Source organism: Panthera uncia, chromosome B1 (assembly GCF_023721935.1).
Source record: "Panthera uncia isolate 11264 chromosome B1, Puncia_PCG_1.0, whole genome shotgun sequence".
Classification (NCBI taxonomy): Eukaryota; Metazoa; Chordata; class Mammalia; order Carnivora; family Felidae; genus Panthera; species Panthera uncia.
In genome coordinates this window covers 184,200,215-184,344,393 of record NC_064811.1, presented here as the reverse complement: position 1 = coordinate 184,344,393, position 144,179 = coordinate 184,200,215, and the positions used below count along the sequence as shown (strand labels likewise).

The following is a 144,179-nucleotide window of genomic DNA, read 5'->3' as shown; positions in this document are numbered from 1 at the left end:
CAGTGTCCTCTCGCCCTCCCTGCTATCCGAGAGCAGAGCTGTTGATTTTTAACATTACAGATGTTAAGTCCCCCTGGCTGTCAGAACTCACAGAGTACAGCCCCTCTGCTTTTGCAAGCCAGACTTCGGAGGCTCTGCCTTGCCAGGCGGGCTGCCCCTCCACCGCCCCGGCTCCCTCCCGCCAGTCCTTGTAGCATGCACTGCCTCTCTGCCCTTCCTACCCTCTTCCATGGGCCTCCTTTCTACGCTTGGCTCCGGTGAGTCCGTTCTGCTAGTTTTCTGGGTTATTTAGGCCAATGTGGGTGGAATCTAAGCGATCAGCAGGATGAGGTGAGCCCAGCATCGTCCTATGCCACCATCTTCCCAGGATGGAAGCTTCTAGTACTTTTTAAAGAACATAAATACTTGGTGAAGAAAGCCAATGATATTGTTTCTACTTGAACAAGCAAGCAGAAAACAAACAAAAAACCCAAAAACCTGTCATTCCTTTTAAACAAATTTTATTTTATTCATTAATACAGTATCTATCTATATAATAATGATTGGTACATACATGTAAGAGTTATTACATGTTCGTTGTACAGATAATTCTTGATACGTGTATGGATTCCCAGTCCCCTTGCTGTAACATTATGGCACATTAAGTTTAACTTCTCACCCCCAAAAATAGAGAAATACTTCTAAAGATTTATGATGATACTTTGAAAAAAAATATTTCTAACTATTTTTCCTCACTTCAACATCTACCTATTTGTGTGTTGGGGAAGAAAAATGTCCCTATATGATTTAAAATTCTTCTGGCTGGTGTAAGAATTAAATTGGCATAAGACAAATTAAAAGGATAAAAATCAAATTTCATTACATATTTATGGAAAATTCATAGAAATATGAAAGATACCAAAGACAGGCAAAATGAGGTATATATGTCGTCCTGAACTAAGAAGAGGGTAGGAATCCGGGACTTCAAAAGGAAGGAAAAGAGTTCACAAGAAGATAAAAAAGAGTAAGTGTTTGGTAAACAAATATTTGCTGGACCATGTAGAAACAAAAGAACGTACACATAAATTGTAGCAGACTTTGCTGGGTTCCTCCCTGTCTGTCACACCTAGATCATATTATACTATAGTTCTCTATGATGATAGTTCCCTTTCTGGAGCAGGTCCTGTATCTAAATTTTTTTTAGGTAGGTAGGGTGAAGGTCAATGTTTCCTCTGGTCCTTGATTGTTTTTAGTTTAAAATAATCCACATGCCAAAGTAATACATCTTGGGGCACTTCATCCTGAACCCCTACACATGTTATTACAATTACAATTAAATTGTTAAGAAATGCTTTATGGTGTTAAAAAACTTATTTTTATATACATCAACTTTCTGGTAAATATTCTTAAATATATAATTGCCTCTCAAGATCTCAGTCATTTTTCATTTCAAATGTAAAGTGTAAATATGCTTTTGTACACATTCAACGGTTATTTTAGAGGGTTGGCACATACTGGGGAAAATTTTGCTTTTGACATTTAATCTAAATAATGGAAAATAGGTACAGAATTGTGTTTTATGCTTTAAAGAAAGTCAGTTATCTGTTGGTAAAGACTGGGACTTGCCCCAGTGGGCATGAGTGACCATTCTCAATTCTGTAAGTATTTTTCTTTGCATTGAAGACTTTTGACTATCCTCCAAAGAATTAACACAAACTTATTTTTTATATTACCTGATACTCACCAGCTATTTATATAACCAATTCGGTTTTCCTTTTTTCTTCAATTCAGTTTTAATTTTGTAAAATCTTACTGCTCGGATTCAAATTTCATTTGTAAGCTGCAGCGAATCCAAATCTGCCATTTCAGTAAATATCTCTATTTTAGGGAGCTGGAATCTAATGCATGTAAGCTGGTAGAAATGTAGAACACAAAATACAAAACAATTAAAATGACACAGCAGGGAAGCAATTGGAAAGCAACAGAAAAGACTACAATGAATGAATGAACTTTGAAAGGGAGGAATTTAAACAAGGGCCCTAAATCCAATTACCAACAAAGGACGATTGAATGATAAAAACAGGTAAATAGAATGGGAGGTAGGGGGTGTTGTGGTAAAGAGAATAGGAAAGGAAATAGGAGATGCGTGGATGAGGTCAAGAAAGCTGGTCATTCATTCACTTATCAATTCACTCAATGACTGAACAAGTGCTTATTTAGAATAAACTGTGGAAGGTCGTGCTGTGCAAGAGATGAAATACAGAGAACAGAAGTGGGGAAGAAGAACAAATGAGTAAACTGGTCTTGGCCAAGACTTGTAAACTCTTTAAATTGGGAAAGTGGCTGTAGTATATATAATCTGATTCAATTGGTTTATTGTACCCAGGAGGAAACTGATGAAAAGTTGCAGTCTTCTTGGCAGGGATGTAGCTAAGAGAGATGAAGATTTAGAAAAGGGAGACATGTTATGGGGAAGGCTGGGGAAATTATGGGTGGGTGGCATGGCTATTATACATACAGGTAGTCACACTGTTGAGCTCGACTGGATGAGGGGGTGGGGAAGGACTCTGAGGACAGAGGTTGGGCTCAAACCCAACATACCAGCCTTCCAGAATCTAGAAGATAAGCAGCACAACATGTGGATGTGACAAACACTGATGCCATTCCCTTATGTTTGCAAAGACAGGAAAATTGGGTCCATGCATCTTTACCTACACCTAGACACCCAGTGGGAAAACCCTTCCCTTTTCTGCTGCTACGAGAGAGCCCAATTCTCCAGCCGTGCTGCAGGCTCAAACAAGGGACAGGAGAAGACCAAACATAGGAAAGGGAGGAGCAACGAGCAAACTCAAGTGTCTAATCTCTGAGCAGCCTATTTCGTCACCTGATTTTAAAACAAAATTTTGTTTTGCTGAGGTTTAGAATTTCAGGACATAAATGAGCAAAAATTGGTTTTTTTGCTGTATCTAGTGTTGTGTCTTGATATGACATGCTCCTTGACACCTCTCACAACCTGAAAGAACTACAGTGTCACGTAACAGGAAATTTAATGAGCACCAAGGGAAGAAGAGCCTCTTCTGTTGCTTAACCCTGCTAAGTGTTCCAAGGCAGAAGGGTATGCGTTCCTGGCAACAAATGAATTTTCTCAGTGGTCTCCAAGGAATGCCTAAATCTAAGGCGAGGCAATAATTATGACTCAATTACTGACTTGGAAGTTCAGATTTAGGACACAACTCTACCTCCCGGTACAACATGAATAAACATGGCTGAGAATGTAACTTTGACATCAGCTCTTTTGTCAATTACATCACAGACTATAGAAGTTCACGTGCAGTTCTAGAAGGAAGGAGGGAAAGAAGGGACGAAGGGAAGGAGGTGGGTAGAAGGAGGGAGGGGACATAGCATATCATATCTATATAACCATATCTGGTAAAAATAAATGAATAAGCAAAATACACTCTCCTAAGGCTTTTTGATTATAATAAGCATATTGATAAAATGTATTAAATAGGAAAGTTACATTATCACTGAAAAATACTAATAACAGTAATAACCATTAGTTGAATATTAACAATAAGCCAGTTGTGTGTGTGTTTTTCATTCAATTCTCACAATAGTCCTCTAAGGTAGGTATCCCTATGATAATTATTCAGATGTGGAAATTGAGGCCCCTCAAGGTCACACATAGTCATTGAAGGGCAGAAAAGTGATGTGAACCCCAGTCTTTCTGATGACAGAACCCTGGTTTTCCTTGCTGTTCCATGCTGCCTCCTCCCATCAGAAATGCTTTAAATTCATGACCAGCCATCAGTCTAAAAGCTGGACTCCCTCTTCGTTTGTGACCTTAATCTGTTTCCGATCATTTTCAATAGATAAGTTTTGAACTATATACAGAAATAACCATTTGATGTTGCCAAAGGTGCAACATGGATGAAAAGATCATTTGAGAGTTGGAATGCACCCAAATTCTAAGGCAAGGGAAAAGAACTTCCAAGTTCATATAGCATTTCCAAGTGCCAAGGTGCAGCTGTCTCCATCTTATCAGCTCATAATATGAAGACGTAAAATTATCAACACGTTTATCATGTGAGAAGCAAGTACTGTACAAATGACAGTCTTTTCTGCAGAAATCTTGGCTCAATGACTTAATTAAGCAACAGTAGATTTGCAGTCTTGACGAAAGGGAGGATTGTCAAGTCTTCTCTTGGTTTAGGAAATAAACCAATTCCTAAGAGTCTTGTGCTTCCTGCAAGGCCATGTCAAGAGCTTTCTAAAACATAAGCCAAAAACTGGAGGAAAATGTTCCTTCAAGTTGCAATTTTTTTTTTTCACAAGAACTCTGTAAACTGCCCTAAAATTAGTTAAGTTCCTGCTAAGAAGAATTCTGTTCTATACAAGCACGAAACCATTCCATAATGCTCTGGGTCATCAAACTCTACAAGTTTGGAACAAAATAGAAACATTTTCTCTATGAATTGACACGAAGGGATGTTAGACCAAGGTAGCATTTTTGGTGCTGTGCTGAAATCAGCATAGTCTGATTCAAGACTAAAGTGTGTTTTATTTCTAAAGTAGTCAAGCTTGATAGTAAAATGATTTTGTGGGGGAAATTTAAGAGTTATCACCTACCTCTGCTCAGACTTTGTAGTTGATTTTTGTCATACTTCAAACATGATGTCATTGGTAAATTCAAATTGGCATGAAAACAAAGGTTTTATTTCTTTACTACTACAGAATTTATATGAGGGAGAGTTCTAGGGATCTGGCTGGATATAAATTTGTACATTCAAAAGCTGAAAGTACAACAAGAGGTAGAGCACAATGGCTCCCTTTCCAGGAAGCTTCTGATTGGCACAGTGATTACTGCCGGAGGCTAACACTAGGCCAGCTGAAGTCCAGAAGGTGCTTTGTTGAAGTACCTTCACAGGATGCCTATGCAAGAGGTCAGAGCAAAGGAGTCTCTCCCCAGCAGAGTGCTGGTACAAGAGGTATGGGAGGACCAGCCACAAATACCACATAAGCCAGCCAGAGAGAAAAGAGAAATAACCCACTCTTTAAAATGAAGAAAGTATTTGGACAGACATTTCATAAAAGAAGACATGCCTCTTGTCCTATGAAAAAGTACTCAATAACATTAGTGATCAGAGAAATACAAATTAAAGCCACCATGAGATGCCACTGCACAATTAGTAGAGAGCAATTGGAACTCATACATTTTTGGTGGGAGTGTAAAATATTAAGACTGCTTTGGCAAAAGGCCTGACATGTCCTTATTAAATTAAAGGTATATACCTACCAGCAATTTCAATCCTGGGTATTTACATAAGAAAAACGAAAACCTAGGCGGCAAAATGCCTTAACCAAGAATTTTTATGAGTTTTATTTCTAATAGGCCACACCTTGAAATAAGACAAGTGACTATCAACAGAAAAATGGAAAAACAGCAGAATTCATCCAAAGAAACACCATTCAGTAATAACAATGCAAAAACCAAGCCAGTGGCACACACAGTAACATGAATGAATCTTAAAAAAAAACGTTATGTTAAGTGAAAGAAACCATGTAATGCATAATCCCACTGTCGTAGACTCTGGGTCTAAAGTTCTTTCTTGTCTAGCGAGAGAGCGGGACACAGGATGAAAAACGAGAGATGGCTAATGTCCAGGAAGAGATAAGAGCCCTGAATAAGGGTCCTTGCCCCCTATTTATTCAGATCAGAAGGCTTGCAAACGTGATGGGTGTGCACAAAGAGACAAAGAAACTGTGAACATTAACTTGGGGATGTGAGGGAAAAGGAGGGTTTTGAAGATATACAGTGTTTGGGGTTTGGGTCAATATAAAACAAAGTCCAGGTGCCAGGCTGTCGGGAGGAAGGTTGTTTACAGCAGACATGAGGCAGCACCTCTGTTTATCTTTGCCAGCCTAGGGGATGAGGTAAGTAGGGGGATAACCTCAGGGTTAATAAGGCACCTTTTCTTTTGTTAACCATCTCCACTCTGGGCAGCTTTGCCTGAAGCACAGTGGTCCATAGTCCAATTCACCAATTTACCTAACCTGGCCCTATCCTCCTGTGAAAGCAGCTTTCTGCCATAGTACTAAATTGGGGGTGCTTCCACCCTGAATGTCTAATCTTGTTTATGTTATATACCTATGTATTGGGCACCTATGTATTGGGCACCTTTGCACCATTCCTATTTTAGGGTTTTGCCTCTCCCTCTCTATTCTGGGGGCTCTGCACCCCCTCTCTATTTTTGGGGTGCCTTTGAGCCTCCCTATTCCTGGCACCTTTGTACCTGCCTATTCTCAGGGTGCCTTTGCACCCCCTATTCTTGGGGTGCCAATCTGGTTTTCTCAAACTCAGGTGTAAGCATTTTATGGCTTTGTATTTCTTTTTTTTTTTTTCAATTTTTTTAATGTTTTTATTTGTTCTTAGAGAAACAGAGCATGAGTGGGGGAGGAGCAGAGAGAGAGGGAGACACAGAATTCAAAGCAGGCTCCAGGCTCTGAGCCGTCAGCACAGAGCCCAATGCGGGACTCAAACCCACAAACTGTGAGATCATGACTTGAGCCAAAGCCGGACACTCAACCTACTGAGCCACCCAGGTGCCCCTGGCTTTGTATTTCTTTATGCCTTGTTAACCCACTTGTGTAAGCCTGGGGGATTCCTAAGCTTATCCCCCACATTCCACCTATTTGAAATTCTAGAAACAGAAAAACTTATCTATGGTGAACAGAAAACAAAACAGTAGTTGCTTCTAAAACAGGAATATAGGGCAGAGATCAACTGGAAATAAGGAAGAGAGAACTTTCTGGGGTTAAAGCAATGATGTTCTATATTTTGATAGGGGTTTGCATTTATTCATATTGATGGAGTGATAAATATAAGATTTGTGCATTTCCTTATATGCAAATATCTAAAAAATTTGTAAGCAAATATTGAACTCTAGTTAATGATATGTCTTCTGAAGATTTTAGGGGTGAAGTGTACTGATGTTCAAAACTTACTTTGGAATGCATCAAAACATAAGATAGATTAATAAAGGGATGGCTACCTGGATAATTATGTAATAAAGCAAATGCAGTAAAATGGTATAAGAGTGTTTTACAGTTTTTTTCAACTTTTCGGTATGTTTGAAATGTTGGGAAATGGTCAGAATAAAGAGTCTTAATGAATATTCTACATGAAAGTTGATTTGTTTGAATTGGCTATAGAGTTTACAATGTCACTAATCACATCTGAAGGACTAAACTCAAAGGTAAAAGAGAGGAGAGGTCTTTCTAAAGAGAATTATGAGTTTGATAAATTTATTCTGAGGAGCAATTAATTTTTTTCAAGGTTTCAACTGAAAATCTTTCCTTAAAACATAAACACTATGCAGACCTATGATAGCACTTACCATATGTGAAGCAGATGCATAGAAGCACACAGAAGTCATACCGGATGACATAGTTTTACTTAACTCTTTCATAGTGTATGGGTATCTTCTTCCTTTCACAACAAGGTTTTAGTTCTCAGGGATATAGAGGATGATACAATTAGAATTTCCAATAATTCTTGATGTGCATTAACCCACATTATATAGTATACACAGTATTCTGAATATGAACATATGGGTATATACATATATGAATGTCTACCACATGTAATTTTAGAAGTCAACATGACCTTACAACTTTTACATTTGGTGATCAGATGTGAAAAAAGGGAAAACTTTGAAAACTCCGTTCTCCTTTTGGCACACAGAGGCTCAGGACAGCCCCCTTCCTATGATGTTGACACTCTTAGACCCCGTTGGATGGAAATAAAGAAGGACAATGTGCCGTTTGTCTTCTCTACTGCTGCCACCATCTTATATTGATCTGAGGTTTTCCATAAAAACAGAGATAACGGTGATTTAAACAAAGAGCTATGCTTGTATGCTTAGAAATATGGAAGTGGTAATACATACTACCAATGCAAAAATATTCCTTGAGTTTTGTAACCGAAGATGGTGCTGATGGTTGGTGTCTTAGAAGTCGTCATTCCTGACTGTTAACCTACAGATTCTAGGGAAGCTAGATGCAGGGGTTTGGAGGTGGAGGTAGGAATGAGAAAGCAGAAAAGCCTTACCTACTTGCTCTGTCCTCTCCCCAGGCTCTTTCCTATTAACTTGCTACTCAGGCGGACCATGACAAATTGTGACCTGACATAGCTATTTATTCTTCCTGAGGAAGCTTGAAGCAATATATTAAAATACACTTACCAACAATGATAACACTTATTTTGTCTATCTGAATTTTTCATTTTGAAAAGAGACCATGATTATCATGAGTGTTTTCTTGTCACTTGTAAGTTATACCAGGTATCCATCTGGGGTGGAATTAGGAACAACTAGTGCTCCCAAATTGGGACTTGCCCAAATTTTGGGTGCATTGTATTATAAAAGTTAAGTTATAAATTAGGTATTTGAGGCTCAGATTTCTAATTAAATTATGCTGAAAGCGGTACTTACATTAAAAATACACTGGAATGAACAATTATGGCTCAATTAGTAATGTAAATATATAGCTTTCTTTTTTTTAACGTAACTTACCGTCAAGTTGGCTAACGTACAGCGTATACAGTGTGCTCTTGGTTTCGGGAGTAGATTCCCGTGTAGCTTTCTGATAGGCTGTTGGGAATCCATCTGGGAACACAACTTCACTTTAGAATACTGTTTTCCTGTACTGCATAAAGCCCCCAAAGAACCCATCCATATCTTGAGAGAGAATTAAAAATATGGGGAAAAGAGACCATTTCAAGTCTAAAACTGCTGGTTATTCTGAACTGGTTGAGGGAAAGAGTGATGAGAACTGGAGACACAGAAGATATGACTAAGCAGCATATGCGTATCAAACAATTTCTTTTTTATGCTTGTTGGAAATCGATACACTTTTACAGAATTCATTCATTTAGCTACATTCAGCCAAATAAAATAATTTGCTGAAATATGTTGAGAGAAAAGGAATTCCATACAAATTTCATGATCCAGTAGTCTTTGATGGCTTCCTTGCTATAAGGAATGATAAGATGTCTCAGTTCTTGTACTGTTGTTTCCTTTAATGGGAAATAGTGTATCAATCACAACCTAGTACTAAGAATATGGACTGTGTCTCTCACTAGCCAGAATTTATACTAATATTCCCAATCCATGTTCAGAGCTACCTATTTTTACTTAACTCTTCCATTTTACATCTGTATCTTCTTTCTTCTATAAGAAGATGCCAGTTTTCAAGGGTACGGGAGAAGATCAAATTGGAATATTCAATAATTACTTGTATGCTTCATCTCACTTTATCTACAAGTAGAGTTTCAAAATATTGATACTAATACTACCATTGTGAATATGATTATAGAAAGCAATTAAAACTTTTAATAGAAATGTTAGTTCTATTATCTCATTTTTAAAAATAACTGTACTATATCTACATTGTTAGAACATTGCAAACTGTATTCTTCCCCTTTTAATTTTCAGCTCGTATTATTTCTACAGTAGTTGTATATTTAATGGTCTCCACTAGCCTATATGTTGATGATTATTTCTAGTCATAGTGGGTTGTCTGAAGTTCATTCTTTGATAGTTTCTTTAGGAAGGGTCATGCGAACAACATTCCCAAAGCTTTGGCACGCTGATAATAACTAGTGTCTTTTATATTTGATATTTTCATGGGAAAAAATGTTTTGTCTCACATGTTTTTCCTTGATATCTTAAAGATGTCAGTCCATTTTCTTTGGCATGAAACTTTGCAGATAGTGATCTTTCTTTTGTAAGCTCCCTGTGCTTTTTGTCTAGGTACAGAAGTTTTTTCTTTGTCTTTAAAGTCCACTAGTTTTTCCTTTTTAAAAATAATTTTTTTTTTTTTGAGAGAGAGAGACAGAGAGCATGAGCAGAGGAGGGGAAGATAGAGAGAAGGGAACAGAGGATCTGAAGCAGGCTCCATGCTGACAGTAGATAGTCCAATGCGGGGCTCAAACTCGTGAACCATGAGATCATGACCTGAGCCCAAGTTAGAAGCTTAACCAACTGAGCCATCCAGGGGCCCCTAAAATCCACTAGTTTTTCTAGAATAAGCATTGACTTTGGTTCTTCCATATCAATATTCCTGGGTGTGTGGGGCTTTTATTACGTGGTTTCAAATTATGGTTTTTCTCTTTCAGAAATACCTTTCTTGAATTGCTTCAGTACTTGATCAGTTTTCTCCTTCAGGAATTCTGCTTATTTAAAGGCTGATATTATTTTCCTGTCTTTAACAACTGTTGTTTTCTCTTGAATTTTTTTGGTGTCTTTCTTCATATCTTTAATTTTTTTTTAAATTGTTCTTTTACCTTCTATTCTCTTAAGGCACTATCACTTGCTCTTTTGTTCCTTCAAGTTTAAATTTCATTGCTGAAGGGATATTTTTATTTCAATTCTGATTCTTTCCTGGGCTTTGTCACTTTATTTCTAAGTTTTTCTACTTCTGGTTAATTGTTCTATCACACCTTGCTGTTATTTTCCTGTCTAATGCAAATTTTAACATAGTAGTTTGCAGTTTTGATTTTCCTTACGGGAATCTTTTCTGGCATGTTCTCATTTTCTCTAGGAATGGTATACGTTCCTTACAATTTTTTTTTTTTCGTAAAACTTTGGATAAGATTTAATGCAAGTATTCTGTTGTTGCTGTTGTTGCTCAGTTTTAAGTGTAATTCATTTTCCTGAACTTTTTTTGTAAGGAAACTTTGTTCTGGAAAGTCTTTCTAAACTCACAGAGCTTTATCTTCTGTTGTATTCATGTTGGATTTAAAAACTCATGGCTTTGTTTTTTGAGATTTCCTGTGTCTGCTCTCCTTCTTCACTATTATCTTGACCTTCTCCTTTCTTCATCTCTGTTTTGGCTCCACTTCTAGTAACTTCTCTTCAGTGTGAGGACCTGTTCTGGACTTGAGCCCTGTCTGGTCAGTTTTGAGAGTTCTTAGTTGTAAAGTTTCTCAGCCTCTTCAGACTTTGTGGCTGACCTTTTCTACTCACCCAACTATTGGCTTCATCAGAGTCTTCTGCAGTTTGAAATGCTGGTCTCATATTCATCTCCGATGCCTTCCATTCCATTGAACACCTGTTAACTGTTTTGGTGTTTTCTTACACTTAAGCTTGTCAAATACCACATCCCTCTAATTTTTTATGCACAGATGCTGATATGATGCTGGTCGTATGACTGTTGATAGCTTGTCCTCACTCTCTGACATTTTGGAGCTCCTGGGGATACTCTACCAACTAATTTTATTTTTGATGTTGTCCACGCATTTTAGTTTTTATGTCTAGTTGCTCTGTTTTTAATGTGATGATTCAGGGAGATTCAGAGACTCTCTGCTCTACTGTTGTTTCTTCAAAATGTATACATCTTGGGGCGCCTGGGTGGCTCAGTCGGTTAAGCGTCCGACTTCAGCCCAGGTCATGATCTCACAGTTCGTGAGTTCGAGCCCTGCGTCGGCCTCTGTGCTGACAGCTCAGAGCCTGGAGCCTGCTTCCGATTCTGTGTCTCCCTCTCTGTCAGCCCCTCCCCCACTCACACTCTGTCTCTCTCTTCCTCTCAAAAATAAAGAAACATAATAAAAAATTATAAAAAAATGTATACATCTTAATATTCATTCTTTATTATAAAAATGGCACATGGGCAAGATACAAATTCAAACAACATAGAAGAGTTTACTACGAAAATTAACTCCTCCTTCCCACACATACCTGGAGTTTTCCAGCCTAACTTTTTGGAAGTAACCCCTGTTCACACATTTTATGTAACTTTCTAGACCTTTCCTAAGAATATAAAAGAATATGATTTAGGTTTAAGTCTTTGTTTTACTCTTTACATAAATAGGGTCATACTATATATTGTCTTGTAATTTAATTATATCATTTAACAATATAACTTGAAAATCTTTCCAAAATTTTCAAACTACACGTTTTTGTTTATTGAATTAGCATATGTTATTGACGAATAAAAGTTTTGAACATAATTTTCAAAAATGTTTATTCACTTTGAGTGAGAGAGAAAGAGAGCAAGAGAGTGGGCAAGGGGCAGAGAGAGAGGGAGAAAGAGAATATGGAGAGAGAGAATACCAGCTCCTGCTGTCAGCCGAGAGCCCAACACAGGGCTCAAACTCATGAACCATGAGATCATGACCTGAGCCAAAATCAAGAGATGCACACTTAATTGACTGAGCCATCCAGGTGCCTCTGAACATAATTTTCAATTCATTTTGGAGAATGTATTTATGAGTCAAATGCCCTGAAATGGGTTTATTAAATTAAAGGGTATAGGTTGGGAAAAAACTTTCTAAACTAAAAACAAAACTCAGACATTATAAGCAAATGAATAAAATGTGATGATATTAAATTTTTTTCATGGTTAAAAACAACACGCATACAAATTTTAAAGGACAAATAACAAACCAGACAGAAACGGCAGTTTATATGACCAAAGTTTCATTTTTGTAGTATTCAAAAATTTCTTACAAGGAATAAGAAAAAAACATAAAACAGTAGAAAACTGGAAAAATGACATATTCAGGCACTTCAGTAAAAAAGAAATACACATGAACCAAAAGAATATGGAAAAAAAAAAGCTCATCTTCACTCAACATTTAAAAGATATCATCAAACAGCAACATACAATTTTCCACTGATGAAGTTGTCAAAGTTTAACTATCCTCTCAAGAACTATTTGGTGGGAATATAATTTGGTAAGTAGCATAAATTTTGGATAAAGACTGAACAAGCCATAACAATTTAAAAAATATATCCTTATTTTTAGAGCCTGCATTCTTAAGTCTCTCATATCTTCATATAAATTCTTTGTCAATGATCTCTCTTCAGCCAATCTTCCCTTTTGATGTGTGGGCAGTGTGTCCCGGGACATATGGGCACCAGACTGGATCTATGGTCACTCCTTGAGAAATACTCCATTGTTAATCCGATGCAATTCTTACAGGCAGACAAGCTGTTGTCTACACTTAATTTGTTTGTTTTGAGTGTTCAAATCTCAGAGGTACTGTCCATCTAGTTTTCTTGTAAGAATTACTTGAGTTATCTTAATAGTAAAAGCAACAGTTCTAATTAATTGAGTACATTCTATACGTTAAACACTTACTTTAATTATCTCTAATCCTCACAGCATTTCTTCAATTGGGGTACATGGTCCCCGCCTGACAGAGGGAGAAATTCATGCTCAGAGAGATTAAGTAATTTACCAAAGGTCAAATAGCTAGTAATTGTCTGAGTCATGATTTGAATTTAAGTTTGATTAGCTCCCAAGTTCACACAATTTCTAATACTGCATCTGTATTTCTCAGTAGTTCAGCATCATATTTTAGAACTCAGAGACATTTGGGACAGAAAGATAATCTATTTTTATCATTAGGAAATTAGAGATTTATTATTGCAATAAGTATTATTGAAGAAAACTAAACATGATATTCTACAAAGTGAATTTTGAAATGAGCTAATGTAACCAACAAGGATATTCAGAGACTGTATCCTAAAACATTTGATAATGTGGCCTCAACTCTTTTCTGATCAATATGATTATCATTCCCAAAATGAAGCGCCATTATTTGATAACTTTTTTCGTAATTAAAAAAATTGTGGTAAATATAAATAACATAAAACTTACTTTTTAAACCATTTTTAAGTATACAAGTTAGAAGCATTAATTACATTCAAATTTTCGCGCAACCATCACCACTGTTTTATCATCTCAAACTGAAACTCTGTATCAATTAACTCCCCTTTTGCCCCTGTTTCTCAGGCCCTAGTCACCACGATTCTACTTCCTGTCTCTATGCCTTTGACTCTTCTAGTGAATGAATGGAATCGTGCAATATTTTTCCTTTCGGGTCTGGCTTATTTCACTGAGCATAATGTTTTCAAGGGTCATCCATGTTGCACCGTGTATCAGAATTTCCTTTTTTTTTTAAATTTATTTAAATTCAAGTTAGTTAACATATAGTGTAGTATTGGTTTCAGGAGTAGAATTTAGTGATTCATCACTTAAATTTAACACCCAGTGCTCATCCCAACAAGAATTTCTTTTTAAGGCTTAATAATACTCTGCTGTATGTATATACCACATTTTGTTTATTCTGTTAATGGACAGCTGAGTTGTTTTCATTTTTGGACTATCATCAAAAATGCTGCCATTGGGGCACCTGGGTGGCTCAGTCAGGTAAACGTCGGTCTTTGCCCTAGGTCATGATCTCACTGTTCCCAAGTTCGAGCCCCGCACCAGGTTCTGTGCTGTCCGCTCAGAGCCTGAAGCCTGTTCAGATTCTGTGTCTCCTCCTCTCTCTGCCCCTCCCCTACTTGCGCTCTGTCTCTCTCTCAAAAAGAAATAAACATTAGAGAAAAAATTTTTAAATGTTGCCATTAACATGGATCTACAAGTATTCATTCAAGTCCCTACTCTAAATTCTTTGGGGGCATATATCTAGAAATGGAATTGCTAGATCATGTGACAAATCTGTGTTTAATTTTTTGAGAAACCACCATATTGTTTCCCAGAGCAGTTGTACCGTTTTACATTCTCATCATGTATGCATAAGGGTTCCAATATCTGCACATTCTCACTAACACTGCTGTCTGTTTTTTCAAATAAAATTTTTTATAGTAGTCATCCTAATGGATGTGAAGTGGTATCATATTGTGAGTTTCATTTTCACTTCCCTAATAATGATGTTGAATATCTTTTCATATGCTCATTGGCCATTTATATATCTTCTGTTGAGAATTACCCATTCAAGTTCTTTGTCTATTTCTTGTTTCTTTTCTTGTGGTTGAATTGTAGTTCTTTATATATTCTGGATATTAATCTCTTATTAAATATTTTTTAATATTTTCTCCCATCCTATGGGTTGCCTCTTTACTCTCTTTGATAATTTTCTGTAATGCCCAAGGTTTTAATTTGAAATACTTCTAATTTACTTATTTTTCCTTTGGTTGCCTTTGCGTTTGGTGTCATTTGCAAGAATTCATATGCCAAATCCAGAGTCATGAAGATTATCCTTTATATTTTCTTCTAAGAGTTTTATACGTTAGCTCTTACATTTAGGTGTGTAATCCATTTTGAGTTAATTTTTGGATATGGTGTAAGATAAGTGTCCAACTTTATTCTTTTGCATGTGGATATCCAGTCTTCCAAACACCATTTGTCAGAAACTGTTCTTTCTCTACTTAATGATCTTGGCACTTTTGGCAAAAATCAGTTGAATATATATGCGAGTTTATATGTATGTTTATTTCTGGACTATTCTATTTCTTTGGTCTATGTGTTGGTCTTTTTGCCATCAACACACTCTTTTGATTACTTTGTAATAAGTTTTTAAGTCTGGAAGTGTGAATCTTCCAACTTTGTTCTTTTTCAAGATTAATTTGGCTATTGGGATCGCTTGAGATTCCATATGAATTTTAGGCTGAGTTTTTCTATTTCCACAAAAAAGATAGTTGGGATTTGGGTAGGGATACATTGAATCTGTAAATTTTTTGGGTAGTATTGTAAATAGAATTTTTCTTCCTTCCTTCCTTCCTTCCTTCCTTCCTTCCTTCCTTCCTTCCTTTATTTTAAAGCTTATTTGCTTATTTTGAGAGAGAGAGAGAGAGAGAGAGAGAGAGAGAGCAAGCATGCAAGCTGGAGAGGGGCAGAAAGAGAGGGAGAGAGAGAATCCCAAGCAGGCTCTGTGCTGTCAGCGTGGAGCCCGACACAGGGCTCTTTCTCACAAACCATGAGATAATGGCCTGAGCAGAAACCAAAAGTTGGGCATTTAACTGACTGAGCCACCCAGGTGCCCCAAATTATTTTCTTAATATCTTCTCAGATTGTTCCTTCTTAGTGTATGGAAACACAACTGATTTTTGTGTGTTGACTCTACAACTTTGCTGAACTAGTTTATTAGTTGTAACACGCTTTTTTTTTTTTTTTTTAAGGTGTGTGTGGATTCTTTGGATATGTGAGAAGAGATTATTTCACTTCTTCCATCCTTATTTGGATACCTTTTGTTTATTTTTCTTTCTGAATTGTCCTGGCTAGAACCTCAAAAACTATGTTGAATAGAAGTGGCAAAAGTGGGCATCCTTGTCCTTTCCTGATCTTAAGGTAAAAGCTTTCTGTCTTTCACCATTGAGTATGATGTTAGCTGTGGGGTTCTCATAATAGCTTTTATGATGTTGAGAACGTTTCCTCTATTCCCAGTTCGTTAATGTAATATAGTGGTGTTTATTTTAATATTGTCTTCACCCAGTTTTGAGGAACCAGCTAGAGACCAGTCAGTTCCCCTTCTTGAGTAGCTGGTTGTGAGTGCAATCCCAGGCCCCTCCATTATTAAACCTGCACACTTTAGGCCATTATACATTTGCCCAGTTGGCCCAGGGCCAGGTACTAGACTACCAAGATGAGTCCCTAAGCCCCAGAGCCCACTGAAATTATTTAAATTAGCCAATCCACAGGGAGCCCCCCAAAACTGGCTAGCTCCATCCAGCTCGCCATACGTAAACTGCCTTCTGCAACCCATCTTGCTGTTACCCTGTCCCCAGTTGCACCCCCCTGTGCGGGTCAGCCTGGAAGCCTTCTCTTGTTGGGAGCTGCCTTTCGTCCATCAAAGAATCATTGTGTTCTGTCCTATGATCAAAAGAATCTTTAAATCTTATAAAACAGTCCTCTGAGCAGGATGGCACGATCATGACTGCTGATTCTTGAGTAGTTTTGTGAAGGGCCTGCTCTTGTCTTACTAGTTGGTTCCAGAGGAAAGCAGATTAGGACAGAATTGCCACTTGCTGAGATTTAGCCTTGGTGCTTGCTGTTGTGTCAGCCAATGATTGTCCATCTCTTCTTACCCAAATGTCCTCAGTGTGGGAACATTAAAAACACACAGTGCCAATTGCTAAATATTAGCCCAGGAACCCACTTCAGGGCAATTGGAGGGATAGACCACTAGAGCTGCATTTGCAGGGTCAGGTGTTCTGGTGGGTTTTGGGTCACAGCCTGTGTGTTTCGCAGAGGTCTGTTCCCATGACCCATCACTTTTTCGGCATCGGGTTGTCCTGGTTTGTCCCTGTATTTCCTGTGACTCCCATGGAGGAAGGTGTTGGTGTCCTCGTCTTTATGTGGGTGTCCCTCAGGCGGAGGTATGACTCTACCTTCCTTGAAGCTGCATACCTCACTATTCTTGCCAGTGAACAACATACTCCCAGACTCTCAGGGGTATCATGAGATGCATCCTCGGAGACCAGTAGCCCAATGTTTAATCCAAAGGGGGCCTCTGGGACAATAGCACCAGTGTCTCATCCCTGCATCCTCTCCCCCACTCCACAACACCTACCTGATTTAACCAATTGCTTAAATAATACAGGACCCAGGGCCAGAGTGCTTGGGCTGCAGCAATTGCTGCCCATATCAACATGCCAAAGACTGATAACTTGGAACAAGGGAACTAACTGTCTTGTCTCAAGATCAGGCTCCCATAGCCCTTTAAGTACAAACCCCAATCCAGGAGAGGTAGATTGGGAAGCCTGGGAAGGTGAGACAGCTGCCTTTGAGGTATGTCATGGGCCCTTCCTCCACTTTTCCTGTAACCATTCAGAAGATCCCCAGTTACTTATCAGACAGAGACAGAAACTAAATACCAGGGCTTGAGGTAGATAGAAGCATCCCCCACCCCCCCATTAATAAAAATATAAAATATAGGGGGAAGAAGTTGAAAAATTACATATTTTATATATTACCTAAACATATACATTTAAATTAAAACAAAGGTCCATAATTTGACCCAACTGGAAATCCAAAATTTACTTTAAAAATGTATATAACAAAAATAAAAGGGGGTTGATAATCTTGTGCTTTTACAACATAGGTACTAACATAACATAAACATTTGCTAAATTACACCAATTTATAAAGTTTTGTGGACTTAATCAACATTGGGGCTAAAATTATAATTATTAGCCACATCCTGGGGATCCTGCTAAATTTAAGCCTGGGACCTCTATAATCTTAGGAAAGTAACTAAGTAGAAAATGTGAAGAAAATAGTTATGCCTCACTTCAACTGTACTTCATCTAAATTCCTCATGGTCGTAGTACACATTGCCCTGAAATGTCCCACTGTGGACATACGCACTCTGCACAACGAGCAATAAATTAAAATTACATTGAGTCTTTGGCACTTGCAAATCAGCTTAACAAAATGGGACTCCGTGGGCCTCCATCTAAAAGTGAATATGACCCGATATAAGTTAAAATAGGATCTTTAAAGAGTTAGACTTTTATAAGACCTAGTTAGTGATGATTGTCCCCACTGCTATTCTATTTGACAGCCCCCTTTGTCTTGTACTTAGATCTGTGAAGAAGAAATGGCACCTCATGGTGGGTTGCTGCAAGTAATGCTGTGGTCTCATGTATTGAGTTCCCCACACCCAATACCCAATATTATTAAAATTACTAACTCTATCCAATCAGTAACCAGTAAGTATTTGCTCTTAGAATTTGGAAAATAGGTTTTACTGAGAATCTATTTCAACAGTCTCTCAGCTGAAGCTTACCTTCACCTCTGGAGGGACACAGTGCACCTTTTTCTGGCCATGGGGCACCATCACACATCACCTTTGCAGACAAGAGCTTAGTCACATCTGTCTCTCTCTAAGACAAAAAAAAAAATTTTTTTTTTTTTTTTAAAGTAACAGTGCCACTGCTAGGAATTTACCCAAGGGATACAGGAGTGCCGATGCATGAGGCACTTATACCCCAATGTTTATAGCAGCACTCTCCACAAGAGCCAAATTGTGGAAAAAGCCTAAATGTCCATCAACTGATGAATGGATAAAGAAATTGTGGTTTATATACACAATGGAGTACTACACGGCAATGAGAAAGAATGAAATCTGGCCCTTTGTAGCAACGTGGATGGAACTGGAGAGTGTGATGCTAAGTGAAATAAGCCATACAGAGAAAGACAGATACCATATGTTTTCACTCTTAGGTGGATCCTGAGAAACTTAACAGAAACCCACGGGGGAGGGGAAGGAAAAAGAAGAAAAAAAGAGGTTAGAGTGGGAGAGAGCCAAAGCATAAGAGACTTTTAAAAACAGAACAAACTGAGGGTTGATGGGGAGTGGGAGGGAGGGGAGGGTAGGTGATGGGCATTGAAGAGGGCATCTTTTGGGATGAGCACTGGGTGTTGTATGGAAACTAATTTGACAATAAATTTCATATAATAATAATTTTAAAAAAAAGTAACAGTGCCATAGTTTGGACGGTACCTTTCCATGATTTAATAGCCTGTGAGTCCAAGTAAATGATCGCTTTATTTGCTAGGGAGTGAAGTCCTGGGGTGGTGTCAGTTTCTCCCAGATGTTTAACCTAAACTTTTTCCATCAATCCCTTTAAGGCAAATCTGTATTTCAAAGAACCTTTCTCTGCAGTAGATCTTGCAGAGGAAATTTGCACTATTACACTAGAAAATGGTTTACCTTTTTGGCAGCTCAATAGGAAAGCTCAACATTTGAAACCTGATAGTACTGGAAATTTTGACAAGACTTTTACCTAGCACTTAAGTTTGTATAAATGTACGTAAGACAAACCTAGTAAGCATGACCTGGGGAAATGGTCAGACCTTGCATTGTGTTTCTGGCCTTGAGAGTAGCAAGTGACCAGAATCTGCCGTGGCAACAGGCTTTAAAAAGACCCTTAAAAAGACACTGTCTCAACTGTGGTGTTAGTGCCAGCCAGCTCCCTGTACATTTGCTAGCTTGTAGTTGCCTAAGACTGAGTAAACTTCTTATTTTTAGAAAGTGGAGATCTGGTTTGTAACTTTCCTTGTACTTAATTGGGTAAAAGTCTTTCCCACAAACCACCATCTATTTTGTGGACTTTGTCAGTCATCTTTTATTTGGTAAATTATGAACTGGTGTAAATTTGTACAGTTCACGTATATCGACTGTGGCAAGGTTGTACAGGTTTCTGTATTTCGGATGAGAAATTTTTCCTCTCTCTATAATAAACTGTTTCTTATCTTGCCATACTTGTGTATGGCATTACCTTGATTACATCCTCCTCAGAAGAGATTCATTTGACATACTCTTAAAAGCATACACGTTCAACACCTTTTGGTCCTTTTTGGTTCTAGATTTCACCATATCGCTTATTTGCAAATGTTACTTAATCTCACTCGTCGGGATGCTCCTCCCTGCAAATCAGCCCACCTTAAATGGGCCCCCTCCAACAAAAACCTCTAGAATTTGTCCAAATTAAAATCAACAAGAATTCCTATTAACACTCTCAGAGACCCTTTCATTATAGATGCTTTAGCAATGTCCCCTTGTTTCCCGGAGTCCGTGAACTCCATACGATGGCCATAAATTGTCCATGGATATTTGATGCAAGAAACTGCCTTTCTTGGCCCTGTGCTATACGTTATTAGAATAAAAAGTGTTAGCTATACTGGGTTCCCCTGGCTCACATACTCTGAGGCTGTGACTCTTCAGACCCAGCTGTCCATTATGCCTTTGATAACGGAAGGAGCACCCCACAAGCTTGACATGGCTACTGTGGTCTCCTTAATATAGCGTGGAGACAAACTTGGGCCCTCTGATGTATGTTGCCTGCAGGATGGGGTGGCCTCCCTTGTCCCCAGTTCCTTGTCAGATGCCATGGTGCTGGAGTAGGTCCCCCTTCCCTCAGACTCCTTAGCTATCTGGGAAGCCCCTTCAGATTACTGTACAGATGGGATTGCCACCACCATATGTGATGGAGCTCTGTGGAATGTTGCTGCTTTCAATCTCCTAATTAGGATGTTCCTGGTGAAGGGTGGAGTCCAGGTGTCCCCACAATTGGCCAAACTTCAGGCAGTCATCTGAGCACTAGATACTCTAGCCAGCTAATGGCTCCATCTGCATGTTTTTACAAACTCTTGAACCGTTGCCCAATTTGTGCCTTTCAGGGTAAAGGATTCTTGAAATCTCTTGCCTCCTAATACCCAAAATACAAGTCAAAGTTACACATGTCTTTACATATACAAAGGTCACAATACCAAGCTTTAGCAGGACACTCTGTATCCCCTTTAGTATTGCAGACATTACTGATATTGACCAAAACACACATTCTACTTCTCAAAATAAACAGTGCCAGGCTCCTCTAGAAGGCATTTAGCAGAACTTTTAGCCTCGTGGCAATGCCTTCATTTGATAAGCCTAAAGGGCTGCTCAGAGAACACCTATTTCAGTTACAATAAAACAAGCCATTAAATGGATCTGTCTCTTTCCCCGGGCCTTAATCTGTCTTAATTCAAGGCCCCGTGGTTTACTCACACTTTATACTAATTGTAATAGCCTTTCTCATTCCCATTTACTCTATGTAATGCAATGCGATGCAATGCGATGCAACGCAACGCAACGCAATACAGTACAATACAATACAATACAATACAAAGACATATAAAAGAGACCCTTTAATAGTGTCTCCCATATCTTCAGATATTTTCTCTCCTGCTCTCATCCTGTACAGGCTGGGTCCAGATCAATGGTAAATATTCTTCAGGGATTCATTAGACTAGGTTATGCCATGGGCCGGATACCTGCCCCTGTGGTATGGGGCCCATTTGAGCCTAAACTTTCACCCACCTTTTCCGTCTCTGTGATCCTCTCCAGAAAATTAAAATTAGTTTTCCAGGTTCATTTCCAGAGTAATGTAGACTACCAAGAAGGGAATAGAAAGTTACACTTACTATATAAAAATTACATTCAGGGATAATAATGGAATCAACATAATATCCCATAAAGATAAAACTAGATAGCCCCTCCTTGGTAATAATACATGCCAGGAGAAAATCAACCTTAGGTAACAATAGCCATTCAGTTGGCTATTAGTCTTACTACCACTGGTCTTGGAGTTTTCATTAATTTGTGATTTGGAGGCTGAAACCCCCCAAGTTAGCCACTGTTTAGACCAAACATAGCAAATGGTGAGGTCCACATGCCTTCTGGTTTGGATAAGGCAGCTCAAAGACCTTATTGATTGCCCATCACCAACAGAGCTGACAACTGAGGCAAAGGCCCGTAGTCATTGGCTTAGAGGAGCTGCTGACAAACTAATGCCGAAGTTTCAATCTCAGTCACATTTTAGATGACTAACAATCCTACACCCTATTAACCTCATGCACTCAAATCAGTCCACAGGATTTAAATCCTACTTGCAGTAAAACCCCTCTCCTCATCCATCTGGGGAAAAGCTTTCAGATCTTGCCACCCTTAATTAGACCATTAGTTGTGCCAGTTAGATTCCATAACTTTGGTCCAATTACAACACTGTCATGCATGCTGGGATCACTTTTGCTAGCTGTGCACCCAGAAAGCCCCTTGACTTAAAAGATATTTACAAGCTCCCAGACTCAACATTACCTTCAGCTTCTGTAAGGGCTCAGCCTTGTTATAGTACCATATGGCCCCCAAAACATGACAACATCAACCCCAGTGGATCTCTCTTGGGAAGGACGTCCCAGTCCCACATCCCAGACAACATTACCCTGGCCCAGGGATTTGCTGCTAAAGATGACATTGCTCTTTTCATCAGACATAACTTCATCCCGGACTCTTGGCCAACTGCCCCTGTAATGCCCACAGATAGCTTCTCCCAAGATACTGACAAATTAGACATGGGACGTTTATTGCTTTTCTTTCTTCGATATTAGGGATTCTACCAAAATTCCTGAGCTCACTGTCTGCATACTTCCTGATTCTGGTATATACCTCGCTCTCTGCCAAAACCTCTACACTCCCATGCCTTAAGGGAAATCATATAGAGGCTGCTACTAGCTGTGCTATTCTAAAAATTAATGACAGTTATTATCCAAGCCCTCAAACCCGTGGGGAGAGAACTTCCGACTTTCCAGTGCCTTCTCTTACCTCCCTACTCCAGCTTTCCATCACAATCTCCCACTCTATACTCTGACCATCACACAACCATCCCTCCACAATGGTTATAAACAAATACCATGAACCTTTACATATACCTTACTAAACAATTAATTTATATCCTTCAATGACATAACTTCCCTTGCCAGTTTGACCCAAGAAGTACACCAAGATACTATCGTCATGAAAAAAAAATACAATTCAAGCTTTTAACACACTTTACAGCTCCACCAAAATACTGTTAGAAACCACAGAAATTTCAGATCTGGTTAATACCACTAAATGAGGAACTTGATTATGGGCAGGACTACAAAGACTCATACTTTTTTTCCTCTTTTCTGCTCTCATAATAAACTGTTTTCTATGGTATTTAGGGCAACTACGCTCTGTCTCTGGAAGTCTCCTTTATTATTTAGGACACTCAAATACCACCCCTCCCCCAAACTGGCTCAGAACTGATGGTCAAAACATCAAGGGGTCAATTATAATATAGTTTTTTTAAAATGCTGTCTTGACCCAGTTTTGAAGTCCTGGCTAGAGATCTGTCAGTTCCCCTTCTTGAAGAGCTAATTAACTCTACACTCACTCACTTCCCTTATCAGGTTCTCATACTCTAGGCCATGATACACCCACACGAAGTGCCCCAGGTGCAGGTATTAGACCACTAGAGAGAGCCCCTGTACCCTGGAACCCACAGAAATTACTCAACTTAGTCAATCCACAAGGAGCCTGCAAAACCTAGCTAACCCCACTCAGCTTGCCATACATAAACTGCCAACTACAGTTCCAGTATGCTGTTGGGAGGTGATCCCTTGTGTGGCAAGATCTAGAAGCCCGCTCTTATTTGGAGCTGTAAGTAACAGAGTTTAGCTTTCATCTGAATGTCGTTATATTGGGTTCTATCATCCAAAGAATCTTTAAATCTTATAAATCAGTGGAATGTTTTATCATGCAAATGTGCTTAGTTTTGTCAAATGCTTTTTTCTGTATCAATTGAGATGATCATATGGTTTTCTCCTTCAATCTATTAATGTGGTGTATTACATTGATTGATCTTTGTATGTTGAGCCATTCTAAATTCCAAGAATAAATCATGGTGTATAATCCCTTTAATATGCTGTTGACTTCAGTTTGCTAGTATCGTATTGAAGATTGTTGCATTGATACTCATGAGGGATATTGTTCTGTAGTTTTCTTATAGTGTCTTTGTCTGCCTTTGGCATCAGAGTAATGCTGGCCTCATTAAATGAATTAGAAGTGTTTCCTCCTCCTTAATTTTTTGGAAGAGTTTGATTATGATTGGTGCTCTTTTCTCAAAATTTGGTAGAATTCACCAGTGATTCAATCTGGTCCAGGGCTTTTTATTTTGTTGGGAGGTTTATGATACTGATTCAATCACCATTACTAGTTTTAGGTCTATTTATTTCTATTTTTTTATGATTCAGTCTCTTTAGGTTGTGTATTTCTAGGAATTTGACCATTTCATCATCATGTCATCCAATTTGTTGGTGTGCAATTATTCATAATACTCTCTTTTAATTTGTCTTATTGTGAAATTGGTAGTAATGTTCTCACTTTCATTTCTGCTTTTAATACTTGGAATATTTTTCTCTTAATTCGCATAGCTAAAGGTTTGTCAATTTTGTTGACCTTTTCAAAGAGTTAACTGTTGGTTTCATTGATTTTTCTCTATTGTTTCCTTATTCTCTATTTCATTGATCTCCACTCTAACCTTCATTATTTCTTTCCTTTTGCTGACTTTGGGTTTAGCTTGTCATCTTTTTCTGGTTCCTTAAGGTATACAGTTAGATTTTGATTTGAAAACTTTCTTCTTCTTTACTGTGTGTTGACAGCTATAAATTTGCCTAGCACTACTTTTGCCACATCCCGTAAGTTTTAGTATATTATGTTTTCATTTTCATTTGTCTCAAGACATTTTTTTTTTTGAGAGAGAGAGAGAGAGAGAGAGAGTGAGAGGACATGGAGGAAGGGCTGAGGGAGAGAGCGAGAAAGAGGGAGAGAGAATCTTAAGCAGGCTCTACTCCCAGCATGGAGCCTGACAAAGGGCTCAATCTCACGACTGTGAGATCATGACCTGAGCTGAAATCAAGAGTAAGACACTTAACCCACTGAGCCACTCAGGCACCCCTGTCTCAAGATATTTTCTAATTTTCCTTGTGATTTCTTATCTGACCAATTGACGTTTTAGGAATTTGTTGTTGAATTTCCATATATGGGTGAAATTCCCAGTTTCCCTTTCATTACTGATTGCTAGTTTTGTTCAGTTGTGATCAGAAAAGATATCTTGTGTGATTTCAGTCTCTTTTAGTTTACTAAGATTTACCTTGTGGCCTAGCATATGGTCTATCATGGAAAGGGTTCCATGTGCACTTAAAAAATGTATTCTGCTTTTGTTGGGTGGAGTGGTCTGTATATGTCCATTAGATCCAATTGGTTCATAGTGTTGCTCAGGTTCTCTATTTCCTTATTGATCTTCATTCTGGTTGCTCTATCCATAATTGAAATGAGTACTGAAGTCTCCAACTGTTATTGTATACCATTTATCTGTCCCTTCAACTCTGTCAATGTTCGCTTCTTATGTTTTGAAGCTCTTATGTTTGGTGCATATATGTTTATAATTCTTCCTATATTTTGGGTGTGTGGATACTTTTATCAACATATAATGTTGTTCTTTGTCTCATAACAGTTTTTGACTTAAACCAATTCTGTCTGATACTACTAAAGACAATTCAGCTCTTTTGGTTATCGCTTGATATGGAATATCTTTTTCTGTCCTCTCACTGTCATGTTATTTGTGTCTTTAGATTTAAAGTGAACTTCTTGAAGCTAGCATATAGTCATATATTCTTTGTTTATCTGATTTGCCAGCATATGCCTTTAGATCAAGGAACTTAATGCATATATACATTTAAAGTAACTACTGTTGGGGTGCCTGGGTCGCTCAGTCACTTTTGTGTCTGATTCTTGATTTTAGCTCAGCTCATGATCTTAGGGTCGTGAGATGGAGCCCTGGGTCAGGCTGAGAATGGAGCCTGCTTGGGGTTCTCTCTCTTTCTCCCTCTGCCCCCTCCTCAACGTGCGCTTGCTTGTGTGTGCTCTCTCTCTCTCATATGTGTATGTATATACATATATGTATGTGTGTGTGTGTGTGTATGTATATATATGTATATATAAAGTAACTACTGTTAAGGAGGACTTACCTTTGCCATTTTGTTGTTTTCTGTATGCCTTATAGCTTTTTTTGTCCCTCATTTCCTCCATTACTGCATTCTTTTGTGTTTGGTTGATTTTTACAGTAACACACTTTTGATTCCCTTGTCATTTTATGTATATTTCATAGTTAAATCCTTTATAATTTCCATGGATATTACATATACAATTGTAAAGTTACAGTAATTTCAATTGAATTGATACTAACTTAACTTTAATTGCATACAAAAACTATAGTCTGCCTCTGCCACTTTAAGTTATAGACACAGATTATACATTATATACTCACTAACATAGATTTATAATTATGCTTCTGTCTTTTAAATTCTCTAAAAAATAAAAGTGAAGGGGCATCTGGGTGGCTCAATCAGTTAAGCGTCCAACTCTTGAATTCGACTCGGGTCGTGACCTCGCAATTCCATGCTGACAGCGTGGAGCCTTCTGGGGATGCTCTCTCTTTCCTTCTGACCCTCGCCCTCTCTCTTTCTAAAAGAAAATAAATAAACTTTTTGTTTTCACAAATAAGAAAAATAAAGGTGACTTTACAAACCAAAATTACTATAATACTAGTTTTTACATTAACTGCGTATTTCACTTTGGAAATCTCGATCTTTATATATCTTTGAACTACTGTCTAGTGCCCTCTTCTTTCAACCTGAAGGATTTGTGTTAGCATTTCTTGTAGGCTAAGTCTAGGGGTAATGAATTTCCTTAGCTTTTATTTATCTGGGAATGTTTTACTATCTCCTTCAGTTCTGAAAGACAGGTTGGCCAGTATAGAATTCTCACTTTCCTGTTTATTTTTTCAGCACTGTGTATCAGCCTCACTGCCTTCTGCCCTCCAAAATTATTACTTAGAAATTTCACTGATACTTTTATTGAGGATCACTTATATATGACAAGTCATGTCTCTCTTGCTGCTTTAATGATTTTCTCTTTGACTTTCCACAGTTTGATTTTAATGTGTTTCTATATGGGACTTTAGGGTTTATCCTACTTGGTATTCCTTAAGCTTCTTGGACTTGTACATTCACGGAGTTCATTGACTTTGGGAAATTTTGGCCATTGTTTAAATATTTCAGCTCAATCTCACTTTCTTCTCTTTCTGGATCTCCCATAATGCATATACCGCTCTATTTTATAGTGTTCCACAAATCCCTTAGGCTCTGTTCACGTTTCATTATTTTTTTCTTTTTTGCTCCTTAGATTCAATTTCAATTGTCTTATTTTTTCTTTTATGAATATAATTTATTGTCAAATTGGCTTACATACAACACCCAGTGCTCATCCCAACAAGTGCCCTCCTCAATTCCCATCACCCATTTTCCCCTCCCCCCATCCACCCTCAGTTTGTTTTCTGTATTTAAGAGTCTCTTATGGTTTGCCTCCTTCCCTCTCTGTAACTCCCCCCCCCCCCCCCGCTTCCCCTGCCCCCTGGTCTTCTGTTAAGTTTCTCAGGTTCCACATATGAGTGAAAACATATGGTATCTGTCTTTCTCTGCCTGACTTATTTCACTTAGCATAACACTCTCCAGTTCCATCCACATTGCTACAAATGGCCAGATTTCATTCTTTCTCATTGCCAAGTAGTATTCCATTGTGTATATAAACCACATCTTCTTTATCCATTCGTCAGTTGATGGACATTTAGGCACTTTCCATAATTTGGCTCTTGTTGAAAGTGATGCTATAAACATTGGGGTACACGTGCCCCTGTGCATCAGCATTTCTGTATCCCTTGGGTAAATTCCTGGTAGTGCTATTGCTGGGTCATAGGGTAGATCTATTTTTAATTTTTTGAGGAAACTTCACACTGTTTTCCAGAGCAGCTGCACCAGTTTGCATTCCCACCAACAGTGCAAGAGGGATCCCATTTCTCTACATCCTCGCCAGCATCTATAGTCTCCTGATATGTTCATTTTAGCCACTCTGATTGGTGTGAGGTAGTATCTGAGTGTGGTTTTGATTTGTGTTTCCCTGATGAGGAGTGACATTGAGCATCTTTTCATGTGTCTGTTGACCATCTGGATGTCTTCCTTAGAAAAGTGTCTATTCATGTCTTCTGCCCATTTCTTCACTGGATTATTTGTTTTTCAGGTGTGGAGTTTGGTGAGTTCTTTATAGGTTTTGGATCCTAGCCCTTTATCCCATACGTCATTTGCAAATATCTTTTCCCATTCCATTGGTTGCCTTTTAGTTTTGTTGATTGTTTCCTTTGCTATGCAGAAGCTTTTTATCTTTATGAGGTCCCAATAGTTCGTTTTTACTTTTAATTCCCTTGCCTTTGGGGATGTGTCGAGTAAGAAATTACTGTGGCTGAGGTCAAAGAGGTTTTTGCCTGCTTTCTCCTCTAGGGTTTTTATGGTTTCCAGTTTCACATTTAGGACTTTGATCCATTTTGAGTTTATTTTTGTGTGTGGTGTAAGAAAGTGGTCTAGTTTCATTCTTCTGCATGTTGCTGTCCAGTTCTCCCAGCACCATTTGTTAAAGAGACTTTTTCCCAGTGGATGCTCTTTCCTGCTTTGTCAAAAATTAGTTGGCCATGCACTTGTGGGTCCAATTCTGGGTTCTCTATTCTATCCCATTGGTCTATGTGTCTGTTTTTGTGCCAATACCATACTGTCTTGATGATTACAGCTTTGTAGTGAAGGCTAAAGTCTGGGATTGTGATGCCTCTCACTTTAGTTTTCTTCTTCAATATTACTTTGGCTATTTGGGGTCTTTTGTGGTTCCATACAAATTTTAGGATTGTTTGTTCTAGCTTTGAGAAGAATGCTGGTGCAATTTTGACTGGGATTGCATTGAATGTGTAGGTTGCTTTGGGTAGTATTGACATTTTAACTATCTTTATTCTTACAGTCCATGAGCATGGAATGTTTTTCCATTTCTTTGTGTCTCCTTCGATTTCCTTCATACATTGATTTCGTACCCTGCAACTTTGCTGAATTAATGTATCAGTTCTAGGAGTCTTTTGGTGGAGTCTTTCGGGTTTTCCATGTAGAGTATCATGTCATCTGTGAAAAGTGAAAGTTTGACTTCTTCTTTGCCTCAATTGTCTAATTTTTAAAAAATCATTGATTCTTCTCCCTGCTCAAATCTGTTGAATCCTTCTAGTGAATGTTTCCAGGCAGTTGTGTTTTCCAGTTTCAAAATTTCTGTTTGGTTAACTTTTACAGTTTCTCTCTCTTAATTCTCTCATGTTATTTATTTTTTATTTCCCTGATTTCTTTTAGTTCCTTGTCTTTTCCTTTAGCTCTCCTTTTTTTCTTTGTGATTCCAGAATTATGTACTTATTTATTTTTAAAGTTTTTATTTAAATCCCAGTTAGTTAATATACAGTGTAATATTACTTTCAGTTGTACAATATAGCGATTCAACACTTCCATACAACACCTGGTGCTCATAGCAATTGTACTGCTTAATTCCCATCACCTATTTTACCCATCCCCCAAACGCCTCCCTTCTGGTAAACATTAGTTTGTTCTCTATTGTTAAGAGTCTCTCTTTTTTTGCCCTTTATTTGTTTGTTTCGTAAATTCCGCATGAGTAAAATCATGTGGTATTTGTCTTTCTCTAACTTATTTCGTTTAGCGTAATACTGTCTAGCTCCATCCATGTCATTGAAAGATTTAATTCTTTTTTTATGGCTGAGTAATATTCCGATATCCAATTTATATATATATATATATATATATATATATATATATGTATATGTATACACATACATATATACCATCATTCGTCATTCAATGGCCTGCTGGACTGTTTCCATCATTTGGTTATTGTAGATAATGCTGCTATAAACATTGCAGTGTATTTATCCCTTCAAATTAGTATTTTTGTAATCTTTGGGTAAATACCTGGTAATACAATTGCTGGATCATAGGGTAGTTCTATTTTTAACTTTTTCGGCACATTCCACATGTTTTCCAGAGTGGCTGCACCAGTTTGCACTCCCACTAACAGTGTAAGAAGGTTCCCCTTTCTCTACAACCTTGCCAGCACCTGTTGTTTTTAGAGTTACTGATTTTAGCTCATGTGAAGTGATATCTCATTGTAGTTTTCATTTGTATTTCCCTGATGATCAGTGATGTTGAACCACTTTGCATGTGTCTGTTGTCCATCTGTATGTCTTCTTTGGGTGGGAAAATGTCCATGCCTTCTGCCCACTTTTAATTGGATTTTTTTTTTGCGTGTTGAGTTTTTAAAATTTTTTTAAAAATGTTTATTTATTTTTGAGAGAGACAGAGGCAGAGCATGAACAGGGGAGGAGCAGAGAGAGGGAGACACAGAATCTGAAACAGGCTCCAGGCTCTGAGCTGTCAGCACAGAGCCCAGTGCGGGGTTTGAACCCACGAACCGTGAGATCATGACCTGAGCCGAAGTCAGATGCTTAACCAACTGAGCCACCCAGGCCCCCTTTGGGTATTGAGTTTTATAAGTTCTTTATATATTTTATATATTTACCCTTTATCAGATATGACATTTGCAAATATTTGCTCCCATTTCGTAGGTTGCCTTTTAGTTTTGTTAATTATTTCTTTCACTCTGTAGAAGGTTTATTTTGAGGAAGTCCCAATAGTTTATTTTTGTTTTTGTTCCCCTTGCCTCTGGAGATATCTAGAAAGAAGTTGCTAAGGCTGATGTCAAAGAGGGTACTGCCTGTGTTCTCCTCTAGGATTTTTATGATTTCATGTCTCACATTTAGGTCTTTAGTCTGCTTTAAATTAAGTTTTGCCTATGGTGTAAGGAAGTGGTCCAGTTTCATTTTGCTGCATGTTGCTATCATGTTTTCCCAGCACTGTTTGTTGAAGAGACCGTCTTTTTCCCATTGGATATTCTTTCCTGCTTTGTGGAAGATTAATTGACCATGTAGTGGTGGGTTCATTTCTGAGTTTTCTATTCTGTTCCATTGATCTATGTGTCTATTTTTATGCCAGTACCATACTGTCTTGATGTCTACTGCTTTGTAATATAGTTTGAATTCTAGAATTGTGATGCCTCCAGCTTTGTTTTTCTTTTTCAAGGTTGCTTTGGGTATTCGAGGTGTTTTGTGGCTCCATACAGATTTTAGGATTCTTTGTTTTAGCTCTGTGAAAAATGTGGATGGTGTTTTGATAAGGATTGCATTAAATGTGTAGCTTGCTTTGGATAGTATAGATATTGTAACAATATTTGTTCCTCCGATCCATGAGCTTGGAATGTCTTTCTATTTAATTGTGTCATCTTCAGTTTCTTTCATCAGTGTTTTATAGTTTTTAGAGTACAGGTCTTTCACCTCTTTGGTTAGGTTTAGTCCTAGTTATCTTATTATTTTGGGGGAAGTTGTAAGTGAGATTTATTCCTTCATTTCTATTTCTGCTGCTTCATTATTGGTGTATAGAAATACAACAGATTTCTTTACATTGATTTTGTAGGCTGCGACTTTACTGAATTTGTTTATCAATGCTAGCGGTTTTTTGGTGGATTCTTCCTACATATAGTATCCTGTCATCTGCAAGTAAGGGAAACTTAATTTCTTCCTTGCCTATCTGGATGCTTTTTCTTTCTTTTTGCTGTCTGATTGCTGAGGATAGGACTTCCAGTACTATGTTGAATAACAGTGGTGAGAGTGGACATCCCTGTCTTGTTCCTGACCTTAGGGGGGAAGCTCTCAGTTTTTCCCCACTGAGGATGATATTATCTGTGGGATTTTCATATATGGACTTTATGATGTTGAAGTATGTTCCCTATATCCTCTATCCCTACTTTGTTGAGGGTTTGCATCAAGAACAGATTTTGTACTTTGTCAAGGGATTTTTCTGCATCTATTGAAATGGTGATATGGTTCTTATCCTTTCTTCTCATTAATGTGGTGTATCATGTTGATTGATTTGTGAGTATTGAACCACCCTTGCAACCCAGGAATAAATTCTGTTTGATCATGGTGAATGATTTTTTCTAATGTAGTGTTGGATTCAGTTTGCTAGTATTTTATTGAGAATTTTTGGAATCATGCTCATGAGGGATATTGGCCTGTAGTTCTCTTATTAATGGAGTCTTTATCTGGTTTTGGTATGAGAGAAATGCTGGCCTTATAGAATAGGTTTGGAAAATTTTCTTCGTCTTCTATTATTTGTAATAGTTTGAGAAGATTGGTGTTAACTCTTCTTTAAATGTTTGGTAGAATTCACCTGTAAAGCCATCTGGTCCTGGACATTTGTGTGTTGGGAGGTTCTTGATTATTTTTTCAATTTCTTGTGCTGGTTATTGGTCTGTTCAAGTTTTCCATTTCTTCCTGTTTCAGTTTTGGTAGTTTATATGTACCTAGGAATTTGTCCATTTCTTCCAGTTTGTCCAATTTGTTGGCATGTAGCCTTTTGTAATATTCTATTATAATTGTTTGTATTTCTTTGGTGTTAATTATTATTTCTCCTATCTGATTTGTGATTTTATTTATTTGGGTTCTTTCTATTTTCTTTTTGATACGTCTGGCTAGAGGTTTATGAGTTATTTTATTTTCTTCAAAGAACCATCTCCAGGTTTCATTGATCTGTCCTATCGTTTTTGTTTTGTTTTGTTTTGTTTTTTAGTTTCTATATCATTTATTTCTGCTCTAATATTTATGATTTCCTTCCTTATGCTGGCTTTGGGATTCATTTTTTGCTCTTCTTCTAGTTCTTTTAGGTGTAAGGTTAGATTGTGTATTTGAGATTTTTCTTCTTTAGGTAGTTCTATTTTGCTTTATACGTCCCTCTTAGGACCATTTTTGCTGCATCCCAAAGGTTTTGGACTCTTGTGTTTTCATTTTCATTTGTTTCCATGTATTTTTAAATTTCTTCGTTGATTTCCTGGTTGACCCATTTCTTATTTAGTAGCATGTTGGTTATTCTTCATGTATTTGTATTTATGGTGTCTCCAAATTTTTTCTGATGGCTGACTTCTAATTTTATAGTGTTGTGGTCAGAAAAGATGCATAGTATGACTTCAGTAATTTTGTATTTGTTGAAGCCTGTTTTGTGACCTAATATGTGATCTATTCTCTAGAATGTTCCATGTTCACCTGAAAAGAATGTGTATTCTGCTGTTTTAGGATGGAATGTTCTGAATATATCTATTAAATCCATCTGGCCCAGTGTGTCATTCAAAGCCATTGTTTCCTTGTTGATGTTTTGTTTAGATGATCTATCCATTCATGTAAGTGGGGTGTTAAAGTCCCCTACTACTATTGTGTTATCATCAATTTGTTATTTTAGGCTATTGTTTTATATATTTGGGTACTTCCAAGTTGGGTGTACAAATATTTACAATAATTATATCCTCTGGTTGGATAGTCTTCTTTATGATTATATAATGTCCTTCTTTGTCTCTTTTTACAATCTAGTTTGCCCAATATAAATATTGCAATATAAATATTGACCAGCTTTCTTTGGACATCCATTTGCATGCTAAATGTTTCTGCACACCCTCACTTTCAATCTGCAGGCGTTTTTAGGCTTAAAATGAGTCCTTTGTAGGCAGCATATCGATGGGTCTTATTTTCTTATCCATTCTGACACACTGTGTCTTTTGATTGGAGCATTTGATCCATATATTCAAAGTAATTATCGATAGATTGTTTATTGCCATTTTATTACTTGTTCTGTGGTTTGTTTCTGGAGATTTTCTCTTATCCTTTCTTGTCTTCGTTGATTTTGGTCTCTCCTTTGCACTTAAAGTGTCTCATTTATTATTTCTTGCAGGACTGCCTAGTGGTCACGATCTCCTTTAGTTGTTTGTTTCTCTGGGAAACTCTTTGTCTCTCTTTCTATTCTCAATGATAGCCTTCCTGGATAGAGTATTCTTTGTTGCCAGTTTTTCTCACTCAGCACTTTGAATATATCATGCCACTCCCTTCTGGCTTTCCAAGTTTCTGTTGAGAAATCTGCAGCTAGCCCTATGGGTTTTCCCTTGTATGGTAAGGACTTTTTTGTCTCACGCTTTTAAGTTTTTTTCTCTATCACTATATTTTGCAATTTTAATTACAATATGTCTTGCTGTTAGCCTGCTTTTGCTGATTTTGATGGGAGTTCTCTGTGCCCCCTGAATCTGGATATGTTTCCTTCGTCAGATTAGGGAGGTTTCTGCCTTGAAATATATTTTCTGCCCCCTTTTCTCTCTTCGTCTCCTGAAACTCCTGTGATACAATTGTTATCACATTTGATGGAGTCACTGAGTTCCTTAAATCTATTTTTTTTGTTCCCTTATTCTTTCTCTTTTGCTTAGCTTCATTATTTTCCATTATTTTGTCTTCTGTATCAGTAATTCATTCTTCTGCTTCTTCCAGCTTGCTTTTCATCATATCAAGACTATTTCTAATCTCATTTATTGCATTCTTCATTCTGATTCTTTTAATCTTTATTTTTTGAGAAAGAGACAGAGCATGAGAGAGAGGGAAACACAGAATGTGAAGCAGACATTCACTGTCTGCTCTGAGCTGTCACACAGAGCCCAATGTGGGGCTCGAACTCATGAACCATGAGACCATGGCCTTAGCTAAAGTCAGGCGCTTATCCAACTGAGCTACCCAGGCGCCTCCATTTTGATTCTTTTTTAACTATTTTATCTCTTTCATAAGGGCATCCCTTATGTCTTCTATTCTCTTCTCAAGTCCAGTGAGTATCCTTATGATTGTTGCTTTAAATTCTCCATCAGTCATGTTACTCATATCTGTTTTGCTTTTATCTCTGGCTGTGGCCATATCTTGTTCTTTCATTTAGGATAAATTCCTCTGTTTGGCATTTTATCTAAGTCTCTGCCTTCTTCTCTGTGTTGGAAAACCTAGTTGTGTTTCTTGCTCCTGAAAGTAATGGCCTTATGAAGAAGTCATGTGGTGCCCAGGGCCTGGCGCTTCAAGAATTGTCTCCTTCGTGTTCTGTGTGTACTCTGCTCGTGTGTTCTGACTGCTCTATCCATCAGGCAAGTCATCTACTGAGGCTCTCCTTGCCTGCTGTGGGCAGCATTTGGTCCCTGGCCTGAATGTGGCAAATTTTAATTAGGTGTGCTCTGGTCTGCTTGTGAAATGAGACCTGAAACCAATTCCACCAGAACCGAGGCCCTGCAGAACTCTCTGGTTGTGAGACTCGGCGTGGGTAAGGGTTTGTGTTGGTCTTCTGGGGGAGGGGTCCACTGCACTTGGACGGAGGCAAGCTTGACTGAGAAGGGCAGTTCCACCAGAGCATAGAGGGCCTGCTTAACCCAAGTTAGATAGCTAGTGTTGGCACTGAGCTGCTTCTGCTATGTGGCTCTGTATTTATGCTGAAGGGTGGGGGAGAGAAATGGCACTAGTCAGCCCCTTTGTTCCTAGTGAGAAGTCTCCGTGAACACTGCGTCTCAGGGAATCAGTCCTACAAAAGCTAAGAATCGTGTCACTGTGTGCCTCAGGTGTTTCTCAATTTGCTGTTTCCATACCATCTGCCCCCAGGTTGTTTGCTTGCCTTCTTTCCAGTAGCAGTCTAGTGCTCTCAGGACTCTATCCCAGCCAAACCCACTGACCTTTAAAACTCCAGGCTTTAAGCTCCACTGATTGCAAAAACTCATGAAATTCAGCCACTCTCATGTTCCAAGCCAGGAGCTTTGGAGAAATGTTCTTCTTATGTGTTCCCCTGTGTGCTCCTCTCTTGCCCTTCTCTGTGACTATGGCTCCCTCCCTTATGCAGCATCCATGATCTGTTTGTCCATTAAACTGCATCTCTGCACTTCCTACCTTCTTCACTGTGGCCTCTTCTCTCCCTTTAATTGTGGAATTTGTTCTGTCAGTCTTCAGGTCTATTTCTGGGGTATTTAGGATCATTTGATGATTATCTAGTTGTGTTGATGGGATGAGACAAGCCTGGGATCCTCCTACTCTGCCACAATCTTTCCTCCCCTTCCTTTGGCTCTTTGAGCATATTTAAGAAAGCTGGCTTAAAGTTCTTTCCTGGTAAATCCAACATCCGTGCCTTCTCAAAGAGAGTGTCTGGATATTTACATTGTTCCTTTCAATGGGCCATGTTTTCTTGTTTCTTTGTATGCCGTATGACTTTTATTTGAAAATTGGGCATTTGACGGGGCGCCTGGGTGGCGCAGTCGGTTGAGCGTCCGACTTCAGCCAGGTCACGATCTCGAGGTCTGTGAGTTCGAGCCCCGCGTCAGGCTCTGGGCTGATGGCTCGGAGCCTGGAGCCTGTTTCCGATTCTGTGTCTCCCTCTCTCTCTGCCCCTCCCCCGTTCATGCTCTGTCTCTCTCTGTCCCAAAAATAAATTTAAAAAAACGTTGAAAATTGGGCATTTGAAAAAACAGCTACCTCTCCAGTCCTTACAAACCTTTTCTGTGCTGGGATAGTGCTTCACTCCTTGACCAGGTGTGTTCTGAGCTTAGGGATAAGCCCAAGATAAAAGCTTAAGGTCAATTCAGGTCTTTTCTGAGAATGCCTCTTACCTGGGCTTGTGTGTGGTACTCTCACTCCACATACGTGACTGTTTTTGAATGTCTTACTGTCCCAAAGAGTCTCATTCTGGCTTCAATCCAGGGATTTAGATGGTCTATTATATGTGCCCACCTGTGATCTTTTGCATCGGGTGCCTGTGTATATGTATTTTTTCTGAAGCTTTCATAAACAGTGACTGCTGATTTTCCCCAGCCTGAGAACAAGTTCGATGAGACAACCAGTCCTTTAGGAAGCCCCCAGAAAGAGTAGAACATTATCAATAAATTTAATCGGCAACTGGGAATTTAGTTGCTGCGTATTCTAGATGAAGACTGTACTGAGCCAGGAGGGAGTAAGGAAATGGTGAGTAAAATTTCCATGAAATTTCCTATCGTTTTTTAAGGTAAATTTTTCTTGACTGGTAATTCACTTGATTACTGTAGATCTTTGGGTGTTTTCCACAGTGACTAAAAGGTTAGTTCAGCCAGTTTCTCGATTTTTGATGTTTCCTTGGAATAAGGGATTGAAACTTTCTAGTCTGACATTTTGCTGATATCACACCCTTGAGGAACTTTTGTGTAGTTAAAACAATCACTTTGAGAAATTAAAAGCAAACGATATATCAGGCAAAAAATTTGTGATACATTTAGATGAAAGCTAATTTCTCTAATATCCCAAAAAGCTCTGAAAAATCAATTAAAAAGGAGCGCCCAGGTGGTTCAGCCATTAAGCATCTTGACTCGTAATTTCAGCTCAGGTCATGATCTCATGGTTCATGAAATGGAGCCCTGCATGAGACTTCATGCTGCAGCACAGAGCCTGTTTGGGATTCTCTCCCTCTCTCTCTCTCTGCCTCTCCCCCACGTGCTCACGTTCTCTCTCTCCCTCTCAAAATAATTATAAATAAATTTAAAAGAAAACAAATCAATTATAAAAATATGAAAACCAAGTAGCAATTTGGAACAACATTAACAGGTAATTTAAAGAAAAAGAAATGTTACTATTTCATTTGATGATGTTAAATTGTATATTCAACTCTAATATTGGCTTCTTGTTTTTTATTTATTTTTTTAATGTTTATTTTTATTTTTGACAGAGAGAGACACAGAGCATGAGCGGGGGAGGGGCAGAGAGTGAGGGAGACACAGAATCAGAAGCAGGCTCCAGGCTCCGGGCTGTCAAGCACGGAGCCCGACGGCGGGGCTCGAACTCACAGACCGCGAGGTCATGACCTGAGCCGAAGTCGGATGCTCAACCGACTGAGCCACCCAGGCGCCCTGAATATTGGCTTATTTCTAAATAAAGAATAAGACTGGCATTCTATACAGGCTGTAAACTGTATATTGGAGCTTTCTGAACTTTGTTCGGTTTATGTATTTTAGCTCCATTATCTTTATCATAGAAAACTTTCACCTGTTCCACCTTTCTTCCACTTTTACTTCCCACTTTTTAAGGACCAGTTCTCATATTCTTGTTATAAACCATCTAATGAAACATATAAAGCTTCCTCTTAGGTGGACATCAAGAAATGTGGTAAAAAACCTAGCCTCTCCAACTCTGGGCTCTCTCTTGAATTTTCTCTGTTGATTCAAAATTTGCATTATAAAATGGAGATCAGCTACATAAGCATTAGTTCTCACCAATGACCAATTCAATATGATTATGTTAAATTATTAGTTGCTTTTGATACTTTGAACTCCCTTGTGTTAAGGGTCATTATTTAATGGTTTTGTCTGCCATGTAGGACTCCATTCATTGGATGCCCAGTGGACATCAGCTTATTCAAATTTTTAATGTCTAAAGCATAGAATGATAGTGAAATTGTTATTTTAGTGAATATTAAGTTCAAGGCATAGGATTCAAAGAGCCCTTACTCATCTCATGCAATTGTCAATTAAGGAGAGTGAGACTAATGCACTTCACAGATTTATAAGAGACTAGAAGATATCACCACTTCAACTACCTTAAAATTACTAAATAAATAAGTAGATAAGTAAGTTTAGGTTAAACCAGAAGCTCCATGTGTCATATGTTGATTTCTGTTTCAGAAGGGAAGTTCAGGAGCGCCTAGTGGCTCAGTCTGTTAAGCATCAGACTTTGGCTCAGGTCATGATCTTGTGGTTCACAAGTTCAAGTCCCATGAGTTGGAGCCCCACGTCAGGTGGGCTCTGTGCTGACAGCTCAAAGCCTGTAGCCTGCTTCAGATTCTGTGTCTCTGTCTCTCTCTGCCCCTCCCCTGCTCATGCTCTGTTGCTCTCTCTCTCTCTCTCTCTCTCTCTCTCTGTCTCTCAAAAATAAATAAACATTAAAAAAAAGAGAAGTTCAAGTTTCTAATTCTGCTCAGTAGATGAGAGAGTAGGGGGGAAGGACATAGTGTTATTTCCTCTCTTGTTAAAATTCTTGCTGAATTTGTTTTCTGGATGAGTTCAGTTTAAACCAGCTGAAGTCAATGAGCAGAAATGGAAATGACACTGGTAAGAGGAACTGTACCTTTAGTTTAGAGAAAGAAAAAAAAGAGAAGGAAATGCCTGCTAGAATTTCATACGGTTCAGAGGAGGATCATGTCTTTTCTGAATGGTGGCTATGCAGTGAGACCAGTGAGCATGATTGAAAATGCCTGCCTGTCTAATGCTCTGAGGCACACTTAATTAACTCCATCTAGGTTCATAATACAATCATCACATTACAAACCCATAGTTGTTTTTAATGTTTGTTTAATTTTTGAGAGAGAGAGAGAGACAGTGTAAGCGGGGGAGGGGCAGACAGAGACGGGGAGACACAGAATCCGATTCAGGCTCCAGGCTCTGAGCTGTCAGCACAGGGCCCCATGCGGGGCTCTAACTCACAAGCTGTGAGATCGTGACATGAGCCAAAGCCAGCCGCTTAACTGACTGAGCCACCCAGGCGCTCCTGAATCCATAAGTTTTAATGATGAAAGTGTATAGTCTTACTTTGGCTTCCTGCTAACACAAGGAAGATTGGTTAGTCCAATTTATTGCAGAAATTCTAAAGAGCCATTCTAAATTAAACCTGTGCTTGATGTTGACTCTTTTAAATACTCAGCAGCTCCCTAGAAATTGGATATTCAGTGCTGACCCAAGTTTAACTATTCCTCAACAATCCATTCTCTATTTGGGCATAGAATCAGGCAAAAGCATAATTATTTTGTCTAATATTAACCTGTCTGTTCACTAGGCTGTTTCCCCCACAATTTCAACTCTCTAATATGTTAGAAGTTACAAGGATGCAGTCTTCGTGTTTAAATTAATTTATATGGGAAATTATAAACACTGTCTCATATAGCCTTCAGTAGTCTAGTTTTATAGATGTGGATGATGATGAAAACCATAATCCAGCCCTCCTCTACAAATCTTACGATTAAGCAAATAGACTTCCTAATGATTATACATTGTCTTCAGTCATCAAAAAAAAAATGATTTTCCTAGGATTAAAAAAGGCTGTAATTGTCCTTTAAAAACAATGATGAATTTATTAACAATTATCATTAAAAGCAGGCAGAGGACAGAGGGTCTGTAATTCCATAAATATGTAAACAGTAAATTACTAATTATTTTCTACTTATAACTGCCAGATTCTGAAACTCGTTGCATTTACTATCTTATTCAATTCTCATAAAAAAGTACTCACTCAGGAGGGCCTGGGTGGCTCAGCTGGTTAAGCGTCCAACTCTTGATTTCAGCTCAGTTCTTGATCTCAGGGTCATGAGTTCAAGCCCTGCACTAGACTCTCTGCTGGGCATGAAGCCTACCTAAAAAAAAAAAAAAAAAAAGCAGTCACTTGAGATGGAGGAGGAAACTATAACATTCATAAATTTTCATAAAATCAGTAAGAATTTAGTAAATTTAAGAGACTGACTTCGAGAATTCTTTTTCTGGGATTGATTGGCTTGTCTATAATACTACAAAAGACTGGTAAATACTGGACTTATTAGTTTACACTTATGGATATATGTCATAAACAACTTTGAATACTCTTAAGAAGGGGAAAATGAGCTTTGTCACTGTAGCACCTACCACCGTAATAGCTAAATAAGTTCATGCATAATTAAGGAACGTATAGTGGAAAGAAATTGCCCCGTGATGTATTCAGAAGTTCAAGAATTGAGGACCTATTAACATTTGGATGTGAACAATCAGCCCAAGCTGATTGTTGCATTATGAGACGATCCGTAAAAAGTATTTGGAAAAAGCTATTCATTGGTTCAACTAACATTATGGAAAACCTCTTATGTGCAACGAGTCATAAAGCATAATGGGTAGGGGTGTCAGATTGTAGAGGGAACGTGTTTCGTGTCCCTAACGATACACAACATACCACTCCAATTTGGGGGTGGGGGGTTAAAACAACAACAGTCATTTATTTGTTTACTCTTCTTCATTTTGGGCAGAACTTGGGGACAATTCATCTCTGCTCCATGTGGCATCTCGTCCATGCGACTCAACTGGGATTGAAAGATCCACTCCCAATGTGGAGTGACTCATAAGGACAACAATTTGCTGGCTGTCTTCTGGGTGCTCAGTGGAGTCGTTGGCCAGATTCCCAGTTCTCCTTCATGTTGCCTTTGCAGAAGGCTTGGTTGGGCTTCTAACCACACAGCCGCTGAGTTCTGAAAGGAAGAGGGTAAGTGCCAATGTGCAAATGCTTATCAAGTCTTGGCTCACTTTATGCTTAATAATATCCTATTGGGGCACGTCATGGCTCAGTCGGTTAAGCATCCAACTTCAGTTCAGGTCACGATCTCACAGTTTGTGAGTTCGAGTCCCGCGTCAGGCTCTCTGCTGACAGCTCAGAGCCTGGAGCCTGCTTCAGATTCTGTGTCTCCTTCTCTCTCTGCTCCTCCCCCGCTCTCGCTCTGTCTCTCTCTCAAAAAATAAACATTAAAAAGAAAAAAAATGTAAATATCCTATTGGCCAATACTAGTCATGTGGCCTAGCCCGGAGTCTTTGTGGGAAAAGACAATGCAAAGGTGTGAATACAGAAGAGGAGCCTGGTTCATTGGAAGCCAAAGTACCAGCCTACCATAGAAGAGTGACTGGAGAGTTATAATACCAAGAACATACCCTGTTCTGCTTCAAGGAGCTCACAGAGAAGAAACCTCTTGAGTACTCTTAGTCATGTTTTACTACATATCCCAATGGGTAGACATGGGGGACTATCATTTACCCAAGACAATTTTTTTATGGTATAGATAGGACAGGTGAAAAATGAGAAAAGTGTGACCATGAGCCCAGTGAATACAAGGTGCTCCCACTAAGATTGAGGCCCAAGGGAGGGCATTTTGCATCACAATGCAAACCCATTTCTTGCTCTCAATTCTGCCATCAAGTCGAGCTAGCGCCCTATTTCAACTGTTCCAGGCGTGTTTATTGCCATGTTTGTTTGAATAAAGAAGCATTATGGTAACTCATGGTATATCCCTCACCTGGCTAGGTTGCCTGATGTCTCCAACAAAGGGGATTGAATTAGGTGATCTCTACAGTTCCTTCTAAGTGTTTTATTATATAAAAGCGTAGCTAATGATATTGTATCATATTACATCAATGGTGAAAAATGCATCCTTTTTCTGACAAGCACATTCCTTCAACAACCGGGAGTCAGTGAAGTTGACTGAGAGCTAACTGATGAATCTGGACTTCTCTGAGCACATCTGTGTGCTCCCTAATAGGCTCTGACTCTAGAAACTGCAGCAGCATGTGTTAGGACTGGCCTTCGGCTTTACCACAGCCGGCACTTCTGCTATAAACTAGGTGTCTTCTTTGACCAAGATGTTAATTTCTGCATTACTTATCTTCCAGGCTTGCTAAGAAGATAAGAGAAGTGAAATTACTTAGCTTTGATTAGGGATTGTGGTTTTTTTCTGTCACTCTGACCACACTCTACTAGATTCTGACGACAGTTTTGCATCAGGTTTTGAGGGGGGGGAAAAAGAGAGGAATTCACTCTCAGGGATCTGTTAACCTCTAGAGTACTAGCCCTGCCCACACCGAGTAGGGAGGTGCTGCTTTTTCAACTTCTCCGTTGCTAAATCTGTGACTCATTTAGTGAAACCTAAGGAACCATACCTGAAGAAGAAAAGCAAGACATTTTTAAGAAGCAGTTTAAAATTTCTCTTGCTGATAATGTGCTTTTTTCCTCCTGGCCTTCTTAGAATCCACGAAGTATAAGAAGCTTGCCTTTTTTTTTTTTTTTTTTTTTAGTTTCACTTTCAGGATTGCAGCAGGAAATGTACCATGCTTCCCTGGTGAAAACGACTGGATTTGGACTAATGAAAAAAAGGAACAGTCAGCTGTTATCAGAGTACATGAAGGTATTTCTTTAAAATTCTTACTGGGGTAGAATCTCTCATGTTGGGCAGATCTGGAATGCCCATTGGTTTTAGCATTCTTTGGTCTTTCTTTGATCTGGCCAGAATCAAGAAGGAGAATGGGAGAAAAGGGATGATAGAGGTGTGGGAGAAGTGTGTCCTAACTCCGAATACACGTAATAGCAAGAATTTATAATTAACATTATAAAACATTTTATGCAGTAGTTAATTTCCTTTCCTTTGTGGAGTTCTGTAAAATGTGGAAAAGCACATTAGAAAAGCTATGGAACTCATTTTGCAACCGTCTTTTAAAAAAATCTGATCTTTGTGTTAAAGTTACAGAGCCCTGTGATCTTGAATGAGCTTTCTCCTTTTCTGAGTCTTGTTGGCTGGAGAAGAGACAGGAGCTGGCACTTTATGATAATACGCTTGCAAAGGAGAAAACACTTCAGGTGTTCCTTAGCAATACGAAAGTGGCTTTCTTTGACCTCGTAAAGGAAAGTGGCAGAAGGTGAGAAAGTAGAAAGGCGTTTCCATGGATAGGAAGGTCAGAAATTGACACTAGGAAATGCAGGTGAGTCAGATGAAATTCGAGTCCGCCTGGGGCAGTCCTGGTTTCAGGAAGTTGCCTCCTAATTTCACAGTAGATTGGGAGTTGGTGCGTGTGTCTGCATTTAGGTGTATCTCTATACACATTCAGGAAAAAAAAATACTGTGAGGTTTACAAACCAAGCCGTAAAAGCCAAACTAAACAGCGGTTAGCTCTAAGTAGCCCGGCTGCCGATTCCGCGCCTTAATCATGATGCAATATTGCCTCTCACTTGGAAGGAGGCATAGAATTCTGTGCATCCTGAAAGACCTTTGTAAAATTGCTAGGCCCGCTGAGTGCCTGTTTTTCCTCTTTTTAGCTTTCTTGGCTTCTGTTATGTCTCACTCAGTAGCAATTTGGTTTTCACTGGGGTCTCATCCTCTAACTGTATTTCGGTTTGTTTTACTGAAGCAAACTCCAGAGTAACTTTTTCAATATAGGTTGCACAGGCATAAACTTATAGAATCGTTGCATATCTCAAAATAGCTTTCCCCCTTATATTCAGTTGTTTGGCTGGAAGTGAAATTGTCAGTTCAAAGGTATTTCCCTTGATTATTTTGAAAGTTTATCACTATTGTTTTCTGGTGGCTGATGTTGCTAATGAAAAGTTTTCTATCACTCAGGATCTTTTTCTTTTGAAAGTAATTGATCATATGTTCTCCTTTGAAGGTTTTTTTTTAAAATTTTTTCTTAATGTTTATTTATTATTGAGAGACAGAGAAAGACAGAACGTGAGCAGGGGAGGGGCAGAGAGAGGGGGAGACACAGAATCTGAAGCAGGCTCCAGGCTCCGAGCTGTCAGCACAGAGCCTGACCTGTGGCTCGAACCCACAGACCGGGAGACCATGACCTGAGCTGAAGTCGGACACCTAACCGACTGAGCCACCCAGGCACCCCTCCTTTGAAGGTTTTAAGATTGTTTTTCTTGTTTCTGAAGTTGTCTAAGATTCTCTCTGTGGATTTTCCTTTTTCACTCATCCTGCCTATCATTTGGTGAGCCTTTTTCCATGTGACAAATGTATTTTCAGATCTGGGAATGTCTTTCAGTCCTTCGGGGATCTTCTTCGCAAAGGGATTAGTCCTTTTCAGTAATTCTGATGTCTATCTACAGCCCTTCCAGAAGAGATAAATGTCACCCAGACAACGAGGAGAGTATACTGCAGGGACTGTATGTGTGTGTGTTGGTAAATATAGGTAGAAGTGCTTATGGTACAGGGAAGGAGGTTTGGGAGAACCCCAGAGATGTGGGGTATGGGGAGTTAGTCCCTGATTTCCAGAATGTATCATTCCCAACCCCACATTCTTCATGTACCAGAGCAATTTGGTAAGGGGCTGGCCTGGGCTGCAATATTCCTTGTAGCCTATAAATATAAAAATTGTGTGCAGCTGTAACAATAGTGTATTAGAAAGTGCCAGTATTATAAAGGCCACGACATAATTAATAGAAGCTGATTTTTTTCTGTTTCTGAGGACTAGATTAAAATAAAAATAAAACCACTATTTTTAAAAGCCTATCAGAACAATTATAAATACGTTAGTTCTGTTTTCCTGCAGTTAATCATCTAAAATGATTTTATTCTCTAAAACTTGTCTGGAATTCTTCTTGTGACATGACTTTTAGATCCCATGGAAAACCTAAATTATTTAAATAGCTTTTTTTGTTGATCCGTCTCCATACGTTGAAGATGTATTTGTTTTTTTTTTTAAATATCTGAAAATGAAACTGGGTAAATGACCGTACCAGAGAATACCACATTAGATACGTATCCTACCGAAATAAAGTTGTGGCTGTTTATGGAGATAAAGGAGGTTTTCGTGGCTGATTAACTGCCCAGGGGAAGCTATCCGTTCAACATCTATTTATTCAGTATTTGCTATGTTCCTGTCATTTTTCTAGACACGGCAAAGCAGTACAGAGTAAAAACAACCATGTCCTCTGCTATTACAGCTTTACATTCTAGTCAGGTGGAATAATTAATTAAAAAATAAGTAAAATGATTTCAGATAATTCCCATCAACCACGGCATGGAAAAAGCAATCTAGGAAAAGAATATCAAACAGGAGGATTTACACTTCTGACTTCAAGGTTTACAATAAAACCTTACAATAATCGAAACAATGTGGTGTTGGCCTAAGAATCAACAAATATTAAGCGTCAGAGAGTAGAGAGCCCAGATATAGACCACGCTTAAACCCGCCCACACTTATTTGGTTTTTAAGAAAGGTGCCGAAGCAAGCCAGTGGGAAAAGGGAAGTATTTAAAAAAAAAAAAAAAAAAAAAAAAAGTCTGACAAACTGGATGTGCAACTGAAAAAAAATGAACCTAGACTCTTCCTTCCCATCAGACGCAAAAGTTTATTAAAGAGCGATCAGAGACCCTTACCTGACACCTGAAACCATTCATCTTTAAAAAAAATAATAATGACTTGGGGAGGAGGCAAATTTTCTCAGACAGGACTCAGAAAGCAGTCATTAAAAAACTGATAAATGAGGCTTTATCATAACTATCAAGATATCATTCACTAAGAAAATGAGCAGGTGACCCACAAAATGGGAGAAAACATTTACAAAATATAAATCTGACAATGGGTTGATATCTATGTATATAAAAAGGTCCTATAATGCAGCAATGAATAAGAAACAACCTAATTAAAAAATGAGTGAAATCTTTGAGTATACGAGGGAAGATATACAAATGGACAATAAGCACCTAAAAAATTGTTAAACATCAGTCAGTCAGGAGATGCAAATTAAAACCATAATGAGAAATTACTGCACACTCACCAGAATGACTGAAAAATAAGAGCACGGTACCAATTGTTGGTAAAGGTGTTGGTGGGAGTGTAAAATGGTACAAACTTTGCTAAAAGATCTGGCAGTTTCTTTTAAATACCCAATAATTCCAATCATAGGTAATTACCTCAAGGAAATCAAGTATATATGTCCATAAAAACATGTCCAGAGATGTTCCTAGTAACTTCATTCTACTATAGTGAAAAACTGCACACAATCCATGTGCCTAATAATATGGGCATGGATAAAATATGATATATTCATACAGTGGAATCTCATTCGGTTAAAACAAAAATTTACAAAACAAAACTCCCACCACGTGCAACATGGATGAACTTCAGAAATACCATTTGAGTAAAAGAAGCGTTGTTTAAGTAAAGACTGACTATGATCCCATTGATAGGAGGCTATAAATCATACAACATCACCGTAGAAAACAGTCAGAGCTGTGATGGACTCTGGGAGGTGAGGATTGCCATCAATTGGGAAAGGGAGGGGAGACTCTTTAGGGTTTGGGTTGCACAGGCGTATACGTGTGTCAGAAATCAGAGAATGTGCACTAAAGATTTGTGCACTTCATCGTATGCAAATTTTATATCAGAAGAAAAACTATTAACAAATCCTGAGTTGAAGGCAGCAATGCATACTCTTTAGAGGGAGAGGTACTGATGTTGAAGTGAACTGATGATCGGTAGATGGGTAGATATATGGTAATACAAGAGTGGTCACTAAAATTCTGTGAATTGTGCTCTTGTTTAGGATTTTTCATTAGAAATGCTGGAAGAACTTAACTGTGAGACAGCCATGTTCTTTATGAATGGAAGTTAGCAAATGCTGCTATAGGACAAGATGCAGATCTCCTATGGAGTAAAAAAAAAAAAAAAAGACATAAAATGATACATAATGCACAATTCCACTAACATGCAATACAAAAGCAGGTCAACGGAATCTTTTTTGTGTATGAAATCGTGAAGTGCTTGTCTTTGGGAAGGAGGAGGTGGTGACTGGGCGGGAGCATGAGGGAGATTTCTGAGGGGCTCATAGTGCTGTGTTTCCTGAGCAGAGTGGCGATCAGAGTGGTGAATGCACTGACGTGTGAAAATTTAACAAGCTGTACATTCACAATTTGTGTACTCTTCTGTATGCATTTAAAATATAATTGCTAAAGTTAAAAAAGTATATATAATACAAATCCTGATAAAAAAGCTGAGCTTCTATCTGGAAGTATAGACTAAAGAGATAAAAAGGTGGAATATAAATTTAAATACAAAGATGATCACATACAAGGACCCATGTCTCCCTAAAAGTGGTTCCAAAGGAGAGAACACAAGGAAAGGAGAAGTGGCAATGACCCAAGTAATAATAGAAAAAAGAAATCTGAAAACATAGACATGAGTCTTCAGATTGAAAATGCCTTAGAGTGTACAGGTACATTTTAGAGGCAGGATTTAGCATGAAATATACCTGTGAAATTTTACATTACCAAGAAGAAAGAAAAGATACTTCCAAAAAGAAAAAGAGGAGAAAGATAAAAGTGCCTTTCATAGAAAGGAAAGAAAACCATATGGGCATGATTTCTTTTTAGGAACAATGCATATTAGAGGACAGTGGGGTAATGCCTTCATGATTCTTCATTAAAAGTATTTTGAACCTCAAATAGCCTACCTGTCAAAATCATATGACAAAAGAACAAAAACAGATGTTCAAGAACTTGCATGATAGCCCCTGATAAATATTCTGGGGAAAGAGGGGGAAGAGCCACTCAAGGAGAGACTCTAGTCAGAACAAGAATATTTCAAGAAAGAAGATACTGAAATCCGTAAGATAGTGGCATTAACCCAGGAACATGGTGGAATGATTCTGCAGTGATAACCAAAGAGCAGGTGTTCGACATATGCCTCCAAACTGGCCATTTAACCAAGATTATGATTAAGAAGCTAAATGATCTTAGTATTATAGAGATGAAATCACATATAGTTCTTCTTTCAACAAGAATAAAATGGTGGAAATTATAAACTTCAAGAAAGTAACAGTCCGAATAAACAGCAACTCTACGAGGCATAATTCTGAAGAACTGATTTAGTAGATGGTAGAAGATTTCATGTTGCCTCAAAGATTCTTCTGCACTCACCTCATTGTGCTCAACTGCATCCATGTTTTATTCATCAGCAATTTTAGTTCCTTAAAAACTCTATTTAGGCAAAGATTCTGTAAATGAAAATCTTACTGCCTTTCACCTCTATGTCTGCTGCTGTGATTGTTACTAAAGTATTCTCAAATCACCCATTTAAAATATCAAACATGATTACATTTCATTTATAAGACTTACAAAGTTTTACATAAAAAAATCAAAATATTTTATGCAGTGTTTCCTAAGTAATTTTGATACAGCATATAAAATATTTTTATTAAAACTTTTAAGTTATTTTTTTTTGTTTCAAGTTTTTATTTAAATTCTGGTTAGTTAATAGATAGTATAATATTAGTTTCAGTAGTAGAATTTAGTGATTCCTCCCTTACATATCACACCCAGTGCTCATCAAAAGTGCTGTCCTTAATACCCACTGATTTAGCCCACCTCCCCACCCACCTCCCCTCCAGCAACCCTCAGTTTATTCTCTACAGTTAAGAGTCACTCTTATGGTTTGCTCCCCTCTCTCTTTTTTTTCTTTCCCCTATGTTCATCTTTTTATTTCTTAAATTCCATATATGAGTGAAGTCATATGGTATTTGTCTTTCTCTGACTGACTTATTTCACTTAGCATGATACAATTTAGCTCCATCCATGTCATTGCAAATTGCAAGATTTTGTTCTTTTTGATGGCTGAGTAATATTCCATTGTGTGTGTATGTATCTGTATGTATGTAAGTGTGTGTGTGTATATATATATACATATACACACACACACACAAATATATCACTTCTTCTTTATCCATTCATCAGTTGATGGACACTTTCCATACTTCGGTTTTGTTGATAATGCTGCTATAAACATCGAGGTGTATGTGCCCCTTCAAATCAGTATTTTTGTATTCTTTGGGTAAATAACCTAGTAGTGCAATTGCTGGGTCATAGATAGTTCTATTTTTTACTTTTTGAGGAACCTCCATACTGTTTTCCAAAGTGGCTGCACCAGTTTGCATTCCTACCAACAATGTAAGTGGGTTCCCCTTTCTCCACATCCTCACCAACACCTGTTGTTCCCTGTGTTAATTTTAGCCATTCTGACAGGTGTGAGGTGGTATCTCATCCTGGTTTTGATTTGCATTTCCCTATGGATGAGTGATGTTGAACATCTTTCCATATGTCTGTTAGCCATCTGGATGTCTTCTTTGGAAAAGTGTCTGTTCATGTTTTCTGCCCATTTCTTAACTAGATGATTTGTTTTTTTTTATGTTGAGTTTTATAAGTTCTTTATAGATTTTGGATACTAACCCTCTATAAGATATGTAATTTCTAAATATCTTCTCCCATTCTGAATGTTGCCTTTTCATTTTGTTGATGGTTTCCTTTACTTTGAAGATTTTTATCTTGGCGAAATCTCAATAATTCATGCTTGCTTTTCTTTCCCTTGCCTCAGAAGATGTGTCTAGTAGGAAATTGCCACAGCCAGTGTCAGATAGGTTGATGCCTGTGTTCTCCTTTAGGATTTTGTTGATTTCCTATTTCATCCATTTTGAATTTATTTTTGTGTATGATATACGAAAGTGGTCCAGTTTCATTCCTCTGCCTGTTTCTGTCCAGTTTTCCCAACACTGTTTATTGAAGAGAACTGTCTTTTTCCCATTGGATATTCTTTCCCACTTTGTTGAAGATTAATTGGCCATATAGCTGTGGGCCCATTTCTGGGTTTTCTGTTCTGTTCCATTGACCAATGTGTCTGTTTTTGTGGTAGTACCAATACTATCTTGATGACTACAGCTTTGTAATATAGCTTGAAGTCTGGAATTGTGATGCCTCCAGCTTTGCTTTTCTTTTTCAAGATTGTTTTGTCTATTCAGTATCTTTTGTGGTTCCATACAAATTTTAGGATTTTTTATTCCAGCTCTGTGAAAAATGTGGGTGGTATTTTGATAGGGATTAAATGTATAGTTTGCCTTGGGAAGTAGAGAGATTTTAACAATATTTGTTCTTCTAATCCATGAGCATGGAATGTTTACCATTTCTTTGGGTAACCTTTGATTTCTTTCATCAGTTTTTTATAGTTCACAGAATACAGATCTTTTACCTCTTTGGTTAGGTTTATTCCTAGGTATCTTGTTATTTTGGGTGCAATTGTAAATGGGATTTATTCCTTCATTTCTCTTTCTGCTGCTTCATTATTGGTGTATAGAAATGCAACAGATTTCTGTACATTGATTTTGTAACCTACAACTTAACTGAATTTGTGTATCAGTTCAAGCAATTTTTTTGATGGAATCTTTCTGGTTTTCTACATAGAGAACCATGTTGTCTGCAAATAGTGAAAGTTCGACCTCTTCCTTGCCAATTTGGATGCCTTGTCTTTCTTTTTGTTGTCTGATTGCTGAGGCTAGGACTTCCAGTACTATGTTCGATAACGGTGGTGAGAGTGGATATCCCTGTCTTATTCCTGACTATAGAGGAAAAGTTCTGTTTTTCCCCATTGAGGATTATATTAGCTGTGGGATTCTCATATATGGACTGTGTGATGTTGCGGTATGATTACTCTATCCCTGCTTTGTTGAAGGTCGTTACCAAGAATGGACACTATACTTTGTGTAATGCTTTTTCTGTATCTATTGAAATGACCATATGGTTTTTATTGTTTCTTTTATTAATGTGGTGTAGAACTTTGATTGATTTGCAAATATTGAGCCACTTTTGCAGCCCAGGAATAAATCTCACTTGATTGTGGTGAATGATTCTTTTAATATACTGTTGGATTCGATTTGCTAGTGTTTTGTTGAGAATTTTTGCGTCCATGTTCATCAGGGGTATGGCCTGTAATTCTCCTTTTTACTGGGGTCTTTGTCTGGTTTTGGAATCAAGGTAATGCTGGCCTTGTAGAATGAGTTTGGAAGTTTTCCTTCCATTTCTATTTTTTAGAACAGTTTGAGAAGAATAGGTATTAACTCTTCTTTAAATGTTTGGTGTAATTCCCCTGAGAGGCCATCTGGCCCTGGACTTTTGTTAGGAGATTTTTTACTACTGATACAAATTCTTTGCTAGTTATCAGTCTTTTCAAATTTTCCATTTCTTCCTGTTTCAGCTGTGGTAGTTTATATGTTTCTAGGAATTTATCCTTTTCTTCCAGATTGCCTAATTTGTTGGCATTCAGCTTTACATAATATCCTGTTATGATTGTTTGTATTTCTTTGGGTGTTAGTTCTGATCTCCCCTCACCTGTTCATGATTTTACTTATCTGAATGCTTTCTCTTTTCTTTTTGATAAGTTTGGCTAGGGATGGGTTTATCAGTTTTATTAATTCGTTCACAGAACCAGGCTCCAGTTTTCATTGATCTGTTGTATTGTTTTTTAGTTTCTGTATCATTTATTTCTGCTCTAATCTTTATTGTTTCCCTTCTTCACTAGCTTTAGGCTTTGTTTGTTGTTCTTTTTCTAGCTTATTCATGTATAAGGTTAGGTTGTGTGTTTGAGAGCTTTCTGGCCTTTTGAGGTAGTCCTATATTGCATATACTTCCCTGTTAGGACAATTTTTGCTGCATCCCAAAGGTTTTGGACCATTGTGTTTTCATTTTCGTTTGTTTCCATGTTTTTTTAAAAAATTTATTCTTTAGTTTCCTGGTTAACTGTTCATTCTTTTTTAAAAAATTTTTTTAAATGTTTGTTTATTTTTGAGACAGAGAGCGTGAGTAGGGAGGGGAAGAGAGAGAGGGAGATACGGAATCCGAAGCAAGCTCCAGGCTCTGAGCTGTCAGAAGTGCCCAATGCGAAGCTTGAACTCACAAACTGTGAGATCATGACCTGAGTTGAAGTCAGACACTTAACCAACTGAGCCACCCAGGTGCCCCTCTCATTCATTCTTTAATAGTATGTTCTTTAACATCCAAGTATTTGTGGTCTTTCCAATTTTTTTCCTGTGGTTCACTTCAAGTTTTGTAGTGTATGGTCAGAAAATATGCATGGTATAACTTCAGCCATTTTGTATTTGTTGAGGTCTTATTTGTGACCCAGGATATGATCTATTCTGGAGAACGTCCCATGTGCACTTATAAAGAAGATGTATTCTGCTGCTTTAGGATGAAATGCTCTGAATTTATCTGTTAAATCCATGTGGTCCAATGCGTCATTCAAAGCCATTGTTTCCTTCTTGTTTTTTTTTTTAGATGATCTATTAATGTAAGTGGGGTGTTAAAGTCCCCTACTATTATTATATTATTATCAATGGGTTTCTTTATGTTTGCTATTAATTGATTTAATATTTTGTTTCTTCCAGTTTGGGAGCATAAATATTTACAACCGTTAGATCTTCTTGTTAGATAATCCCTTTATTTATTTATTTTTTTTTCAGGCCGGTGACGAGATGCCTATTTTTATTTATTTATTTATATATATATATAATTTATTGTCACATTGGTTTCCATACAACACCCAGTGCTCATCCCAACAGGTGCGCTCCTCAATGCCCATCACCCACTTTCCCTCACCCGCATCCCCCATCAACCCTCAGTTTGTTCTCAGTATTTAAGAGGCTCTTATGGTTTGCCTCCTTCCCTCTCTGTAACTCCCCCCACCCCCCCACTTTCTCTGCCCCGTGGTCTTCTGTTAAGTTTCTCAGGATCCACACATGAGTGAAAACATACAGTATCTGTCTTTCTCTGCCTGACTTATTTCACTTAGCATAATAGTCTCCAGGTCCATCCATGTTGCTGCAAATGCCAGATTTCATTCTTTCTCATTGCCAAGTAGTATTCCATTGGATATATAAACCACATCTTCTTTATCCATTCGTCAGTTGATGGACATTTAGGCACTTTCCATAATTTGGCTCTTGTTGAAAGTGCTGCTATAAACATTGGGGTACATGTGCCCCTATGTATCAGCACTCCTGTATCCCTTGGGTAAATTCCTAGCAGTGCTATTGCTGGGTCATAGGGTAGATCTATTTTTAATTTTTTGAGGAACCTCCACACTTTCTTCCAGAAAGGGTGCATGAGTTTGCATTCCCACCAACAGTGCAAGAGGATTCCCGTTTCTCCACGTCCTCGCCAGCATCTATAGTCTCCTAATTTGTTCATTTTGGCCACTCTGACTGGCCTTGAGGTGATATCTGAGTGTGGTTTTGATTAGTATTTCCCTGATGAGGAGTGACGTTGAGCATCTTTTCATGTGCCTGTTGGCCATCTGGATGTCTTCTTTAGAAAAGTATCTATTCATGTCTTCTACCCATTTCTTCACTGGATTATCTGTTTTTTGGATAGTCCCCTTTATTATGATATAATGCCTTTCTTCCTCTCTTGTTACAGTCTTTTATTTAAAAATCTAGTTTGTCTGATATGAGTATGGCTACTTCAGCTTTCTTTTGACATTCATTAGCATGATAGATGGTTTTCCATCCCCTTACTTTCATCCTGTGTCTTTAGGTCTAAAATGAGTCCCTTGTAGGTAGCATGTAGATGGGTCTTGTTTTTGTTTTTGTTTTTGAATCCATTCTGATACCCTATGTATTTTGATTGGAGCATTTAGTCCATTTACATTCAGAGTGATTATTGATAGATATGAATTTAGTGCCATTGTATTACCTGTTAAGTCATTGTTTCTGGAGATTTTCTTTGTTCATTTCTAGCCTTTGTTGCTTTTGGCGTTCTTTTCCCACTCAAAGAGTCCCCAGTAATATTTCTTGCAGGGTTAGTTTCGTGGTCATGAACTTCTTTAGTTTGTGTTTGTCTGTGAAGCTCTTTATCTCCCCTCCCATTCTGAATGACAGCGTTGCTGGGTAAAGTTTCATGGCTGCGTGTTTTCCCAGTCAGCACATTGAATATATCCTGCCACTCCCTTCTGGCCTGCCAGGTTTCTGTGGATAAGTCTGCTGCTAACCTTATTTGTCTTCCCTTGTAAGTTAGGGACATCTTTTCCTGGGCTGCTTTTAGTATTTTTTTCCTTATCTATGTATTTTGCAAATTTTACTATGATCTGTCCTTGTGTTGGCCTGGTTTTGTTGATTTTGATGGGAGTTTTCTGTGTCTCCTAGGTTTGGATGTCTGTTTCCTTCCACAGATTAAGGAAGTTTTCATCTATAATTTGCTCAAATAAACTTTCTATCCCCTTTTCCCTCTCTTCTTCTGGGACTCCTATGATATGAATGCTATTATGTTTTATGGAGTTGCTGAGTTCCCTAAGTTTACATTTGTGATCCAATATTTTTATTTCCCTCTTCTTTTCAGCTTTATTATATTCCATAATTTTGTCTTCTATATCACTATTCATTCCTCTGCTTCTTCCATTATCGTGGTCATTACATCTAGTCAGTTTCACCTCTTGGTTATAGCAGTTTTTATTTTGGCCTGACCAGTTTTTTAGATTCTTTATCTCTGCAGTAAGAGACTTCCTGGTGTCCGTTATGCTTTTCTCAAGGCCAGCTAGTATCCTTTTTATTGTTGTTTTAAATTCTGGATCCCGCATATTGCTTGTATCTCTTTTAATTAGATCCCTGGCTGTGACCTTTTCTTGTTCTTTCTTTTGGGATGAATTCCTCCATCTTGGCATTTTTTTTCTAGGTCTCTGTCTTCTTCTGTGTTAGGAAAGCTGGATATGTTTCATGTTCCTGAGAGTAATGGCTTTATTAAGAAGAGGTCATATAGTGCTCAAGACCTAGAACTTCAGGAAGTGTTTCTGGGGTTTGCTGTGTGCACTCTGATGCTCTGTTTTGACTGCTCTTACCCTCAGGTCAGCCCTCTGCAGAGTTTCTCCTCGCCTGCAGTGGGAAGTGTGTGGACCTTAGCCAGAGTGTGGCTTGTTTTAACTAGGTGTGCTCTTGTCTGCCTGTTAAAAGAGGTCTGATCCTATTTCCACTGGAGCTGAAGCTTTGCTGCACTCTATGGTCAGTAGACTTAGTACATGCGAGGGTTTGTGCTGGCCTTCTGGGGTAGGGGCCTGCTGCTCTGGTTCTTAGTCACATTTGCCCAGGTAAAGATGTACCTGAAGAACACAGGGGTTGGGACTTGGTGTAAGTGGCTCAGGCCTCCACGGTCAGCACTGTTCTGCTCCCTGAAGTCAATGTGTGCTGATGGACAGGGGAAAAATTGGTGCCAACCTTCCCCCTTGTCCCTGAGAAGGGGAGTTTGTGTCTGCTGATGTCCATGAAGCCCTCACAGAAGAGCTAACAATCTCCCTCTGTGTGTCCCAAGCATACCTCAGGTCCCTGCCTTCACTCTGTCTGTGTCTGGCCTGTGTGCCCACCCAACCAGTGGGTTTTACCTCAGGCAGGCCGGCTGAGTTTTAAAACTCCAAACTTTAGGGACCCAGTGTAATGCAGACTCATGCTGGTGCTCTGGGGGAGAGTTCCACCTTCACATTGGGGCTGGTGCTGGTTTGTCCCAGAAGGGCAGCTGTACCAACACCCAGGAGCTTAGAGTTTAAGAGTAAAGTGCTGCAAAAAGCTGGCATCCAGGTCAGCTGCCCTCAGGTGAACTGTCTCTGTTCCTTTGCTAAGGAACAGGGCAGCACAATGGTGCCCACTGGCTCTTTTGTCCCCTAAGAGGCAATGCCGCCTCTCCCAAATGCACCCCAAGAAGGGGTAAATATCTCTCCCAGTGTGTCCCAAGGGATCCTCAGATAGTGCTGTCCACTCCCAGCTCTCTGCCTACCACAGAGCATCATTGCACCCACTAGGCTCCACACCTGCCATGGCACTGACTCCTAAAAGTCCAGGCTTTGAGCTCTGCTGGTTGTAAAAACTCACAGCGATCAGCCCCACTCATTTTCTCAGTCAATGGTTTTGGGAAAGTGTTTTTCTTGTGTGATCCCCTGTGCGCTCTCACTCTCTCTCTCTCTCCTCTCTGTTTGTGATCAGGGCTCCCTCCCTTCCATAGCACCTATGATCCTTTTCTTCCCCAAAGCACATATCACCTTCCTACCTACCACGATGTCGCCTCTTGTCTCTCTCTCTAGTTGTGAAACTTATTCTCTCACCCTTATATTGATTTCTTGGGTGTTGAGAATGATTTGATGTTTATCCAGGTATGTTCAAGGAATGCGGCAAGCATAGGGGCCTCCTACCACTCCACCATCTTCTCCCCTAAAACCCCATTCAAACTTTTAAAGGCCTTTCTAGTTTGTGAATGGTATGTTAGCAAATGCTTAAATTTGTTAACTTTGATTCTTTAGACCAACTAGTAGGGTAAAGTGATCCATGGATGCCTCATAACGTGCAACTTTCTTTCTATTCTGAACATGAAATTGAAGGGGCCCCTGGGTGGTTCAGTTGGTTAAGTGTCCAACTCTTGATTTTGGCTCGGTTCACGATCTCAGGGTTTGTGAAATTGAGCCCCGCATCAGGTTCCATGCTGACAGTGCAGAACCTGCTTGGGATTTTCTCTCTCTCCCTCTCTGTCTGCCCTTCCTGCACCTGCATGTATTCTCTCTCTCTCACTCACTCTCTCTCTGTCTCTCTCTCTCTCTGCCTTCAAATAAATAAATAAACATTTAAAAATAAAGAAATAAATAAAATGAAATTGAAAACCAGAACAGGTTTAGAGGAATTGAGCCTCCTCAAATGAAGATCAGTTGTAGTTGTTCAGGGAAGATACTAGTTGATTCCCAGCCTGTGAGAACAGCCCTAGAGTCTGTACTGTGGCTCTCCATCTAACCCAAGGCTAGGTTAATAAGGAGCTTCTCACATCCTTCTAGCCACCATGAATTTCCTTGAATTTCAATGATTTTGCACGCTTGGCCCCCTCTTCTTGTTCATAGTTAGCTGTGATTGTCTCATGATATAATTGGCTTCTGTCTTGTATAGATTTTCCTTATGAAGTAAAATGTTTACAAAGTAGAGAATAGTTGCAATTATCTACTTATGAATCGTGGATTATTTTACTGATTAATAATAATAGTAATAACAAACGCTGGTGTGTGCCAACTACTGTAAGGCTTATCTCATTTCATCGTTGTAACAACCTATGGAAGAGCGACTTCAATTATCCAGACTTACAAGATGAGGGAATGAAGTCCTAAAAAAATGAGTTAACTTGCCGGAGGCTACCAAGCAGAAAACAGGAACACAACTCGGCAGTGTAATTCCAGATTTTTTTTCTCCTTATCACTATGTTTCTCTATGTTGTCTTGATTCTGCAGTGAATGCTTATTTCTATAATCATAAAATTGCAAATGATATTTATTGGCTTTAGATTTTCTGAATTTATGTGGACCAAGTATGTTGGACTCGCCATAGTTTTAGGATACAAATGCTAACATTTTATATCTTCACAGTGTCAAGCCAGGGCTGTAGTTGGCAGTTTTAGGAAACATAAATATGGAAGAAATGGGTAGAACATTCAGGGGTGCACATTTCCTATATCACATCCCGAGGATCAAGAGAGGACATCTCAAGTTGTCTGATCAATAAGACAGAGTTTTAGCTATAGTCATAAAACTTATAAATAGAACAATGGATTAAATAAATTAAAAGTGACTAAAGAAGAATTGTGAGGAGACTGATCGAATAGTGTAAGTTTCGTATCTTTACGGTGGGAAGAGACTACTCACTGTATTGACGAAACAGAAGCATAAGCGCAAACGTGTTATTTGAGTTTGTGGAGGTGACCGTGAACATTAGAAATAGAAACTGTCAGGAGGTTACCTTGAAACACTGAAGGTGGGGCGGAGGTGAAGAGTGAGGAGCGAGTTTGTGTGTTCCATTTTTTACTTTTCTGTGCTACTTGAATTATTTCTATTGGAGGTACAACTTGTATAATACATACTTGTGTATCATACCAGTTGTGAATAAAAAGATCACACGTAGTCACATTTGGTTATCTGTCTTACAAGGAATATACCAATGCCTATGAAAACCTGTGTCATTAATGTCCGCTACTTTGTTATGTTTCTTTTAGAGGAGGGAATCATGAGCCAGAGTTCGCCTTATATCTATTCCTTTTTGGGGCTGTTGCCCTTTTGGATACTGTGTACATCCTCTACCAACAAATGTGTTGTTAGGCATGAAGCAGCTGACTGCAGTCATCTGAAGTTGACACAAGTGCCCGATGACCTCCCAGCAAACATAACGGTGTTGAATCTCACCCATAATCAGCTCAGAAGATTACCACCTGACAACTTTACAAGATACAGCCAACTTACTACCTTGGATGGAGGATTTAACTCCATCTCAAAACTGGAGCCAGAATTGTGCCAAAAACTCCCCTTGTTGGAAATTTTGAACCTCGAACACAATGAACTATCTCGCCTTTCAGAGCGAACTTTTATCTTCTGCGTGAATTTGATGGAACTCCATCTAAGGTCCAATTCAATCCAGAAAATTGAAAACGATCCCTTTCAAAACCTGAAGGTAGGATGGAAATGTCCACCTCCATATAAGAAATTAAAAATATGTTGCCTCGTGTTAAGTTTTCAAGTCACTCATGAATCTTGAGATTTCGTATCTAAGTATCAAGGTCAAGAATGAAAACTCTGATCTACCCAAACGGGAAGAGGGGCAGCTTTATGTACAAATATGGCCATTTAAGATTGGAAATCTTTTCAAAAGAGAAAATAGCATCTTACTTCACTTTCAGTCTTAAGTTTAAAGAACTCTGCCCCTCTTGCTCCCTCCCATTAAAAATACAACTCAGATACAAGAGGTAGAGATCAGAGAAGAATCTGGTCTGTCATAACCCGAGAAGAATAAGAATATATCATTAGGAACACAGCAAATAAACTCTCAATGCTGCTGATAGTACCAAGTAATGAAAACAACAACAACAACAACACACATCCAAATTCAGACTTAAATAAAGTTAACAAATTGACACATGATAAAGCAAATTGTCCAACTAAAAATTACCTACTCTTGATTTAGAAATCTCTTCATATTATTGCTTTACTAATGGCTATCCTTTTTTTCCCCTGAGTACTTTCCTTGAATTTTAAATCTGTGAAAACGTATGTGAGTGTCTCTAAATCTGAGACACTTATTAGGTACTTTTCTTGAACCAAAGCCATTTTTTAAAACTCTTTGTTTTCTTCATCACATGGACCTATACAAAATTTGGCATTCCTTGACCTCATATGCCAAGAATAATGTACAAACAAGTATGCTTAGAAACATTTGTAAAGTGACTTGCTTGCTAGTGATTTGAAATTCTCTTATGCCTCTTTAGATTCTGCAGTGGACGAAATGGCTTTGGACACAAAGGCCTCAAAATCTGGTTAGAATAATCTTTGGCAAAATGTTCTTTCATGTTGAAAACATAAATAAAAGTCTTACTCTCTTGAATACACATCATCTAAGATTTTACCCTAATATGTATCAGCTTTTCCTTACCTTTTACCTGAGTGGAAATTTACCTGTTAAAAATAGCACAAGGTGGTTAAAATGTCCCACAGCACTAACAAAACAAAAATGAATATTCTATACTCGCCATGATGCAAAATTAACATACCTATCAATCTTTCTCAAAGTAAAAATCTTTTTTAGGATTTCATGGACTTTTAAAGAAAATATTTCTTCATTTTTTTTTGTTTCATTTCTTTTTTTATTTTAATGTTTATTTACTTATTTATATTTTTTAATGATTTTTTAAATATGAAATTTATTGTCAAATTGGTTTCCATACAACAGCCAGTGCTCATCCCAACAGGTGCCCTCCTCAATACCCATCACCCACCCTCCCCTCCCTCCCACGACCCATCAACCCTCAGTTTGTTCTCGGTTTTTAAGAGTCTCTTATGTTTTGGCTCCCTCCCTAACATTTTTTTCCCCCTCCCCCATGGTCTTCTGGTAAGTTTCTCAGGATCCACATAAGAGTGAAAACATATGGTATCTGTCTTTCTCTGTATGACTTATTTCACTTAGCATATTTTTGTTTCATTTCAAGGCTGATGCATGACATATGTTTAATAAGCCACATGAATATTCCTTACATCATAAGGAAATGCTTATTATAAATAATAAAGTAAATAAATGTTTATTATGAATCTTCCTTATATCATGAATAAATATGCTTAAATCCCTTTATTTTGGTAAGAGAAATAAAATCATTCTTTTTAAAAAATGATTCTTGGGCGCCTGAGTGGCTCAGTCAGTTGGGTGTCCGACTTTGGCTCACGTCACGATCTCATGGTTCGTGGGTTTGGGCCCCAGGTCAGGCTCTGTGTTGACAGCTCAGAGCCTGGAGCCCGCTTCAGATTCTATGTCTTCCTCTCTATCTCTGCCCCTCCTCGCTCATACTCTGTCTCTGTCTCTTGAAAATAAATAAACATTAAAAAAAATTTTTTTTAAATAATTCTTGAAGTGAGAAACAAACCCTTGTAACAATGTTATTTTTGATCACCACGAAAATTTTTCATTACCTCTACTGTCAATTGTCTATAGAATAATAGAGAGGTGACATTTTTGCTGTAATTTCTAAGATTCAGGTACATTTAAAGGAACTATTTTTGGTGGCAAGGCTCTAACTTGTATGCATCTTTTTTCTCTCCCAGAATTTAATCAAATTAGATCTATCTCATAATGGTTTGTCATCTACCAAATTAGGAAGTCAGCTCCAACTGGAAAATCTCCAAGAGCTCCTGTTATCAAATAATAAAATTAACATCCTGAGACGTGAAGGACTGGATTTCCTTGGCAATTCTTCTTTGAAGAAATTAGAATTGTCATCAAATCCAATTAAAGAGGTAAGAAGTCGGGTAAAATGATTTCGTGTTCTACCTTTAAGTGTGGGCAATCCCTAACTGTGTCACAGGGGTAAGAATCTAAAGATCCCTAGAGAAAGGGGTAATAATGTTTGCCATGCCTTCCAAAAGTCCTTCACACTTACTGCTTGGGGCCATTGATGTCCTCCTCGCAAAAAGAAACACTGGTAGCAATTGGGGGCTGGAGCTCCGCTACCTAACAGAAGTGGGTTAAAATCCGTGTTCCAGTTATAGGAACCTTGGGGAGCCTACATAACCTTTCTGGGTCTTAGCTTCCTCACTTGTAAAGTGGGAATACTATCTATGGCACAAAATCTCTGAAAGAATTAAAACAGCGTGATAGTGAAGAGCACAGGCTGTAGAGTTGGGCGAGCTGGCTCCCCTTCTGGGCTTTCTCTCCTAATACTTGTGTAATCAGGCAAATTATTCAAGTTCTTTGCGCTTCAGTTCCCCAGGTGTAAAGTTAGTATAATAATAACACTACTTCATAGGCTGTATGGTAAAGAATTTAGCACCGTATCTCACGTAAGTGCTCCATAAATGATAACTAGCATTAGATTATTATGAAAATCTTCTGATAATGGAATATACTTCATATAATGGAATGTACCTAATTAACCTTCTCTTTAGATGCATGGTATTCATTTCAGTAACTACTTTCATGTACAGGTATGTTTGTATTTTATTCCTTTACAGGCTGAGAATAAGAATATTGGAAATCGTAAACTAAGTCAGATTTTCAAAAGATGTATCAACTTACAGACATAAAAATAGACTGTGTATTTGTCCTGAGATGATAAAATATAAACAAGCAAACATTTTATGTAATATTCATGCTAATTATTGAACAGCATTTTTTTGTTTGTTTAGAACATTTATTGTAGAAATCTTACAATATATGCAAGTAATGACGGGGGAGATAAAAATCATCCAAAAACCCATAGTCCAGAGACAACCAATGTTGGGTATTTTTATCTCTAGCTTTTCTCCAAGTGATAATAAGAAAAAGCAACAGCCACTGAAATTCAGAGCACAAATTCAAAAGACACCATATGTTGGACACTATGATATACATACATATATATATATATATATATATATGCATATATAGTATATAGATGCATATATACTTATAATTTATTGTATATATTCATAAATTTAAATTTATTATTTATTATAATTTATTTATAATATATATATTTATTTACATATAAATATTTATTAAATACATATATTTACATAGTCCTGTAACCAACTTATTCTTTTTTGAAAGTTTATTTATTTATTCGAGAGAAAGAGAAAGCAGGGGAGAGAGAGAAAGAATCCCAAGTAAGCTCCACACTATCAGCAAAGAGCTGGATGTGGGGCTCAGTCTCACGAATCACGAGATCATGACCTGAGCCGAAATCAGGAGTCGGACACTTGACCGACTGAGCCATGCAGGCGTCCCGTCACCAATTGATTCGTATCATCATTTTACCCAAGGGTAAATTGAGATGAAGCAGGGTTGAGGAACTTGTCCAAGGTCTCACATGTGACAGTTTGGTGACAGAACTGGGTCTCTGGCAGTGTTAGATCAGAGCCCATGCTCTTAACAGCTGTGCTGTATTGCCTCCCATAGGCAACGGTGTATCCACCCATTAAAAAGTCATCTCACATCATGAGCATTCTCCGTGTCATTGAGAATTATTCAAAAACTCAATTTTGATTACTGCAACATAATGTTATCATGGAAGTTCACCCTAATGAACTGAACAATTTCCTGCTCTGTAGTCCAATTTACTTTACTTACAACCAAATTTGCCTTATCGTCCATTAGCCCTAACAGCTCACAAATGACACAGGAGGAATCAGAGCCTCTTTGCTCTCCTGGTGTTTAACCACCCAGGCCTGGCTCCAACCCTCTCAGGATTCCTTCTCTCCTTGCCTTCTGTCCTCTTGTTCTGGGGCAGAATCCCACAGCAGACAAGGCTTCTGGTGAGGGAGTGGGGGCAGAGCGGAAGGGAGCTGGAGGCACTGTCATGCAATAACATCAGGAGAAAACCCGGGCTGGACAGACAAAGAGGAAGGCTGGAACTCAGAGCTACAGAAGGGAAAGTGCGCGTCACTGTTGCATAATAAAATCCACCCGTTCATTCCCCACGTGTTCACTGAGAACAGTGGTCAGCGAGACAGAAACAGCATCTGCCCCAGTGGTGACTTTACAAAGAGTTTATTAATTACAGTCATACTCAGTGTGATCAGGTAAAAATACTAGGGACTTCACCTAGACTGGGAGGTCAGGGAGGGCCCCCTGAAAAGGAGGCCATTGAATGCTGGGCAGAAGGTAAGCAGCGGCCAGGAAAGGTGGGGGACTGCCCCAGGAGGTGGGTGTCACAGGCACAGAGTAAGGAGCTGTGCGGTAGAGGGATGGAGAGTAAACCCAGAGAAGATGGTGAAGGGGAAAGGGGCAGAGTAAAGAATTGTGTTTAAGCTTCTCTAGAGTCATGCGGACCCCACCGTGTTTTGGTTATTAACCTCTTTTTTCTCCCCCCACCTTTAGTTCTCTCCAGGGTGTTTTCATGCAATTGGAAAATTATTTGGCCTCTCTCTGAACAATGCTCAACTGAACCCCAACCTCACAGAGCAGCTTTGTTTAGAACTGCCGAACACAAGCATTCAGAATCTATCCCTGAGCAACACCCAGCTGTACAGAACGAGCAATATGACTTTCGTTGGGCTCAAGCACACAAATCTCACCGTGCTCGATCTTTCCCACAACAACTTAAATGTGATTGATAATGGTTCCTTCGTTTGGCTTCCACATCTAGAATATTTCTTCCTGGGGTATAATAATATAGAACACTTATTTTCTCACTCCTTTTATGGGCTTCTCAGTGTGAGATACTTGGATTTGAGACGATCTTTCACCAAACAAAGCACTGCCCTTGCTTCGCGTCCCAAGATCGATGATTTTTCCTTTCAGTGGCTAAAACGTTTGGAGTATCTTAACATGGGAGACAACAACTTCCCAGGCATAAAAAGCAATATGTTCACGGGACTGATAAAGCTGAAGCACTTAAGTCTATCCGACTCCTTCACAAGCTTGCGAACTTTAACAAATGAAACATTTTTGTCACTTGCTCAGTCTCCTTTGGTCACGCTCAACCTAACCAAAAACAAAATCTCAAAAATAGAGAGTGACGCTTTTTCTTGTCTGGGCCACCTTCAGGTACTCGACCTTGGCCTTAATGAAATTGGGCAAGAGCTCACAGGCCAAGAATGGAGAGGTCTAGGAAATATCATTGAAATCTACCTTTCCTACAACAAATACCTACAACTGACTCCTGGGTCTTTTGCCCTGGTTCCAAGCCTCCAACGCCTGATGCTCCGCAGAGTGGCCCTGAGAAATGTGGACAGTTCTCCTTCACCTTTTCAGTCTCTTCGCCACTTGGTCATTCTGGATCTAAGCAACAACAATATAGCCAACATAAACGATAAACTGTTGGAGGGTCTTGAGAAACTAGAAATTCTGGAATTGCAGCACAACAACTTAGCACGGCTATGGAAACGTGCAAACCCGAGTGGTCCTGTTTATTTTCTAAAGGGTCTTTCTCGCCTCCACATTCTTAACTTAGAGTCTAATGGCTTTGATGAGATCCCAGCAGAGGTATTCAAGGGCTTATCTGAATTAAAGAGCATTGATTTAGGATTGAATAATTTAAACATATTTCCGCTCTCTGTCTTTGATGATCAGGCATCTCTAAAGTCACTGAACCTTCAGAAGAATCTCATAACGTCAGTTGAGAAGGATGTTTTTGGGCCAGCCTTCAGGAACCTGAGTAATTTAGATATGAGCTTTAACCCATTTGATTGTACCTGTGAAAGTATTGCCTGGTTTGTTAATTGGATTAATAGTACCCATACCAACATCTCTGACCTGTCAAGCCATTACCTCTGTAATACTCCACCTCAATATCATGGTTTCCCGGTGATGCTTTTTGATATATCAGCCTGCAAAGACAGTGCCCCCTTTGAACTCTTTTTCATCATAAATACCAGTATCCTTTTGATTTTTATCTTTACCGTATTGCTCATCCATTTTGAAGGCTGGAGGATATCTTTTTATTGGAATGTTTCAGTGCATCGAGTTCTTGGTTTCAAAGAAATAGACAGACAGCCAGAGCAGTTTGAATATGCAGCATATATCATTCATGCCTATAAAGATAGGGATTGGGTCTGGGAGAACTTCTCTCCGATGGAAGAAAAAGATCAAACTCTCAGATTTTGTCTCGAAGAAAGGGACTTTGAGGCAGGTGTCCTTGAACTTGAATCAATTGTTAATAGCATCAAAAGGAGCAGAAAAACTATTTTCGTTATAACGCAGCATCTATTAAAAGATCCATTATGTAAAAGGTAGGTGAACATTGTGAAATTTTAAGCGTGTACTTGTTTTTTTCACTTGAGCTTTCAAATATTAACTTACATTATGATTGACAACTCAAAGAATTTTAAAAATAAAAAAATAACAATTATTAGTGACAGATAAAAACAAGTGTAGGGGGGATGTTAGAGCTTTTGGCTGTTCTAAACCGTATGCTGATATATATAACTTATTTTAATAATTATTTTTTTTTTACTAGATTCAAGGTGCACCAGGCAGTTCAGCAAGCTGTGGAACAAAATCTGGATTCCATTATATTGATCTTTCTTGAGGATATTCCAGATTATAAACTGAACCATGCACTCTGTTTGCGACGAGGGATGTTTAAATCTCACTGCATCTTGAACTGGCCAGTTCAGAAAGAACGGGTAAATGCCTTTCATCATAAATTGCAAGTAGCCCTTGGATCCAGAAATTCAATACATTAAATTTATTTAAAGACTAAGTTAACAAAGGCGTAACTTTCCCCCACTTAAAGAGTTTCATAGTAAATTTAGGTTTTATTTGAAAATAATATATATCTGTTTATTCAGACTTAGTGTTATACCACAAGTCTATGTTTTGTATCTCCCTATTTCAGACCTTTTACTGCCAGTTGAGTTCATTGGCCCCAGAATAAACATACAAGCAGTATACGTAGCATATAAGCAGCACGTAGCTAGGATTCTACTCATGAAGATATAATTGGTTACTGAGGTCTACAACTTAAGAAAGTTTTAAAATATTCCTCATTTAAAGAAAAGTTAGAATTATGGGAAGGTTTCTGATAATTACCTTTGGAGTTTTTTTGGATGCACTCATAGGAGAATAAGAGATCATTGTTTTAGTGGGCACAATGCTATTTCGACTGTAAAAGAGTAAAATATATATCCTAATTTTTAAAAGCTTCATCACAGGATTTTTTTTTTTTTCAGTTAGAAAGCTTTCATGTTAGTGGTGCCCACTTCAGTGTTGATTTTGTTAAGTGTTAAATTCCATTTGAACCTACAGACTCATGGTCAGAAAACGTTTGTAATTCATTTTCATTACTTACTTAAAATACATATTTTAATAAATCCTTATTTTCCCTGATACTTGGGTTTCTGCTGTAGGTGTTAGAAGAAACAATTCTCTTACTTAAAAGTATTACAGGAAACAAAAAAAGTATTATAGAAAGGCTTGCTTCCTGAAGGTTAATTAGTAGATTAGCTTTGTGGTTGTAAAATATTGTTTTCTCTTGGCCACAGACTCAGGAGATGGTCCTGGTCGGATCATTTGGTCCTACTGGGACTCTTTGACTCCTGATCTTGGAAATTATGGTGTTGAACAAAATCTTTAATAATCCTATATAATTAGCGATGATGACCATGGTATAATACATTCACGTGAAACGTATTATCATGTCATAAAATAGCGTGCTATGTATACATTAGTCCTTCTCTAGAAAGACTATTATTTAAAATTTTATTTTTGCTTTTACAATGGAAAGAATCTAATTATTGAAAATAGACATGAATAGCATTTTAAAACCTTTATAGTTCTGGTGTTCAAATAAAGAGAGTGTTGAAATCATGAAGCTGGGTTAATTTCTATATTAGAAGCACCGGTTTGGTAAGTTTAGGGAGAATCGGAGGTGTCACAGTTTGGAACTTTGATTAAAATAGTATTGTATCCTCGGGGCTAAGTCCACAGAATCCTGGAAAAAGCGATACTCCCTGTACTGCCGGTTCTGAAAGAGTCTACAGTCTCTCAACAGTGTGAATGTGTGGAGGACTCATTTTCACTTCTGTGTTACACAGCATCCTTGCACACGAGACGCTCCTTCGATAGCGTTTTTGCTAAGGCGTGCTTTCCGCCTGTGAAATGATCTCGTTTTATTTTGGCATTGTAAAATAAAAATAAAAGAAAGAAAGAAAAGACAGATTAAATTAAACTTTTATGATGGCAAAATAAAGCCCACAGCCACAGTTTTTCCTGACGTGCTTTGTGTGTCATTTATGTCTCGATAGTCCCAATGTTAGTCCAATATTTCTAAGTAATGGATATTCCATCGGTCTACAAAAAGCAGGGCAGGAAGTAATTTTGCTTTTATCCCCTTATTTGCTTATAAGATAGCTGATCAAATGGCCACAATTTAAATTGAGTTCAAGTGTAATCTTCTAAAGTTGCTTAATATTTAAGAAGATACACAAGGGATGACCCTTGAACTGAATACAAGTAAAGCTAATCAACGGTGTCCGCGTTGACTTGTATTTGGTCTACACAGGAAGAAACATCCTGAACCTTCGGCAAGCTGTCCTTTATGATTGTTCTCTGGAGGAGTCCTTATCCCTGGGGTCCAAAACAAGGGAAGTGCAGAAAAGGATATTTGTCTGACCTGTTGAACTTCCACAAGTGAAGTGACGTGTTTGAAAGCTCTCAGGGTACCGTCATGTTATCTGTTCACTCCATCTCCTTCTTGCTGTTTTTCAAAACACATTCCAGCTGAATCAACATTGAGTTTAAAACAAATCCAGGTACTTAGATTTTACCTAAAAATGACACCTTTTTGATTGTAATAAGAAGTGAATACTCTCACCTTGTTAGTGAGGAGGAGGGATTTTCGATGTCATGTATTTAACAAGCTCTTAATTATTCAGATGTCTACCTTAGGTGATTTGTAAAGGGGACTCAACAGTAAGTGATGGTCACGATGTGTCAATCAAGAGTTTAAAAAATATTTCTTGAAATCTCTAGAGGCAGAAAGCAGACTAGTGGTTGTCTGGACCTAGGGATGGGAAGGGGGAGTAAATAAAGGTTGTGTAAGAGATCTTTTCGGGGTGAGGAGAATGCTCTAAAAATGGATGGTGTCAATGATTGTACAACCAGGTAAGTTTTTACTAAGAACCATTGAATCATATACTTAAAGCAGGTGAATTTTATAGTATGTAAATTATATATCAATAAAGCTGTTAGAAAAATAGTATTCATGGAGCAACCACGTGAACCTAGCCCTGTGCCAAACGTGATGGGGCACACAGGATGTGAGCTACATTGTAGAAAATGGCGCAAGAAGAGTTCGGGTAGGAAGGGACTATCAAAGATGGACCTGAACAAAAGGCTCCATGGAAGATCAGACCTTTCAAAGATGGGTAGGATTTTGTTGAGTGAGGAGCAAGATGGGGGAATGAACAGTAAGATGAAAGGGAGGGAGGCGTGATCTTGGTGTTGGGAGGTCACAGGATGCTGCTGAGGATGGAACCATGGTACAGAGAACGTGGCAGAGGAATTTAGACTGAAGGAGTCAGGTGTCTTGAGATTGTAACTTGATGGGTTTCAAATGGCAACACCAGAAGTTATAATAAAACTCTCCCCTGGAATCTATGACTTAGATTTATGTGGCAGCTAGTTGAATAGAGAGTGTAACTTCTAACTTTACAGTCCAAACAGTCAGGCATACCCTCATATCACAGAAGGAGATTTAAAGCACTTATTTCTTTTCCTATATATAAATCCATATTGAAGTAACAAAAAAAAGGGTAATCAATTGGTCATCAGTTGCTAATTACACTGGGTGATATATTAGCCATTTTTTATAATATAATTTATTGTCAAATTGGTTTCCATACAACACCCAGTGCTCATCCCAACAATTGCCTCCTCAATGCCCATCACCCACCTTCCCCTCTCCCCCACCCCCATCGACCCTCAGTTTGTTCTCAGTATCCAAGAGTCTCTTATGGTTTGCCTCCCTCCCTCTCTGTAACTATTTTTTCCCCTTTCCTTCCCCCATGGTCTTCTGTTAAGTTTCTCAAGATCCACATATGAGTGAAAACATACAATATCTTTCTCTGACTGACTTATTTCACTTAGCGTAATACCCTCCAGTTCCATCCATGTTGCTACAAATGACTAGATTTCATTCTTTGTCATTTTCATTGGATATATAAACCACATCTTCTTTATCCACCCATCAGTTGGTGGACATTTAGGCTCTTTCCATAATTTGGGTATTGTTGAAAGAGCTGTTATAAACATTGGGGTACAAGTGCCCCTATGCATCAGTACTCCTGTATCCCTTGGGTAAATTCCTGGTAGTGCTATTGCTGGATCATAGGGTAGATCTATTTTTAATTTTTTGAGGAACCTCCACACTGTTTTCCAGAGCGGCTGCACCAGTTTGCATTCCCACCAATAGTGCAAGAGGGTTCCCATTTCTCCCAAATCCTCTTCAGCATCTATAGTCTCCTGATTTGTTTATTTTAGCCACTCTGACTGGCATGAGGTGGTATCTCAGTGTGGTTTTGATTTGTATTTCCCTGAGGAGGAGTGACGTTGAGTATCTTTTCATGTGCCTGTTGGCCGTCTGGATGTCTTCTTTGGAAAAGTGTCTATTCATGTCTTCTGCCCATTTCTTCACTGGACTTATTTGTTTTTCAGGTGTGGGGTTTAGTAAGTTCTTTATAGGTTTTAGATACTAGCCCTTTATCTGATATGTCATTTGCAAATGTCTTTTACCATTCTGTTGGTTACCTTTTGTTTTGTTGATTGTTTCCTTTGCAGTGGAGAAGCTTTTTATCTTGATGAGGTCCCAATAGTTCATTTTTATTTTTAATTCCCTTGCCTTTAGAGATGTGTTGAGTAAGAAATTGCTGCGGCTGAGGTCAAAGAGGTCTTTTCCTGCTTTCTCCTCTAGGGTTTTGATGGTTTCCTGTCTCACATTCAAGTTCTTTATCCATTTTGAGTTTATTTTTGTGTGTGGTGTAAGAAAGTGGTCTAGTTTCATTCTTCTGCATGTTGCTGTCCAGTTCGCCCAGCACCATTTGCTAAAGAGACTGTCTTTTTTTCCATTGGATACTCTGTCCTGCTTTGTCAACATTAGTTGGCCATACATTTGTGGGTCCACTTCTGGGTTCTCTATTCTATTTCATTGGTCTATGTGTCTGTTTTTGTGCCAATATCATACCGTCTTGATGATTACAGCTTTGTAGTAGAGGCTAAAGTCTGGGATTGTGGTGCCTCCTGCTTTGGTCTTCTTCTTCAGTATTACTTTGGCTATTCGGGGTCTTTCGTAGTTCCATACAAATTTTAGGATTGCTTGTTCTAGCTTCGAGAAGAATGCTGATGCGATTCTGATTGGGATTGCATTGAATGTGTAGATAGCTTTGGGTAGTACTGACATTTAACAATACTTAGTCTTCCAATCCATGAGCATGGAATGCTTTTCCATTTCTTTGTGTCTTCTTCAATTTCCTTCATAAGTTTTCTATAGTTTTCAGCATACAGATCTTTTACATCTTTGGTTAGGTTTATTCCTAGGTATTTGATGGTTCTTGGTTATATTAGCCATTTGTAACTCCTGCAATCCCTTAACCTTCCTCCATCTTTCTGTCCAAGGGAGAAACTGGTTCTGTCACGTGACTTCCTCCCCACCCATTTAGCAAACTATCTTGTATATGTTGGGCAGGAGTCATGGGAATTTTCAGTGACAGAACTTTCCTGGTTCTTTGTGAGAATTTCTGGTAGCCAATTTTGAATTCTTAGCTCTGTTGTATCTTAAGTCAGTTCCCCAGGAAACAAATTCCCGCATGGAAATGTCTGCGCATCAGGATTCGGGGAGTGCTCTGATTTATAAGGGAGTGAAGTCAGTTGGATTGGGAAGAGAGCTTACGACGACCTGTGCTGCAATTGCAGCAGAAGCCTTAGCAGACCCCACAGGGAATGGCCTTACAGAGTTGACACCAAAAAGGGGCAGGACCACTCTACCCTCATCTCAACCAATCAGCATTGGCTACAGGCAGTCCCAGGGAGGAAGCTGTGCCCTTAAACAAAAAGCTTTGCCTAAAAGCAATTCCAAAGGAGGAGATCAGTTGTGAAGTATGAGGAGTGAACAATCTGTAGGAATAGGTAGGTGCCTGGGTCCTGAAGGCGAGATCTCAGCATCCGCTACACTTTCTAAGGTATTTAAGAATTAAAATAGATGTAGTTCACTTGGTTTCTTTAGGCACTTCTGCAAGCTTCCAACCACTTCATGTTTTAAAAAATAAAGTCTCTTCCAGACATCCTGGAAGACAAATAGTTTTATAGGAAGCCAACATTTAAAAAAATAAAATAAAAATGCTTTCACAGTGTCAATGTCTTCCAGTCAAAGGCCACCAGAAACACACCTGCGGTTGAACGAGTTGGGTTTATTTCTCATTGAAGTGAAGAAGCATACACACCATGGAGATCTAGGGGCGTCTCAGTAAAAAGGTGCCTGAATGAACCTGTTCCATAGGTTTGGACATTCCTTGGGTGACTTGGGGGAGGGCCTAAGGAAGCAGAGTTTCCTTCTAGATTTTATGCTGTTACAAAGGGGGAAATTTTGTGACTGGTTATCTCAATAAAGCTTACCTATAAAGAGAGGAGAGACGAGAACCAGGAGAAGGTTATAATTGATAAAACAAAGAAATAGCCAAGAGAGGAGTGTTTGTGGTATTAGGAGGGTGGCGCAGGGACCTTATTTTTTTCTGTCTGTGTTTATACAGAATTACAAAGTGGTCATCCTGGGTCTCATTTTATAGTGTCAGCGTAACCTTGTCTGAGGTTGATACTCTGTGAAGTTGTTTGTGTCCGGCAAGAGAATAACATGGCCCAGCTATGAGTGCCGGACCGGCTTCTGGGTTGTCAGGGGCTGCTTTTTGTTTGGCACAGAAGCTTTAACACAGCCTTTTGGCTGTTACCAAAAGCGTTTACCTTTTTGGCTTCTTGCAGAGATATCTTTTCATCTTAGCGAGCACTTGGTTGTAAGTGCCAGAAACTCAAAGTTCTTTAGGCAAAAAGGGAAAATGTTTGTGGTCTATAATCAAACTGGGAAAAGGGCCGGAATATCACTAGCTGTCGATGGGAACTAGAGCCTAGAGCTCAAATGCCACCACAGCTCACACCTGCTCCTGTCTCTGTGTTAGTTAGTACCTGGGTTTGCACTGCTAGAAGTTGGGGTAACCAGGATCTCTTAGGTTCCCATTTCACATCGACAATCCCAGTTTTTAAAACCTCGGGGAAGGCCTCTGATTGGCCTTATTTGGGGTATACATCCATGCTTGTGGCCATGACGGTGGGGTCCTGTGGTTGGAAGCGCCCACCAGAACCATGTGGGTAGACCCATGTGCTATTTCCCAAAGATGGGAGCTGGATAAGCCAAGCAGTTCATGCCCACCATATGAGACTTGTGGAACTGGCCCATTGAACAAGCTGGACTCAGTAAGGTGCAAACAGGAAACTGTGTTATTCTATCTTCCTCTCAAAGCTCTTTTTAAGAAAATTCTGCCATTTGCACGAAACCTCAGGCTTGCCGTAGAGCTTTTCAGACACTCTTAGATAGTACAAAGGGTTGTCCAACCTCACCGTCACCACTTGTGACGGTCCAGTAGTGATAACCAAAACCGAAACTCTTGCCCAATATGAGTTCTCTACTTCCCCTGCTGGCGTCTGTCTTCTGGAAGACCCCACTGATGAGGGTGAAGGTGTTGGCTTCTTGTCTCTCTCCTCACTCTACCTGCTCATCCACTGGCTGCCTGGGCACCTCTAGAATCTCAGGAGTTCGGAACACAGTTGAAAGAAGGGACATCAAGGACAGATGTCACAGATATGGGGTATGATCTGGCCTCTGGGCCTTCGCAGCATAATGCTTGGTTGCTGGCTCTTTTTTTTTTCTTTTCCCCATGGGATGCTTTTGTCACTTCAGAGACCCAGAACCTTCCGTTGCAGCCCAGCTCACATGCTAGCTGTGGTCAGCCTCTCCCAACAGCAATTCTTCTGGTGACTCCCTGGCATCTAATAAAATGAATTCAAAACTTTCCAGCACCCTGTCTCTACCCAGTCTTTCAAACTTGTCTCCACTATTGCTGTTTACATCTAAGGTATTAATTGGTGTTCCTCACCAGTCTGACAAGATAATATCCCATAAAAGGGCCCCTGCCAAATAAATGTGGGAAGCACTATACATACTGTGTCCTCCTTTCAGAAATATGCAATGCGTCTCGGGATTTTACCAAGCTAAGATGTCCTGCTTTAAAGAAAGGTATTTAACTTTTTATTATCGAGGCAGTCCCTAAGCCAATTTGATTACAGAACCCTTCTTATCACTTACCTTGATAAAATCCTGCTGAATGCATGCTCTGCATAACACAGTTTTGCAAATCTAACGGTAAATGTTCAACTGAAGTTGTGGCAGTGGACATAGAAAGGAAAGAGACACATTTGATTTCATGGAAATATATTTTTACCATCCAGAAATTTTGTTAAATTTCTGAGACAGCAGACAAAAGAGAACCAGGACGCTCTAAAATTCCCTCTAACCACCTCCAGTTCTGCAATAACTATTCCAAAACATGCTGCTACTCCTTTAACAATGGCGTAGGGAATCCCAAGTCCCCACTTAAAACTTAGTTTACATTCTAAGTGTGTGTGTGTGTGTGTGTGTGTGTGTGTGTGTGTGTGGCATTGCTTTTTCTTCTCTTGCTTCACCGCCAACACACAGTAAATAGTCACAAAATATTTATGGATTGAATGATGAAAGAATTAAGTGAATGAATAGGCCCTGAAGTCTAGCCACCCAGAACTGCCTACAGTCTCGCCCACATGCGTGGCCCTTTCACATTTCCATCTGCATGTGACTGTGGGTCTGCTTTCCCCACTGTCCTATAGCCTTTTCTTAGCTAAACCATGCAGTTTCAGGGGTTAGGTCAGGCATCAGCTTCTCCTATAAGGAGACCTAACCCTTGGCCTAACTTGACCTAGTCTTGAAACTTACAGCCTTCCTAAACACACCCCCTTCTTAGGATGAGTTAGTTGACTTTTACCCTGTGCCAGGCACTCTTGGATGGGAAAAGCTTGATCTCAAGTGAGATCGCCCTTCCTCAGAGAAACCCTGTTACCTAAGCAGTGGTAAGAAACAGAGGGTCCCTCTAGACTTCTCTGACAACAGTCCAACTTCCCGGCTTGGCCACTTGGTGATTCTGCAGACTTCTGATGTAACCTCTCTCCAGTGAATCGTCTGGTATTTTCTGGCCTTAAAGTGTGTGCTCCCAATACCAAACCTAGCTCAGGACAGTGTGGAATAAGCAGAACTGCCCCCCACTCCCACCCCGAATCCCACACTCATGAGGGAGCACCTGGTGATTTCTGAACACAAAGGCAGAGTCGTGAAGGGGGAGAAAGTGTCTAAGGGGTGGTATAGGGGTTTGGTTTAGGAAACTGGCCCTCCCGTTCATCCTGGCACAGTATGTTTTGAACATTGTGCCTTTGAACAAATTCCAGGGGGGGCCCTTGGGACCACCTCCAACTTTAAGGACAGATTTACCAGTTACACAGGATGTCCTCCATCATCCTTCTCTCTGTCTTATTTCTCTTAAGATCTTTCTTTCTTCTCTTTTCTCCTTGAGTTATACCCAGGGTGGAGGCATGCTGAGCAGAAAAACACAAATAATATTAATTAAAAAAAAAAAAACCTCTTAGGAAAATGCAATTGTACCCTTAAGTGATCCTTTTAGGACCATATTCTATTGCAGAGCGGCTAAGTTGCTTGGGCAGTGTTAGTCTTGAGCTGGTAAACACCAGAACACATTCTTCTGGGCAGAAAGGTAGGGGCAAGGGTCATATAACCCCCAAAAGTTTCTAGAACCCAATTACGATGTGTGGTGGTGGTGGTGGTGGTGGTGTTCTACATCACCAAGCAATTCTCTAACACCAGCGGGGGGTGTCTTAAAATTTAACTCAGCTTTCACACTGTCCACCAGGAGATAGAGTTGGATCCTACAGTTTAAGGGCTCAGTCCTGCAAGGGTGTTTCCCCCACACCTCTCCTGCAGATGGCAGTCACCAGTCTGGGGTGTCCCTGGTGCTTCTGACAGACCAACTATAGATCAGAGGTTCCTAAGAAACCCTTCTGGGGTTTGACCCCTTACTGAATACCAAGGGATGTACTGTGACCACGAAGCGTGATAACCCTTATTCCCCCTTTGCCGATGATTAGTTGAGGGATGGACTTTTAGCCCAGTTTTAGCCAATGAGACTCAAGTGGTCAGCTTGAGAAGCTTCTGGAAAGTAGTTTGCTCCTTAATGAGAGGGAGAATGAAAGAGTGAGCTGTACCTTTTGGGCTCGAATGTGGTTATTTGAGGGAAAGATGATTGGCGCTAAAGGTGCCATCTTGGAACCTTCAGGAACAAGCAAGTGAACAAAAAAGAAAAGGGATCTGCCATCTCTGATGACATTGGTAATTTATGGCACCCTTCTCAGAACCAGCTTACTGTGGGCTTCTTGCTCTGTGAGTGCTTGAGCCACTGTTGGTGAGGGCTTTCTCTGTTGCCTGCAGCTGAAAAGGGAACTGAGCTCGTTGGTCTGTCCTCTGCTCTTTCCACTATGCTATATATGCTCCCATACCTAGCGGAGTTAGTCACGGTCTGTTAATAATCTCTGTGATCGAAAGCTGCTCCTTCATCAGTGGAAAGTTGTTCTTGTTCTACTATTGTTCCCTGTGCTAGAAACCAAAACACCTTAATCGAATATTAAGACAGTTTTCTGTTTAGTTTTCTTTTATTGCGTTTGTCCCTAAAAGTAAATAATACGTATTTACCGAAAATATTCAAATAGTACAAAAGTGAATAAACTTGGAAGTAAATGTAGCTATAACTTCCTTCCAGATTTTCCTCAGGTTGTTCATTGTAACCTGAGATTATATGATAAGAACTAATATCATATAACAAAATCACATGTGATAAAATCACGTATAATATAAATTAACATCTCGGGGCTCCCGGGGGGCTTAGGTAAGCATCTGACTTCGGCCCACGTCATGATCTCACGGTTTATGAGTTCAAGCCCCGCTTTGGGCTCTGCCCTGACAGCTCAGAGCCTGGAGCCTGCTTCAGATTTTGTGTCTTCCTCTCTCTCTCTCTCTGCCCCTCCCCCGCTCATGCTCTGTCTCTCAAAAATAAACGTTAAAAAAATGATAATAATAAAATTAACATCTACTGAGAGCTTACCCTGTGTGACGCTCTGTTTCAGTTACCAAGCATGTGTGAATTAATATAACCCTCGGAAAGTGCCATTATTTCAGATAGGAACCATTTCATCCCTGGATTATAGTTGAGGAAACTAAGGGACAGAAAGAAGCCTGGGTGTCGATGGATGGCAGAGACCATATGAACCTAGAGAATCCTCTTCCAGAGTCTGCTGTTCAGTACTGTCTCCATTGTGGTGCTTTATAATTATTTGTTGAATCAACAAATGCCTTTTGCTATTAAGAAGCTTTAAATTTTTTTATAATCAAATCTGATTGTATTTTTCTTTACAGATTCTGGCCTTGGTGTTATGCTAAGTGAGGCAGTTTAAATTCTTTCAAAAAATTTTTTTACATGTTTATGTATTTTGAGAGAGAGAAAGAGAGGGAGGGGCAGAGAGAGAGGGAGAGAGAGAGAATCCCAAGCAGGCTCCGTGCTGTCACTACAGAGCCCAGTGCGGGGCTCGAACTCATGAACCATGAAATCATGACCTGAGCCGAAATCAAGAGCTTAAACGACTGAGCCACCCAGGTGCCCCATGGCAGTTTAAATTCTTAAACAGATTAATTACTCAATGTTATTTGCTTTAACTTTCAGGTTTCCAAAACATAACATTTCTTCATAGCAACATGGTCATAACTTCCTAATGTTTTTTTTCAGTGATGCAGACGGGCATTGTTATACACACCAGAAAACCACTGCGTCTAATTCTTAATTAGCCAATAGAATCAGAAGAGTTTTAGCATGTAGAACACTGCTTTCACATAAAGTCTGCCTAAAAATCACCACTGCCACAGTTAGAAGCAATAATTTACTGCGTTTCTTTTCATTACTGCACTTGAGCTCCATCCGTGTGGTTCCTCACCTGGGGTCATGTTATAAGAATGGTAATTAACAGAGAGGCCTGGTAGCATCTAACATCTGCCTGAAGGACTGTTGATGGATGAACAATGGGTGTAAAAGACCTAGCGTCTGCGTCTTCCTGAGAATCGTTTACCATGTTTCCAATGATAGGCCATTGTCAAAGGACTTCAAACAAAAGGATCAGTGTTCATTCATAGTGCCTTCCTCACGTGGCTGGGTGGCCAGAATATTTTATCCCCTACTTTAACTGACACTCCCCGCCCCATCCTTTCTGTGATTCCTGTCATTCTCCTAGTAGATTTGAGAAAGTCATGACTTGCATCTGTGACCAGCTTTATCGAGCGAGCACCCCACCGAAGATGCTCATAAACATATCAGAAAGATACTGCGATCGTGAAGTACCCCACTAATTAATTAATACTCAAATAGCTTATTAGTTTCTTAGGGATGCCATAACAAAGTGCCCCAAACTGGGTGGCTTAAAACGACAGAAATTTATTCTGTCGTTGTGGAAACTTGAAGTTGACATTAGATGGGCAGGGCCATGCCCTCTCTGAGACCTGTGTAGGGAAGAATCTTCCTCGCCTCTTCCCAGCTTCTGGCAGTGGCTGTCAGTCCTTCACATTCTTTGGCTCGGCAGCTCCATCACCCCAGTCTCTGCCTCTGTCAGCACATGACGTGTCCCCTGTGTGTTTGTGTTCAAATTTCTTCTTGAGAGCATGGCAGCCATATTGAATCAGGGCCCGTCCTGACAACCTCCTCTTAACTGGATTACATCTGTAAAGGCCCTGTTTCCAAATAAGGCCACTTTCACACAAACTGAGGGTTAGGACTTTTTTGGAGTGGATTCAACCGAGACAGGTAGGATGCATGTAAACACACCTTAGAAGCAGAATACTTTCAAGCCAGGTTCTGGAAGAGGATGAGCTTTTCTGCAGTCTTATTAACGGTATCTACATACTTAAAGAAAAGCATGTGCATGGAAAGGAAGTGGTTAGTAATGGAAGCATAGAAATATCTAAAGTTAGAGAGCTGAGACAGGTGGGTGAATGTCCCACTGTTTATATTAAGGCTGCTCCTCCAAGAGGGAGAAAAGTGTTGTCTCTAACGGTTTCTGCCCCCATGTATAAAATATTTATATACATAACATATGTATGAATTACTACCTTCTCTTTGGTTCTATGCCCACTTAACGATCTTTCCACTTAATTTGGTCTTAACAGGAATTCTTCTTGTCGAGAAAGAGCAGAGGACAAATCTGCAGTTGTGTAATTATTAGTTAACACGGTGGAACTCGGGCTTGTGCACCAGTATTTTCTGAGTCAGTCAGTGGGCTCCATCCTAAGAGGCTGGTCAGCGTGAAGGTCCTGGGCTGATCAGATTTCCGAGTCCGAGGAGTCAGGAACTCTGAGATGTGGCCAAAAGCAAGTACTGTGCCCCAGGAACTGGGTGGCTTGAATCAGGCTTCGCTCAGCACTGGCTGTCCTTTGCTGCCTGTCCCTTCAAGTTATAGTACATATGTTCAGCCTCAATCAGATGATTAGCAGCTTAAACACTGAGAGTGCATGCTCTAGAAATAATCTCTACCTGCATTGAAGATTTAATTGTTCTGTGAACCAGACTCAAGATCCTTATGAAATAAACAAACAAAATCTTTTTATTTATCTTCCAAAAAAAATTTTTATGTTTATTTATGTGAGAGCGAGAGAGAGAATCCCAGGCAGGCTCCAAACTGTCAGCACAGAGCCCAACTTGGGACTCGAACTCACAAACTGTGCGATCATGACCTGAGCTGACACCAAGAGTCAGACGCTTGACCGACTGAGCCACCCAGGTGCCCCAACACACAGCAAATCTTTAGGACACAGATTTACAACCTTGAATGAGAGCTGAATGAAAACAGAAGCCGCTCAATGTTCTGATGGGCCTCCCACACCTCTGAGGCCACCTGATGAGTTGCTACAAAAGAACAATGAGAGTGGGAGAGATGTTGATGGTCCCAAACCATGACGTGTCTGCTGTCCTTGCATGACGACACAGGAGGTGCGGTTTGCTTGGTTTGACCCTGAGACCTCTGCCTCTAGTTTCCACTAGGTGTGTCTGCTGCTTTCCCCTCTTTCCTTCATTCTTCACCATGTGCTGGTGCTGTTCATGCTGACAACTGCATGCGCTTCCCTCTCCCAACATGCAAGGCCCTTTATACTCTGACCCGTATCTGCCTTGTCTCTTACTTCTCTCAGGCACACATGTGTTATTCTTGCCTTGAGCTACTGCTGACTACAGTGCCTGCCTTGTTTTCTGGGAGACTCACCTTACACTTAGCGTGTGATGTGAAGCTGATCATTCCACATTGTGGGAAGAGAACACCTTTTTTTTTTTTTTTTTTTTTTTTTTTTTTACCTCTCCGTGCCTACCACAATCTTGAGTTAGGAAAGGGGCTGGCATATGTTTGTCCAGGGTAGTTGGATGCAGAAAAGGGCTCATGACAGGATGTGAATATCGTAAGGAGAAGACTGGCCGGCTGTCTTCAAGACGATGAAAAGCTTGCATTACTATAGAAATGTTCCATGGTTCAGAATCCAGTTTGTGGATTCTTGCGAAAGACTCGTGTATAGAGTCACGAATATCAGCTAACGTATTCACTACCAGACTTACTCATCTCTTTTTGCCACCTCTTATCAGAAAATTTACCTCCTGAGATCCAAGCAGAAACTCTTCACTAAACATTAGTGGATAAACTGTCAACATCTTATTTTAAAAAATTTTTTTTTAATGTTTATTTATTTTTGAGACAGAGAGAGACAGAGCATGAACAGGGGAGGGGCAGAGAGAGAGGGAGACACAGAATCGGAAACAGGCTCCAGGCTCTGAGCCGTCAGCACAGAGCCCGACATGGGGCTCGAACTCACGGGACTGTGAGATCATGACCTGAGCCGAGGTCGGACGCTTAACCGACTGAGCCACCCAGGCACCCCAACATCTTATTTTTAAATCACGCTCAAAATCAACCCCACACTCCGTCGATACTGGTACTTACAACTCTACCATGCACACAGATTTCTTCCGACTTAGTAAAATGCAATGTATTCCACTTAATTAAAAACTCTTACCTTTCATATCTGCCTTTGGGTTTGTATCCAAGCAGTCTGATTATAGTTTGCGTGCCCAAACATTTTAGTTCTAAAATCTCTTGGTGCACCCAAATAGATGTTGTGAACGCACACATGGTGTGTGGATTTTACTCACAGGGCCCGGTCTTTTTTCCAAGTTCTTGGGTGAGGCCCTTCCTTGCTGTTGTTCCCCTAAGTCCTCTTCACTGACCCACTTTGAACATGGCCCTGAGGCGGGAGGCTGGGCGCTGCTGTTTCAAGACCCCTCGCCTGAACACGCGTTTGTACTAAGCTTCCCTCAGATCAGAGAGCTGGCCGGCTCCCTGATCCTGGCACCTTCGGTCTTATCAGGCTGGACAAGCTCCAGATCTTTTGGAACCAGGATGATGGCGAGATTGCGGTGTTCCTTTAAGGCACGAATCAAGGAGGGCCGCCAGTGTGTCTATTGCGGCCGTGGCCCCAAGCTGCAGTCTGGGGCCCAATTAGCAGTGAGCTAAGCAGGGTTTTTGTTTAGCTTAGCAACCGCCAGCGCGGTCCCGGGGGCCCGTGGGGGTAGCTCCCGCGGGCGGAGCCCAAATCACCCTCCGGCCCGCAGTGGCGCTGGCGGCACTTCGTCTCCCTGGGCTCCCGGACCTTTGGCCCTCGGGGGTCTCGGAGTACTAGGCGGAGAAGGGGCTGCTCCCCGCAGACGGCGTCCTCGGCACCCCGCAGGCGGACCAGGCCGTCGGGGCAGGTCGGCCTAAAGCGCTGCGGAGCTGAGCGCCGGGAGAGGTTCCTGCTGGTGGAGAGAGTGCCAGGCGTCCCCCGGGCTCGGCGGCGTGCGGGGACCCCGGGACCCCCGCCCCCGCCCTGGGCAGCCGGAGCCGGATCGCCGAGCGCGGCGGTGGATGGAGCCCAGCAGCTCCGAGTCCCGTGCCCTGGAGGTTCAGGCTGCCGCGGGGACAGCGTTTCCAAGACTGGGGCATGAAGGTCGCTGTGTCGGACCTGGGGTCTCTGTTTGCCAAAATCTTCAAGACCCCGACGGCGCCCCCGGCGGTCCCCTCGCCGGTGGCCTCCTCCGGCCATTCGGGGGGCGCTGCCGCCGCAGGCCGGACGGGCTCCAGCGCCTCGCTCAGCGCGGCCCCGACCCCGGCCCTCTTGCCCGCCCTGGCCCCCGACTCCCCCTCCGCCGTGCGGGGAGCACCGCCCTCCTCGCTCCATCCTCTGCTCGCCGCCTCCTACCCCCGGGTCTCGGTCGCGAGCCGCGCGGCGGAAGCAGCAGGGACCCCCCTCTCGCTGCCCAGTAGCCCGGGAGCGGCCCGAGCGCAGCCCCCGCCCGCCGGCCACTCCAGCAGCGGCCGCAGCGCCGCAGGCTCCCCCGCCCACCTGGTGACCTGGGCGCGGCCCGCCCCGGACCCCGGCGGGGTCACCGCTGCGCTGCCGGCCATCGGGGGCGCCGGGGGCGGCGGCAGCCTAGCCGCGAGCCCACGGAGCACCCAACAGTCTGGCCCCGGAGAGCGAGAGCCCGGCGCTTGGATGCCCCCCGGGCCTGGCCCCAGGACCCTGTTCTTCACCCTGCCGGACATCGGCGAGGAGTGGGCCTCGGACAGCGACTCGGAGGACGGTGGAGAAGCGTGAGTAGCGGCGGGGTCCTTGTCTGTCGTGGTTAGGACGCCGACCTTCTCCTGCCACACCCACCTGGCCAGGCGCTAGTTGCAAATTTCACTTCTACTAACACCCCTGGGCACCCTCCTTGCACTTTTCCTGAGTCCTTCCTTATTGCTCGGCTTCCTGGTCTTTTCAAACCTACGCCGTGACAGGCTTGTTGTTCAGCTTTCTGGAAGGTAATCCTCTGCTGTTTGCTCTCAGAGAGGGAGGGGAGACCAAGCAGGGCTTGAAGGACAGGAAGACAGAATTTTGTTTCTCTTCTAGCTGAAGTGTTCCCCTCGATCGTTCGATACTCTGGTTTCCTTAGGGACTTTGAAAGGAGGCTTCAAGTCCCTTTCTCTGATGCAGAATGTGACAGAGAGATGTGCAGTGTAACCGAATACACGCGTTGGCAGCGACAAGTTTAAGAAATGGTGAGACTTTGCGCTTTCCTAGTTTTCAAAGATCAGCCACAATTCTTATCCCAGGTGGGATGGGGTTTTCTTTGTGTGATATCTAGTTAATTTACATATGTATAACATCATCTGACATAAACGGAATTTGTAATACTCAGGACACTTCTGATCATATACCCTAGAGCTTGGGAGTTCTTGCCATAGCGCCCTGAGGTAGTTCAGAAACACTGACTTCATGGGAATATTTCACTGGGGATTGGGGAACCCTGCCCTCAACACACACACACACACACACACACACACACACACAGTCCCTCCACCATCAAGAGCCGTGATGAAAACATTCCTCTTGCAAAATGTGCAGTTTAGAATTAAAGAGATTATTTTTCAATGAGCAGAACATATGGCTATTCTTAAGTGGGTATAGAAATGTTCAGCTTTCTGAATCCTGCAGAAGAATAGTGAAATGGTCAAGGGCACACCAGAGGGTCCCCATGATGGATGGAGATTTCTGCCTACACAGAAGCTCTTCCTCACCTCTTGCCCCCCAAAACAGATTGGAGAACCATCGCATTAAAACGTATTCTAACCCATTCACAATTTAAATGACTGCATCTTTACGATTCTCTGTGATACTCATCTCCGTGTTAAAATAAGTTGTTAAATAACATTAAGATGATTCTTTTGATTTAAAACATCATGTTGGAAAGCATGTTAGAAAGTGCATTAATAAGTTGATCCCCGCCAGAAGGAAAATCAACTGCATTTGAATTCGAATAAGTGGCTAGAATACCTATGCCTTAGGAATGAGGCCTTTGTTTTTGGCTACTGGTCCTTTAACACTTACACACTTAATGTTTTATGAGCACACAGTTCCACATGCTGACTTTAACCTCTAGTCTTAGTGCTTTTTACGAACAGGCACATTGCTATGAGAAATAATATGCACAGATCTGCTCGTTCAAGGATCTTTCTGATGATGTGTGTTCATACTCTGCCATCAGACAGCCCTCGAGTGCACCAGGATCTGTTGTAGATACACAAACTCTCATATTCCCTTCCTTTCATACCTCATTCCTTTTGTCACTTAGAAAGTTTATGAAGGGGGAAAGGAAGAAAGTGTTGCGGTGAGTTTTCCTTCAATACTACAGACCTTTTGCAGCTTGAAGTGTATTTTTTTTTTCCCTCCCGGATTTCTCGGTTGGCAATTTATAACATTGACTAAAGAAACATCATTCAGGGATGGATTTAAATTATACAACTACAAGCCTCACCTGCCAGTTTGCAGAAAGCGACTATGAATTATTAGACTACCTGCTTAATATTAGAGTCTTTAGTTTTCTCAAGTCCAGGGAGGGACATGGGGAGAGGGAGGTGGTTAATGTAGGAGTAGGAAGACAAAAAGAGTAGGTAGAGAGAGTTTGGGACATGGAAACTACTGGACATAAACCCTTGAGAAACACGAATCCAATGGTAAGACCACTACACTCAGTTACAAGGGAAGATCCTAATTCACAGTTTCTATTTGCTTGATGAAAACCCATGCATTTTACATCCTGATTCTGTACTGTTCTCTGAAAACTGGAAACAGTGGAATTAATTTGAGTGGGGAGGTGTGCAGACTTTCTCTCGATTCTGAGCCTTTTCTTTTTCACTGAGGCGCTCCATAGCAGCCCAAGTTTTGATCTCTGAACCACGGATTGGATGAAGGAATGGCCCACAGAGGAGAGCCTTGCCTTTTTCATTCCACAGGGCGCATTGGCTGCCTCGCAGAGGCAGAGGGTATTGAGTTCCCTGCTTCACCTCGCCCTCTTGCACTCCCAGACATGTGATCCCCCCACTTTTTGTCTTCACCCTTACCTCCCCACGCATTTCATTTACACCGTGTCCCTCATTTACGCTGGTTTCCGGTCTTGCCCACCCTCTGCACTACCTCTCTTTGGCACTTCTGGTATGAACTACGCAATTACCGCCCTGTAAAAGGTCTTATTCTATTTGTTCTGGAAATACAAGAATTTCTAACAGTAGGTAAGGTGGAAGGTATATAGATGGATAATAGCTATATAGGAATGTGGATAGACCGTAAACTTCATGTGGTCAGAAAGTGTATCTCTTATAAGTTATAGCTGGTAGCATGTAATGTTGCCTTTTTGAGTGATTGAGTTCCACTGTCGGAGTCACGTGAGTGTGGAAATATTGCAGTGACTGCCTTCAGGGCTTGTCAGCTTAGCTGGAAGTAAAATAAATGCAGGGACTGGGGCGCCTGGGTGGCGCAGTCGGTTAAGCGTCCGACTTCAGCCAGGTCACGATCTCGCGGTCCGTGAGTTCGAGCCCCGCGTCAGGCTCTGGGCTGATGGCTCGGAGCCTGGAGCCTGTTTCCGATTCTGTGTCTCCCTCTCTCTCTGCCCCTCCCCCGTTCATGCTCTGTCTCTCTCTGTCCCAAAAATAAATAAAAAACGTTGAAAAAAAATTAAAAAAAAAAAAATGAATGCAGGGACTTACCTCTCAGTCTATCGGGGCTGAGGGAGCCTGTGTACCTAGGAATCAGAAGAGCCGGATTCCAATCTCAAACCGTCTGCCAGCTGTGTAATTCTGGGCAGTTTATGCAGTCTTCCAACCTGTGGGTTTTCTCCTTGATAAAATGCAGATGATAATAATATTTGCCTCAGAGGGAGGTTCCAGAATTCAATTGCAGCAACATCTTAACGTGCCTAACACGCGGAGACCTGCTTTAAAAATGTTTTCCATGATTAGCATCTGCTTCTTGGATGAAGATGAAATGAAATCTGGGAGTGTGTTTCCTGAAAGGATACGTTCCAGGTGAAGAAAAGGGTGACAGAAAAAGAAAAAAAAAAAAGAATTCGTTTACAGTTATCAAATGACTGTAAGAAATGGCACCGTTTGGTTCCACTATTTGGGGAACCAATTAGAGTAGTCTAATCTTTCATGACAACGTCCCGAAGGTAAAGATTATCCTAATTAGTATGACCACTGGTTATGGTCGAATGGCTAGAAGAAATGTAGGTGTCACCCTGGGATCGAACGTTTCATGTTCAACTTTTAGAGACACTGCAGGAGAATCCGTAACATCACAAATCATTCACGGCCCACCCTCCATACAGCTCTTACCCATTCCTACCCCCTAACCCTGTGGCCTCTATTCACATATTACATCCTTTTTGGACTATAAACTCTTCGTCCTGTGCCACTTAAGGCAACATGTGCAATAAATAAAACAATAAATAAATATAAACTAAAATAGACAATTTTAGGAAAAAACATTTAATAAAATCTGTTAAATGAGTGAATGAAAATGTTAGCTTTGTCATATAAGCCACTTTTGTGGGTTCCTAATCTCAAGGCAATTTAAATGCCCTTTCTCAGGACATTTAGGTACAAAACTATATGTCACATAATGAGTTCAATTTGTTAGGAGTACAGCGTTTGTGAAAAGGCATTGGGAGAAAACCCGGCGAGCCTTGGATACCAGACTCTGTTTAGCAAACACTGGGGAGGCCACTAAATGTTTTTAGACCGAGAAATGGCATGAACAGGCCTGAGCTTTAGAAGGAATAAGCTAATGCACAGAGAGTGTGAACCCAGAAACAGTGGAGAGGCTCTGGCAATGAACCCCATGAGAGATATGAGGGCCTGGGATGAGGATCATAAAAATAAAGATACTGGGATGATAAATATCACAGGACTTGGCAATGTGTTGGTGCAGTTGAAGGAAGCAAGAGGGAAAGTTAAAGATCATTTTACATGATTGCAAGGAGAATACCATCAATAAAGTATGAACACAGAAGGGAGTTTGTTGGGTAGATGAGGAATTCACTTTGGGATGCATACTGGGTTGAAATCTTGGAAAAACAACCAAAGAAGGTGCCAGGCGGAGAGCTGGACCTTCGTGAGTGGAACTTGGGAGAAAGATTAAGGACTAGAAATATAAATATGGCAGTTTTCCATATGCAGTTGATTTTGAATATGTACAGCAATTATAAATTTATAACACAGCGCATTACAGACTCTGGAAGATACATAGTGTTCTTTATTTTTGCTGCTGGGTGTTTTAAGATCTTCTACCCGTAGAGGTGTCTCTTCTCTGTGTTAACCTAGTATTTCTCAACATGTGCCCTGTCAGTTACCTGTCACCAGTCCGTGATGAGTACAGAAAGTGGGAATAAGCATTTAGAAACTTTTATAGCAATTGAAAGAATAACTTGACGCCTGCTGACTGATAACATTTGTATTTGTATTTTGTGCCTCTTTTTTTTTTCCATTTTATTCTCTGGTTAATTTATTTTTATTAGACTTTAGCAATTATTTATTCACAGTAAACTGGAAAAAAATTTTTAAATGGTCTGACACTACACAATAGTTTGAGAAGCATCGAGGCAGACTTTACTTAGATACCTTTAGACCATAAAGAGCAAAAAACCTTTGGGACACCAAGAGAGAAAAAACCAGCCAAGTGATCATACTACCTTTTTTACTCTCCCTGAAATACAGGGCTAAGCAACATTCAGAGTACCCTGTGATTTAAGATGAGATTCTTTAAGTTGTTCAAATGATCTAGACTTCTCCCCAGCTGTGGCCCTGGGGAGAAACCTGTGGCCAAGAGTCCGCTGCTCAAAGGGGAAGGTTTCTCCTACTGTTACTCTTTGGTTTTTTTTGAAGTTTAAGCCAATGGCCATGTCCATCATGGTTCCCATAATTCATTCACAACCCTTGATGGCTAATTTGTCCCATAAACCATAACTTGCAAACACAGATAATTTCCAAACGAAAGGAACTTTGACAGGAAATATGCAACATGACCTGCTTTCTTGTTGCCAGTCTATTGTCTTTGAGAAGAGTCCTTTGCTTGTAATTAAGAGACGATCATAATGTATTAATCTCTTCTGAATCCTATAGAAAGGAAGCATGTCACAGTAAGGGCACTGATCTTTTGCCCCATGAGACTATTTTCCCATATTTTAAATTTAATTTCCATTTGAGGCTCACATCCCACCAAAGTGGTAGAAGCTAAAACTCAGTTATCTGGGATTTTCCCAATTTTATCTTAAGCTTGAGCCTCTTTCTGGGGTGGCGGGGAGGGGGGTGGTGGTTTGCCTACATGGGACCAGGATATTCAGTGGCAGGGAAGGAGCCCACTGGTTTTCTGATAACCTCTATCCTTGCTGCATCCACTGAAATGTCCATAATCTCATTTTATCCTTCATTCTAACCCAGGGCTCATGCACATATCTACCAAGGCTCTTCAAGTTAGGGCTCTCTTCCTTATTTCTGTGGTCCTCATGGGAGCCCCTCATACCAACATTCTCCATTATAGGACTTCCAGGAGGATGTCAGTCTGCTCCAGACAGCCTTTCTTTTCTCAGGGATCCTTACCTAAGTCCTATTGAAGGATCAGGACACAGATCCCCTCTGATCCGTTACCACACAAACATACTTTAGGCCAGGTTCCACCGAGTACTCCAGCTCACTGGAGGTCTGCATTTTGTGCCTCGGAACCACAATTTCCTAGAGAAAACCTGGTTCCTAGATTCAGGGACCCAGAGGGACATTACTGACACCAAGAGGGAAATCAAGTGGAGGGCTGGCTAGATTTCAATCTACCTCCTGACTTTGTGCCTTCTCTAGGGTACAGTGTCCCTAATGGACTGTTTTGCTTTGTAATGGCCACTTAAGACACATCCTCACTTCCTAAGACTGTCCCTAAGATTCCCTTCTAGGACACAGAAAATCTCTCTCACAGAATCTCCCCATTCTGGGGAATCTGTTTCTCTTCTGGGGGTGGGGAAGAATCTCCCTAATGTATGTGTTTTTCCCTAAATCTTTTCCTAAGCTAAAAGTCCATACCAATCTTGTAAGTTCAGGCTTAAAACACACACACACACACACACACACACACACACACATCAAGGGGAAAAACCCCTGCTTCATTCTCTGTTTTCTGAAACAATAAACAAAAAGCTTTGGATTATTCACTATGGGAAGGGACGAAGGAACATGAAAACACTAATTGAATACATTTATCTTTTTTTCAATGTTTATTTATTTTTGCAACAGAAACAGAGCATGAGCAGGGGAGGGGAAGAGAGAGAGAGGGAGACACGGAATCCAAAGCAGGCTCCAGGCATGTCAGCACAGAGACTGACATAGGGCTTGAACTCAAGAACCATGAGATCACGATCTGAGCCGAAGTTGGACGCTTAACCAACTGAGCCACCCAAGTGCCCTGAAATACATTTAAAAATACTCTGCTACATATCCCTACATATAGAGAACACTTTTCCCCTCACCAGAGCAGTGTGGATATTTGTTTAATTCAACAACACCCAAATCATATACCTCTTTGGATATAATTTTATAATCTACAGGCAAAACTTTTGCTTTACCCCCAAAATTATCTGAATATTCAATGGTGTTAAGAATGCTAGGCATAGGGGCGCCTGGGTGGCTCAGTCGGTTAACCGTCCGACTTCATCTCAGGTCACGATCTTGTGGTCCGTGAGTTCGAGCCCCGCGTCGGGCTCTGGGCTGATGGCCTAGAGCCTGGAGCCTGCTTCCGATTCTGTGTCTCCCTCTCTCTCTGCTCCTCCCCTGTTCATGCTCTGTCTCTCTGTCTCAAAAATAAATAAACGTTAAAAAAAAAATTAAAAAAAAAAAGAATGCTAGGCATAATATATATTATATTATATTATATTATATCATATCATATCATGTCATATCATATATCAATCATATGTTATATATAATATATAATATATAATATATAATATATAATATATATAAAATAGGACATGACTCATTAAATGAATAAATACCATTCTTTAAATATATGTCGAAAAAATTCAAATAGTGTCCTCTTATTCTTGAGAGGTAGAAATAGTCAATGAATACACCATGTTTCATACAGCACAGAAATTAAATAAAGCCTTTGAAATGATTAAATATCCAGTTGTGAACTTGGAAAAGAAATGAAGGTCTTTGACAAAGACAAGAAAAACAGTCAAGCCAAGCCTTACCCTACTTTTGTTTAATAAACAGATTATTCAGGTTAAGTTGAACGAAGTAAAATGTTCTCTTCCTATGCACGTATGCATGTATATTCTTCTCAGAATCATTGCTACCTTAAATGTTTTATAATGCCAGTAATAAGGATGAGGAAAAACCCCACCTTGGAAGCTCACGACTTACATTAGGATTTTAATGCTAATAGTTAAATTTCAGAGAATGTCACTAGATACATAGAAGGTTAAAATGGACACTTCTTTTCAAATGAAACTAATTCAGATTTCTAACACTGAACAGTGAAGTCTTAGAAACCATTCATGTATATCCAAGATTCTTTATAATCTAGTTGAATTAAGAGTCTACACTGGGGGCACTTGGGTGGCAGTGGTTAAGTGTTGACTTCGGCTCAGGTCATGATCCCCGCGTCGGGCTCTGTGCTGACAGCTCTGAGCCTGGAACCTGCTTCAGATCCTCTGTCTCCCTCTCTCTGCCCCTCCCTGCTCGCTCTTTCTCTCTCTCTCAAAAATAAATAACCATTTTTTTTTTAAAGAGCCGACATTGAATAAAGTGAACACCTCCTGCTTAAAAACCAGTAATTTCATTGCTAAATTAATGCATAATGATAAATTCTGGGGAACTTTAATTTTATATATAAAATATATTTTAAGAAAGCAGGTGATATATTCTCAAGAGAGTCTACCTCAGTTAGACTTTTGTTTTACTCACTAGTTTTAACATTTTTATAAGCATATTGATTGAGCATTGCTCAAATATGTATTATTCTACAAAGCCAAGATTCTTAGCATTAGACACAACAGGTAGTATTTCCATGTCTACTGGGAACCAAATGTTACATGCATGTTTTTATAGACATTATCATGAATCACCAAAACAAACATAGTGGGTAGGAATTTTGTTACCATTTTACAGATGAAGAAATTGAGGCTCCGAAGGGAAAAGAAATTATTTATTTCCACCTGGCTAATAGGTAGAAAATATAACATTCAAATCCAAGCAATCAATCTATATTGTGCTCACATATATATATGTATATATATAACCAAATGTTTTTTTAATAACTTGTTTAACATGGTAAGGAGGATAAAAATCTGTTTCTAAAGTAATTGGTAGTGTTTGTCCTGGAACAAACTGACTCTAAGAAATTTTACTCTTTCAAGAAAGATAAATTTGAAAAATAAAAAGCATGTTAACGAATAATCAAAAAGTATCTTTCTTGGAATAATACTCCCTAGTAATACTGATAAGGGGACCAAATTTAACGCTTAGTTTTGTCCATTTTGAAGTGCAACTTAAAAAAATGACTTTTATTCTAAAGCCGTAATTTCTTTTTTTTTAATTTTTTATAAAACTTTTTTAATGTTCATTTATTTATTTATTTATTTTTAAATTTTTTTTAACGTTTATTTATTTTTGAGACAGAGAGAGACAGAGCATGAACGGGGGAGGGGCAGAGAGAGAGGGAGACACAGAGTCTGAAACAGGCTCCAGGCTCTGAGCCGTCAGCACAGAGCCCGACGCGGGGCTCGAACTCACGGACTGCGAGATCGTGACCTGAGCCGAAGTCGGATGCTTAACAGACTGAGCCACCCAGGCGCCCCAATGTTTATTTATTTTTGAGAGAGAGAGAGAGTGAGCATGAGTGAGGCGGGTGGGGCTGCTGGTGCAGAGAGAGAGGGAGACATAGAATCTGAAGCAGGCTCCAGGCTCTGAGCTGTCAGCACAGAGCCTGATGCGGGGCTTGAACTCGTGAGCTGCGAGATCATGACCTGAGCTGAAGTCGGACGCTTAATCGACGGAGCCAGCCAGGTGCCCCTAAAGCCGTGACTTCTTTAAAATAAAACATTAGTTTTATTAACCTTCTTCTCGTTTATTTTATGTGTTATTCTTATAAATTATTTCATGTATATTTGAGAGCAAGTCAAATACTTTATCCATATAGTAAGACAGATAATTGGTAAGCATTGTCTTACAAGAAAAATTGGAGAAGCAGATATTAGATACGGCCCTTGCTAGGGGAAAGGGTATACCCACACATTAGCATTTTCTTAATTAGACATTTCACTTAAGGGTTTAGAAGAAGCCTTATAATTAAATACTGACCGCTGTAATCCTTGCCAGGCACTTATATTCACGTTTCTCTAATGAATTTCCTTTTTTCACATAGCATTTAGCATTTTAGATCTTACTGATTTCTAACATAATGATATCATTTTGAGTATCTTAAAAAAATGAACAGTGAGTTATTTGTTCTTTTCAAGATTCACTAAAGTGACAATTTTTAAATTAATCATGAACTTCAATTCCTTACAATGAAATTTCTTTCAATGGAGCACATGGCAATTATACTGAAGAAAACCACGGGCCCCTATTTGAGACGCACTAGAAATATTAATGACATTTGCTGAGTTCCAGTGTATGAAAACATACGTGGTGCCTGTCCTAACACATTGCCCCCCACTTACCCCCTAGGCTGAGGCCAAGAAACTGAACCTTTTAGGGGTTGTTGTCTCGCCGTCTCCCTTCTGCCTTCAGTAAAGTTCTGCCTCTCACCCTTTGTCTTAACTTGGTGGTAGAGTTTAACTTTGGACTTGAGTAAGTTTGGCTAAATTTGGCCAATTTAATTTAAAATTGGCTAAGTTAGGGGCACCTGGGTGGCTCAGTCGGTTGGGCGTCCGACTTCAGCTCGGGTCACGATCTCGAGGTCCGTGAGTTCGAGCCCGGCGACGGGCTCTGGGCTGATGGCTCCGAGCCTGGAGCCTGCTTCCGGTTCTGTGTCTCCCTCTCTCTCTGCCCCTCCCCCGTTCATGCTCTGTCTCTCTCTGTCTCAAAAATAAATAAACGTTAAAAAAAAAAAAAAATGGCTAAGTTAAATTAAATTAAATTGGCTAAAATCTGCTTAAATTCATGTAACCCTCAGAACTCCTGAAAACCCGGCTTAAGCTTGCTCTTTACAAATGAGCAAAGTGTCACAGTTCTGAGGTGCTCTGGGGCCTTTTCCCTTCGGAAAAGGCTGGCTGAAGAGTAGGAGGGAATTCTGCAGTGAAGTTGTCTTGCGAGCCCGTTACAGATATTGTGGTGATCAGAGGTGTTTCAGGGGCAAAAGTGGTAGTTTGTGTGATTCTCTGAGAGTCCCTCCGTCCCCACGAAGCAATAGTGTGCCGAGTGGATAGAACTGGCTGGCGGGAGACGATCACCTGCAGCTATTTCCTGTTCCACACTTAGTGGCATCACGGTGGCTGGAGGCTGGCCAAGGAGGGAGCATTGCTTCACATCAGGACTTTTTTTTTTTTTTTTTTTTCAGATTGCTGGTTTCTCAGCACACCAGTGCTAGTAAGTGTTAGAAGTATGTTTACTTCCAAAGCCGTCCTGGATATGACGGGTACATTGGAACAAAGGGATATGTTTAGCAATAGCTTATGAAACTCCTGAAAATGTTTCTGTCATCTGAACACTCCAAAGAGATGAGGGGATCTCTGCCTTCCAGAAGTCACAGAGCTGGAGAGGAGATAGGGGGTCCCCGTCGGGTGAGTGGCTCCCGACCTTGGTTCCCTCTCCATTAGAGCACGGCGTTTGTATGCGCAAGACACGTTTTCACGCACAACTGTTCATGTAGTCCCTCGCTGTGCACGTGAACAAGAATATGAAAATGCAAATGCAAATGATAGCCTCGAAAGTGTTCTGTTTCGCAACGCACGTTGTTGCTACAAGTAGTCTCAGAACTGAGACTGAGGTTAAGGACCATGATTTTGGATGATACATGGATGGATAAGAAAGAATTGTGTCCAGCAGGAGGACTCGGTAGTTTTCTGTCTTGAAGAGCCATCCAGCTAAATGTTCTAAAACAAAACAAAACAAAAACAAACAATAGAACTTTTCGCGAAGCACCTTAGCACACAATACATTTTCCTCATTATAAGAAGGAAAATCTGTGTTGATTATAGCCAAGGCTTGAGCTGGGCTTACTGGAGATATGCCTTAATGGAAATATGCCTGTGTTGAATTTTTGTGAATTCAAGGTCTATATTAAATTCAGTTTATGATGAACATGTTTATTTTTGTTATTTAATGCACTCAGCGGCTCATTTGTTTAATACTGAAACTTCCGATTTAGCATCGTGTGTGTGTGTGTGTGTGTGTACTCTAAATGTACTTCTAATCCATATACGGGTCCCTGCTGGAAACCTTTGGTTTTGCCTCAAGTTGACCATGAAGCAGGATGCACTCCAGTTTTCACCATAAAGCATTTGTAAATTCTTCCTCAGTAAAGCATTAGGGGACAATGTACATTTTACTGAGGACTCTCCTGGGACATGAATGGTGATTTGTGGCACACACTGTACAAGATTTTGCTACAAAAATTCCCTTAATTCAACTTCCAGCAATGGCACACTAACCTGAGTGCAAGTAGGAAAGCTGGGCAATAAATACAAACCCCTCAGGAGTTCAGCTGAACTGGAAAGAGACCAGCCCCACAAGGACTGAAACCCAGATTTAAATCTTCTTAATTACTGACTGGATTAGTGATTTGAGATTGCTAGGCCCCCCCAGTCTGCCACAAGACGCAAATTTAATCCCATCTGAATTTAGCTGTAAGCAACAACTTTATATTATAGTTGATCAAAGAAGCAAGTTTAAATATTAGAATACAGAAATACCAGAGATAAATGTGTGGATGGAATGTTTGTACATGTAAACTGTAATCAAAAGAAAGCTGGTGTAGCTTTTATAATATGAGACCAAGTAACGTTTAAAACAAGAAGCATTATGAAAACTTTTCTAAAAAAAGAAAAGAAAAGAAAATGCGCTGACAGCATGGAACCTGCTTGGGATTCTCTCTCCTCTCTCTCTATGCCCCTCCCCCACTCATGTTATGTCTGTCTCTCTTAAATAGATAAAAACTTTAAAAAAACACACAAGAAGCGTTAGCAGAGGTAACAAGGGCCGTTTTATAAATAGAAAAGGGCCGCTTTGTCAGAAGATGTGAAAATCCTAAATGTACAGGCACCAATAACATAATTTCAAAAATATATGAAGATGTGTCTATTTTTGACAGACCTACAGTATCTGCTGCTAAGGTCTCCCTACCAGAGCAAGAAGAAAGTGTTCTCATGCTCTCTCTGATTGTGGCAGGCAAAACTGAATGGAGAACTGAATGAAGAATACAAGAATTATTGCTCATGGGGAAGAGATCATTTTTACAACTCAGAAATAACCTTGTAGATAGTGAAGAGTGAATTTTACAGCAAAAAAAAAAAAAAAAAGGGAGCCTAAATTTTGAGTTTGCAAAAACAAAAACCTATCTACAGTTATAGCAGCAATTGACTAAAAGAAGAAATAAGCAAATCCAAAATCATAAGGAAAAATTTTAACGTACCTTTCACAGAAATTGATAGAAAATATACAGAAAAAATAACAGTAATTACTATACAACGATATTTATAATATACAATAATTATTCTAAAAACTTGTTTAAAGTTTTTTTTTTTTTGTTTTGTTTTTTTTTTTTTTTAAAGAGACAGCACAAGTGGGGAGGGGCAGAGAGAGAGGGAGACACAGAATCTGAAGCAGGCTCCAGGCTCCAAGCTGTCAGCACAGAGCCCGACGCGGAGCTTGAACTCACGAACCATGAGATCATGACCTAAGCCGAAGTCAGATGCTTAACCGGCTGAGCCACCAAGGTGCCCCAGCAATAACGTCCTCTAAAGGACACCAAATTTATTATAAAGCCACATTAATACATAAAGTGTATTACTGATGCAAAGGCAGACAAATAGGCCAGTGGAACATAATAGAGAACCCAGATTCCAGATTCAGTCTTCTAAGTTTATGAATGTTTGTTGGTGAAAAGACCGACTTTTCAATAAATGGTGCAAAATCAGTTGTTCATCCTTAAAGAAGCAAAAGAAACTTGATCACCTGTGCAAAACTCATGCGAAAAAATCAGTTTTAAGTGAATTGTAGGTCTCAATGTGAAAGAAAACACAATGAAGCGTCTAGAAGAAAACATAGGAGATGATCTTTATGTCTTACGGTAGGCAAAGATCTCTTTGGACCAAAGAGATAGGACCAAAAAAGTGCTAACCAGAAAGAAAAGATTGGTAAGTTATACTAAATTAAAAGTAAGAGCTTCCAAAAAATCAATAAAATTGAGAAGTTCATCAAAAGAGGCCACTAACTGGAAGGTTTTAACTACCCCCAGGAGAGCTTTGTCAGGCCAGCTGGCTCTGTAACTACAATTAATCAGTGGACAGGAGGCCTTTTGGATTTTATGAGTTGAGTTTAGCTTCTGTTTTGCTTTATCATCTCTGTTAAAGGTTGGAAGACAAAAACCTAAATAGTTTGAAATTAAGAATTAGAAACACAGATAAACTTAGAATTTCCACAGCAGAGAATTATTTGACAGATCACCCTGGTACAATATCATCTTCCACTTCATGCTGCTTTTTAATGAAGGGCAAATCTGTACAGGCCTATTGTCCATTTCAGCAAATTAAGCCATTGAATGTAGATAAAAACCCTGTTTCAAAATCAGGAATTACTGAACTTCATTTAATTTATAATGTTATCGATTGTTAGACACATTAATATTTTATATTCCACTAAAGAGAAAAATGTTGCCGATTAAACTATGATACAATGCTTTCCCATCAGTTAGAATTCTAATTTTATTCTTATTGTAGTACTTCTTTGAGATTTAACCAGACAGATTTTTTTAAGTGATAAATTGCTTTTGTCCTAGTATAAGAAGGAAAATACAGGCTAAATAAATTCCTAGAAGTTCTTAACATTCAAAGATGACTCTTCTGAATTCATTTTCTACTCATCATTGTCAAGGCCTTGGTTTTTCCACACAGTGATTTCTATGCCATTAAAACATAGATGAAACAGTATTTTTACTATGAATCCAGTAAAGTATTAAAAGATATTGGTGCTGGGCTCTTAAGCTGGCTTTGCAGTTAGTAACATAGAGCCAGCCTACACTCGACCCTACTTAAGGAACGTGAATCCGATTCGACCCCACTCCCATATCCTCCTAGGGCTTTGGTGGTTAAAGTTTAGATAAGTGCTTTTATGTTGTGGAAAAGATTCCTTTCCAAGTCACTAATATTCATTCTGCCCATTGGAAAGTGAGCTTTCTTTTTAAATGTGCTAAAACGTATATAACTTAAGATGTATCATTTTAACCAATTTTAAGTGTATAATTCAATAGCATTAAATGCATTCACAATCATTCCTCTCCATAACTTCCTCATCACCCCAAATAGAAACTCTGTACCTATGAAACAACAGCTCCCCACTCCTCTGTTCCCCTCAGCCCGTGGCAACCACCATGGTCCTTTCTGTCTCTGCGGAGTCGTATGGTATTTGTCCTCTTGTGTCTGGCTTATTTCACTTAGCACGTCTTTAAGGTGCATCCATGTTGTAACGTGTATCGAGAGCCCGCTCTTTTTTAAGGATGAATCATATTTAATTGTAAGTATAGACCACACTCTCTTTATCTGTTCACATGCTGGTGAATATGTGGGCTGCTTCCTTCTTTTGGCTAGAGCAAATAATGCCGTTATGAACAATGGTGCACAAATACCTGCTCAAGTCCCTGCTTTCTGTCCTTTGGGAGTACTTACTGAGGAGCAGAATTGCCACATCATATGGTAATTCTGTGTTTAATTTTGTAAGGAACCGCCGGACTGTTTTCCATAGTAGCTGCACCATTTCACATTCCGACCAGCAATGCAATGGTTCCAGGGCACCTGGGTGGCTCAGCCGGTTAAGCCTCGGACTCTTGGTTTTGGTTCAGGTCATGATCTCACAGTTTGTGATTGAGCCCCGCGTAGGGCTCCCACGCTGATGGTGCAGATCTTGCTTGGGATTCTCTCTCTCTCCCTCTCTCTCTCCCCCTCCCCCACTCATGCATGCGTGCATGTGTGCCTGTGCTCTCTCTCTCTCTCAATATAAATAAATAAACATTTTTTTTTTAATCTTAAAAAAAGAACAATGCAAAGGTTCCAGTTCCTCCACATCCTCACCAACGCAGGTTATGTTTTGTTTTTTGGATAATAGTCATCCTAATGAGTGTGAGCGGGAAGCTAATCTTTTTTATGGTTTATGACAAGTACTTCCCTATTGATGCTCTCCTGGCCACTATTGTAAGATACTATTGGTGATAGACATCCTCACCTCAGAGATAAAAATGTGAGAAATTATGGTTTTTTTTTTTAATTTTGCAAATTCTAGGCTGACATTTTTTAAAGACTTTAATTTTTGAGCAGCGTGAGGTTCACAACAAAAGGTTGTGAGTGAAAGGAAAAGATTTTTTCACAAAGATATTTCATAAAGATTGTACCCCCCTGTCCAACACAGGCATTACTTTCCCCATTATCAACATCTCCCACGAGAGTCAGATATTTGTTATAAATGATAAACCAACAGGGGTGCCTGGGTGGTTCGGTCAGTTAAGCTTCAGACTTCAGCTCAGGTCATGATCTCATGCTTCATAAGTTCAAGCCCCTCGTCGGGCTCTGTGCTGAGAGCTGGGAGCCTGGAGCGTGCTTTGGATTCTCTCCCTCTCTCTCTGCCTCATCCCTGCTTGTGCTCTCTCTCTCTCTCTCAAAAATAAATAAATAAACATTTCAAAAAAATGAGAAACCTACATTGACAGATCATTAGCATCCCAAAATCATGGTTTACATTAGGGTTCAGCCTTGGCCTTATACATCGTATGCATTTGGACGAATGTATGACATGTATCTACCATTACGGTCTCACACAGTATTTTCACTGCCCTAAAGAATTCTCTGTGCCCTATTCATCCATCCCTTTCCCTTGGCATACACTGATCTTTTTACTCTCTCCGTATTTTGCCATTTTCAGAATGTCTTATAGTTGGAATCAGTACGTAACCCTTTCAGATTGCCTTCTTCCACTTAGTAACACATACTTGAGTTTCCTCTCTGTATTTTCATGGCTTGATAGCTCATTTCCTTTTAGAGCTGAATAAGATTTCACTGACTGGATATACCACAGTTTATTTATCCACTCACCTACTGAAGGATATCTTGGTTGCTTCCTAGTTTGGGCAAGTATAAATAAAGCTGCTATAAACATCTACGTGCAAGTTTTGTGTAGACATAAATTTTTACTCTTTTGGGTAAATACCAAGAAGTGTGATTGCTGGGTTGTAGTGTAAGGGTACATTTAATTTGGTAAGAAACCACCAAACTGTCTTCTAAAATGGGTGTACCATTTTGCATTCCCACCAGCAATGGAAGAGTTCTCCTTGCCCTACCACCTTCCCATCATCTGGTGTTGTCAGTGTTCTGCATTTTGGCCATTATAACAGGTGTGTAGTGACATCTCATTGTTGTTTTAATTTGCACTTCTCTGCTGCGTATGGTCTGGAGTATCTTTTCATTTGCTTGTTTGCTGTCGATCCATCTTCTTTGGTGGGGTGTCCGTTAAGGTCTTTGGCTTATTTTTAAACCGGGTTGTTTGTTTTCTTACTGTTGGCCTTTAAGAGCTCTTTGTATATTTTGGATAACAGTTCTTTAGCAAATGTGCCTTTTGCAAATATTTTCTCCCCGTCTTGTTTCCCAGGCTTGTCTTTTCATTCTCATGACATCATCCTTCGCGTAGTAGAATTTTTTTAGTTTATTTTAATGAAGCCTCACTTGTCAATTCTTTCTTTCATGGGGCATGCCTTTGGTGTTGTATCTAAAAAGTCATTGTCTTGGGACGCCTGGCTGGCTCAGTCAGTTAAGCGTCCAACTTCGGCTCAGATCACGATCTTGTGGTCTGTGTGCCCCACGTTGGGCTCTGTGCTGACAACTCAGAGCCTGGAGCCTGCTTCAGATTCTGTGTCTTCCTCTCTCTCTGCCTCTCCCCTGCTCACATTCTGTCTCTCTCCCTCAAAAGTAAATAATAAAATTAAAAGGCTAAAAAAATTAAAAATAAATAAATAAAAAGTCATTGTCTTGATGATCTAGGTCATCAAGATTTTCTCCTATGTTATCTTCTAGAAGTTTTATAGTTTTTTAAATTTTACATTTAGGTTTATGATCCATTTCAAGATAATTTTTGGAGAGGATGTTACATCTGTATCTAGGTTTATTTTTTTACATGTGGATATCCAGTTGTTTTCACATCATTTGTTGAAGAGATTTTTCTCTGTTCCATTGTATTGCATTCACTCCTTTGTCCAAGATCAGCTGAATATATTTACATACATATATCTCCAGGGCTTTCTATTCTGTTCCATTGGTCTATTGTGTACTTTTTTACCAATACCAGCCTTGATTATGGTAGCTTTATAGTAGGTCTTAAAGTCAGGTAGAGTCATTTCTCCAACTTAGTTCCTCTCCTTCAATAGTGTGTTGGTAATTCTGAGTCTTCTGTCTCTCCATATAAACTTTAGAATCAGTTCTAGATATCTGTTTGTTGATAGCCACAAAATAGTTTGCTGAGATTTTGATTGAGATCGCATTAAGTCTATAGATCAGTTTGGAAAGAACTGATACCGGACAATATTGAGTCTTCCTATCCATGAACATGGATTATCTCTCCCTTTATTTAGTTTTGCCTTGATTTCTTTCATCAGAGTTCTGTAGTTTTCCTTATATAGATTTTGAACACATTTTGTTAGATATATATCTAAATAATTAATTTTGGGGTGGGCAAATGTAAATAGTATTGTATTATTATTTTTAAATTCCACTTGTTTATTGCCTATATAAGGAAAGCAATTAGCTTTTTTATATAATCTTGAATCCTGCAACTTTGCTGTAATCACTTATTAGTTCCAGGAGTTTTTTTCTTGATTCTTTGGATTTTCTACATAGACAATTAGATCATCTGTGAACAAAGGTAATTTTCTTTCAAATCAGTATAACTTTTCTTTCATTTTTGTGTCTTATTGAATTTGGTAAGACTTCCAGTATAATGTTGAAAAGTGAGTGGTGAGAGAGGACATCCTGACATACTCCTGACCTTAGTGGGAAAGCTTCTAGTCTCTCATCACTGAGTAAGATGTTAGCCATAGACTTTTTGTAGATGCTCTTTATCAAGTTTTAAAAACTCCCCTTTATTTCTACTTTACTGAGAGGTTTTTTTTTTTTTTTTTTTTTTTTTTCTTTTGCATGAATGGATGTTGGATTTTGTCAAATGCATTTTATGCATCTATTGATATAATCATGTAATTTTTCTTTAGCCTGTTGATATGATCGATTACATTAATTGATTAGGTAGTGTTAAGTCAGCCTTACATACCCAGGATAAATCCTATTTGGTGATGCTGTATAACTCTCTTTATAATTGTTGGATTCAATTTACTAATATTTTGTTGAGGATTTTTTGCATTTATCTTCATGGGAGATGTATATCTGTAGTTTTCTTACAAATGTCTCTGTCTGGTTTTGGTATTATAGTGATGCTGGCCCCATAGAATGAGTTAGGAAGTATTCCCTCTGTTTTTATCCTCTGAAAGAGATTAGGAGAATTGGTATAATTTCTTCCTTAAATGTTTGATAGAATTCACCGGTGAACCCACTTGGGCCTGGTGCTTTCTGTTTTATTAATTATTGATTTAATTTCTTTAATAAATTTAGGTGGCCTATTCAGATTGTCTATTTCTTTTTGTGTGAGTTTTGGGCAGATTATGTCTTTCAAGGAATTGGTCCGTTTCATCTAGTTTATCAAATTTGTGCTCACTGAGTTATTCAGAGTATTCCTTTATTATACTTTCAATGTCCATGGGATTTGTAGTGATGTTCCCTCTTTCATTTCTTTTTTTTTTTTTAAGATTTTATTTTTAATTAATCTCTACACCCAACACAGAGCTCAAACTCACAACCCTGAGATCAAGAGTTGCATGCTCTACCAACTGAGCCAGCCAAGCACCCCTCGTTTCTGATTTCAGTAATTTGTGCCCCCTCTCAATCTCTCTCTTTTTGGCTAGAGGCTTATTGGTCTTTCTTAAGCTTTATAAAGAACCGTCTTTTGGTTTCATTGATTTTCTCTATTTAATTTCTTGTTTTCGATTTTTTTTTTAAATTTCTGCTCTAATTTTATTATTTCTTCTCTTCTGCTTACGTTGGATTTCATTTGCTCTTCCTTTTCCAGTTGCCTAAGGTGGAAACTTAGATGATTGATTTTAGGTCTTCTTTTCTAATATATGCCTTCAATGCTATGATTTCCATCTAAGCACCACAAATTTCGACAGCAAAATCACCAACTAAAAACACAAGAATGCAAACAATCATGGCACTAAACAGACTACAAAAAGGGCACTTGTTTATAGTGTTAGAGCAAAACTAAGAAGGCAGAGTGCCGTCTGGCTCCATCTCGGGGGAGAACACACAATTCAGGCAACTCAAGCTTTTTGCCCCACTACACGTGTCCATGAATAAGCATGAAAGCACCCGGAGTGTTGATTTTGGAATTATAAATAAATTTTAGCAAGTAGGTGAATTCACAAATACGGGATCCACAAATAACAAGGATCAACTGTATCCTAAGATTTCAATGACATCAAATGAAACCTCAAATGAAACCTTATAAGTAGTGATCTCGCAATTATTACCAAGTCTTTACTTTTTGCTCTATTATTAAAAGAATAGGTGAGATTAAACATGAAAATACACTTCTTGGGGGAAAATTTGACTATATTGATGCTGTAGTGGGGGAAATTCAACTCTTCCTAGAATATGCTTAGGTGGTTGTTCTTACTTTGAAAGTCTGATGAATTCTTTATAAAAGTATTCATAAAAACATTTTCAAATTGTTTTTTTTTTCTTTCACTTTCTACTATAATAGCATGGTAAAGTTAATGCTTAAAAGTAAGAAAAAATACTAGATATTAAAGAATGTTATTGGGGCACCTGGGTGTCTCAGTCTCAAGATCTCAAGATCTCAAGATCAGTTGAGACCTTGATCTCAGCCCAGATCTTGGTTTCAGGGTCATGAGTTCAAGCCCCACGTTGGGCTCCATGCATGAAGCCTACTTAAAAAAAAATATTATTGAATCCATTCATCCAGTGTATTGGGTTGATACATAAAATATCTGTTTTTCTGGTTCAAAACAGTACACTATTGGCAATTTCGTATGGTCTTACCTAATAATTATTGTCCTTAATAATTTTCAGCACTAATTTAGAAATCAGTGGATTTCTAAATTCCCAATTTAGGTGGGTTTTTTTTTAAATAAAATACAAATTCTGTATCTCTCTGTAATTTTATATAAGCTGTTAACCTCATAGATTACTTAGGGCTTTCTAAGTTTTTTTACACCCTTCATATTAAAAGTCTAATAATTTTCCTCCGTTACCCTTTTCAGATACAACATTCTTCTACATGTAAAAACTTTTCTGTATTCTTTGTTAAAACTAGTGAGCTCGAACTTCTCCGGATATGTTGTAGAGGGCTTCTGAGGTGTCTGCCCTGCATAAAAGACTGCGTATGGTGTTGAATAAGCTTTATCTCCAGTAGCTGAAGTTAGAATGTTGGCTCTGTCATGTCATCGACTTCTCTGTGCCTCAGTTTACTACTCTGCATAATGATACTAATACTATCCCCCTTTCAAAGAATTATTGTGAAACTTAAATGTTAAACTCACTTGCATCAAGTCCATTAAAGGAGGGACTGGAACATGGTTAGTATTCGAGAAACGTTAGTGAATATTATTATAGAACGTATTTGGTATATCCACAAGTGATGTCCATAGAACATCTTTATCAGAGAAGGGACTTCAACAGAGATCTGCAAGTTAGATCAGAGATGAATCTTAGAGAGGGCAAACTTTTAAACTCAGACTGGACCGAGCTGGATAAAACTGCTTACCCTCAGGAATTTACTTACGTTGCTCACCCTCGATTTTCTTTTCTGTACTGAAAAGCAGCGAGCATCAGGATGGTTGTTAGGTTCAGAAGTAAGGTCCCTGAGCCTGTTTGCCTGCCAAAGGGTTAGCATTCCAGCCACGGGGGATGTTAGCATCTTGACACTTTCTGTCAGCTGTGCATACTGTGCATATTGTTCACTGCAATAGTGATTTCTGATCTAAACAGGATTCCACATCTGGAAATAAAATTCACTAAAGCCTAAGTCTTGCAAAAAATATATATACATATAGCATATAAATATATATATATGTATATATGTATATATAAAATCCACCTGGGCACGTTTTTCAGTTTTAACGGATGGGAAAGATTGCCATCTAGTGGCTCTCTGGCGGGACTGCATGCAAACATTTTGATTGCAAAAGGAGTCAAATAATGCACTTGTAGTTTGCTTTACATAGACTGCTCTTAGAAAAGAATTATATAAAGCACATTTCTGTTATTATTTATTAGTATCTGTCATTATAAAATCAGATATAACTTCCTGTATTTTGTTATAATTCTTTAAAAATAATGTCCTTATAAATTTTCCCACCTAGTAAAATTTTTTTTCGTTTTCCTGTTAAATAATATATTAATTCTACATTTTTCTATAATTTCATATAAGCTGTGGACTTCACAGTTTACCTAGAACGTTATAAAATTATTATATTCTTTACATTATAGTAATAAAATATGATATTGTTTTATTGGTCTTCTAGGAAGGTGTTATTAACTTGGGCAATATATTTAAATGCGGCGAAGAGTTTAATGAAAGCATTTTTAAATTGACTTTACTTTAGGACAGTTTTAAATGTACAGAAAACTTGCTCCCTATTATTAACATCTTATATGAGATGGTACGTTTGTCACAGATAACGAACTGGCATTGATGTATTATTATTAACTAAAATTTCACATTTCATTCTATCTTCATTCCATCACCAGTGTATTCAGCCAGGGTTCCCCAGAGAAACGGGATCATTAGGATGTATCTCTATGTATGTCTACACCTGCATCTATATTTATAGATTTATATAAGAAGGTATATATTTATGGATAGACAGATAAAGAGCTAGAGAGAGAGAGATTTACATTAAGGAATTGGCCCACATGATAATGGAGTCTTGGTAAGTCTAATCTCTGCGGGGTAGGTGGGCAGGCTGGAGACCCAGGGAAGAGTTACAGTTTGAGTCCAAAGGCAGTCTGTTTGCAGGATTCGTTCCTGCTTGGGAGAAGTCAGTCTTTGTTCTTTTAAGGGCTGCAACTGATTGGATGAGGCCCACCCACATTATGGAGGATAATCTGCTTTATTCAGAGTCCACGGATTTAAGATTAGCTGTTACAACCAGGTTTTCCCCACTGTCCTTCTTCTGTTCCAAGGTCCTATCCAGGATGCCATACTGCATTTAACCATCACGACTCCTTAGTATTCTCTGGTTTGAGACAGTTTCTCAGACTTGCCTTGTTTTGATGACGTTGACAATTTGAAAAGCACAGGTCACATATTTGGTAGAGTGTCTCTCAATTAGAATTTGTCCTATGATTAGACTGTGATTATGGGTTTCGGGGAGGAAGACCATAGAGATGAAGCGGCATTCTCCTCATATCTTGTTAAGGGTGTCTGCTTCCATCGTGACTCATCACTAATGATGCTGACCTTGATCGCCTGGCTGACAGAGTGCTGGTCAGGTTTTTCCCCTGTAAAGTTACCCGCCTCCCTTTCATACTGTACTCTTTGGAATCAAGCCCACACTCAAGGTTGAGGGTCGGAGATACTAAGCTCTGTTTCCTGAAAGGAGAAGCAGTGACCTGATTCATTTATAATTTTTCTGTACGAGATTCACCACTTTCCTCCTCCCCCTTTATTTATTTATTTATTCATTTATTTATATCACTATGTACTCATAGATATTTATTTTGTTCCTTGGTTTGTAACTCAATACCACATTATTTATTTTGGTACTCAAGTTGTTTCAGCTTTTGCCATTCAGGGCTCTTTCAGGCTGGCCCCTGACATGCCCCCACTCTTTTGTAGTTTTTTGAGTACGTCCTTATTTTCTGGCACTGCACATGCTCCAGGATCTTATATTTTCCCTGCCCCAGCCCTGGAATCATATATTTCTCCACGGAAACTTAGTTCCTCCTATTGGAGGATTGTACTAGAAACCAAGATCTAGGTGCTGGGTGGGTGTGCTCACTGGTGAACAGCTCCAGGGTAGAGATAGAAAATACGCGCCTGTGTGTGTGTGTGTGTGTGTGTGTACATTTGCAAAGCAAGGACGTGGTTTTGATGCACACAGTTTCAGTTTACGTGATACTGGTGCAAAGGAAAGACTGCCTGAACTGGATAAATATAAAAGGCTATATGCAACATTTGCATATTATAACTGCATAAGAATAATATGGACACAAGTGAGCTCTCTACTCAATCTTTCTTTTTTAATTAAAAATTCTTTTTAATATTTATTTTTGAGAGAAAGAGAGAAACAGAACACGAGTGGGGAGGGGCAGAGAGAGAGGGAGACCCAGAATCCGAAGCAAGCTCCAGGCTCTGAGCTGTCAGCACAGAGCCTGATGCGGGGCTGAAACTCACCAGCCGTGAGATCATGACCTGAGCCGAAGTCAGATGCTTAACCAACTGAGCCACCCAGGCGCCCCTCAATTTTCTTTTTAAACTCTCAATGTAATTAACTCAATGTTTCAAGAGCTGGAGTAATGTAAGTTACAATGTATTAGGCATCTACGTGCACTTTTTAAAAATCATCTCTAATTCATAGGCCTCTACAAGGAAGAGAATAATATTAGATTTGCTTTCGACAATTTATGCTCAGGGAATTGCTACCAGTTCGGGATTGCCTGGCTAGAGCAAGGCAGAGCCAGTATTTGAAATCAGGTCGGTTTTTGACAACTGAAACGTTGCTTGTGACTAGTGATAGATCTTTACATTTCTAATAGATTTTTCAGAGGATGGTCACATGCACAATTTCATTTCATCCAAATGAATTCTCCAAAATAGGTTAAGGCAGATCCTAATATCCTTATTTTAGGAATTGAGGTCTTCTATTTAATTACTGTGATTATTGACCTCAAGCCCCACCCCCCTTAGAATGTAAAACACTCCATCAAGAATGCGGAAATAGGTATTTACTTTTGGTTCCCAAATCCAGGGAAGGATGAAAAATGATATGCTCTAAGTACAAATAACATTGAGGAAAATGTTTTTCTTTTATAAATCATATTCAAATGTGGAACATTTTTAATCCTTTTTATTTGAAATGAATTTTTGTCTGCTTATAAATATTTCAGTGTGCCTTTAAGAATAAACTGACAGGATCAGTAGCTTTGGTTGTGATAATGCAGTTAAGCGTTTAACTGCATATTGATGAAGTTTATGACTAATACTTTGGAAACGTGCATATTTATAAGAGACTATATACATATTCTCATATATACTTAGCATATGCATATATATCTTGTAGATATAAATAACGCACAACTTTAGGCTTGGCTAAGAATGATGAAGTCTTAAAATGTTTAAGCCATATTAAAAATAAAAGTCAAGGGATTTTAGGGCGCCTGGGTGGCTCAGTCAGTTGAACGTGTGACTCTTGATTTGTCCTCAGGTCCTGACCATAGGGTTGTGGGATCGAGCCCTGCGTCAGTCTCCACAGAGGGCTCCCTATCGGGCTCTGCGCTGAGCGTGAGCCGGCTTGAGATTCTCCCTCTCCTTTGCCCTCTGACCTTCCCCTGCTCACTCTCTCTCTCTCTCTCAAAAAACAACAAAAGTCAAAGGATTTTATAGTCTAGACCACTGTCCAGTACAGAAGCCACAAGCCCCATGTAGTGAATGAGCACTTGAAACATCACTAGTTCTGAGATGTGCGCTAAATGGGAAGCATGCATTGGATTTCAAAGACAGCACCGGAAAAAAAAAAGGATTTAAAATATCTCAATAATTTTTATATTGATTACATGTCGAGATACAGTTGATTTTAGATAGAGTGGATTAAATAAAATATATTATTAAAAACAATTTCAACTGTTCCTTTTAACTTTATTAATGCAGATACTAGAAAATTTAAAATTATGTGTGTCGCTTCCATTATATTTCTGCTGGGGCATACTGCTCTCTAGACCGGTCCAGCGGGAAGATTTTATGACTTCTGGCTCTAAATCAGTAGTGCTTTGGGTTTGGAAATTTGAGAGAAGAGAGAGATGAACCAAAGAAGGAGCTGTTCAGTTATTGAGCGGAATTCGTATGACATGTGAGAGTCAGGACTTGTTGGGTTTGAAGAGTGGGTTGTTTCAACATCAGAGTCTCTGAACAGAATTAAGAAATGACCTCCATGCAGAGATCAGCTCCCGGGCGGTGGTAGAGGGGGAACCACAGGTTCGGCTAACTAAAGCCTCGGGAAGATTTAGGGGCTTAAGAGCGTTGTCCCGTAGCAGCCTCAAAGGTGCCCCAATGACCTGTCCCAGAAAGAAGGGTCTGAGTGGCTTATGGCTAGTGGAGGGAACTTGAATGAAATTGAAAGGACAGGACAGAATTTATATAAGTGAATTATATTGGTGGAGTGTTAGAAGCACTATCAGCTTGGGCTCGAAGCAACTCTGACTTTGGTTCCTCCCCCGTGAAGCTTCTCTGGAAGGAAGCAGGCTGCCCTGGGCCATTTCTTCCTCATGAGGACAACTCAGAGGGTGGAACCAGAAGCCCAGAAGGCAGAGCGAAGAGCCGGGAGGGAGCCAGGGAGCAGAAGTGGGTCCCGATCAAGGATTTGGAAACATGAGCCTGCTTGGATTCGGATAGCCGTGGGCCAGAGGCTGCTGTGTCTCCCACTGCCCCTCCTTTGCGACACAAGTGTCCGCTGTGGTTCTCCGGTCTCCGTCTCCCCATTGTTTGTGGGGCAGAGGGCGCTGGCTTGTCTCTTAGTTCACAGGTCTTCAGATGCAGAGGAAATGCCCCCGAGGAGCCTCCTCCTCCTCCTCCTCACTTGAATATGACTGAACTGATCAGATTTAGGGAATTTTGAGAGGCTTGAGTATGTTGTGCATGTCAGGGAGGCGTGTAAATAACATCTGGACGGAAGTGGATAGTGGCAGAGTAAAAGTGCAGATTCTTTGACGCACTTCCCATAGAGGGATGCGTTCTCTTTCCCAACGCTTTGAATCTGTGACCACTTTGACGATGGAGTACAATGGGAGTGACGCTATGCCCGTTCCAAGCCGGCCTTTCATAGAGCTGACAGCTTCAGCCTTGGTTTCTCAGAGCCCCGAGCTGCCATGTGGGAATTCTGATTGCCCCGCTGGAGAGGTTCCCCGGGGAGGTCTTGAGCCTGCAATGAGAGAAGGGCCCAGCTGTGCCCAGCCTTCCAGCCATTCCCCCACCCCAAAGTGCTAGATACCATGTGGGTGAAGCTTTCTTGGACTCTCCAGACCAGTCCAGAGGCCCGCTGAATACCGCCGAATAATGGTAGACCAGCTGAATAATGCCAGTGAGCCACAATGCCAGCCAAAGCAGAATAATCACCCTGCAAGTCTTGCCCAAATTTCTGAATTCTGTGGTTTGTGAGAACAGAATGACTCCCGTGTTAATCCACTAAATTTGGGGTGGTTTGTTGTGCAATAATCGATAGCTGGGACACACACACACACACACACACACACACACACACCACAGCCTCGTGGAGTGACCTGGAACATTTTGCTTCTGGTTTTTCTGCCTTTGGTATTTTCATCAGTGAAATTGGATAATGGTATCTACCAAGCATGGGTGTTAAAAAAGTAAACAAGATGGCCTATCTTTGGATCATAATATTCTTCTTTCTTTTGTTTCCCTGTCATGCCTCCCTTTACATATCACTAGTGTTAGCAGGTGTGTGTTTACTTCAGACACCATCAGTTTTCCTGATAGACACACACACACACACACACACACACATACCCCCCACATATATACACGTATGTACATATCAGGATTTAAAATCCCATTAATTTTAGGATTTGTAACCATTTATCACTTCAAAACCGATTTTTGTGGTGGCACATGTGGTGAGCATTCTCGTATACTTAGTTCAAGAAGTGGTTTGTTTTGCTGTTGGCAGCGGTTTCTTATCATCTTGGGGTTGTTCATTAAAAGATTAAAAATAAATAAACTGGAGCTTTCACTAATACACGGAAGAGGCAAGGTGTACCTCTGCAAAAGCAGGAGGAATCGGTGGGCTACTTTGTCCCCGTTCAGACTCAGAAGGCCTCAGATCAAAGGAGGGTGGGTGGATACACAGGGCAGGCTGCGAAGTCCACCAGCATCCACCCTCGTAATTGTAATTATGGAAAATCTCTTAGTGGGGCAAGGCATTCCATGTGTAGTGCCCACCCTTTCCCACGTTGCTTTGAAAATGTACATTATTTAAGCTAAATCACTCCTGTTTCTCTCAATGGTGGCTTGGATATTTTGCTAGCTCCCAACAAAGGGGTCCTGGTATAATTGTATGACTTCAAGATTGACACAAGCGCATATTAAAAAACCTAAACACAGGCATGCTCGCTGGCTTGTAGAAAAGTTATTGGGTGGGATGAGATAAAGCATCTATTTGAATGAAGCTGGAGAGACGGAACATGAATAGAGACAAATCTGTGTTGCACAACTAGGCCTGGAGTTCCTGTTAATCGGTTTAGCATCTTGCATTTACCAGGTCTGCTGCTTCCATATTTTTTAACCTCCCTTCCACCTACCTCCCACCTAGGAATCCTTTGATGGGAGCACGGGGATAGGTGAAATCTTTCTCCTGTTAATTAAAGTTCTCGGTGTTTCTCCTGTTAATTAAAATCCTACTTAAAAGAATTAAGTATAGCAAACACCTGTCCGGACAGACCCCCTTCCTGCTCCCCCTCCCCCCGCCCGGACAGGCCCCGGGCGCGCGGGGTGGGGCGGAGAGGGAGCCCGACCGTGCGCACTGGAGGCGCAGGGAGGGCGGCGAGGCGAGGGCCAAGAGGCCGAGTGGCTTGCGGCCCAAGCTTAGGTCACTGGAGTATGAAATCGGGCCTCTGGCAGCAGGACTTTTCCAAGGTCAGGTTCCTGGGAACGCGGGCCGCGGACGCAGGACGGGGAGGCAGCGGGTGGGGGCGGGGAGCGCGGGCCAGGCTTGGAAACCGGGAGCGCCCGAGACCCGCCGCCTGGCCCAGACCGCCCTCGGCGAAGGGCGCGGTGGCGGGGGAGGAGGAGGGAAGGGCGTGCGCGGAGGGGACGGGAGGCGTCGCCCCGCCGCGCCGGAATCTGGCCCGTGCGGGGCCGTAGCATCGGGACGGGAAGCGGTGCGGGGCGCCCCGCGAGCAGCCGCGCCCATGGGCCGCGCAGACCCGGCCGGGAGCGCCCCTGGCCGCGCCGCTCGAGGCTCGCGGTTCCCGGCTGCGAAGCGGCTGCGTGTGCGGGGCTAGCGGTCTGGGGGCGCAGGGCTGGGCGGGCGGGGAGTCGAGGCCCCGGGGGCGCGGGGGCGCACGGCCGCCCGCCGCCTGCGGGGGGCCCGCGCGGGATGTCAGCGCCCGGAGGCGCCCAGGCCTCAGGGCGCGGGGCCGGGCCCGGGGGACGCCAGCCGAGGCCTGGGGCTGATTGTGATTGGGTAAGTGTTGATCTGGGAAGGGAGGTGGGATGATGAACTTTTGATCGTGTCACATCTCCGTGCCATGTGCGTGCTTTTTTTTTTTCCTGGCTGCAAAGCTGGGATCCATCGGGTCTCTTTCCCTGCACCCATTCATGAAATCTGTAGTGCTGACATCATCCAGCTTTCCCAGGCGAAGTTGCTCTCTTGCACTGAGAAGCATGCGTCGCGTCTGAGATGACAGATTCTCCATGGGCCCCGCCAGCTGTGGTTGCTTCCAGGCTGTGCTTGTATGAAGTCGGGGCGGCGTTGGGTGTTTTAGGGCAAGAGCCTCTTCGTGAGAGACAGTCCATCCAGAAAACCATCTTGCATTTCGACCCACTCAGTGCTCATTTCAGACAGTCCTTTTAAGCAGGCATGCAAACTTTTGAAAGCTCTGATCACTGTTTAATATTGAATTTCTATTAAGGCAAAGAGGCAGAGATTTGTGGGCCATCAAGAGGTGAGTTTTAAAAAGTAAAATTAAGTAATAGAGTCATTACCTCGTCCACTGGAAGAGTGACTCATGGAGATTGGGACTCAGCCTTAAATTTGATGCACTGACAAATTAGGGCCATCTAGTTCAGTGGGTGCACTTCAGTCGGCCCTAAAACCCACTCCCTCTTTCCAAGTGAACAGCCTTAAATATACCCATTAGCAGTTTTTTTTAACATCTCTAAAATCTAAGCAGTATAGACAGAAACTTGTGTAAAACTGTTATGTGTCTATGTATTATGTAATAAACTGTTATGTGTCTGTGTATTTAATAAAAGCTTGATAGACATTCCACCATTTTCAAGTTTTAAGGTACTTATAGGACACATCCTGTAAATCCTGTACACTTTTTTATTTTTTTTATTTTTTAGAGAGAAAGAGGGAAAGGGCACAACTGAGCAAGGAACAGAGAGAGAGAGAAAAGCAGGGCTTACCTGAAGTGGGGCTTGTGCTCACCCAGAGCAGGGCTCAAACTCATGAACTGTAAGCTCATGACCTGAGCCAAAGTCAGATGCTTAACCCAGGTGCCCTGTACCCTTTTTTAGACTGCAGAGTTTACAAGGGAATTGATAGTTTACAGGGAATTAAAGATGTTCAGTGTTATGTATAATGGTTGGTTAGAGGAAAGAAATCAGAGATTGAAAACAAGACATAAAAGGAAAAAACAAAAGGCAAATTGTATCGGTTCTGGTTTTACTGAACCACGTTGGTAGTTTGGGGTCCCCGGAGACACACGCAGGTCAGATGGCCTGGGTCCAGGGGGCAGCTCCATCCCTAGCTTTTTGGTGACTTTGGGTATTCATTGCATTAATAGGTTCAAATTCCTCTTCAGAATTTCTGAACTCTGTGGTCAAACGTATCTGTTACCACACTGAACTCTAAAGTTCAAGAAGTTCCACAGAAATACAGAGGATTTCGAAGGAAAGGAAGCTCAGAGAAAAAAAAAAAAAAATTGGAGAACTAGTGCAGACCTAGATGGTGGTTGAGGGCATCTTATAGTAAGTAGTCCTCTACCCCCAGCCCCGACCTGCTACACACACCTAGTCCCCGCATCTTGAAGATCTGTCAGCTACCCTTTGAAGTCAGTAGGAATGCTGTCTGGGGAAAGGATGTGGTGCTAGGAGAAGAGAAGCATCAGTGCTTTCATTTTGTAAAGCATTTTCTTGGATTGGAAAGACCCCCCTCCTCCCCTGGCCCCTGAAAAAGGGTGAACTTCCTGGAGGAAGAAGGTATTGTTCATTGGGGACAAAACAAACAGGCATACCTCCGATTAGCGAATTCAGTCTTCCAGTGCTGACAGCAAGAAACCATTTTATGCAACCGATTCGTTGTAAAAGGCACTTCTGTGGCCATCAGCTATTCCCAGAGCTGTGAATTTTCTTTCTTCACAAAGGATGACACATTCTGCAGAAACGTCTTGAGTTGAGTTTGAAGAGTATGTTTGTGTCTGGTCGCAATGCAGTCCTTTGTAGTAAGCATGGACTTTTAGAGTAAAACCATGTTCGTTGTTTGAGTCGCTAATTTAATCTTTGTGTGTTGATTCTTTCAGCAAACCTAGAGCATCTCTGTGTGAGAGGCATGCGTTTGATACGAAAACAATAAAGTGTCAAAATGATCTAAATAAAAAGCTGAGGGATGGGGAGAGGTCTGTACGATACAAAATGCTGCGGGAGGTGCAAAGAAACAGCTCGGTGTTTTCAGAGAGGAATGTGTGATAGCCGTGGTAGCAGTGAGCAGGAACCACCCGATAGAGCCGGCACTGATGACATGGGCACTGTACACACTTGATCTAACTGAGATCTCACAACAACCGTATTGAAACCGTTGACAGTATTTGCACTGTTTTCCAGGTGGGTCCGGGAGACAGAAGCAACTTGCTGGGAACACAGAGCCTGTCAGGGGCAGAGCAGGATTCTAATGGATCTGTGTTCTTCTTTTATAGATATTATGAAGGAGCACATTTCATTTAATTCAGATGAACTCGTAGGCTAGCATTTCTTTCTTAATGCTCGAAGCAGTTCTCTCTGATGTAACGTTTGGTTGATTGTCTCCTTTCCATCATAAGTGTTTTTATGTTTCTCTAAAGAGTTACAGAGGCGCATGAAATTGATAAGTAATTGATGGTTTTGAAACACGACTGAATAAGGCCAGAGATAAAGGTGTTTATTACCATAAAAGCTTGTCCTGTATTCTTTTCTCTTAGCACCTTTATTCTCCGAATCGCCTGATTGTACCTAAGACACATAAGCAGTAAGGAGGGGGAAAAATACATGATTCTATTCTTCTCTCATACAAGATGTATGTATGGAAGGCAGAGGTTCTTACTAACCTGTTTGTACTAATTAACTTGTTTTTCAAATTCCCTTTGTTGTAGAGTACTGCAGGTATATAACTAAGGGCAGAATTTATTCTCTGTATTAATATTTTTTTTTTTTTAATTTTTTTTTCAACGTTTTTAATTTTATTTTTGGGACAGAGAGAGACAGAGCATGAACGGGGGAGGGGCAGAGAGAGAGGGAGACACAGAATCGGAAACAGGCTGCAGGCTCCGAGCCATCAGCCCAGAGCCTGACGCGGGGCTCGAACTCACGGACCGCGAGATCGTGACCTGGCTGAAGTCGGACGCTTAACCGACTGCGCCACCCAGGCGCCCCTGTATTAATATTTTTAATTATTTTAATGTTTATTTATGAGAGAGAGAGAGACAAACAGCATGAGTGGGGGCAGGGGTGGTTTGCAGAGAGAGAGGGAGACACAGAATCCGAAGCAGGCTCCAGGCTCTAAGCTGTCAGCACAGAGTCCTATGCGGGGCTCAAACTCACAAACCGACCTGAGCTGAAATCGGACGCTTAACTGACTGAACCACCCGGGTGCCCCAATCTGTATTAATATTTTTTAAAACTCCATTTACATTCACTAATATAAATGCTGTAAATTAGGCAACATTTTAATTGATGACACAGCAGACTTTTTTTTTTAAATGAGTATTACTGTGGTATCCCTGTTAAAAAGACTGAAAGTTGACTTGTTCCCCCCAAATCACTGCCATATCTTCAGTTGATATAGAATATGAGTTATTTGTATGGGAAACTATTATTTCTGTAAAAGAATGAAAGTTGTTTACTGTTAAATGTTAGGAAGTTGCTTTGACTAAGAGGGAAGTAAATGTTTTAAGAGGTTCATTGAAAGGGCATTTTAATGATTAACTCTCCTACACCAGTCAGGTTTAGTACCTTATTTAAAATTTAGAGATTTCTTCCTTTGTTGTTGTTTTTCATTAACTTTAATGTCTTAAAACTCGCCACACGTTAGGCAGACAACGGTGCCATGCTAAAATGAGCTATTGTCTGTGGATTTCGATCATTTCTTCTGTTCATTCATGTGTTTAGTGATTCAACAGAATTTAATACATTTCAGAGTTAATACAGAACTATCAAGTTTTTCCCGAAAGGCTGGTTGGCTTTTGTAATCACAAGGGCACCCAGTCAAGGGACAAGTTGGAAGTGAAATCTAGCTCATGGTCCACTTGCCTTGGAGTGAGGCCGTGTCTGCGCAGAGTTGGGGGCAACGTTTACCGGTCTGGCTAAGTCACAAAAAGTTGTGTTTTCTCCCCCCCATTTACATAAAGGGGCATATAGGTTAATATCAACCTTGTTCTAAGAAAAATAGAGATGGTAAGATCCTAGACCTTCAGTTTCTTGAGGAAATATGGTGTGTGTGAGCACGTGTGTAAGCATGCACGCTTTGTGTGTTGGGGGGACGCAGCAGGAGGAAAGAAGCAACTTTATGCCAAAGGACATTTTAAAAGTCTCAATGAATAAAATTCGATTATTACATCAGAGATGGTTTTCCTATTTTATTTTTCAGAAGAGGACTGGCAGAAGGATCTGGAAAGCACAGTTCCGTTGTGAAAAGCGAAGATCCTTTACCTACACATTTTACAAGAAATGTGCAGAAAGCCATTGATAAATATGCCTGGTAAGAATTCATTTGTTCAATGCTTCTGATTGCAAAATCAAAACGTTCCCATAATGAATACAGGAGGCAGAATCAGTGATTGCCCATGCATTTCTAAAAGTAAAAAACAAAACAAAACAAAAAAGCAGTTTTGTTTGTAGTGTCGGGAGATGCGACACTGCATGAATGTTTTAGAATCAGTTTTAAAAGCAGCTCAGGGAAGGAGAACCACGTCCCGTATAACCTCTTCCCACTTTGCTTGCATGTGTCTCTGCAGTGGATCCGTATCATCGTTGCCATCGAGTGGAAGGCCCACGCCTGCAGGTGCCCACAACTCTTGGTCTGGGTCTGGCACACAGACTTCCACCACTGGCTTATCAACGGAGAGGAGCTCCATTTACTCCTGGAGAGATGACGTAGGTTTCAGAATCTTTTGTGCAATTCTGTGCTTACAATTTATAATGAAGAATTGCTTTCTTGACTTTGGAAAAAATTTTTTTAATGTTTATTTATTCTTGAGAGACAGAGAGCATGAGCAGGGGAGGGGCAGAGAGAGAGAGGGAGACACAGAATCCGAAGCAGGCTCCGGGCTCTGAACTGTCAGCACAGAGCCTGACGCGGGGCCCGAACCCACAAACCGTGAGATCGTGACCTGAGCCGAAGTCGGATGCTTAAGCGACTGAACCACCCAGGTGCCCCAAGAGTTGTTTTTTTTTTTTTTTAAGTTATTTTGAGAGACAGAGACAGAGCAGGGGAGGGGCAGAGAGAGGAGGAGACCCAGAATCCAAAGCAGGCTCCAGTCTCCGAGTTGTCAGCACAGAGCCTGATGTGGGGCTTGAACCCACAAACTGTGAGATCACGACCTGAACCAAAGTCAGACGCTCAACTGACTGAGCCACCCAGGTGCCTCATTTTCTTCCTTTTAAATAAACTTTCTACCAACTTTGAAAGATACACATACATCCATATGAACCTATTTACATGTCACATGGAAAAACTTAAAAATACAGAAAATATTAGGAAAAATAAAAATCACTCATAATCTCATAACCCAGAATCTTAGCTGTTGAGAATTTTGGTTTTGTTTTCCACTTCCCAACCCTCCCCCTCCATGTTATAAATGATCTCTTGTATCCTCTCTATGGCTGGAAATTCAGGACAGGCTTTGACAATCAGGAACTTAAATACTAGAAAAATGTGGAGAAGTAAAGACTGTACAAAATCATCGATGATGAGGGAATTTCCCACCAGCATTCTAAATTTTTATGTTTATTTTTAACATTTACTTATTTTTGAGAGAGAGAGAGAGACAGAGCGTGAGTAGAGGAGGGGCAGAGAGAGGGAGACACAGGATCCGAAGCAGGCTCCAGGCTCTGAGCTGTCAGCACAGAGCCCGACGCGGGGCTTGAACTCATGGACTGTGAGATCATGACCTGAGCTGAAGTCAGACGCTCAACCCACTGAGCTACCCCGGCACCCCCCCCCCCCCCCCCACCAGTATTCTAAACCACATCTTTTACTCTCACCTCCAATCCTGGCAGAAGCTGGTAACTTTAACCCTCTTTTGGCCCTCTTCGGGAGTGGGATTCTTAGCTGTGTGAACGTGAGTCTCCAGCTCTGGCTTTCGTTGGGGGCTCTGCCCACCACGGTCTCCCACCCCTTTCTCCCCTCCAGGACCCCAAGAATAGGGGACGGGGGCAATGGCTGCGGAAGAGCCTCCAGTGCTGGCTCCTGCTCTTTTTTTTGGTTTGCGTTCCGGCTTCCTTTGCTTTCTTTCGAAGCAGTTGGCCACTCGACAGGCACACGTGGGTCCACTTCCTTGGCCGGGGGCATAGCTGGGCCTCCCACAGTGGTGAGAGGGACACGGAAAAGAGTCAGCTCCCAATCACTCAGGACTTTTCAGACAAGGCGGGACTCCTGCACCTGCGATGAACAGCCCCTGCCCTCGCTCTTGTGCCTCTGCAGGTGGGAAGAAGGCTGAGGACCCTTGCTTCATAGTGTCCAAGTTCCGCAATTCTTTTCGGCACATGTTTTCGTGTAATTATCCAGAGAGATTCTTGGGGCTTCCGTTTCAAGAGTTGAAATTACATCAGGCCCTACAGTTGCTCTTTGTTTAAATTTTTTTTTTTTTTAACGTTTATTTATTTTTGAGACAGAGACAGAGCATGAACAGGGGAGGATCAGAGAGAGAGGGAGACACAGAATCTGAAACAGGCTCCAGGCTCTGAGCGGTCAGCACAGAGCCCGACGCGGGGCTTGAACTCACGGTCCGTGAGATCATGACCTGAGCCGAAGTGGACGCCCAACCGACTGAGCCACGCAGGCACCCCTGGTTGCTCTTTGTTTAAAAACTTTAACGTACCGGGGCACCTGCGTGGCCCGGTTGGTCGAGCGTCCAACTTCGGCTCAGATCATTATCTCACGGTTCTGTGAGTTCAAGCCCCACGCTGGGCTGTGTGCTGACAACTTGGAGCCTTCAGGTTCTGTGTGTGTGTGGCTCTCTCTCCGCCCCTCCCCGCTTACACTCTGTCTCTCTCTCTCTCTCTCTCTCTCTCTCTCTCAGAAATAAATAAACATTAAAAAAATAATAATGAAAAAAATTTTAACTTACTTTTTTGGTAGGTAATATTTGCAATAAGCAACAAAAGCCAAAAGAGAAAATTGAAAGTAAGCCTTTCTCCGTGCCTCGGTCCCCCAGTCCCCTCCTGGGAGGAGAATATTAGTAGTTTTTTTATCCTATTTGCTTTTTAAAAGAATTTAGCTCCCCTGCTGTAGCGGGAATGTAGTTTGTTATCAGTTTAAGGGAGGAAGCACAACAGAAAACACTGAACAGCGTTCTGTGAAAATCAAGCAGACCTGACCATCTTGGGTCAGGTGTATCAAAGTGAATGTGCACCTGCTGCTGAGTTGTGGGTTCGATTTCAGGTTCCATCACCCCTAGAGGGTACATGGCCCTTTCTATAATGACTGCAAAGTCCACATTCTTGTTGTCATGTTGTACTCCTTCTAAATAAGGAGCACTTTAGGGGCGCCTGGGTGGCTCGGTCGGTTAAGTGTCCGACTTCGGCTCAGGTCATGATCTCGCGGCCCGTGAGTTCGAGCCCCGCGTCGGGCTCTGTGCTGACTGCTCAGAGCCCGGAGCCTGTTTCAGATTCTGTGTCTCCCTCTCTCTCTGCCCCTCCCCTGTTCATGCTCTGTCTCTATCTCAAAAATAAACGTTAAAAAAAAAATTTTTTTTAAACAAAAAAAAAAAAAAAATAAGGAGCACTTTAAATGTGTGTTACTGATTATGAAGGCCTCACGTCTGCAACTTTTATTTTTTATTTTTAGTTTCATTTTTATTTTTTAAAATTTATTTATTTTTGAGAGCGCGCGAGAGAGACAGAGTGCAATCAGAGGAGGGGCAGAGAGAGAGGGAGACACAGAATCTGAAGCAGGCTCCAGGCTCTCAGCACAGAGCCCGATGCGGGGTTTGAACTCATGAACTGCGAGAACATGGCCCGAGCCAAAGTCATTCACTTAACCGGCTGAGCCACCCGGGCTCCCGTCGTAGTTCTGCAACTTTTAGTCTTGCTACTGAATGTGCATTTCTGTTCTAGGAGTTTGACAAAGCCAATGCACAGAAAGTACAGCAGCTATTCTGGGAGGTGGAAGAAATGTTGTTCGAAGGGAAAGTAAGCCCTCAGACTCAGAATCTAGTGGCCGAGTGCGGCGAGTGGGCAAGAAGATCCCTCCATCTGAGGTAGGGAAGTTGTTCCACAGTAATCCTCTGGAATGGGTTTTGGATCCACCTGCTTACTCCTGACCTGTTTAATACAGTTCGTATATTTTGACTGAAAGCAATTGCCTGATCAAAATTTGTATCCAGAACACATGTCTTTACTGAGAACGCATAGTCTTTGCAATGGTGTCTGAGGGAATGTTGGGACATTCCAATGCCTAATTTGCGAGAAGCAAATCTCGCTCATTTTCAGAAAGGCCTTGCATACGTGACAACTACAGGAATGGGTCGAAACGAGCCTTTACCTTTCACCTTCACTAGTTTGTGAGCAACACGTCAGTCTTCAGAGCTGAGAACAGTCTTTGGAGTCGGGGTCGGGGAGGAACAGAGTAATTATTTGCCAAGTGATTGAATAGCTGAATTTTACTAACTCATCCAGATTCCTTATGAGAGAGGATAGCTTATTTTTTTTTTAATTTGTTTTAATGTTTATTTATTTTTGAGAGACAGAGAGAGTACAGGGTGGGGAGGAACAGAGAGAGAGGGAGACACAGAATCCGAAGCGGGCTCCAGGCTCTGAGCCGTCAGCACAGAACCCAACGTGGGGCTCGAACCCATGAACCGTGAGATCATGACCTGAGCCGAACTCAGATGCTCAACTGACTGAGCCACCCAGGTGCCCCAAGGATAGCTTAGTTTGCAATAGCAAAGCTGGAGAATATAGACTGGGTATGGAGAAAAGCTTTTCTTCCTTCAATTATTCAGCCAGATGCACTTAGGAGAAAAATCCATCTCAGTTATCTGAAGTTCCTTTGTATTACATCCGGAGAGAATAGATTAGATAGAACACCCCTACAAATGTTGAGGGATTTTCTGGTTACCTCAAGTAGGTAACTTAAAAGAAATCTTGACTCAGTAGTTTTTAAGTCTTCTCTATTCCGTCCTTCATCAGCCCTCTGTCTTGAAGGGCATAGTACGCCCACCGGTACTCATTGTGGGTGCTGACTTTTCTAGCACAGGGCAGTCACCCAAGAGCCAGGAGCTCAGACCTGCCCCCACCACTCCTGTCTTAAATAGTTCAGACGAAAACGAAGGAGGGGAGGGTGGAAAAAGGAAAGACTGCAAGGAATATAAGCCTGGTACGTATATTTATACAGGTTTATTCATTACGTGGATATTAGTTAACATGCATAGAGAGCCGCTGTGTGCCCAGCCTTACCCTAGATGTCTGGCTCTGGCATCTCTAAGCCACCCCTCAGCCCTAGAGGTAACTATTAGTATCGCTTTCATACAAAAAACAAACCAGTGAAATCAGTGGCTCAGAGAGCCCGAGAACTTTGCCTCCGATCTTTGCGTCAGTGGCGAGAACAGCCCGTCCTGCTCCCTCGAAGCCTGTGCTTTTTCCGTGACACCATCGTGCTTCTCGTGGACCAGCATGTGCCTCGTCACTTCATACACACGCCTTCAAAGCATCATTTCATCTGACTTGGAACACTGCAAAACGTGTTTGCCTTTTTCCGAATCAAAAGTGTTAGTAATTTCCCATCTTTTTTCTTTTTTCTTTCTTTCTTTCTTTTTTTCTCCCCCCGGCGCAGAGTATTAGGAAGACAGCTCATAGTGCCGACCGATGAAGGATTCCAACATTTCCAGGGCGATGAGCCTAGTTCCACGGTCCACACACCCTTCCTGGATACCTGCGGGCACAAGCACAACAGCAGAGAGTAGGTTCCTATGAGTTACTTTCGAAAGTATTTTTAATTTCATTTTAGTGATACTTTTTTCTTATTTACTTATTTACTTATTTATTTTTTAGGTCTATTTATTTTGAGACAGAGCGAGCTGGGGAGGGGCAGAGAGAGAGGATTAGAGGGAGAGAACCCCAAGCAGGCTCTGCACTGACTGCCAGCATGAAGCCCCAGGCAGGGCTCAAACTCACACACCTTGGGATCACGACCTGAGCCGAAACCATGAGTCAGAAGTGTAACCGACTGAGCCACCCAGGCGCCCCCTTTTGTTTTCATTTTTAATTTCCTGTTAGTTATACTCTTCCCATGTCTGTCTTAGCCGTGAGCCTTGGCCCCACTGATTTTGGAAGCTTAGATTTCAGGGAAGGGCAGGGGCAGAGCATTTTTTCACAGGATGCTTCTCATTCTAAATTGATGGTGATGCACCAGTCAGAGTGGCTAAAATTAACTCAGGAAACAACAGATGTTGGCGAACGTGTGGAGAAATGGAACCCTCTGACGCTGCTGGTGGGAATGCAAACTGGTGCAGCCGCTCTGGAAAACAGTGTGGAGGTTCCTCAAAAAATTACAAATAGACCTACCCTAGGACCCAGCAGTAGCACTGCTAGGAATTTACCCAAGGGATACAGGAGTGCTGATACGTAGGGGCACTTGTACCCCAATGCTTATAGCAGCACTTTCAACAATAGCCAAATTATGGAAAGAGCCTAAATGTCCATCAACTGATGAATGGATAAAGAAGATGGGGTTTATATATCCAATGGAATACTACTTGGCAATGAGAAAGAATGAAATCTGGCCATTTGCAGCAACCTGGATGGAACTGGAGGGTATTATGCTAAGTGAAATAAGCCAGGCAGAGAAAGACAGATACCATATGTTTTCACTCATATGTGGAACTTGAGAAACTTAACAGAAGACCATGAGGGAAGGGAAGGGGAAAAAATAGTTTACAACAGTGAGGGAGGCAAACCGTAAGAGACTCTTAAATACAGAGAACAAACTGAGGTTGATAGGGTGGGAGGGGGAGAGGGGAAAATGGGTGATGGGCATCGAGGAGGGCACCTGTTGGGATGAGCACTGGGTGTATGTAAGTGATGAATCGTGGGAATCTACCCCCCAAACCAAGAGCACATTGTATACACTGTTATGTTAGCTACCTTGACAATAAATTATAGTTAGAAAAGTAAATAAATTGATGGTGATGAGGAGGATGACGATATCAAGGGAGTTAACTTTTGAAGGTTAGATGGGAAACCTTTTGCTAAATGCCAAACCCAAAACTGACCCCTTGTGATGGATCCCAAGCTCCATCACAACAGCAGAAGGAGTAAAGCTCTATCCCGTCTTCTCTGGCTCACCAACAGATTTTGATAAATCTCTCCATGCCAGTCACACATAGTTGGGACTGTGCCAGGATGTCCTTTCACTACGGCAAAAGGGATGCAAACTCATAGAGTAGGTTAAGCTTTTAAGAGGCCCTTAAATGTTGACTGATGCCCATGTTAAAATGTTGCTTTTAAGGATACGACTTTTATCGAATGTAATAATCAATGATTTTGTTTGTTTGTTTGTTTGTTTGTTTGGGATTCTGTACTTTATGGATAAAGACTCGCCCAGATCCTGCAAGCATCGTTTTCTTGACGCTCTACACACCCTCACGGAGGCTCTGCTCTTTCCCCACAGGCTGTGCATCTCCGGCTCTCAGATACTCCCAGGGGCGTGCTCTTCCCCGGCACTGCCAGGCCCCGCTTGCACGCGGCCTGCTGCCTGTTCAGCAGGTTCACCCCTGGAAGAAGAGGTTTACGATGCGGATGGAAAGATGGAAGAATATTTTGCTTTTGACAGAAAAGAAGAGTAAATAGAATTTATTTGACATTGACTTAGTATAATGTTAACTTTTTTGGCATTTATTTTGATTATCTGCTCATTTGGTGTTTTGTGTAGTTTTTACTTGTCCAAACGATTTTCCATTCTTTTGAGAGTAATATACTCCCCAAAGTGTTTAGATTCCTTTTTTTTTTTTTAATTAAAAAAAAAACTTTAACGTTTACTCATTTTTGAGAGACAGAGAGAGACAGAGCATGAGCGGGGGAGGGGCAGAGAGAGAGGGAGACACAGAATCCAAAGCAGGCTCCAGGCTCTGAGCTGCCAGCACAGAGCCCGACACGGGGCTCGAACTCATGGACTGTGAGGTCATGACCTGAGCTGAAGTCGGACGCTTAACCGACTGAGCCACCCAGGTGCCCGAAAAGTTTTTAGATTCCTAACAGGATGTGTCTGTGCTAGATCAGTGCTCCCCTTTGTGTTTTGACCATATGGCACAGATAGGAAACAAGAAGTGTGTTTGGCATTCTGACGAAAGTGGACAAGGCCACCTGAGGGCTCCAGGCTGCCCAGAAGGGCACAAGGGAAGGCCCCGTCTCTGCACTAGATACAGAGGCTTAAATTGGTTCCTAGATAAAAGCTACAAAGATGGAATAATAAAAATTGGCCTTGTGATTGAAAATTGGTAGCATTAAAAAGTAACAATGTACTGTTTAAAACAGGATGTTATGTTTATTTATATATGCATAATATATGCATGCATGCATAGTAGATGGATGGATGGATGGATAGATAGATAGATAGATAGCACTGTTTTAACTTGAACCACTGATACTTTTAGTAATTAGAGTGGGTTTTGTTCTTAGGGGTGATGAATGTCTCGAACAGAAATCAGTTCATCGCCATAGGATGCGGCATAAACACGGACTTCCTCCCGTTTCTCCTCACGACTGTATCAAAGATTCGGTGGCTGCGGAAGTGTTTGATCATGTCTGGACAAATGTGGTAGAACTATTGGAAGAGCTGGTTAGAAAAAATTGGGAAGTTACACTCCCAGGTACTTATCTGCAGCGTGTGTCCCCAGTGAAAAGAAAAATGACCCCTGTTGCCCAGCTTGGTGGCCCCACCCAGCGTGGCCACACCTGGGATATGGTTGGGTGAGAAGAGAAGTGAGTTTTCCACCCTCGTTCACACGTGATCTTTAATCCCTTCAAAGGGGACATCATCATTTTTTGAGTTCTAAAAATAATATGTGTGCACTTTTGGAACGGTAACCTAGAAATACACAAGAAAGGAGCTAAAAGTCCCTTTAAAAATCTCTAATAATAGGATAACCTCTCTAATACTGGGATGTTGGTTTTTAAGTGTTTATGGCATGTTTTTGTAAAGTAAAATGGAAACACAGATAATTGTACAGTTACTTCATTTAACCTAGGAAAATGTTCTCGAAGCTACTTGAGATCGAGAAGAAACAAATCCTAGAAATGCCAGTGATGGACAACACTGGCTAATGTTATGTGATCAGTAGGGTAGTGGTCGTGTTAATTTAAATATATTCTTTTCCAACCAAAAGATTAGTTGGGATATTATACAATACCAAGAATTTTTCTTGCCCCAGCATATAATCCCTAGTTTTCTACCTACCACCGAAATGATAGAACGTGTGTGTGGGAAGCATCACATCAGGCAATTGCCTTGTGGGGTCTCCGTGTTATACAAGGTTCAGTGGCCATCGTAGACTCACGGTAACTCCAGAACAAATATTCTCTTAGAACAGAGAATTTTAAGTACCTATGTTAGATAATATGTTTCCTAATAATACTGATTTTTTTTTTTGTCGTTGACTTGGAAGGAAAGAAACACAAAGAAAAATTGAAAGTAGCTGAGAATAAATCTCCACTTACGCTCATATCTCGTACGAACACTGATGCGTCGAGTGTTCCCCCATCCAGAAGCTCTGAAGCCAGAAGTATATCCCTGGCTTCTCATCTTAATCCACCTCAGGTAGGTGTTTTTCTACCAGTCTCTCTCTTTCCTTCAGTATTTTATGGCCTTTACGTCAGAGTGCCTGCCTTTCTATATCGAGTATTTGGGTCTGTCAATTGGACTACTTTAAAAATAATTTGTGGAAAAAAAAAAAAAATAAAAATAAAAATAATTTGTGTATAGAGTTTAGTAGCATCACCATATTCTTGAATAGAGACACTCAGATTTGAGACTTCCCACCTGCATTGAGCTATAGAACTGTTTACATATTTTTATTTTTATTTAAAAAAATTTTTTTAATGTTTATTTATTTTTGAGAGAGAGAGAGACAGAGAGAGAGCGGGGAAGGGCAGAGAGAGGGAGACACAGAATCTGATTCAGGCTCTAGGCTCTGAGCTGTCAGCCCAGAGCCCGACGCAGGGTTTGAACTCACGAACCACGAGATCATGACCCAAGCTGAAGTCAGAGGTTTAACCGACTGAGCCACCCAGGTGCCCATCCATATTTTGAAGGAGAAAAAATGCTTTTCCCCAGCATTTCTAGCCAATATGAAGAATCCAGATGTTCTCCTGTCTTCCCTCCAAAATGATAAAAAAAAAAAAAAGTCACTGAGAATATGTTGGATCCATTCAACATTTATTGAGTTTACGTTAAGTGCACTGTATTAGGTGTATTCAGTTGTATCAATCATATACATGAACGAAGCATAGTCCCTGATCAAGTAGAAAGAAAAGCATAATGCACGTCAGATGCAATACATTGGGTCAGTTCTGTGCAAAACAAGGCCTCAGGAGAATAAAGGAGAGAATGATTCATCCTGACCTGAGCTCGAGCCTTGATGTTTTAGGTTGGAGGTGAAATTTGAACAGAACCACGAAGAAGCAAGTAGGGCTTGCACGGGCAGGAGGTCTGTGTGGGTCATTTCAGGCCAAGCAGAGGCATGGGGGAGTGGGAGGGTGTGTTTGGAGAACAGTGATTGGACGGGGCAGGGTTAAAGGTGGGGAATGCTTGGACCACCGGGGGCATTGGGTCAAGACCAGGGTAGTGAGAGTCAAGAAACTATGGAGGAACTATTTGGGACGTGTCTCTTAACTGTTCCAAAGTTGAGTTTCCTTTACCTAGGGAATGATGATAAGACGTTGTCCAAGGTATTGCTGTGAGGATAAAATTCTGTAAACAGGTGAGAGTTCCTAATGCAAAGCCTAGTGCGTTCTAGGCATTCAGGACATTTTTCTTGAATTGCTTCCTTAATCAAAGATCTAGTGGCGGGTGGGGCTGGAAAGGCTGATCTTGCCCATGGGAGACCTTCAGTAACACTAAAGAGTTTGGACTTTATGTTTTGCACAGCTTATCTTGTGCGGGTGGGGAGCAGAGAAAAAGGACAGGAGGGGTTTCCTGGTCTTGAGGTACATGCAGTTTAGCTGGAGGGAGTCGAGCCAGGCCAAACAAGACTGCACACACGCACACAGGCACACAGGCAAGGTGAGGCGGCCAGTAGACAGTAGGGTGGATGAGCGTTTGAGCCACAGAACTACAAGTGTCGGGCCCGATGGCACAATTTACGAGCTCTGTGATCTTGAATCAGTCCCTCAAAGCCTCAGTCTCATAATCGATGGGATCTGTGAGTCAGGAGGCTGTGAGAAGCAAAAGAGATAAGATGCTGAGTACAACGTGTAGGGTAGAGTAGGCACTCGATCAGCGTTAGCTTTCATTGTAACCAGATGCGAATTGTGTATCGTATCATATCATAGCACATCACATTGTATATTGTAATTTGATATCCTTTAGCTCATAAATGCCCTGGAGAAAAAAATAGCATACCCTCCATAAAGTAGAGTAATACCTGAATTAAATCCTAAATGATACATTAGATTTGGTCAGGCTGAAAGGAAAAGGGAAGATATTCAAGGCAGAGGCAAAACTATGCATCTAGCATAGGAGCACACAAACAGACTACCTTTGCAAAGTGTAGAAGAACACAGGTCTGAATAGGATGTACCATCAGGGAGTGGTAGTTTAAAATAGAAATATCTAGGTTGGTTAAGTGTCCAGTTGGTTAAGTGTCCAACTTCAGCTCAGGTCATGATCTCACTGTTCGTGGGTTCGAGCCCCGTGTGGGGCTCTGTGCTGACAGCTCAGAGCCTTCAGATTCTGTGCCTCCCTCTCGTTCTCTGCCCCTCCCCTGCTCACACTCTGTCTCTCTCTCTCTCAAAAATAAATAAACATTAAAAAAAAAACAAATAAAATAGAAATATCTAATAGGGTTGTTTTACTCTGTAGTGTAAGGGCTTTGCAGTAAGACTTCTTTGCTTTTGCTGTTCAAAATACACTTTCAGAATGCTTCCGCTAATTGTATTTTTCTCTGGGGTTTTTAAACTGCTCTGGCAGGATCAACATTGGTTCCCACTTTGCATGTTCACATACGCAGTATGAATCGCATAAAAATGGGTGGCTGATGACAACATAGAAAAGAATCTATAAGTATTAGGCAAAATATAACTAAGCTCGAAAAATATGGAAAGTTTTCAATCTAAGGAGTTTTTTTTACAAGTATTTTCTTTTTGTGGCTTTTATTTTTTTATTTTTGAGAAGGACAGAGAGGGTGCAAGCAGGAGAGGGGCAGTGAGAGAGGGAGAATCTTGATCAGGCTCCGGCTGTCAACATAGAGCCCGATGTGGGGCTTGAACTCACAAACCATGAGATCATGACCTGAGCTGAAATCAAGAGTTGGACACTTAACTGACTGAGTCATCCAGGCCACCCTCTTTTTATAGCTTTAATGGGCTTCAAAATAATTTTTTTTACAGCTGATTCATTGTTTTCATTTGGATCAACGTTAAAAGGAAATGAATGGATGACAAAGTTGAAAATAAAATATTATTAGAGCCTGTTTTGAAATAGTCAAAGTGTTCTAGCAGTAATGACAATGGGTCTTAATTTATTCCGCTAACATTTTTTTGTTTTTACATGTTCAGCATGGGGGAAAATGTGCTTGTGCTTGCTACATCTATTCTCGAACTAGAATATGATTCTAGTTCAGAAATCCTGTTTGCCTGAATCAAATGTTGTTTTACATCCTAGCTGGTCATATTGCGGGACCAAATAGGGAATTCGGGATTATTTAGCTCTTCGTGCTTTCCCAGTGTTATTCAACTTAATTCTCATACAAAGTATGTATCAGTATTCTGGACTTAAAGATTAGGGAATTAAACCTTCAGGAATCAAGTAAGCTTCCCAAGACCACCAGTCAGGAAGCAGTTAGAATTGGGATTCAAATTTAAGGGTCTGACGTCTCGTGTTCGGGTTTCTTCCTAGGCTCTTGTGCCCTTCCTGGCAGCTACCTTCCTCAAGCTGTGAAGGACTTCCTCTGGGAGCAGGCCAGTTAGGAGCTGGGGTGCCCTATCTTTGCTTCTCCAGATTCTCTCTCTACGTTCTTCACCCTGGTGTGCCCTGGCCGCTGGTACATTCTGGCTGTCTGGAGGTCTCCTTCGCCCCAAGTAGCTCTCGGAGCTCAACACGGGAGCAGAACGTGGGACGTTGTTCACTCCTGGCCTCTCTGCCAGGTCGCAGTGGTTGGTGGCGTTTCTCCCTGCAGCTCCCCTTGCCGGATTCCAGAAACTTCTCCCTCCCTTCTTGCCACTTTTTGCATTGGCACTGGCTGCCTTTTAACTTTCACTGTTTTTACTCTTCTCAGGTTCATCGCTTCTCCAACAACTTTTATAGTGATTTGAGTTGTGTGATGACAATTCAAGCAAAACCACTTCAGCAGAGACCTACCTGTTTTGCGGATAGAACGCAGTACGTATGCAAAATAACGATGCAGCCTGCACTCTAGGCTGCATGCACCTGAGCACGAGGCCTGCAGAAGTCTGCGTGCTAGGCGTGTCTGAGCACACTCAGGGAAGGATACAGCCATGTGTGAGAATGAAAACGCACTGCTCCAATAGCAGCCACAAAAGTGACTTACCGTTAGGTGAGGGTCAATAGATAAGGGGAAGATAGCTGTGAATTCTTAATCTTCTGGGCTATACTGTGTGATTGCAGTCAGGGAGGACCTTAGACCTTATGTTCCTGTGGACGATTCTTCAGTGGGATGGAAGTTGAATTGGAAATGATAGTCTGTCCATTCGTTCAGCCAATATTCAGAAGTATCTGCTTGAGGCGGGCACTCTTCTAGACAGTGCCTCGTAATGGGCACATCTATCTATGCCCTGTTCACCTAATGCTTACAAGCTGAGTAATTAATTTGGCTTCCCCCCCCACCCCTCCCGCCCCCAGGAATGAACAAGAAGGCAAATCACTGGGTGTGGGGGCCAGTGCTCCGTCTTTGGCCCGGCACCGTCTGGGACGAATCTCAGATGCTCGCGGACTCCACGCTTCCGCAAGGAAGACGCCTGCACATCTGAGGCTGCCTTCTCTCACTTCAGACTCCCAGAGGATGAAAACCCCCAGTGTGTGCAGCGATGAAGTTCTAAGGGGAACAAAGCCGTAAGTCTCGTTTCTCTCCTGGGGAACCAGAAGCCACACGTGACGGAGGATAGAGACAGGTGGACACCTTCTGAATAGTTCATTAATTTGAATATTTCCCACGAAATGTGTTTCGGTAGTGTAGTTAAGCTGCGTGCTGGAAAGTAAAGTCAGGCAGAGAACCTGCGTTTGTGTCTTTCCAGTTTTTATTTAAATTCTAGTCCGTTAACATGTAGTGTAACGTTGGTTTCAGGAGTAGTATGACTGTTCGTTCTTTTTTATCTCTAAGGCTGTGTTTCACTCTATGTGGGGGACTTTCAGAAAAGCTTTTGACCTTAGGGTTCGACATCAAATCATTGCCCTGCTAGAAAGGAACTTGTCTTTTCCTTTATTACAGAGGTACTGGGGAGCAGCCCAGCTTTATCACTTACTCAAGTGTCCAGCAGTCTTTACATTAATAACAGCTAGTGTTTGTCGACAGCTTTCTGTTACCAGCACCAGTGGGACGAGTCACATTTATTATTTGACTTTTTCCCTGCCACAAATCTTTTGAGTTAGTACTCATGGGATCCCAGATCCAAGAGGAGGAGACAGAGGCTGAGAGAAGTTGCATAACTCGCCAAAGCTCCCAGGAAGGAGAGGCAGAGCCTGGGGCTCCCCCGAGGTGCTATGCAGCTTCCGAGACCTCCACCCCCTACCCCCCAGACCACTGGCCCCAGGCTTCCTGCAGCAAGGGAGGGAGTCATTAAGGGGGCTGCCTTAGGCTCCCCCTGCAGGGATGGGGTGCATTATCAGCTGCCAGTGCTTAACCAGCAACTGGACTTTTCTGGATGTATTACACAGAGCCATGTTCGGCTTTGTGATGGATTACTGTGTCTTTCACCCTCTGGAACTGATATTTCTGGTGTTTGGGTTATCCGGGGTTATTTGCTCTGGTAGTTCTTTTCAAGAGCTCTTCCCCTCCTCCAGTCCCACTGTGGTCACTTGGGACCCCTGACCCCATGCCCCAGTCACTGGCACATTGCTGGCCCTTTCCTCCTCCTCCCAGCCCCCCTGGGCTCCACAAACAGGTTTCATCCGAAACCTTTTGTATTTTCTGTTGAAATCTGTGCCTCCAACTATACCTTCCCTTCATGTTCTGCCCCTTCCTATCCGTACACCATAGACCCGTGTTTTTCAACTGTTGTTTTTTTTTTTTTTTATATTACTGCCATACTAAGAAGCCCTTTTAGACGATCTTTCCTAATTCCTCCCTCACCTGTGGAATTTTAATGCCACAAATATACCGTACAGTCTATGTACTGTTCTGTATGTCTGTGTTTTATGCATAAAAAAAGTAAGGGTTGGTTTGTCTGTCCCACCAATAACCAGCGTTTGCCCCTTGGGGGGCAGTGTCGCCCTCATTGATATGCATACCTGTTTCCATTACTTCTGATCACCCGCCTTGACTGGGTTCAGCCTTTTTTTCTGTCTGACCCACAACCATGCCAGCTGTGCTGGTCCTTCCCTTGTGGGGATTTTGTTCGTGCCCTTTCACTTTTAGCAAAGTAACCTGCTTTTTTCTATCAAAGTACTACAAGTTCACAGTGGAACATTAGAATAGTACCAAAACTACAAGTAGGTGTCAAAGGTCACCCATATGCCTAATACCTAGAAATGTAAAAATGATACCTGTTGATAAATTCACTACCAAGTTTATCTATGGTTACGTTTCTTCTTTTCTTTCCTTTATCTTTTTTCTAATACTACGTTTTCCTACTAATATAGCTTTTTTCATATTTTTTTCACTTAACATTATTCCTATTTTCCACATTGTTAAATATTTGTGAAAGCGTGATTTTAATGACTAGAAATAACGTATGGGTATGTGATAATTTGTAAAATATTTCGCTATTACTGGAACTTTTCTTTCTATATTTTCACTATTATAATGTACAGGGGACATCATTTTATGTAAATCTTTTAAGTTTTTATTTAAATTCCAGTTAACAAACAGTGTAATATTAGTTTCAGGTGTAGAGTATCATTTCATATAAATCCCAATAAGGATGTCTTTAAATTGTTTTTCCTGTTGGTACAACCCTAGAAGTAAAGCTACCGGGTCAAAGATTATGGATATTTTTACAACTCTTCACATCTTTTTCCAAGGCTCTTCCCAGAATGGTTCTAACAATCTATAGTCCCACTGGCAGGACGTGAAACTCTTTCCTTGCAGCCTCTAAACTATGGGTAGTATGTGTATTTTAAAACTTGATAGCCAGTATGGTCATATTTTAATTTTCATAACTTGATTATTAACGAATCAATGAATTGGAATCTTATTGTAGAATATCCATTTCTATTCTTGTGCATGAACCAGACAGTCTTTCCATGTTAGTATCTGGTGGGGAATGTCTATCATCTGAACCTTTCCTCACCCTTCCTGACAAAGTCTATGATCTGGTGGTCAAATTCAAAAATGAAAAGTATCACATTGAACCTGATGGCATTAAATCTATTACAAATGTAGGGATGACCGACGCTTTCACAATATTTAGCTTTCTCATCAGAGAACGTATCTTGGCTCTCCTTTTAATGCCCTTACATAAAGTTTTATAGTTTTCCTCATCGAGGCCCTACACCTTGGTAATTAATTTTATCCTTCATTGATCGCCCCGTTCTCTCAATTTCTACAGCACTTCTATTTAGAATCGTTTACCATAGCCCTTCATTACATCAACTGATTACATTGTTCTCTAATAACTTCATGGGTTTTCAGTAACTTACAAGCTCCTTAAGAGGAGGAACCAGACCTTCAATTATTTCCGTATCCTGTACAGGGACTAGCATCGCAGAGCAGTCAGTAAATACAGTTCGACAGTCACTGCCGAGCAAGGAGAAGGTGACCGGAGCTGGTGGTCAGTCCCCCTCTTTACATTTGTCTTTCCCGCACTCTGCTCATTCTCCTCGAACATTTCTTTTGAAAGGCAGCTGTGATTACCAGTTCCGATGAGGAGCTTTGTGGTGAGGTCTGTCCCCCTGTCTCTGCACCTGGGTGCTCAGTTACATGTTGTTGTGTTTACAGGCAAACTGGCATAGACCGGGGGTCCTCCCCACCGGCTCAGGCCTCAAGGAGCAGGTTACCCCCCATAGGCTCAGAGACTGGTGGGCAGAATGTGGCAGTTCCTGGATCTCGACCTGTTCCTGTAAGACACATTTCATTATATTTAAGTGCACCATTTAGATCGTCTACTGCAAAACAAACAACCACAATATAATTTTGGCCCTTCCGGGGCCAAGTACGAACTCAAGTAACGTAAAATGTCTCCATAATCTGCTTCCTGAAAATAACTGGCATGCGAGAACTGACGGGAGGTGGGAGGGTTAATTCACTGTCGTGCGAAATGAAAACCTGATTTGAACCAAATCATTAAGTCCAGGTGTCAAAGAAAATCTGACAGGATGGTATAGCAAAGAAAATAGCATGAAGGTTAGGTCAGGAGACAGGGAGATCTGTGTTTGAACCCAGCCACCCAAATGTAGTGTAGAAATTAAGGTAGTAGAAATTAATCTCCCTGCGCCTTTGTTTTCTGACCCGTAGAAGGGCCACAGTGATTCCTTCCTCAAAGGACTGATATAAGGATGACATGAATTTATAGATGGGAAATAACGCCTGCATAAAGTAAGAGCTCTGTAGAACGCCCCTGCCATTTTTATCAGCTCTCATGTTTACGGCTCAGGGGCACCATGTCCGTTGCAGTGCGGAGGGAATGTCTTCTTCACCCAGGCTCAACGCAGCCACGTGATGGCAAAAGGTGTGGGGCAGGTGTGGGGCTGCTGGTGTGCATCACCAGATGTCCCCCCCACAGTTACAATGACGCGCCACTTCGCTCTCATACGAGTAACTAACTCATCTCTATTTCATAAAACACAGAAGGTCCCCAGTCGTGGGAACCTAAAAAGCCTAAGGAGAAAAACCGATGGAATGTTTTCTCTTGCATTCCTTTGCTTCCCTGAGTGCAGCGGCAGAATCCATTCCTAGAAAGGCAAGAATTGCACAGCTTTCGTGTGTAACCTTAGAATGTCGTGGCTTAGAGTAAAATCATAAAGGAAGGCGGACATCACATCAAAAAAAAATAAAATAAATGCAAAATTACATTTCTATTATAATTTAATATTGAGTACTTTATGCGGTTCGGGTTTTTAGTCCGTATTTATCTATTAGGACACTTGCTTTATCGGGTTAAATAATAAAATGACATAATCACTTGTGTTTTGACATTTATGCTTGATAGATGTTATACTTCCCAGTATCTAAATAAAAGTTTCAAATATAAGGGAGTGAATGGATGAATAAATGAGTGAATGGTTGAAACACAAAGAAAGGAATCTTCTTTTGTCTTTTTTAAGGATTGCGTTTACCTGAAACCGAAACATATTATCCTTTATTTAGTACAGAGGGAGGCATCCACAGAACCGTGTGTTTAGTGCAGTACCTGACAGTTTGGAACGCTCGCCTCTTCGAGAAAGATCTCTGACCGTGGAACAGTTTTCAAGACCCAGCACAACCCATACATTTCGGGTAGGTTGTCTGTTAACCATAAAGTTGACTTTTAAAAATGTCTGAAACAATACGGGGAGCCTGGGTGGCCCAGGCGGTTAAGTGTCTGACTTCAGCTCAGGTGGAGATCTCACAGCGCGTGGGTTCGAGCCCCACGTCGGGCTCTGTGCTGACAGCTCAGAGCCTGGAGTCTGCTTCTGATTCTGTGTCTCCCTCTCTCTCTCTGCCCCTTCTCACAGTCTTTCTCTCTCTTTCCCTCTCAAAAATAAACATTAAAAAAAAAAAAGAATCTTGTTTAAAAAAAAAATATGTGTAACAATAAAGCTCACTCCTCATTTTATTTTTCTTCTGACAGTTAGATACTCCTCGAAAAGGTTCACTGACTCTGATGGAATTTGCTGGCCACACATGGACAAGTCAGAGTCTGTTGACAGGTCAGTTTTCTCCACATGTAAATAAATGAGGTGTGATGTGAAGTTTCAAGTTTTGGAAAGAGAAATGGAAGATCATCTACCTAAGTAGGACTCTTTTGACCTTGTAAGAGCAAATTACAAGTGTTTGTCACCCATGGCCAGACACAGAAGTCTCTAGAAAGAGCCAAACTTCAAAGATAAGCCCTTGCCTGCTGTTAGTCATAAAGGGGAAAATGCCCAGATGCTCTGCATTAAACTGGGGCCTCACTCTCAGAAAAAGGAAAATGCTGTCTTAGGAGTCTCATGACAAATCAGTGTCTCTCTCCACAATAACAGTTTTCATGTTTTCTCATCACACCCTCCTCTTAATTCCCTTTAAAGATCTAATTTATAAAAATGCTCCATAAAATTAATACATATATTCTAAGTATTTTAGAATGGAGAGTTTCACAGATAAATACTTATTTTCAGCCCAGTAGCTATTTTTAGAGTAAAGTTTCTAGTCCGAACGCAGGCCAGTGATGTTTTAATTCTCAAAACTGTTACCAGTATTTTTGTTTAAGGAGGCAACATAGTATTATCATGAACTGTGCCACTCTGGAACCCAATGCCAGGTTTCCATCCCACTCACTGAGCTATCTTAGGAGAGCCTCAACCTTCTTGGGCCTCAGTTTCTTCTTTTTATAATAGTCTGGGTTGATCAAGCCATCGCTGGAAAAATGTACAGAGAGGACCTCGCTAGGTTCTAGGCATATGTTGTTTGTTCAAGAATTAGGAGTCATTGGGACTATAGGTCATGTGAAATGCACAGGGTAACTTGCTGTGTTAAGGCAAATGCTACAGTTTACACATAAGTCTAGTAAAATTGAAGCATTGTGACAACACGCTAATTTTATCACTGTTTACGTCAGCCCTTCTGTAGTTCTGTGGCATAGTGATGTCACAGATGCTTTAGCCTTTTACAAATTCTCTCGAGGAATGCTCAGTGTAGTGGGGAAGATGAGGGGACCGTGAGAGAGGTGAGCAGGACCACCGGCTGGCTGTGCAGATGGGTAAAGGGTCGAGGGGTGGCCCGGAGGGGCCGTGAGCCACGCAAATCGGGATGAGCATCACGTGGTACACGAGACCGATCCCCTGGATGGTCAGTAGACAGTGGTGCCGGCAGAGGGGACGCAGAGAATTTCGATGAGTTTCGTTTTGGAGATCTTGACCGCAGGACGCTAAGTGGAGCTGTCTAATAGTTTCCTGGGCACCAGGATTAGAGGTTCCGAGAGGGAACTGGGTTCTGAATTCGTTTGAAATCTGCACATTTAATTTACTCCCCATACTAAGTCAGTATATTCTCTTATCAGGAGTCTTGTGACTATTATTACCGACCGTCAGGAGCTTTTCTCATGGCTGTAGAAATAACTGAGGTACATAAGAGGTATTTCTGTAATTCTAAGAACTTATTTTCTTTCTTTCTGACAAGCAGGCATGTCATATCTTAACCTTTGCTTCCAGGTCAAAAAGCACCAGGAACTATTAATTTATCAACATTTGTTCTGTGGCAGAAGAAAAAGAGAAAGGGAGAAGCTGAGGGGAATCCCCAACAGTGGCAAGGGTCTCTTAAGGCAGCTGACATTCCTTCTGCCCCCATGAAGCCAGTAGGCCACCAGAACTCACTACTCGGCTTCCTGGGATCCACCTCAGGGTAGAAGGTGCTAGCAAAGCCACCAGCTCTCAGAGGACACAGGGCCAGAACTTAGGCTTAGTGGAGAAGGGGAACAACATCCATCCTTCCTTCCTTCCTTCCTTCCTTCCTTCCTTCGTTCCTTTCTTCCTTCCTTCTTCGATTCCTCCCTCCCTCCCTCCCCCCTCCCTCCTTTCCTTCCCTCCCTCCTCCCTCCCTCCCTCCCTCCCTCCCTCCCTTCCTTCCTCTCAGGACCATCGATGGCAGTTTTTGCATATTTCCCGGTTTATGTAAAAGCAACATCAAAGTATTTCGGTTTTCTTTTTTAAAAAAAAAATATCATCTGCATTGAATGTACAAAGCCATCCTTTTGAGAGCTGGAAGTTTGAAGCAGTTTAATGGGCGTTACTTTGTGGTTGGTGTTTCAGGTTCACAGTATCCACCTAAATCTTTTCAGAGGACGACTCTGACTTCAAGGAAGAGATTCCAAGTGGCATCTTGATGGAGCTGGGAGCAGCCAGTCTCAGCATGCCATTTATCACACGAATAATGGAAGAACAAGTATTCTACTACGCATCAGTTTGTCTGACAGTGGGACCTGAGCCCGTCGGAGAGAAACGCAAGCACATAAACAGCTTAGTTTTGAATCCTTGCATTGTAAAGAGACTCCAAGTCAAATTCACCAACCTTCTTCACTGGAAGCATTCGGATCTAATAGGTGTTTATAATCCATCATCTTATCAATCACACATACACAGACACACACATAAGCAGTGCATGTATTTACACACTCAACAGATGAGAGGATATTGCCTAGGAATGGGCCATTCTGTAACTTTGTGTCTTGACATGCGTTTTGTGTCTCATTCTGTGACTAATCCACCGAAGTCCTGGTTACTAATTGATGTGATGTCACTCCCTTCTTTAGAAAATAGCAAAGCAATCTTTGGTACAGTACGTCAGTTTATCTAAGATTCAGATTGTTCTGGTCGTTGTGCTGACTTTCTTACACCTTTTTAAAAAATTTTTTAATGTTTATTTTTGAGAGACAGAGTGTGAGTGGGGGAGGGGCAGACACAGCATCAGAAGCAGGCCCCGCGCTCTGAGCTGTCAGCACAGAGCCTGACACGGGGCTCGAACCCATGAACCGCGAGATCATGACCTGAGCCGAAGTCGGACGCTTAACAGACTGAGCCACCCAGGCGCCCCCTTATACCTTTTTTTAAAAAGTACTTGAGTCACGAGCCTCTTTGAGAAATGACAGCGACTGTCTCCCGAGCCAATTTCATTTTGCTGGTTTTCATGCTCGGCCTCAGGCAGTCTATCCAAAAGTGTTCCAAATTTATTGACTTTTAAAGCTGACTAGAAACCTAATTTCCACATACCGTGTATGGTTTCCTATTTGCTGCCTGCGGGTGAAGGTGTTCATCCACTGGAGGGAAGCCCTGAAGCAGCCTCCTGCTTATTTTATCACAGTCTGATCTTTGCTCAGATGTCACATCTGCTGTGAACCCTCCCTGATCCCTCTAAAGGCAGTGGTTCTTTCCGCTCTGTCTTCTGACCCTGCGTGTGTCTCTTCTGACCATGTACCCCTATCTGGCATTCATACAGAAAATGGAAAGGGATTGCGAAGGGAGGTGATCGGTTGGAGGCCAGGCTCTAGGGTCATTTTCTTTTCTTTTCTTTCCTTTTTTATTTCTTTTTTTTTTTTTTTTTTGAGAGACGGGGGTGGGTGAAAGTGAGTGAAGGGCAGAGAGAGAGAGAGAGAGAGAGAGAAAACCATGAGGGGCAGAGAGAGATGGAGGGAGGAGGAGAGAAGTGGGGCTTAATTGAAGCAGGGCGTGTGTTTTCTTTTGTTTTGTTTTGTTTTTAACCAAAGTGGGGCTCGTGTTCACCCAAAGCAGGGCTGGAGCTCACCGGAAGCAAGGCTTCTGTTTTATCCAAATTGGGCCTCAAGCTCATGAACCACGAGATCATATCCTGAAATGAAGTCAGATGCTTAACCAACTGAACCAGGGTCATTTTCGTTTGCCTCCCACCTGCCCCATGGTTTTCCTTTATAGTGACTTATGTTCTTAGATGTTTCTATTCTCAGATCTCAAATCACCAAAATTTCTTTTTTTTTTCCGGTCAGATACTTACATTGTATCAATTTATTTTTTATTAATCTACCATGACACTTGTTCTATTATTTAAATGCATAATAAATTATTTTCAGACATATTTCTGGTTGTAAGAAGAGAGGATCTTTGCCTTCTTAGAGATGTCTGGAAATTAAAAAGTGTGTTGAGACGGGAACTAGTGTTGCCCTTGATCACAGAGGACAGAACAAAAATGGTGCTGGAGCCTTGCCTCTTTTTTGTTTCTCCCTTACATTTCTCCTGACTTATTTTTCACAGTTATGGAACCTGTTATGGAGTAGGTGGCTGGCCCCGGCTCCGTAAGTCTAGATTTTTAATGCTTAGTTACCCACACAAAGCAGACCGAAGCATTTAGAAATGTTTCAAAACTCTCCCTCAACATTAGCCATAGGCACTTAAAATACCAGTCTTGATTTAGCCACTCTCAAATGTGAGGGATTCCTGGACACGGGAGCAGCCTGGAGTCCCTGTTCCCAAGGGCCTCTAGTCCTGGTGCCCTCTGGTCCCTAATTCCTGCTAACATTGGGTTTTCTATCCACCTTGCTCTTTGAGAATGGCTCAAGCGAATTCATGTCAATTTCCAGGACCCATTCAACTCCTTCCCAGTCAGCACAGACCTCTTAGAAGGGAAAATGACTGATACGCATTCTAAACTAACATTAAGGAAGAGTATCCAAGAGAAATTATTTTCTCATGGAGAACCACTGAATAGATTTTATGGTAGCTTTACTTTCTGTGGCTTCAAAGGTTTCTAAATGAAAATCTATTATTTGTATATTTATTGCTAAAACCGCTTTAAAAAACAGAACCAAGTGCAGTAATCATTTTCAACTGGAGCATACAGTACAATTTTATTTTTATTTCTTTTTTAATTTTTTTGACAAAATTACTATTTCGAGAGAGCCTGTGAATGAGCATGAGCGGGGGAGGGGCAGAGAGAAAGAGGAAGAGAGAGAATCCCAAGCAGGCTCCGTGCTGTCAGCATCGAACCTAGCATCCTGCTGGATCCCACAACCCTGAGATCACGACCTGAGCCAAAATTAAGAGTCAGAAGCTTAACCAACTGAGCCACCCAGGTGCCCTGAAAAAGTACAATTTTAGAGAGAACAGAGGCATGGCTTTGCCACTGACTTTAATAAGACCTGCTTAGAGCATGTATTTTTATACCTGTACACTTCATTTATAGGTTAAATGAGATTTAGAGGTTAGCAAATGATGCTTGCATCAAGGATAGTGCTTTTTGAAGTGATCAGGGAAGAACTGGGGCCGTGTTTTCATAATACTCTACCTTGATAAGTAAGTCTTAGAATTTCTTTGTTAAAAATTGAAAAAGGCAAATTGAATTACTCCTGAGGTCAATTTTTAAATGAAGGTTAATGACTGTGTTAATTGAAATGTCTGTTAATTCATCCAAAACCAAGGAAGGAATGAAGGAATTTTAAAATAATATAAAAACATGTAGAATACCATAGAAAACTGCTAGATAAACAGTATACATATTCAATGCAATCCCTATCAAAATAACACCAGCATTCTTCACAGAGCTAGAACAAACAATCCTAAATTTGTATGGAACCAGAAAAGACCCCAAATAGCCAAAGCAATCTTGAAAAAGAAAATCAAAACTGGGGGCATCACCGTTCCGGGCTTCGAGATGCATTACAAAGCTGTAATCATCAAGACAATATGGTAATGGCACAAGAACAGACACTCAGACCAATGCAACAGACCAGAGAACCCAGAAATGGACCCACAAGCATATGGCCAACTAATCTTTGACAAAGCAGGAAAGAATATCCAATGAAATGAAGACAGTCTCTTCAGCAAATGGTGCTGGGAAAACTGGACAGCGACATGCAGAAAAATGAACCTGGACCACTTTCTTACACCATACACAAAGATAAACTCAAAGTGGATGAAAGACCTAAACGTAAGACAGGAAGCCATCAAAATCCTAGAAGAGAAAGCAGGCAAAAAACCTCTTTGACTTTGGCCACAGCAACTTTTTACTCAACATGTCTCTGGAGGCAAGGGAAACAAATGCAAAAATCAACTATTGGGACCTTATCAAAATAAAAACCTTCTGCACAGCGAAGGAAACAATCAGCAAAACTAAAAGGCAACTGACAGAATGGGAGAATATATTTGCATACCAGATAAAGGGTTACTATCCTAAAGCTATAAGAAAGTTATCAAACTCAACAACCAAAAAACAAATGATCCAGTGAAGAAATGGGCAAAAGACATGAACAGACATTTCTCCAAAGAAGACTTCCAGATGGCTAACGGACACATGAAAAAATGCTCAACATCACTCATCATCAAGGAAATACAAATTAAAACCACAATGAGATACCACCTCACACCTGTCAGAATGGCTAACATGAACAACTCAGGCAACAACAGGTGTTGGCGAGGATGCAGAGAAAGAGGATCTGTTGTGGGTTGCTGGTGGGAATGCAAACTAGTTCAGCCACTCTGGAAAACAGTATGGAGGTTCCTCAAAAATTTAAAAATAGAACTACCCTACGACCCAGCAATTGCACTATTAGGTATTTATCCAAGGGATACGGGACTGTTTTGAAGGGACACACGCACCTCCCATGTTTATAGCAGCACTATCAACAATAGCCAAGGTATGGAAAGAGCCCAAATATCCATCGATGGATGAATGGATAAAGAAGATGTGGTATATATATACAATGGAGTATTACTTGGCAATCAAAAAGAATGAAATCTTGCCATTTGCAACTACGTGGATGGAACTGGAGGGTATTATGCTAAGTGAAATTAGAGAAAGATAAGTATCACATGACCTCACTCATGAGGAATTTAAGATACAAACAGATGAACATAGGGAAGGGAAGCAAAAATAATATAAAAACAGGGAGGAGGACAAAACATAGGAAACTCTCAAATATAGAAAGCAGAGGGTAGCTGGAGGGGTTGTGAGATGGGGGATGGGCTAAGTGGGTAACAGGCACTAAGGAATCTACTCCTGAAATCATTGTTGCACTATATGCTAACTAACTTGGATGTAAATTTAAAAAATGAATAAATGAATTAAAAAATAAATGTTAAAAATTTTAAAAATAATATGAAAGGAAGTGTCCATGCTGATGTTATTCTGAACTAGAATGGAATTTCTATGCCAATTAAGAGGTACATCTTATTCAGGATTTTTATGTCTGTAATTTTTTTTAATTTATTTTTTAAGTTCAAGTTAGTTTACATACAGTGTAGTATTGGTTTCAGGGTAGAATGCAGTGATTCATATATGCAGTGATACATATAACACCCTGTGCTCATCCCAATAAGTGCCTTCCTCAGTGCCCATCACCCATTTAACGCATCCCCCCACCCACCCCTCCCTCCAGCAACCCTCAGTCTGTTCTCTAAGAATTTCTTATGGTTTGCCTCCCTCTCTGTTTTTATTTTATTTTTCCTTCCCTTCCCCTATGTTCGTCTGTTGTGCTTCTTAAATTCCACATACGAGAGAAATCATATATGTCTTTAATGGACTTATTTCACTTAGTGTAATACATTCTAGCTCCATCCACGTTGTTGCAAATGGCAAGTTTTCATTCTTTTTCATCTCACCTCTATAATTTTTAATAAAAGTATTGAAAGAGTTTTCAAAAATTCATTATACTCCTAAAGCTTCTTTCAATTCCCAATTTGTATATAATTTGCATACCTGCCCACAGTTTCTAATACACAGGTTATTCATTCCTTTATTTTTTACTGCATAAGCAGACTTGGACCAGTGAATTAAAAATGCATAACCACACTGTTTGTGAGAGGTTTATCTCATTTATGAATTCCCAATTAACCTTTGTTTCTCCACAGAAGATGACATTCCTGTGTGCTAATCATGGATTTATTATTTCATCAAATACCCATCAAGCACCTTCTTTATGTAAGGGTGTGTCCTAAGCAAGTTCAGGTAGCAATAGCTGGGCAAGGTAACAGTGGAAAGAGCTGTAGCTTCGAATCAAATAGGAAAGGCTTTATTGCAGAGGTTATATTTGAGCAAAGACTTGAAGATGGGGAAAAAGACCTGTATCTATGGTGAAAAAAAATTCTAGACAGAGGGCCAAACACACAGACCTAGAACAGGAGCATCCCTGGAGGTTTGAGGAACAACAGAGACCAGTGGGACATGACATGGAATTAGCCAGGGGGTGAATAATGGGAGATGAGATCAGCGAAGTAGTAAGAGCTGAGGGGTTAAGATCCTTTCTGGCCTTGGGAATCGTAAATTATCTGAAATAGGAAGCCACTGGAGAGTGTTGAGCACAGAGTGGCGTCATCTGACCCCAGAGGATGCTGGGATCAGATGGTCGTGGTGCAGATGCTGAAGAGTCAAGGGACTGGATGTTTTGAAATTCGAGCCAATAGGATTTGCGGTTGCATTTGATGTGTGGTGTGAGGCAAAGGAATCAAGACTGACTCCTAGGCTTGGGCTTAACTCTAGGGAGCATGTCGGGACACGTCACGTTTGAGATGTCTTTGAGATGCTTCAGTGAGGACGTTGAGGCATTTGGGGAGCTGCACTTGGGGTTTAGAGAAGAAATACAGACAGGAGGGATACATTGGGCAACGGTCAACAGACAGATGGTATTTAAGTGCTGGAACGGATGAGATAACCAAGAGACCGAGTGTGGACATGCAGGGAAAACAAAAGTTCTGGGCCGTGGGCAACCTAACATCTACAGGAACGGGATGTGAAGAGAAATTAGCAAAGCCGACTGAAAGGAATGATTGGTGAGGGAGAACAAAAATCAAAGAATGGGGAATGCTCCAAGTCAAGTAGGGGAAACAACTTTTCCAAGGAGGTGACAAGGACTCAAACATGTTGAATGCTGTTGATAGGTCAATTTAGATAAGAGCCAAGAAAGGACTTAAAGATTTAGCCACAGGGAGGGTATTGGGGACATCGGGGACATCGGGGACATCGACAAGATCTATGTTAGTGGAATAGACAAGGCAGAAGCCTGACTGCAGAGGGTTCAGGAGAGAATATGAGGAGAGAAATTCAAGCCCAAAGGCATAGCCAGTCTTTTGAGGGATTTTTCTGTAAAGGGGAGCCAAGGAATGGATCCAGAGGGAGATGTGGACTCAATCCTTTAGAGAGAAAGAAAATAAAAATCATGAGATATATTTAATGATATTAAAGGTACTAGATAAATACATTTTCTTAAAGTCTTAACGTGATTGAACAATAGGGAAGTGAATAAAATACCAAGACTATGCTCTCCAATCTCACTCCATAGAACTGATGAGTAGTTTTCTTTCCAGACGTTAGTCTTGCTGGAGAGAAACTTCTTCTCCCAAAGATCCCATGACATGACTTAATGTTCTACAACTTGTTTTATTGTTAGTGTTTTAATATTTCATGAACCTCTTTCCATGTTGGTACTTACAGATGGCTTGAACAAAAATCAGTTGGAGAAAGGAGCCCTAGGCAATGTTTTTCTCTACTTCAGACAGGCCTGTAAATGGTTGAGTGAAGCCTATACGATAGCTGCAGACAAAACTAATGTAATTAAGCAAAGTAGGAATCGGGGCATTTCTCAACGTATCAACTTCCCTGCCACTTTTGCTATAGCTTGGGGACCTGCCACCGGGAGAGGGGCACTCCAGCCTAGGCCCTTTGTAAGTTAATAAAAGGAAACCTCCAGGACACCTGGGTGACTCAGTGGGTTAAGCATCATCCCACTCTTGATTTTGGCCCTGCCTTGGACTCTGCCCTGGGCATGGAACCTGCTTAGGAATCTCTCTCTCCGTCTCTCTCTCCCTCTCTAAAATTAAACGAATGAATGAATGAATGAATGAATGGAAACCTCCTGTGAAATGAAGGAGGAGGCCAGATGGGAGAGCTAACACACCCTACCACTCTTCCTCAATTGCAGACCCAACACAAAGGTACTTGCAGGTGGTGACTTTACTAACCCTTAGGGTGTGGGGCTGGGGGGGGGGGGGGGGGGAGAAAGGTTTTTCTCTCCCCTAGCAACAGCCCAGCCAATGAGAGACTGTCACAGCTCAGCCAATGAGAAGCCACTATGCTTTAAACTCCCAGTTTAGACAAAGGAGTTTTAGTTTCTAGCA

The 144,179-nt window shown here is 40.7% G+C and overlaps 2 protein-coding genes across 2 annotated transcripts; both read left to right on the top strand.

Annotated features, from left to right (window-relative positions):
• Positions 1-42,208: 42,208 nt before the first annotated feature.
• Positions 42,209-68,955, top strand: TLR3 (toll like receptor 3). The gene is made up of 5 exons (XM_049631782.1): positions 42,209-42,909; positions 58,323-58,774; positions 60,910-61,101; positions 63,662-65,514; positions 65,742-68,955. Exons 2-5 carry the CDS (start codon positions 58,334-58,336, stop codon positions 65,968-65,970), a joined length of 2,715 nt encoding a protein of 904 aa, XP_049487739.1. The 5' UTR covers positions 42,209-42,909; positions 58,323-58,333; the 3' UTR covers positions 65,971-68,955.
• Positions 68,956-81,089: 12,134 nt separating this feature from the next.
• On the top strand, positions 81,090-136,775 carry FAM149A (family with sequence similarity 149 member A). The gene is given in 15 exon segments (XM_049631781.1): positions 81,090-82,129; positions 115,467-115,577; positions 115,834-115,972; positions 119,156-119,298; positions 120,873-120,998; positions 122,709-122,879; positions 123,716-123,906; positions 124,702-124,853; positions 128,530-128,633; positions 129,114-129,323; positions 132,367-132,487; positions 133,735-133,863; positions 134,198-134,276; positions 136,385-136,527; positions 136,530-136,775. Coding segments are annotated over 15 exon segments (2,595 nt in total). The 5' UTR covers positions 81,090-81,479; the 3' UTR covers positions 136,656-136,775.
• Positions 136,776-144,179: the final 7,404 nt, after the last annotated feature.

Coding starts and splice junctions, on each gene's coding strand:
- TLR3 (XM_049631782.1), top strand. CDS start 58,334: ATGAGCCAGAGTTCGCCTTATATCTATTCCTTTTTGGGGCTGTTGCCC. Junction 58,775..60,909: donor ATCCCTTTCAAAACCTGAAG/GTAGGATGGAAA, acceptor TTTCTCTCCCAG/AATTTAATCAAATTAGATCT. Junction 65,515..65,741: donor AAAGATCCATTATGTAAAAG/GTAGGTGAACAT, acceptor TTTTTTTACTAG/ATTCAAGGTGCACCAGGCAG.